At 45.0% G+C, this 144179-nt stretch overlaps 1 pseudogene; it reads right to left on the bottom strand.

Annotated features, from left to right (window-relative positions):
- Window positions 1–81814: 81814 nt before the first annotated feature.
- LOC139317764 (receptor-interacting serine/threonine-protein kinase 3-like) lies at window positions 81815–143914 on the bottom strand (annotated as a pseudogene).
- Window positions 143915–144179: the final 265 nt, after the last annotated feature.

The raw sequence follows: 144179 nt of genomic DNA, 5'->3' as shown, positions 1-144179 counted from the left end.
GTACCTTGACCCTTCGCTGGACGTCGGATATCGTTGCTGGGCGGCTGGGTCTTCGGCGAAGAGCGGCAGAAGCTGAGGAGGTGAGGCGGTCGCAGGTCAAGGACCTCCGAAGCTCGGCAGCAGCGGTCGTAAGTCGAGGAACTCCGAAGTTCGGCGGTGTGGCGGCAGCGGCTGCGATGATGGGCCCCAGTTCGTGGTCGTTGGTCTCCGGACGAGCAAGAAAGCCTGGCGGAGGTCGTGGGGCAGGTGAGTAGCTGGCTTGCCTTCCCTCCCTCGGGTCTTGCGTCGTTGGTGCATTGGGTGGCGAGTTCAAATCCTGCCATTGGTTGGTCCCATAGGCAGCTGGGGTTCAGCGTTCGTTTTTGGGGCATGTCGTTCCTCTGAGGAGTGGCTGGGTTGATGTTTCGACTTCGATGGCCACTCTGTTGTCTTCTCGGCTTCCGAATGTTTCGTTGTGGTTTGTGGCTGGCGCGGGAGGCTTGAATGCGGAGCCGAATGCTGCCGCTAAAGTCTCAATGGCTTTTTCTACTTCGAGCTCGGTAGGCGAGCTCCCGTTGGTTTGGATTCTTCCCTCTTGGTTGTTTTCGGGTTGTTCCCCATTTGTTTTGGGGTTCTCGTTGTTTCGCGCTGTTTGGTTTGAATCTCGGCTCCCCATTGGCTGTTGGCCATCCCAAGATGGCCACCGGGAGCATGGCGCAAAAATGGAATCAACCATGTCCGGTGCTTCTGCTTGGGAATACCTTTCCCTTACCGGACTGGCGGCTTCATGGTTTTGTTCCTGGGTGATCATCGCTGCTCCATGGTTTTCTAGGAGGCCTTGGAGTTTTGCGATGAGCTCCCCGTTGCTGATGGACGCTTCCATCATCTTCAGTATGGTCGCCCTGAATTTGTCTCTTTCTGGCGGTTCCTCTCTTTCGCGGTTGCTTTCTTCCTCTCGTGGTCTCTCGCTTCTGATGAGTGGGTTCGGATTGCAGTCCTGCTCACTCTCAGTCATTGCGATTCTTGCTGTGGCGCCTTCAATTGCCTGTAGCTCAGCCATTTGCTTGGTGTAGGCTCTTGTGTTTCTTCTGTTTTCTGCTTCAGGATAAATTATTGATTCTGCCATTGTTTTGAGTTATGGGCTAACCATCCTCTGCTACCATTCTGTTAAGTGTTTCCAAGGATCCAGCCCAATAACTCCAGTACAAGTTAAGTTTGAATCAAAGGCATTTATTTACATATTACTTATCTCTTGCAGGTGGGCATCTGGAATGCCCCTGGACTCCTGGACAGAGACTTATATGCCAGGGAGGCGGAGTCAAGGTAAGGAGGGGTCAAGAGAAGGGCTAGGTGGGGTGGATGGTGTTAACCCTTGCCCTGCCATGGGAACATAATGTTAGGCATTTACTTGTAACAATTTCAAGTCTCTCAATGATGCACTCATCACAACTGTAACTGAGTCCGTTAATCTTATTGCTGGTTGTCCTCTTCTTCTTTTCTTTCCACCTTTCCTAGCACTACTGCCCTCTCCAGAGAGAGAGAGAGATCTTCACATCATGTATCTGAAGTAGGAGAATTTGAACCTGGTCATTTGTGTCTTGAGTGAGAATTCTGGATTCATTTCTTCAGTGACATATTGGTTTGTTTTCATGACTGCCCACAGTATTCTCAGGCAGAATGGGACAATGCACCACAGCTAACTCCCTGCGGCCAACTTGCCATGGCCAACTCACCGCATGGCCAACTTGCTGCAGGACAACTAACTGTGGGCAGTGGTGAAATCCAATTTTTTTTTACTACCAGTTCTGTGGGCGTGGCTTGGTGGGTGTGGTGTGGTGTGGCTTGGTGGGCATGGCTTGGTGGGAGTGGCAGGGGAAGGATACTGCAAAATCTCCATTCCCACCCACTCTGAGGCCAGCCAGAGGTGGTATTTGCCAGTTCTCTGAACTACTCAAAATTTCTGCTACTGGTTCTCCGAACTGCTCAAAATGTCCGCTACTGGTTCTCCAGAACTGTCAGAACCTGCTGGATTTCACCCGTGACTGTGGGGCAACTTAACAATTCAATTTAATTATTCAAAATATTTTTTTTTATTTTTTGTCATTCACATTTCATTCTGCCCCTCCTTTTGTATCCTTTCTTTAATGATTCTTTCCCACCATTTCTTTGATATTAGGGTAACTTTCGTCCCACGGCGAGTTGTCCATGACAAATTGGCTATGGCGAGTTGGCTGTGGTGAATTGCCATAGACCCTTCTCAGGAGTCTTCTCCAACACTAAAGTTGAAATGTGTTGTTATTGTTGTTAGTTGCAAAGTCATGTCCGACCCATTACGACCCCATGGACAACGTTCCTCCAGGCCTTCCTGTTCTCTACCATCCTCTGGAGACCATTTAAGCTCACACCTACTGCTTCAGTGACTCCATCCAGCCACCTCATTCTCTATCATCCCCTTCTTCTTTTGCCCTCAATCTTTCCTAGCATTAGGCTCTTCTCCAGTGAGTCCTTCCTTCTCATTAGGTGGCCAAAGTATTTGAGTTTGAAATGTGTACATTAATTTAAAAATTTCCATTTTTTTTTTCATTTCCCCAGCTTCTTTTGTCCTAAGGTTGAGGATCACAACTAGCAGCCATCCAACTCCTGCAAGTTTGATGTGGGTCTATAGGCCAAATGGGGAGCCTTTTTAAATTGACCCCACCTATTGATGATACGTCGTTGGCGGGAGTGGACCTGTTCCAAAGAGTTCACACCTTGTGACCCGTTCTTGCCTTGTACTTTGGGGTTTTCAACTTCCCCAGATCCTTCCTTAAGGGCAAGGGGGGGGGGTCACTCGGGCATTCTCACAACATTGGGAACTACTATTCAGGGTGTTATTACTCATTAGGCCCTTTGCCAATAATAGCCAAAGCCACAGAAAACTCATAATTGTCCTCTACACAGAACCTATCCAATCACAATTCCCTTAATCTACAAAATCAGCACATCAGGAAGAAGGTTAAGGTTATATGTGACTTGGGAAAAGGCAATATTAGTCTTAGGTATCTCACAGAACCACCCCTTATTTGTTAATACAATATCCACATTCCTAGAGCTAGAGCAGCTCCACAGAGAGCCCACTTCCTGACTTCTTCAAACATAAATATCTACAGGAGTTTCGTACTGCTCTCTGTCACAGTCAATGATTTTAGGTTCAGCACCTGTCTTTTCTGAGGAAGAGGTGATTCCAGCATACTATATACAGCAAATCACAACTAATCACAATAACAGCAGCACGCTTATTAAAATAAGAGATAATACAGCTATGGCTATATATGTTTGACTTCCCATTCCAAATCTTCAGCCGTACGTGGAGGGTCAGCTTCCGGTGTGACACCAGTAAGGCCTCTTCTGCCCTGTATGTTGCCTGCCCGTTGCCGGTAGGACAGTTATAGGGGGCTCTTCTTCAAACGTACCACCAGAGGTCGGCCCTGGTCCTGGTCTGCCTCCCAATATTCCTCAGCTGCGGACTTAACTCGAGTCCAGTGAATCCAAGACTTGGATTTCAACACACTTTTTACTGCAAGTGGGAACACATGACCACAGTATACGGGCCCTTCCACCTAGGCATTAAACTTTTTCCTTTCCAGTGTTTTACCCATACAATCCTCCAAATCACAATTTAATCATTTCTACTTTCATTACAATATATATTTTAAATATTTCTATTGTTACAATTTCCCTAATTAAATTTAGAAATGTTCTAGCTGTTATCCAAGTTACAACTTAATCCTTTTTACTTTCACCACCATATACCATTAAGGTATTTCAATTGTTACAGTTTATACTTATTCATATTTCTAGAAAAAGATTAAAAAGGAAAACTTATCATTGTCTAGATTTCAAAATACAAAGACAAATACTCCAATTATTATTCATTTCATTTTTACAGTCTTTTTTCCCATTTATTTCTTACTACTATTTGAATATTATAACTAGAGGTGGTCAAAAATGGTGGGCTAAGGGACACACAATATTGTTGGATTTCTTGTATTTGCTTATTTAATTCTCCCACCATCTGATTCACCCACTTAGTTTCTATCTGGCTTAGGTCTCCTTATGATTTTCAAGTATTTCAAAAGGAAATAATCTAATTCCTTCAAACTGGTTTTATAAATGGAAGACAAATGAAAAGTAATGTAAGCCAAATTGTTAATTTATTGGAGTATTTGGGAAGGAACAACCAGGTCCCCGCAGTGCTAGTTTTTTTGGATGCTGAAAAAGCTTTTGATAGATTGAATTGGCAATTTTTATTAAAATTAATAGAAAGGATGCAACTTGGAGAACATTTTATACAATCTATTAAGGCAATTTATCAAAAACAAACAGCGCAAATAATAATCAATGGTGGTTTAACAGATAATTTTAATATAGAAAAAGGAACAAGGCAAGGCTGTCCCTTGTCTCCGTTATTGTTTATTTTGACGCTGGAAATTTTATTAAATAAAATACGTGAGATTGATATAATAAAGGGAATTAGAATTAGACAGTTTGAATATAAGCTACGAGCATTTGCGGATGACCTGGTTGTTACCCTAGCCCAACCGCTGCAATCAATTACAGCCTTGATGGATGTAATCCGTTCATATGGACAAGTATCTGGTTTTAAAATAAATACAGCTAAAACAAAGATAATAGTTAAAAACATGGACAGAAGCCAGAAAGGCTTAGGTCTCCTATATGATTTTCAAGTATTTCAAAAGGAAATAATCTAATTCCTTTACATGGAGAATATCACACAGATCAAAGTAATAGTGGTAATGCATTTACTCACTTAAGGTGATTTTCAAGGCACACCTTTTTCACCTTTTCTCTTATAGTCCTGGTCAGGCTGGTCAGTCAGGCTTGGGAAGGTCTGCTCCACTCTGGTTGCTGTGTTGACCTGCATACGTTGTTTCAATTTCAGGACCCGATGCTTGCAAAAGAGTAGCTGGGTTAAATCATTTGTTTGTTTCAGGGTCACTCGTGGTTTCTGAGTGAGGAGAGCTTGATGCTTGTAATTTCTGGGGTTTGTCAGCCATAAATGGCTGTTTGTCTCTAAAACTCCTTGAATCACATGGCTGGTGTAAATGGTAGTTGGCTGCCTAAGGGTTAATTTCCCAATAGTTAGTTCTGCAATTCGACAGACAGCTTCCTTCCATCTCTCTCTGCCTTTGGCTTATTGCAATGCAGCGGGGACAGCTTTTCTGCCTGTACTTCAAACTCCTGCCAGGTATTGGGGATTTGACCCTCTTGAGCCATATTTCTCGCCATATTTTATCTGGGGGTTGCCTCATTGTTAATGACATCTTGTCTTCATCAAAGGACAGAATAGCTCCCATCTTATATAGGTTGTCACGACCCAGGAGGGAAACTGGACACGCAGGCATATCTATATTTCTTCCATCTAAGGAACATTTCAGGGTTTTCAGCATGGGGCGACGATTTATGAAGCCATTAACCCCTTGGATATTTATTACATCATTAGAAAAGGGAGCCAGCAGCTTTGTAATTACAGATTTAGATGCCCCTGTGTCTACTAAGAAGGTTACATTATTCCCTCATTTTCATTCGGACCAAGGATTCAGGGGGGGCTTGACTGAACCCTGGTCCCCTTCAGTCTTCAGGCCTCTCATCTACTGCAGCCAGGCCTATGGCTTCCTTTCTTTACAGAATGCCTTTGCAGCTTTTCTTCAAATGCAGATTGAGCTCACTAGGCTGAGAAGCAACTTGTCTAAAACAACATACGCACAAACCTTGCAAGGATGATTCAACATGCTGCCCTGGGACCCTTTATTACAGGACAATCTTCTTAGCCAACACAAGAACTGTCTTTCCTCTTTCTGTCCCTCTACTGCTGAGCAGAATACTTTCACTCAATTAAATCCAATGGAATTTGGGATGCAAAGAGAAGGAAAGCAAGCTTTGTCACTTTTGTGGCTAAGCAAAGGTCTCAATTAGATGCAAACAAAGTCTTTTTTATAAGTTGTGTGCAGAGAAGAGATGCATTTTCACTCAAACAGAATGTCCAGCAATGCTCCAAGAGAAGAAAGGGAGGGTCCCTTCTTGGAAACTGTTGGTCTATTATAGCCTGGAGGATTCCCTCGTCTGTGGGTTTTAAAATCTTACCAATGGCACTACTTAATCTCTCTCTCTCTTCACCATTAAGGAGAGTGGTCATCAACTGTTCCAAGTTCTGCCAGGTAGGATTGTGTGTTAGATCAGGCGCAGGAAATGAAGACGTGACCAGCTCGATACATTTAGTAACTTTAATAGCTACAAAAGTAACAAAACAAGACTGAGGGCGCGCTGCCGGAGCTCTCCTTATATTCGCTCCGGCAGTCGCACCGCCCCTGACAGAGATTCAAATTTTCCCGCCCGATGGCTGGCAGCCAATCCGGGCGGATGTCCTTATAAGGACATAACACTCCTCTCCTCTTAGTCCGGGAACTGTCAATCCTCGTCAATAAAAGTCACGTAATCACGCAGGTACATAGGACGCCTCGGCACCCTAGTTGACCTGCGCAGTCTCACTTCTTCCTCGTCCCCGACCTGGACGGATGGGGCTCCTGTGTCTCCTGGTTCCCTCCCCGGAACCGGGCTCGGTTCGGCTGGCGAGTGTGCGGGGTCACCCTCAGCGCCTCCGGCCAGACCGCAGACCTTGGATGGCTGGTTCTGGTGGTCTTCCTCCTGGCCTGTGGATCTACAGTCTCGTAGCGGTTGCTCGGTTCCGACCCGGGAAGAGCGTCTGAGTCTCGGTAAGTCTGTCGCTTGCTCCTCCCTGGTCTCCCGGGCGCTGCGGTTCGGTTGCGGTCCGGCTTGCTGCCGTCTGGGTGGTGGTTCCGCTCGGTGCCCTCGGGTCCGGTCCGCTGGCTGCGGGTGGTGCTGGCTTGCGTTGTGCAGTTCGACCTCGCAGGGGTGGCGTCGGTCCCCTCGGTTGGGCTGGCGTTGGTCTACCCCGTCGGGTTGGCGGTGGTCGACCTGGTCGGGATGTTGTTGCGGGACTACCTCTGCGGGGTGGCGGAGGTCTCCCCTGCCGGGGTGGTGCAGGTCTCCCTGGCCGGGTTGTTGTCGGCTTTCCCTTCCCCCTAGTCCCTGGTCTACCGCCGGTTGGTGCCTGGGGTCATCCGGGTCAGGTTGTTGTTTCCTGGCTGTCTTCTGAGATGGGCGGGGGTCCCCCTCGCCGGGGAGTCGTGTGCCACCCTCGCCCATGGGTAGTGGGGTGCCCGTCTTGGCTGGGTCCCGGTCTACTCGCCTGGAACTGCGGTCTCCCTGGCCGGGCTGGCGTAGGCTGCTGTCACTGGTGGGGTGCGCTGCTCCTCCTCTGCGCAGGTCCCGATCTACTTGTGGGCTGGGTTGGTGGTCCCTGGCCCTGTTGTGCCGGGTGCCCACCTGGCTGGGTTGGTGTTGCCATCCCCCGTGCGGCTGGCCCCGGTCTACCTCGCTGGACTGCCGACGTGACAGTACCTGGTAGTGTGCTGGGCCGACCTTGTTGGGATGGCGTTGCTCTGCCTCGCAGGGGTGTGGTAGGCCTACCTCGTCGGGGTGTTGTAGGCCTACCTCGCCGGGGTGTTGTAGGCCTACCTCGTCTGGGTGTGGTAGGCCCACCTCGCCAGGGTGTTGGAGGCCTACCTCGTCTGGGTGTTGTAGGCCTCCCTCGTCAGGCTGGTTTTCGTGTGTTCCCCCCCACCTTTTCCGGAGTTGGTCGATGTGACGTCTACAGACCTGTCCATCTTCCAACTCGACGGTGTAGGATTTGGGGCCGGTTGTGCTGTCGATCTTCCCCTTCAGCCACTTAGGAGAGCCGTTGAAATTCAGCGTGAAAACTGAATCTCCCTTGCTGAAGGCGCGAAGCGGGCGGCTGGCAGTTGCGGTCACTTCAGGGCTGTATTGGGGGTGCAGCCAGTCCAAGGGTGACCTCAACCTTCTGCCCATCAGCATTTCGGCCGGGCTCTTGTGGGTGGTGGCATGCAGCGTGATGTGCTGGGTGAGGAGGAAGTTGTCTATCCGTTCCTGCCAGTCTCCCGGGCCCATCTTGGTGAGTGCCTCCTTGGTGAGCCTCACCATGCGTTCAGCTTGTCCGTTTCCAGCCAGCCTGTACGGGGCGGACAGGGCGTGGCGGATGCCCAGTCCTGCCAGGAAAGACTCCATGGCCAGGGATGTGAGCTGGGGGCCGTTGTCGGAGACCAGCACGTCCGGTAGTCCATGTGTGGCGAAAAGACGGCGCAGGGCTCGGATCGTCGCTTCTGTTGTGGTAGATGCCATGGGTACCACCTCGAGCCACTTGGAGAAGGCATCTACCACGATGAGGAGGTGTCGCCCTTGCATCGGGCCCGCGAAGTCGATGTGTATCCTCGACCAGGGGTTGCTGGGGGTCTCCCACTTCGCGACTTCGGCTTGCGGCGGCGCTGGGCGAACTTCTTGGCATGGGTCACATCTGGAGACCCATTGTTCAATGTCTCTGTCCAGGGAGGGCCACCAGACGTAACTCCGTGCCAGGGCCTTCATGCGGACGATGCCCGGATGCCCTTTGTGCAAAGTCTCTAACGTCCGCCGTTGCAGAGTGCTTGGAATCAGCACCCTGTCTCCCCATAGCAGACAGCCCTTTATGGTGGACAGCTCCTTCTGCTTCTTGGCGAACGGGCTGAACCTCTCTTCCGTCTTTTCTGATGGCCACCCTCTGAGGATCCAAGACTTCACTTGGCGGAGTGTGGGATCCTTTTGGGTGTGGACGGCCACATCTGCAGATGAGACTGGACAGCTGGCGTCGTCATCTATGTGTAATAGGTGGAGCGTGGGGGCTGGGTCTTCAACCGGATTCTTCGATGGGCATCTGCTGAGTGCGTCTGCATTTCCTATGGCTGTGCCTGGCTGGTGCACGAGCCTATAGGAGTAGCCGGCTAGGAAGATGGCCCATCTCGTCATCCGCGGGGACATGAAGGTCGGGGTGGGTTGGTCGCCTGCGAGGAGTCCCAGGAGTGGCTTGTGATCGGTGATTATGGTGAAACGTCTTCCGTAGAGGTATTCATGGAAGCGCTTCACTCCTGCCACGATGGCCAGGGCTTCTTTGTCCAGCTGACTGTAGTTCCTTTCTGCGCCGGACATGGTCTTCGAGAAGTAAGCGATCGGGGCTTCCGTGCCGTTGGGCAGTTCGTGGCTGAGAACTGCCCCCACCCCGTAAGGCGACGCATCACAGGTCAGCTTGATGGGGAGCGTCTCGCTGTATTGGATGAGGACGCTCTTGGACGTCAATAGTCCTTTTATGGCCCGGAATGCTGCTTCCTCTTCCTGGCCCCACTTCCAGGAAGCCGATTTCCCCAGCAGGCGGTGGAGTGGCTTTCTGTTTTAGAAAAATTGCGTAGAAGTTGAGCAACCCAAGGAATGCCTGAAGCTCCGTTTTGTTTTTTGGGCTCGGAGCTTCATGGATTGCTTCCACTTTTGATTTGGTGGGGTGGATGCCAGTGCTATCAATGAGATAGCCCAGGAACTCGACTTCCTGTACTCCTATGATGCACTTGTCCCGCCTGACCCTCAAACCCTTGGCCTTGAAACGCTGCAGGACAAGCCTGAGTCTTTCAAGGAGTTGAGCTCGAGAGTCACCGGAGATGAGCACATCGTCGAAGTAAGGCACCACCCCTGGAACGCCTTGGAGAAGGCGTTCCATCATAGATTGGAAAATGCCTGGGGCAGCGCTGACTCCAAATTGGAGGCGGTTACATTTGAATGCCCCCCTGTGCGTGACAATTGTTTGTGCCTCCGCCGTTGTTTCATCCACTGGCAGTTGCTGGTAAGCCTGGGCCAGGTCCAGTTTCGCGAAGATTGAACCCGTTCCCAGGGAATGCAACAGATGTTGCACGACTGGGACTGGGTATGCGCTCTGTGCCAACGCCTTGTTGATGGTACAACGGTAGTCGGCGCAGATGCGCACAGACCCATCATGCTTCAGTGGGGTCACAATGGGGGTCTCCCATGAGGCATGATCGATCGGTTCCAGAACGCCCTGGGCGATCAGCTTATCCAGCTGTTCGTCTACTTTTGGCCACAGGGCAAACGGAACTCGGCGGGGCTTAAGCCTGATTGGGGTGATTCCCTTGTCCAGATTAAAGGAAATTGGCCTCCCCACAAATTTCCCCAGCTTACCATCGAAGACTTCTTTGAACTCTTCGAGGATGGTGTCGAGTTCGTCCCTATGGATTTCGTGGATGCCCTCGATGGAAAGCCCCAGCGGCTTAAACCACTCCACTCCTAACAGGTTCGGTCGGCTGTTCTCCACGATAGTGATGGGCAGCTCTCCATTAAAGTCCTTGTATTTGATGTGGATGGTGGTTCTGCCCAGGATTCCAATGGGGTTTCCGTTGAAGTCCACAAGCCTCGACTTCGGGGTTTTCAGCTGGGTCTTCTTGCAGGATGGCTTCAGCTGCTGTAGGTGCTGCCAGTCCATGATGGAGTAGGCGGATCCAGAATTTACCTCCATCTTGCACGGTGACCCCTCTGCCAGCAGCGTCACGTGGAACTTGGTGGTCCCCTCGTCGCTTGTGTGTGCGATGGTGGTCTGGTGCACAGTCCTGTTACGGGGATATTCCTCCTCCCCGCGCCTGGGCTGGTTCGAGGACCGTTTGGATGTCCTCTGGTTATCTTTGCGATTCTCGCGGAATCGTGGTCTGGGCAGTTCCGGGGCTGGATCTGCTGCTCTGCAGGCCTCGGCGATGTGCCCCCTCTTCAGGCATCGGCGGTAGGTTGCGTCCCTCCATCTGCAGGTTGCCCTGGGGTGGTCGCCTTTGCAGCTGCCGCATCGTTCTCCCCGGTCGCCATGCTGTGGGTTTTCCTGCCTGGGGGGGCGGGAAACCTTGTGGACGGCCCTTTCCTCATCAGACTCGGATTGCGTGGTTGAGTCGTCTGATGAGGTCAGGCCCGACTTGTGGATCTTGTGGATCCCTCTAGCTTTTACCATCGCGGCAGCTGCCTTCTCGGATGTTTCAGCCGCTGTTGCTTCGTCGAGGACGTCTTTGAGTGGGATCCTCTTTCGGCTGAGGAACTTCTTCTGCAGACCCACATCTCTCATTCCAAAAACAACGCGGTCTCAGATGGCATTGTCCACGTTGTTGAACTCGCAGTTGGCAGCGATTTGGCGAAGCGCTGCCACGAATTCCTTGATGGATTCACCTTCCCGCTGGTTTCTCTGTTGGAAGGTGAACCTGTTGGCGATTGGGGTGCCTGTGGGTGCGTAGTGCTCCTGTAGGACTTCCTGCAGGTCGTTCCAGGACATCTCCTCAATGTCCCTGGGTGCCACGAGGTCAATCGCCATCTCCAGGACGTCCGATCCGCAGTGAGCCAGGAAGAGGGCTCTTTTCCGCTCATCGTCGAGGTTCTGGTAGCCATTGCCTCGCAGGAACTGCCGGAATCGGACCATGTACGACCTCCACTTCTCTCGGGATGGGTCGAATGGGTTCAGTGCGGCAATCGGAGCTTGCGGAGTTGCCATTCTGAGGGTCGCTGTGGTTTAGTGACTTCAGCTCGGTGGGCGATCGTGCCACGAGTCTTGCTCAGGTTCTCTTCTCTAGTCCTTCGTCGCCAGTGTTAGATCAGGCGCAGGAAATGAAGACGTGACCAGCTCGATACATTTAGTAACTTTAATAGCTACAAAAGTAACAAGACAAGACTGAGGGCGCGCTGCCGGAGCTCTCCTTATATTCGCTCCGGCAGTCGCACCGCCCCTGACAGAGATTCAAATTTTCCCGCCCGATGGCTGGCAGCCAATCCGGGCGGATGTCCTTATAAGGACATAACATTGTGGGTCTTTATAATGGCTTCTTGGAAGCAAAAAAGAAGCCTTTCCCTTTAAGGATTGTTGGAAGGCAGCGCTTCCTCTTTTTTTTTTTTCTTGCTTTAGAGCAAAATTAGTTTATTGTTTATAGGAAGGCAGGCAAGAACAATACAAGCACAGCGTTCCCAGGCTAGCCTGGAGTTTAGTTTTATTCTTGCCCTTGCTTTCTTCTAATCCAATTTTTAAAAGAGAAGTATAATTTTCTTGGAGTTCTTGGTAATTATGATTAAAATTTATTTCAGCAAGTGAAAAGGAGTTTTTGTTTTCTCTTCTTTTTGTTTGATGTCTTTTTGTACAAGTTTTTCATTTTCAGCTATTAATTTGTCTAAGAACTTCTATCTCTTCCTTGAGGTTATTTACCAGAAGCATCATTTCTTTGGAGATAGTAGTTACTGTAGGTAAATGTTTTAGTCTTGCTATTTCTAATGTAGGTTGATTCTGATTTTATTATTATTATTATTACTTTTAGTTTAGTTTAGTTTAGTTTAGTTTAGTTTATTAAATTTCTATACCGCCCTTCTCCCGAAGGACTCAGGGCGGTGTACAGCCATGTTAAAACACACATAAACTCACAAAATTTAAAAACAATTTAAAATGACTATATTAAATTTGGCCCACAAAGTTAAAAATTGACAAACAACCCAATTTAAAATTCATATTCTAAGCCAGCCCGGCCTGTTGGAACAACAGGGTCTTAAGGGCACGGCGAAAGGTACAAAGGTTGGGGATCATACGAACCTCCAGGGGCAGGTCATTCCAGAGGGCAGGTGCCCCCACAGAGAAGGCTCTCCCCCTGGGTGTCGCCAGTCGGCATTGTTTGGCCGACGGCACCCTGAGGAGTTCCTCTCTGTGGGAGCGTATTGGCCAGTGGGAGGCTACCGGTGGCAGAAGGCGATCTCGTACATACCCAGGTCCTAAGCCATGGAGTGCTTTAAAGGTGGTAACCAACACCTTGAATCGCACCCGGAAGACCACCGGGAGCCAGTGCAGCTCGCACAGGTGAGGTGTTACATGGATGTGCCATGTCGCACCCATAATTACCCACGCGGCTGCATTCTGGACCAGTTGGAGCCTCCGGGTGCTCTTCAAGGGGAGCCCCATGTAGAGAGCATTACAGTAGTCCAGACGTGACATGACGAGGGCGTGAGTGACCGTGCGCAAGGCGTCCCGGTCCAGAAAGGGACGCAACTGGTAAATCAGGCAAACCTGATAGAAAGCTCCCCTGGCCACAGCCGTCACATGATCTTCTGAAGACAGCCGTGCATCCAGGAGAACACCCAAGTTGCGAGCCCTCTCTGAGGGGGCCAAGATCTCACCCCCAATAGTCAGTGATGGAGCTAGCTGGCTATATCAGGACGCCGGAAACCACAGCCACTCGGTCTTGGAAGGGTTGAGTCTGAGCTTGTTTCTCCCCATCCAGATCCGCACGGCCTCCAGGCACCGGGACATCACTTCAAGGGCATCATTGGGGTGGTCTGGGGTGGAGATGTACAGCTGGGTGTCATCAGCGTACTGATGGCACTTCACCCCAAAACCATGGATGATCTCACCCAGCAGCTTCACATAAATGTTGAACAGAAGGGGCAAGAGGACTGACCCTTGCGGCACCCCACAAACAAGGCGCCTCGAGGTCGACCTCTGACCTCCTGCCAACACAAACTGCGTACGGTCAGAGAAGAAGGAGGAGAAAAACTGCAACACGGTGTCCCCCACTCCCAACCCCTCCAATCGACGCAGCATGATACCATGGTCGATGGTATCAAAAGCCGCTGAGAGGTCTAATAGGACCAGGACAGAGGAACAACCCCTGTCCCAGGCCCTTCAGAGATCATCAACCAATGTGACCAATGCTGTTTCTGTGCTGTACCCCGGCCTGAAGCCCGACTGGTACGGATCTAGATAGACAGCTTCATCCAGGTACTGGGGAAGTTGTTGCGCCACCACACTCTCAACAACCTTCGTCACAAAGTGAAGGTTGGAGACTGGACGATAGTTCGCTAATACAGCCGGGTCCAAGGAAGGCTTCTTGAGGAGGGGCCTCACCACCGCCTCTTTTAGGGAGGGAGGGAAGAACCCCTCACTCAACGAAGCGTTAATAATCCCCTGGAGCCAGCCTCATGTGACCGCCCAGGAGGCCAGCACCAACCAGGAGGGACATGGGTCCAATAAACATGTGGCAGCACTAAGCCTACCCAGAATCCTGTCCACGTCCTCAGGAGTCACAAGGTCAAACCCCTTCCAGATAACATTCTCAAGACCCACCTCCGTCACCCCATCTGAATCTACCCAATTGGAGTCCAAGCCATCCCGAATCTGAGTGACTTTATCATGCAGGAATTGCACAAAATCCTCAGGCCTACCCTGCAAGGGGTCTTCCCTCGTTCCCAATTGAAGGAGGGAGCGGGTCACTCTAAACAGGGTTGCTGGGCGGTTCTCTGCAGATGCAATAAGAGCGGAAAAATAATTTGATTTTGCCGCTCTTATCACCACTAAGTAGGTCTTAATGTGAGACCTCACTAGTGTTCAGTCAGATTTGGAGCGGCTGGACCTCCAATCGCTCTCCAGGCATCTCTTCCGGCGCTTCATCTCCCTCAGCTCCTCGGAAAACCAGGGAGCCAATTGAGATCAGCACCGGGTCAGAGGCCGCAAAGGCACGACGCGGTCCAAAGCTCTAGCGGCCGCCCTATCCCAGGCGGCCACCAGTTCTTCAGTCGAGTCAGGAGCCAGAGCCTCAGGGAATGGCCCAAGCTCCGTCAGGAACCTATCCGGGTCCATCAGGTGCCTGGGACGGAACCACCTGGTCGGTTCCGACTCCCTGCGGCGGAGGTTAGCAGCTCGAAAGTCTAGTCGAAGGAGTGAATGATCTGACCATGACAAGGGCTTGGTGACTATATCCCCTATTTCTAGTTCATTCAACCACTGACCAGAGACAAAAATCAGTTCCAGAGTGTGTCCCCCCGTGTGAGTAGAGCCTTGAACTAACTGGGTCAGGTCCATGGCCGTCATGGAGGCCATGAACTCCCGGGCTGCTTCAGACGTTTCAAAGATGGATGGCAGGTTGAAATCCCCCATGACCATAAGTCTGGGGGTATCCACCGCCACCCCGGCTATTACGTTGAGCAGCTCGGGCAGGGCCGCCACTACGTGGCAGGGAGCCAGGTACGCAATCAGCAAGCCCATCTGCACCCCACGACCCCACTTCACAAGGAGGGACTCACATCCGGCTATCTGAGGTACAGTGGCCTCCCTCGGACAAAGACCTTCCTTTAATTAAGCTATCATTTTCGAATTGCATAGCTTCTAATTTTTCTTGTTCATTTCATTTTGCAAATCATCTAATTGCTGTTTAGCTTGCATAGTCATATTATCTTTAAGATTTTCAATATTTATTTCATGTCCTATTTGTAAATCATCTTTCACTTTTGATAATTCTTCTTCATGACTGAATAAAAGTTGATTCCTCAATCTCTCTAGTTCTGCTTTTACAGATCTAAATCAACCTTGCAGGGCTAAAAGACATGAGAACGAGGTCCCCTCCCCCTTTTCCGGGTGAGGAAGGCATTGCAGAAGTAGAAGAAAGGGAGTTTGAAGGACAGCAACTACACATCAGTATTGTAGTTAGTGAACTTAAAACTTTTACTTATAAACTCGAGTTTATCTTGAAAGTACAGAGAAGGAAGAAAAGTTGAACTCTGTTCTTCATCCGTTTAGACGGCCAAACCAAACTGGATGAGTTATTTTCCTTCCTCTCAATACCCTCAATTCTTTTCTAACAATTTAAAATTCATATCTCTAGAGATCAGGCAGTTGCAGTTACCTTGAAGGTACATAAAAGACTTAAGACATACACACTAGTAATTCCTGCCTTAAATTTTAGTTGAATTAGGGAATGCACAAACCTTAACAAAATAATTTTTTAACAGAATCATATCAAATTAATCAATTCAATTATCTGAGTCTTCCCATTTAGACAGGCTTTTCTTTTTATTACCTGCTAAACCCCGGGTGGGAAGAACAATAAAAATTTTCTTCTCTATTCTTAGTTCTTTCAGAGTTCTCTGGCTCTTTTTAAGAATGGTAAATTATCAGAATCTTTACTGCAGTATTTCTCCTTTAAGGACTAGTCAGGTCTATTTGCAGTTGGGATTCTTTCTAATTGTTTTAGTGAACTTCTCACTTTTTCTCTGCCCTGGGATGTTCTATCTAGCTCTTTCTAGCTTGGATCTCCCAGCAGGCGTTGGCTTAATTTTAAAGTTCCAAAATGTATAGTGTTATGTCCTTATAAGGACATCTGCCGGGGGATTGGTCACTTCCACCGGTGGGAAGTTTGAACAGCTGTCATTGGCTGGCTGGCTGGCCCGAGCAGAATATAAGGAGGCTCGGGAGCCACTGCCAGCAGTCTGTTTTTCACCATTCTAATAAAGAGCTGAACGGACCAGAGCTGAGTCACGTTTCTTTCCAGCGCCAATCTAACACTGGCGACGAAGGACTAGAGAAGAACCGACAAAGAGCTGCAAGCCAACTGCCACTTTAAGCAAAGAGCTGAAGCACGAGCTAAGTCACTACCATGTCTGGACCACAAATCTCATTGGCTCCATTCAACCCGAGCACTGAGAAATGGAAGTCCTTCATGGTTCGCTTCAGGCAGTTCCTGGCGGGAAGCGGCTTCACAGACCTAGATGACAGCAGAAAGAGGGCTCTCTTCCTGGCGCACTGCAGGTCGGAGGTCCTGGAAATGGCCATGGACCTTGTGGCACCGCTGGATATCGAGCAGATGCCGTGGTCCGAGCTACAGGAAGTGCTCCAGAACCATTACGCCCCAGTAAGCATGCCTCTGGCCAACCGATTCGACTTCCACCAGAGAAATCAAGCAGAAGGAGAATCGGTCAAGGAATTCGTTTCGGCGCTCCGGAAGATCGCGGGCAGCTGCAAATTTGAAAACGTGGACGTTCAGCTGCGGGACCGCATCGTCTTCGGCATGAAGGACAGCACAGTACAGAAAAAGCTCCTCAGCCAAAAGGAAGTGTCCCTAAAAGAGGTCATCGAGGAAGCCACAGCCGCTGAGTCCTCTGATAGGGCAGCAGCCGCAATGAGAAGATCCAAAGGGATCCACAAGGTCCGCAGGAACCCACAGCCATCATCGGACGAGACCTCCACGGGGTCGGACTCTGACTCTGAGATGGCCATCCATAAGGTCACAAGACCCCAACGGCGGGAAAACCCCCAAGATGGTGGACGGGAGGAACGTTGTGCCAGCTGCAAAGGGGACCATCCTCGCGCCAGATGTCGCTGGAGGGATGCAACTTGCAGACGCTGCCAGAGGAAGGGCCACATTGCGGAAGCCTGCAGGGCGGCAGAGCCAGGTTTTGAGCCTCCCAGACCCACGGACCGCGAATACCAGAGGACATCCAAATGGTCCCAGTACCCGCGGCAAGACGGCGATGGCCACCCCAAGAGCAGAGGGATCCACCAGACAACAATTGCACATGCTGCAGCAGAGGGGTCCGACAAGTTCCACGTGACCGTCTACGTGGAAGGGGCCCCATGCCCCATGGAAATAGATTCAGGCTCACCGTACTCCATCATAGCTTGGGACCAGCTAAAAAGACTTCAACCGCGGCTATCCAGGAAACAGCTAGAGCCATTCCAAGCGAGGTTGGTGGATTTTGGAGGTCACTCCATCGGCATCCTGGGACGGACCAACATCTGGGTGAAGTTCAAGGACTTCGAAGGACGCCTCCCCATCGCCGTCGTCAAGGAAGCCCGTCCAACCCTACTAGGCGTGGAGTGGTTCAAGCCCCTAGGGCTCACAATTGGCGGAATCAACAAAATTCAGGCTAGCGCACTCGACCAGCTCTTAGAGGACTTCAAGGACGTCTTCGATGGGAGCCTAGGTAAATTTCTGGGGAAACCCATTTCTTTCAATTTAGACCCCAAAATTGTACCCATTCGGCTCAAGCCCCGCAGAGTTCCATTTGCCCTCAGGCCTAAGGTGGATGCCCAGCTAGATAAACTAATTGCCCAGGGCATTCTGGAACCGATTGATCATGCGGCATGGGAGACCCCCATTGTGACTCCCATGAAGCATGATGGATCTGTGCGCATCTGCGCCGACTATAAGTGTACCATCAACCGGGCACTGCCGCAGAGCACATATCCCGTGCCAGTGGTGCAACATCTGTTGCATTCGCTTGGCAGCGGGACCATTTTCGTGAAACTGGACCTGGCCCAGGCTTACCAGCAATTGCCAGTAGACGAAAGGACTGCGGAGGCACAAACAATTGTCACACACAGGGGGGCTTTTAAGTGCAACCGTCTCCAATTTGGAGTCAGCGCCGCCCCGGGAATTTTTCACTCAATGATGGAACGCCTTCTCCAAGGCATTCCTGGGGTGGTACCTTACTTCGATGATGTGCTAATCTCCGGTGACTCTCGAGCTCAACTCCTTGAAAGACTCAGGCTTGCCCTACAGCAGTTCCAGGCGAAGGGCCTAAGAGTTAGAAGGGACAAATGCATTGTTGGGGTCCAGGAGGTCAAGTTCCTGGGCTATCTAATTGATAGCAAGGGCATCCACCCCACCAAAAGCAAGGTCAGGGCTATACACGAGGCTCCAGCCCCCAAATCAAAAACGGAGATTCAGGCCTTTCTGGGTCTGCTGAATTTTTATAGTGTTTTTCTGAACCAGAAAGCCACCATTGCTGAACCGCTCCACCGCCTGCTAGGGAAGGCGGTACCCTGGAAGTGGGAAGAGGAAGAAGAGGCAGCATTCCGGAAAATCAAAAGTCTTCTCTCCTCTGACAGCGTCCTCATCCAATACCATGAGTCGCTCCCACTGATCCTGACCTGTGACGCCTCACCGTATGGAGTTGGAGCTGTCCTCAGCCACCAGCTGCCCAGTGGCACCGAAGCCCCCATTGCTTACTTCTCCTAAACCATGTCATCAGCGGAGCGGAACTACAGCCAGCTTGATAAGGAAGCCCTCGCCATCGTAGCCGGCATTAAATGCTTCCATGAATACCTGTATGGAAGGTCATTTACAATTGTCACCGATCACAAGCCTCTACTTGGACTGCTCACCGGGGACAAGCCAACGCCACCCTACATGTCGCCCAGGATGACACGCTGGGCCATCTTCCTCTCCGGCTACGCCTACAGACTCATCCATCGCCCCGGCAAGAACATCTGCAATGCTGATGGCCTCAGCAGATGCCCCCTGCGAGAACTAGTCGTTGACCCGGCACCTACCCTCGGACTTCACCACATAGACAATGATCAGACGTGCCCGGTGTCATCTGCAACAGTGGCGACCCACACACTGAGGGACAAGACCCTCAAACAGGTACTCTCATGGACGTTGAGGGGTTGGCCGACCGGAAGAGTGGGCGAAGAATTCACCCCATTCATACGGAGGCAGCACGAACTGGCCACCATGAATGGCTGCCTCCTCTGGGGTGACCGGGTCGTGATCCCTCCCACACTACAGAAGAGCACCTTAGAAACCCTCCATAGCGGCCATCCGGGCATAGTTCGCATGAAGGCGCTGGCACGGAGCTACGTTTGGTGGCCCGCCTTGGACAAAGACATAGAGGCGTGGATCACTAGGTGTGACCCGTGCCAAGCGACGAGACCAGCACCCCCTCAAGCCCAGCCGAGTGAGTGGGAGCAGCCCAGCGGCCTGTGGTCAAGAATACATATCAACTTCGCGGGGCCAATGAACGGAAAGTCCCTCCTCATCGTCGTGGACGCATTCTCAAAATGGCTGGAAGTCATCACGATGCCATCCACCACGACAGAGGCCACCATCAGGGCACTCCGCCGCCTATTCGCCACACACGGGCTGCCGGACATCCTGGTCTCCGACAACGGCCCGCAACTCACAGCCAAGACCATGGAGAATTTCCTGGCAAGCCAAGGCATCCGGCATGCCCTCATCGCCCCGTACAGGCCAGCTGGAAATGGACAAGTAGAAAAAATGGTACGGCTCACGAAGGACACGCTCACCAGGATGCGCCCAGGAGACTGGCAGGAACAAATCGACAAGTTCCTGCTGGCACAACACATCACACCGCACATCACAACGAAGAAAAGCCCAGCCGAGCTTCTGATGGGGAGAAGACTCCGCTCACCGCTAGATAGACTCCATCCACAGTACAACCTGAAAGACAAGCCGATTAACTCACCACCGACGCGAAGCTTCGCTAGCGGAGACTTGGTGTTCGCGCTCAACTTTCAGGGCTAGCCGAAGTGGATCAAGGGTCGGATCGGGAGAGTGACGGGCCCAAGATCATACGAGGTGGAGCTGGATGACGGCCGGACATGCAGAAGACACATCGTCCAACTCCGCAAAAGGGTGAGGGGAGTCGAAGGAAACCACCCTGACGAGGTAGGACTGCCACACCCAGACGAGGTAGGCCTACCCCACCCCCACCGGGTAGGTCCACAACCTCACGGTGAAGGGGACGACCGCCAGCAGTGCAGCCAGAGCCCAGTAGACCGGGGCCGACCCAGCGGGACGAGGCACCAAGCCAACGGCGACGATGGCCAGCGACCCTCCGAAACATGGCATCACCAGTATCAGGATGAGGTAGACCAGGGACAACCTGACCCGGAAAACCAACACCAACCCGACCGAGTCGACATCAGCCAGCCAGACGAGGGAGACCTACACCAGCACAGTGAGGTAGGACATCAACCATCCACCCCTCCGCGTCCACACCAACCCGGCAGAGTCGACCACCACCACCCCAGCAATGTCGACTGGCGCCACCACACCGAGAGGACCCAATGCCAGCCCTGCAGGGGAGGACTACAACACCCCAGCAGGGGTCCCCAGCCATGGGGGGACCCCGCCACCATCGACCGGGGAAGCCCACAGAAGCAAGCCAGAGACCAAAAGAAACAACCAAGGGTCCTACCGGGATTCAGCTGTCCAGTCCGACTCTGCGACGAATGACAGGAACTGACCCAACATCATCCTGGCAGCGACAAGGTAATCCACCAGCCGCGGGGCGAGCTGGCCACTCCAGCTGGAGGCGCTAGGCGAGGCCCCGCACACTCAACGGCCGATTTCCAGGACTGCCCACCAGGGGGACGAGTACCAGCAGGAGCCAGACCCGTCAGGAGCAGCACCGGAGAACGAACGGTACCGCGCAGGTCAGGTAGGACCATTGTCCGTCCCGCCTACCTGCGCGACTACATGACTCACTTACGCCACGGAATGATTGACTGAGGACTAAGAGGGGAGGGGTGTTATGTCCTTATAAGGACATCCGCCGGGGGATTGGTCACTTCCACCGGTGGGAAGTTTGAACAGCTGTCATTGGCTGGCTGGCTGGCCCGAGCAGAATATAAGGAGGCTCAGGAGCCACTGCCAGCAGTCTGTTTTTCACCATTCTAATAAAGAGCTGAACGGACCAGAGCTGAGTCACGTTTCTTTCCAGCGCCAATCTAACATATAGAGACCTTTGTTCACACATCATTGCACTTAGCCAGGGCTCTCATGAGCAAGTTTGAACCCCACTTTTCTTTTAAGGACCTTTATTTTGCCAAATTGGTTTTCCTGTGTCATCCCTCAGCAAGGCCCCTTTTCCTACATCTGTTTCCTTTCTATTCTTTTAGGCTGGCCAGGACAGGCATCTGCCTCTTCTCCCATGCTACAAACAAATTTCCTGAAGGGGTATCTACCACCCTTGAGCTGTAACTTCCTATGTTTCCCCTTTCTATATGGGGTTTTACACTTTGGTTCAGCCGGGCTACACAACATCAGTTCTGCCACTGATTCTCAGACCCCTCTTATAAACAAAAATCTGGGAGGACTTGCTGCCCCCAACACAAACTACGGACACCTTCTACACTTCACAGCTTCACAATTTCCTAAAAATCCTGGGGTTCGCTTTTGGGATTTTCACAGGAAAAAGGAACAACAAATTTTATTTTATTTTCTCACTTGCATGGGCACATAGTGAGTGGAGGCTATTGATGTAAGCTATGCACTGAAGTGCTTCTGCTTTAGAGTATCTGGGGCTCAGTCCCCTTGGCATTTGCAATGCTGCACAAGCTGGCATTTCAGGGTGGTCTCTCTTCTTCATAGATTGCAGTCTTTAAGATAGGTTTCTTTTCAGGGTGACTCTTTCTGACCTGACATTTGGGATTTCCTCTCACTCGAGCCACACAGACTTGCATGACTTCTACTTGGCATTTGTGAAGTCAGTCAGGGTTCTGTTTCACTACTATTTGCCACCCATTTTCTAAGACACTGCCATTGACCTGCGGTGCTGGAGTTCAAACAGCCACCAACAGGAACTGCAATGGCTTAACCACCCACACAGTTCTAGAGTCTCATTAAGACATGCCGGTTCCATTAGGAAGGGACGTTCCCAGACCCAGGGAGGTGATCAGGCTCCCTCTTCCACTCTCAAGGAGTGGGCCTACAATTCCCACAATACTTGCCTGCAGGCGTCTTCTTCTTCTTTTTTCTTTCTCAGCCGGCGTTTATCTATTAGCTTGTTCTGATTTCGTAAGGTTCTTGGGTTGGTTGGAGCCATCGAGTACCCAGAGGGGCCGTCTGCCTCCTTCCAGAGAAAAACTCTCAGTGGCGCCTGAAGTTTGGCAAGATGGTTTCACCTGGCACTGACTGGTCCGTTCCGTCCCTTAGCGAAATCTCGCTTCATCTCCTGGCTGGCTTGCCAAAATGTCGCAGAAAAATAAAAGAGATGAATTTTGAAATCAGAAAAAGCTTTATTTTGGCCAAAAGGTTCAGACATGCATTCTATTTACATCCTGAACAAAAGACCTTGTTTAAGACACATATCTTTATAGTAACAAAAACAGGAAGTATCTTAGATCTGCCTCTTTAGCTAGCCCCCTCCTTTATTCCTTAGGCAGGAAAGCTCCATGTGGGTTAGTTCTGCATTTTAACATATTACCTCTGCGGTTTGACTTCTTGAACTCTCCAACTGTTGAATAGTGCGTAACCTTGCGGTTTAACTTTCTGAACCCAGCATTTGTTTCTTATATTTACTAGTTAAAGGGGCCCTTCAGAGGTCATCTAGGCTGACCCCGTATTAATTCACTCTTATATTTAATTTCACTTTACACACTTTACACACACACAACACAACTGGCTCACCCACAATGTAAAAGCAGCTGTGCTAGACCCAAAATGGCCCCTGAAACAAGCAGGAACCACACACAGCCACAAAACGCCCAAAAACCCAACTTTCACACTTTACACACACAAAATTCCACATACAGCTTTGTGAGATTTTGTGTGTTTGTGTAGTTAGAGTGAAACACTACAAAAACATACTAAATCTCAGAAAGCTGCACAAATATTATTTTATTTTATTCTATTTTTATTTTTATATGAAAGCTAAATTTAAAACTTCCTAAATTTTAAATGGCTAGGTCTAAAAAAGAACAACTTAAAAAAACCCCAATTAACTATTTTTTTTAAAGATCCCAAAGGGGAAAAAAACTTACCCAATAGAACAGGGGTCTCCAACCTTGGCAACTTTAAGACTTGTAGACTTCAACTCCCAGAATTCCTCAGCCAGCTTTGTTTTGCTGGCTGAGGAATTCTAGGAGTTGAAGTCCACAACTCCCTGCCTGCTTGATTGCAGGCAGGGAGATTCAGTTGCTTGCTGATGCAATGGATTGCAGGGTTTACAGCAAGGTGTTGTGACCAGCAGCTAAGGTAAGCAAGCTGAGGGGGGGAGGGGGAGGCTGGGGTAGTCAGAGCTTGGATCGTCAGAGCCATTTAAAAGGAAAAAAGTTTTTTCTTTTACATGGCTCTGGCGATCCAAGCTGAGTTACCTGATTAGCAGGCAACTCAGCTGGGATCGTCAGAGCTTGGCTCATCAGAGACATTTAAAAGAAAAAAAAGGCTCTGATGATCGCGCAGCTCAGCTGGGCATGGGGGGCGGGGGCAGGGATTTTTGCTACCGGTTCTCCAAACTGCCCACCGCCATCTCTACCTACTTGCCCGAGCCGGTCCGAACCAGGAGCATTTCACTCCTGGGCTACACTTTGTTTCACTGCTTAGTATTTGCTCTTTTTCTCTCTAATCAACCCAGAGGACAAGGATTTTCTTTCCCCTATCATGAAGTGCTTCCTAAAAGGCCAAGCATGCAGCTTCCCAGGTGTTATTATGTTAGGTGTTTTGTGCCAGCCATGGCAGTCTCTTCAAAGGCCACCAGATGGGGGCAAAGAGGCACCTTTGATCCCACTGGTGGGTCAAGGGGCTCCGGCCCCTGCAGCCCCATTGGGGAAAGTTAATGGCCCTCCGGCCCCCTCACACACCTTGTAAGGGAGGGGCCAGGGGCCCCTATAAGAACCCCTGCACAGGGGCTGCTCCTTCCTTCTTTTACCCCTTTTTACCTTTTCCCTTTTGCCTGCTCTTGTTCTAGTCTCCTATGGGACTGACCCATGGGCTCAATCCAGGCCTGGATGCCTCCATGCCTGGGACCTTATTTTACTCCACTTTTACTTCTAAATAAAGACTTAATTTGATTGCATCCTTGCGTGCTGACCTTTTCTTGGAAGCGCCCTCAACGAACCATCATTCTTCGTGAGATCCCTCACATATTAGTCCACTAGATGAAAGTTGGTATCATCATATGCTTCCCCAAAGGTCTTCCAGGTTTGTTAGGTTTAGCTTGCAGCGTACTCCTAACTTGTTGGTCAGGCAATATCTGTTTCTTTAAGAAACAACTGAGCCACGTAATCAGGGTTTGCTGAACCCTGTAATTAGGCTACAGTGCATAAATAAGCAGCACAGAGAAGCGTTCTATCTTCCTGGTTCTTCCTGCTTCTTCCGGATTGATACCTGATTGTATCCTGTTGCTTACTGCGTCTGTTATATGGTACTGTATACCAAGAGTTACTAAAGTCTGTTTGCTTTGGTAAGGGAAGATACTTACTGGACTGATATTACTGTTTATGACCTTGGACTGTTTTACTTACACTGAGATTGTTATCTATAAAGTATTATTCTCACAAGAGCTGGACGTTTATCTCCTTCCCTGTGTGTTTCTACTCTGCTCGTTGCACAAGCAACAAATACTTTTTACACACACCCTAACATTGGTTATGGGCCCAGAACGTTCCAGGGCTCTTTAATTTGTTTTTGTGGAAGAGAGAAGTGCAGGCAGTGGGTGTAGTAGTCAAGATGATGGCTTTTGAGCAAGGTACAAGTTATTCTACCATAACCCGGTTGGATGGAACAAACTATGTTACCTGGTCCACAAAATGCTGTCTACTTTTGCGAAAAGAAGGACTGTGGGACATGGTTAATAATCCACCGGACATAACTGCACTGAATGCTGCTGACGAAGAAGATGCCAAAAAGATAGCGAAGTTTCACAGGGACAACGAGCGTGCTTTATGCATCATTGGCCTGACACTGGGAGACCAGCAACTTGTCCATTTCCGGGGCGAAGAGTCTGCTGCGAGGTGTTGGTCAAAGCTAAAGAAGCTCTACGTTCGTGACTCTGTGGGTGTCCATATCTACCTGACACGGAAATTATTTCGCTTACATCTTCAGAAAGGAGGAGACATGATGGCTCACCTGGACTCCATGACAGGGCTTTTCCAGGAGCTACATGAGAAAGACCTTGTGTTTACTGAACTGCAGCAAGTTTATATTATTCTTTCATCGTTGGATGACAGTTATGACTCTTTTGTTTCATCATTAGAAGTATTGTCTAGAGATGAACTAACATTGGCCAGTATAACTGGTAGGTTACTGGATGAGGCCAAACGTAGGCAAGAACGAGACCAGTTAAGGATGCAACAGCAACCAAAAGTGGAAGCTGTATATGAGAATGTCAATATTGTTAAACGCTGTTATGCTTGTGGGGCTAAGGGGCACATTGCAAAATATTGTAATAATAGGAAAGTATCTGCTAGAAACTCTGCTAAACCCAGGAAAGGGTGTAATTTAGCAACCAGTTCATCTAATAATATAAAAGATGATTGGTGGGTGATTGATAGTGGTGCCTCTCAATCAATAACAAAAAACAGAAAACTGTTTCTAAATATGAAGAAAAGTACTAAAAAGGTCAAATTAGCTAATGGCTGGAATGTGACTGTAGCTGGGGAGGGACTTGTTCAATGTTCTATTAGTAAGCACCCTTTACCCATGCTTTATATCCCTAGTTTGAAATATAACCTTTTATCTGTAAAGTCATTACTACATTCTGGGTTTACAGTAACTTTTAAAAACAACAAATGTTTGCTTGAATGTGAAAGCACTGTAGTTACTGCAGAATTAGAAGACGACTTATTTGTCATTAGGGATAAGTCATTACTGTTAGTTCAGTCAAAAGCTAAATTTGGAAATGTAAAGCCTCATGATGAATGTGTACATTTATTACATAGAAGGCTTGGTCATCTGAATTTCAGGTTGTTGAATTCGACTGTTAAGCAGTCTAAAGGCATAAAATTAAGGGCTTGCAGCAAATACCTGAACTGTAATACTTGTAACCAGCATAAAAGTAAAGTTACACCTGCAAACCGCTGCAATGGGTTTAAAACAACTAAACCTTTGGAGGTAGTCTTTTTAGACTTAATAGGGCCAAAGAAACCCAGTTTAGGGGGAGCATGCTATATTTTGAGTATAGTTGATCACTTTACTAGATATGGTTTTTGCTACCTTATGAAGTCCAAAAGTGATACGTTTCAATGTATCACAAATTGGCTTCGTTTTGTTGAAAGGAAGCAGAGGTTTAAGGTGAAATGCATTGTTACTGACAATGGAACTGAGTTTACTAACCATCAGTTGGCTAAGTTTTTGAACGATGCTGGGATACAGCATAAACGTTCTGCTCCTTTTCGGCCAGAACATAATGCATATATTGAAAGAAGAGGCCAGACCCTACAAGCTATGACTAGGACTATGCTTGCTGATGCTTGTTTACCTGATAAATTGTGGGGAGAAGCAATACTATGTGCCAATCATATTTTAAATAATGTGGTGCACTCCTCTACAGGAAAAATTCCTTTTACTTTATGGCACGGCAGGAAGCCTGATTTAAGTTATATTCATACTTTTGGTGCACCAGCCTGGGTGCATATACCGGTTAGTCAGAGAAGGAAGGACCAACAGAGAGCAAAGAAAAATGATTTTTGTTGGCTATGAGGCTAACCATAGGTCCTATAGGTTCTGGGAAACAGGAACAACAAAAGTTTTGTGTAGCACTAATGCTAAATTCCTAGAACATGAAGGCTGGGACAGGTTAGAAAAAGCAGACTATGGTTTTACAGATGTTGATGTTAAGATGGACCATATTCCTGATGATAGTTCATCTGAGATGGATGATAAACCATCTATTAAGGTTGAAGAACAGGAACAGGAATCAGGGTTAGGGGAGGATGAACCCAATATACCTGATGTTAGTCCTGTTATGCCTAGACGATCTTCCAGGGACCGGCATCCACCAGATCGCTATAAAGCCACAGTGGTTTGCCAAGTAGATATCGAACCATCCAGTTATCATGATATAAATTTATATCCAGAAAAGGAGCAAAAGGCCTGGCAAGAGGCAATGGATAGAGAAATTGATTCTTTGAAGAGGCTTGGTGTCTATGAAGTTGTAAGAAAATCACCAAATGAGAAACTTATAGGCTGTAGGTGGGTCTATAAGGTAAAGAAAAGTGTAGATGGGGTAGTAACCCATAAAGCTCGGCTTGTTGCACAAGGGTTCTCACAGACAGATAGAGACTATGATGAAGTTTTTGCTCCAAGTTTACGAGCGAGCACTTTGAGAACGATGCTAGTTTGGGCAGCTAGAAATAAATGCTCAATTACTCATTTAGATGTCGAGACAGCTTACTTGAACGCTCCGTTGAGGCATACAATATACATGAAGAAACCTCCTGGTTATGATACACAGGATAGAACTGAGTGTTGGAGGCTACAAAAAAGCCTATATGGTTTAAGGCAATCAGGTTACGAGTGGAACCAATGTATAGTGCAGGAATTACATAACATTGGGTTCTATGAGGGCGTAGCAGATAAATGTCTGTTTAAAAAAGAACAGGATGGATGTGTTTCATTCTTGTTACTCTTTACAGATGACATTGCCATAATTACCAGAACTGACACTGAGGCCAGAGAGATTATCGGTCAGTTGCAAACAAAATTTAAACTTAGAAATCTAGGACATATACGGCATTATCTAGGGCTGGATATCCTGAAAACATCTAGAGGATTTAAAATATCACAATCTAATAAGATCTGCAAATTGTTGAAAAAATATGGGATGGAATTATGTAAACCTGCCAAGACTCCTATGGCACAGGAATTCCAGCAGGAGAGTTTGCAGAGTCCACAGTTCAGTAAAGAACTGTATCAATCATTAATAGGCAGTTTGTCGTATTTGAGCAACTGGACACGGCCTGATATAGCTTTTAGTGTTAATCAACTAGCACAATATAGTTCAGAGCCTACTGATAGGCATTGGCAGGCTGCTAAACGTGTTCTTAGGTATCTTAAAAGAACATTGCATTTTGCTATGTATTTAGAACCAAATGCCAATATGATATTAAAGGCATATGCTGATGCCAGTTTTGCCAGAAAATCTACGTCTGGAATTGCAATCATGTTGGATAACTGCCTGATTGGATGGAAATCAATTCGCCAGAAACACATAAGTTTGTCTACCATGGAAGCAGAGTTTTCTTGTCTATCACTTACATGTACTGAACTGATTTATTATAAACAGTTGATGGAAGATATTGGATTCAAAATGGATTATCCTATTACGGTTTATGAAGATAACCAGGCAGCCATTAAAATGGCAACGAATCTTGCTGTAAAGACAAGGACTAAATACACTGATATACGTTATCTGAATGTTCGGCAATGTGTTAAGGATAACATGATTACATTGGAATATTGTGCATCAGAGGACAATATTGCCGATAACTTTACCAAAGCGCAAGGTGCCATTAAACACACCAATTGTTGTGAAAGATTTGGATTAAGAATCTGAAATGTAACTGATACCACTGTACAATGTATGATTTGGATGTGCATTTTTGTTTCTGTACCTATTGTGTATATTGTCCTGCCCAATGGGGAGAATGTTAGGTTTAGCTTGCAGCGTACTCCTAACTTGTTGGTCAGGCAATATCTGTTTCTTTAAGAAACAACTGAGCCACGTAATCAGGGTTTGCTGAACCCTGTAATTAGGCTACAGTGCATAAATAAGCAGCACAGAGAAGCGTTCTATCTTCCTGGTTCTTCCTGCTTCTTCCGGATTGATACCTGATTGTATCCTGTTGCTTACTGCGTCTGTTATATGGTACTGTATACCAAGAGTTACTAAAGTCTGTTTGCTTTGGTAAGGGAAGATACTTACTGGACTGATATTACTGTTTATGACCTTGGACTGTTTTACTTACACCGAGATTGTTATCTATAAAGTATTATTCTCACAAGAGCTGGACGTTTATCTCCTTCCCTGTGTGTTTCTACTCTGCTCGTTGCACAAGCAACAAATACTTTTTACACACACCCTAACAAGGTTGATCTTAAAAGGGAATTTTAGTCCAACAACAGTTGTAAGGTTATTGAACCAACCTCTAGCTCAGAACCTTCCACAGAATCTCTTTTCTAGCCTGCTCTAAAATAGGACAAGCAAAATGGCACCTGAAGCTACAGAAGCAGTAACTTTTGAAACTCACTTCCAGAAAAGCTTAGCGATAACTTAATTAAATTACATTTCAGGAGCAATATATGTCAGAGGTAGGAGATTATCATGGAACCCCATTCATTTTCTGGAGAGCTGGAGATGTATTATATTCTGTTGTTAGTTTCCTGCACTTACGTACAAAGTGAAGCAACTTAAGAAACCAATGCAACTCCTGTTACTAGCAACCAAGTTTCTTATCGCAAGACATTCAAAAATTAAAATACATCTTATCTTGGATCAATGGTACTTAAAATGTTGCAAATTTCTCTGGCTGGAATGAAAAATAGCATAATGTCAGAGAACTTTGAAGCACCCTTGCAATCAAGATAGATATATATGTATCTTGTGCCTCATCAGTTAGCCACACCCTCATCTCATGTATCCTCCCTGTAAAGGTACAATATTTGTTTTTCTTTCTTTTTCATAGGTTTTATGTGTATTTCTCTTTAGCCAGGTTCTACCTACATAAACCAAGATATTGGTGTGGCGCAACAGCTCCCGCAGTACCTGGATGAAACCGTCTATCTAGATCCATTCCAGTCCGGCTTCAGGCCCGGGTACAGCACGGAAACTGCATTGGTCGCGTTGGTCGATGATCTCTGGAGGGCTCGGGACAGGGGTTGCTCCTCTGTTCTGGTCCTATTAGACCTCTCAGCGGCTTTTGATACCATCGACCATGGTATCATGCTGCGCCGGTTGGAAGGGTTGGGAGTGGGAGGCACTGTCTTACGGTGGTTCTCCTCCTATCTCTCCAACCGGTCGCAGTCCGTGTTGGCTGGGGGGCAGAGGTCGACCTCAAGGCACCTGGTTTGTGGGGTGCCACAAGGGTCGGTCCTCTCGCCTCTCCTGTTCAACATTTATGTGAAGCCGCTGGGCGAGATCATCCGTGGTTTTGGGGTGCAGTGCCATCTGTACGCTGATGACACCCAGCTGTACATCTCCACCCCAGACCACCCCAATGATGCCCTTGAAGTGATGTCCCGGTGCCTGGAGGCCGTGCGGGTCTGGTTGGGGAGGAACAGGCTCCGACTCAACCCCTCCAAGACTGAGTGGCTGTGGTTGCCGGCGTCCCGATATAGTCAGCTGGTGCCATCGCTGACTATTGGGGGCGAGACATTGGCCCCCACGGAGAGGGCGCGTAACTTGGGTGTCCTCCTGGATGCACTGCTGTCTTTAGAAGAGCATATGACGGCCGTGGCCGGGGGGCTTTTTATCAGGTTTGCCTGATCCGCCAGTTGCACCCCTTTCTGGATCGGGACTCCTTATGCATGATCACTCATGCCCCCGTCACTTCCCGCCTGGACTACTGTAACGCTCTCTACATGGGGCTCCCCTTGAGGAGCACTCGGAGGCTCCAACTGGTGCAGAATGCAGCCACACGGGTACTTATGGGGGCGACATGGCGCTCTCATGTGACACCTCTCCTGCGCGAGCTGCATTGGCTTCCGGTGGTCTTCTGGGTGCGCTTCAAGGTATTGGTTCTCATCTTCAAAGCGCTCCATGGCTTAGGGCCTGGTTATTTACGAGACCACCTTCTGCCACCGATAACCTCCCACCAGCCAATACGCTCCCACAGAGAGGGCCTCCTCAGGGTGCCGTCGGTCAGGCAATGTCGGCTGGCGACCCCCCGGGGAAGAGCCTTCTCTGTGGGGGGAACCCGCCCTCTGGAATGAGCTACCCCCAGGGATACGTCTGATCCCGGACCTCTGGACCTTCCGCTGGGCTCTGAAGACTTTTTTATTTCAGCAAGCCGGGCTGGGTTAAAAATCTTTTAATTGCTGAATTTTATGGGTAAGGGGTTTTAAATTGGGGGAAGCCAATGTAAATTTAATTTTGTTTTTATAGTATTTTAATGTTTATATTGTATGTTTTTTAATTTTGGCTGTTCACTGCCCCAAGTCCTTCGGGAGAGGGGGCAGTATAAAAATTTAAAAAATAAAATAAAATAAATAAATATTATGCAGCCCTAGTTCAGTGAAATCACAATTCACTAGTTTCTGGGCTTTTTTTTCTTCTGGCAGCCAGCAGACCCTTTGCTGCCCATTGGGAGATTAAGATAGATCTATTTCGGCCTTATAAGGCCTCATCAGTTAGCCACACCCTTATCTCATGAATCCTCCCTGTAAAGGTACAATATTTGTTTTTCTTTCTTTTTCGTAGGTTTTATGTGTATTTCTCTTTAGCCAGGTTCTACCTATGTAAACCAAGATATTATGCAGCCCTAGTTCAGTGAAATCACAATTCACTAGTTTCTGGGCTTTTTTTCTTCTGGCAGCCAGCCAGTTTACGTACCTGATTTCCAGCTCTGCGTTTAAATATTTTTGGAGAGGGTTTATTTTCGGGAGGAGGCTTATTTTAGCACATGCGCTCAAAAGCCTGGTTGGGCTTATTATCAGGGGATGTCTTATTTTCAGGGAAACAGAGTATTGCTATGTCACAACCACTTGCCAATAAAAGCTCAGAACACTTATGCAGCCCTGCTGCAGACCACATTTCAAATGAAAGTTGTACCTTTCTCATTATTTTCAGTTCCTCTTTGCATTTTGGGGAGATCCCTGGCTGAATCTAGAACCCTAAACAAACGAAGGCAATGCACTCATAGCAAGATGAAAGCTCCCTGCTTCCCAAATGCCATTCAAATTCTCCAGCCCTGCCTCTCCTTATCTGAATTCATCCTATGATCCATTGAATCCAAAGGATGAAAACATCGTGGTTCTGATTGTGGGCTGTAACACATCCCACCCCGGCCTCTTCTGAAGGATGCTGGGTCTTCAAAGCGGCCATTCATGAGCACCTGGGTGAAATCCTAAATAGCAATAGTACTTAGACTTATATACTGCTTCACAGGGGTGGGCTTCAGATCATTTAGCAATGGGTTTGCTGCCCCGTTGCTGGGTGGGCGTGGCCATGGTGGGCATGGCCTAGTCAGTGAGGGGAGGGTGTTTCACCCTCCCCAGGTTCTGGAGGCTTTCCTTGTACCTCTGGGAGGTCGAAAACTGTTTTCCCCAGGGCCTGGAGGCCCTCCAGAGGCCGGAAACAGGCCCATTTTCAGACTTCCGGAACCTCTGGTAGGCCTGTTTTTTGCCCTCCCAGACCCTCCATGTGGCCCCTGCACTTACCTGAAATTATGAACGGGCTGCATGGAGACTCCTGGGAGGAGCAGGGCAGGGTGGGAGGGATGGGGTGGGCATGGCCAGCCAGGGGTGGCATTTAGGGGTTCGCCAAACCCTGGTGATCCTTGGCTAGAGGATTGCCCGAACCCTGCCAAACTCCCAGGAGCCCAGCCCTGGGTGCTTTACAGCCCTCTCTAAGCGGCTTACAGAGCCAGCATCTTGCCCCTAACAATCTGGCTCCTCATTTTACCCACCTTGGAAGGATAAAAGGCCAAGTCCACTTTGAGCTCAGTGAACATAGAACTGCTGAACTGCAGCCAGCAGTCAGTAGAAGTACCTTGCAGTTCTGCATTCTAACCACTGCATCACCACGGCTCATAATCACAGCTCATAAAGTTCACAAACAAGAACTGGGCAGCTCCACTAGCAAAAGGAAGGGATCAAAGGCAGCTCACATTGTTTTTCGTGTTTGAGGAAGAAACAGTGTGCTAACTGTAGGCTAGACATTTTTCTTCCCAGCTGGCTCAAGTGAAGAAGGGACAAGTAACAAGCATCTTGTCTTGGCTTCCAAACTCCCTCAGCCTGATTCTTGCTTCAGCTACCCACGTTCCGAGTTCTCAACGATTGCCTACCTCCCTGTGTGCAATTCATAACCTCCTTGTTCCCTGCACAGAAATTTCTCTCATTCTTGCTTGGGTTTTCCTTGAAATAATGAATCTCATAAATACATACATGCACACATAGACACACACACACACACGCTTTGAGTGGCTGGCCTAGCTGCCAAGAAGGAATGGAATAGAGATCAGGCTTTGTTTCAGCTCCTCTAAGACAACACCCCCAGTTTGGGTGATTTTACAGATATGAAAGCAATGGATTTGCACTGTCCCCTCCCCCCCCCCCCAACAAAATGTTGAACTTTAGATCAGCGGTCACCAACCGATGGTCCATGGACCACTGGTGGTCTGCGAGAAAATTTTGGTGGTCCGCAGAAAAATTATTTGCATTTTTTATATTGCACTAAATTGGGGGTCTTCAAACTAAAGCCCCTGGGCCAGATACATGCAATGAACATTTGTGTTACTGCAGAGAGTCTCCCCCTTCAGGGTCTTTTTGTGTGGGTTGGAGGGGGTGAGAAATTCTGACTTAGGGTCTGCTTCAGCCTCCTGGTGCGGGCCTTTGGGCGAAGGCTGGAGGGAAGTACCACTGGTGACAAGGAGCCAGAGGGCCTTGTTCCAGTGGGACTGCATCATGGCCTGGAACTGGCTGATCATATCAACCCGCTGAGCCTCCAGGCGCCGGTACCTGGCCTTGCACTCCCACAGGTCTTTCCTCTGCTTGGAAAGCCTATGCTCATAATCCTCAATGAGGTCCTTCTGCTGAGCCTCTTTCTTGGTCAGATCCAATTTGAACTGAGCCAGCTGTTTTGCCAACTCTTTCTCGTGGTGGCTGCTTAGCTCGAACAACTGCTTCATGTTGGGGCCCTAAGGAGCCTGGGTGGGCAGGCGAGGAGTGGGTGGGAGGGGAGGGGCGAGTAGAGGCTGGCGAGGTGCCCCTTGATGTGAGTGACATTGAGTTGGCCATGCCCACCCAGTCACATGACCACCTAGCCACGCCCACCCAGCCAGTCATTAGGCAGATCATATTAGTGTATTCATATTAGTGGGAAAAGTGTATTTTCTAAAACAAGTTAACAACACCACTGTTTTTTGGAGTAGTACCATAAAATGATATATCAATGGAAAGATCATTTAATCAAGAATGTAATGCAATAACTTTTATGAAGGATGTTGCGATATTTTCAGGATCAGACTCAATAAATCATTTGAGAATTAAGAGTTCAAATATATCTCTCTTTATTTACATAAGGCATTCTATATTCACTGAATATTCACAGATAGAAGCGAGGAAGGGATGCGTGCAGCTCCTTATATATACAATGGGTGGAGCTAGATATGGGAGTGGTGAAGTATGAATACATTAAGAAGTGAAGAATAAATTAACCCCTGATATCCCGTTCATATACTATTTACATAATGGAGAATAAGGCATTTACTTGTGACAAATCCCCCTCTAAATGCCGATTCGATATGCTACACCAATTACATTCAGATTCAGAACAATACAAAACATATAATTTAGAAGTCAGGTATTTATGTTGTTTAGATGGCAAAGGTTTTGTTAATATGTCAGCTATTTGTTCTGATGTCTCACAATGCACTGCTTTAATAAATCCATCCTGAGATAACTGTCTCACATGTTTAAATTTTATGTCTATATGTCTGGACCTTTGTCCAATGGCGTCAGATCTAGATATTTCGATAGCAGCTTTGTTATCTTCATGCATGATAAAAGGCAAAGTGGGTTTTTTCCAAATGTCAGAAATTAAGTCATTAAACCATACAAGGTTATTTGCTGCTTTAGATAGACAAACATATTCTGCTTCTGTTGTTGAAGTGGCCACTAAATCTTGTTTGCCAGTGTACCAGTAAACTGGACAACCGTTAAGGAGGAATATATAACCAGATGTACTTTTTCTACATGAAGTGTCGCCAGCCCAATCCGCATCGGTGTAACATGTGAGGCTTGGCTCCTTGACATTATTAGGCTCCAATATCAAAAAAAAATCTAAGGTATTCTTTAAATATCTTAATATCCTTTTGACAGCTTCCCAATGGTACATTGTTGGTTTGCTTACATGTCTGGACAATAAATTGAGGGGCAAAGCGATATCAGGTCTAGTCCAATTGGAAATGTAAAGAAGGGAACCTATGATTGATCTATAGAATGTATTATCTTTGAATTCAGGGGATGATTCGTCTGCATTCTTTAGAAAGTCAGTCTGCATAGGAGTGTCACAGGGTTTAGCATCGCTTAAATTACATTTATTCAAGAGCTCTATGATCTTATCTCTCTGGGAAAGCTTGAATCCTCTTCTAGTTTTACTAATTTGAACACCAAGATACTTATTTACTTTGCCTAAAGATTTCAGTGAGAAATGTTCATTTAGCTTTGTTACAAATGTTTCTCTTCTTTCTTTATGTTTACCTATGTACAAAATGTCATCCACATAGATCAATACAAATTCTATGGAATCATCACCTTTTTTTACAAAGAAACAGTTATCAGCAGTAGTGGCACTGAAATCCATAGTTTTAAGCACTTTTACTAAACAATCATACCATCGTTTACCAGATTGTTTTAACCCGTATAAACTTTTGTTTAATAACCAAGTCTCATTTTTGTTTGTGTATTGACTGTGAGGTGCTCTTACATATATTTCCTTATCTAATTTGGCGTGTAAATACGCAGTCTGTATGTCATATTGGAACACATCGAGATTGAGTGCTGATGCTATAACTAGAGCTGTTTTGACACTCTCAGTTCTTACTGTGGGGGAGTATGTGTCAGTATAATCCTCGGGATATTTCTGTGCATAACCTTGTGCAACTAATCTAGCTTTGTATAGAGTATTGCCTCCCTCTAAATTTTTAATTTTATATATCCACCTAGTGCCAATAATAGTTTTGTCCTTTGGTGCAATTGCAGGTGTAAATACATTTAACCCTCGTAAACTTTCCATCTCTTTAGTCATTGCTGATTCCCATTTTTCTTTTTCTTTAGGAGGAAGTTTTAACACTTCCTCATATGTATTAGGTGTTGTTGGTTCTCCATCCATATGCATTATATAATCCTTGTATTTATTTGGCATTTGATTTCTGGTATTTCTGATTGTTTTTTCAGGCTTACTATCATTATCATGTAAATATCTTGCTTCCTTTTTTGTTAATGAATCTGTCTTTATTTTGTGTTGACTGTTTGTCCATGTTTTGGTTTTGTTTCTATGCTTGTTGTCATTTTGCTCTTCTATAGCTCTTTTCTCTTGGAGTTTGGTACCTGTGTTGGTGCTTGGGAATATTTCATTAAGATGTATTTTAGACCAGTTGGCCTGTTCATGGAACAGAGCCGTTCTGGAAACTATAAATTTGTTATTATTATCGATGAATCTGTATCCTTTTGTACCTGTCTCATATCCCATAAATCTAAGTCTTCTAGACACGTTTTCCCCTTTTCGCCTCAATTGTTTAGGTATGTGTACGTCTGCAGTGACTCCAAATATGTGCATGTGTGCTAATTTTGGTTTCCTATTATACATTACTTCATATGGTGTCTTATTTACAATGCTGGACCAAGTTCTATTTTGTGTGTAATTGGAATATTGTAGGGCTTCTGACCAGAATTGTTTGCTTAAGCCAGCATCTTCTAATGTGCATCTAATCATGGTTTGTAATGTTGAGTTCTTTCTCTCTACAACTCCGTTCTGGAATGCGGAAAATGGGCTAGATGTGTAATGTAACATTCCTTTGTCCTTCAGCCATTGGGAGAATTCCTTAGACATGAATTCACATCCCCTATCTGTCATGATTTGTTTTATTTTAATATTGTGCTGTGTTTCTATGCGTTTGTAAAACTCTTTAAATTTCTGAAAAGTTTCATCTTTATGTTTTAATGTGTAAACAAATCCATAACGACTATAATCATCCACAATGGTTAGAAAGTAACGTTTTTTATAAGTGATTGATGGTGTTAGTGGACCAACCAGGTCCATGTGTACCAAATCAAAAATTTTGTTGGTTGACCTTGTTGATTTTCTAGGCCTGGGACTAGTTTTAAGCTTTGTAGACTTACATACTGAGCATTCCAAATAGTTTTCACAATTTTTTATTTTAACACCTTCTGCGTGTTCAGTCATCTTTTGTACTACAGGAAAACTGGCATGTCCTAACTTCCTATGTAAAACATGAGCACACTCATCGTGAATTGGCTTACCTATTTTTGGTTTTTTTTCATTATGTGTATCTTTGTGATTATGAGTTACTTTACATTCATCATTGTCACTGTTACTAATGTTTCCATTATCTATTTCAACACAATCTTCCATATTTGAATCAATGTTGTGTAACCATTTTTCCTTTGTTATTAAATAAGGTAGGCCTCCTTTGATTATTACTGTACCTATATCTATTTTATTTTTCTCCAATGTCGCTTTTCCTTTTGAAAACACAATGTTAATATCAGAATCTCTGCTTAGTTTTATGGCACTAAGTATGTTATGAGGTATTTCAGGTATTAGTAATATCCCCTCTATTTTTCCTAGGCCAGGTAAGGTTACATTCCCTCTACCTATTACTTGGACTTTTTCTTGGTTAGCTACTTTTATTACAAATTTATCCTCTACAAATGAAGACAATATATTTCTATTATTCGTAGTATGATTAGTTGCTCCAGAATCAATAAGCCAATTATTGTTCTCTGTTTGTTGTATGTTAGTGTTGTCTTGTTTGTTTAGTCCATTCAGTGAACCAGATTTTCTATCCTTTGAATTATCTCTGCCCCCTCTATGTTCTTTATAATTGGGTGGACTTCTATACCTATGTCTATCAATGGAAGACTGTCTGTTGTTGTATTTATTTCTATATTCTGACCTATGTCTTTCTTTTGAAATTTTAGGGCAATCCCTCCTATTGTGTTCTTTGGACCCACAGTTGTGGCATCTAAATGTTTCATGATATCTTTCTTGAAAAGCTACCTTTCTATATGGTTTGTGTTCTATGTGGTTGTTAGAGCGACTCCTCCTTGAATTGTCTTCAGCTATTAACTTATTGGATAGACTTTCTATGGATAAGTATCCTAGATTGATTGTGTCTAAATGTGACATATAATTATCCCATGATGGGTCAAGTGAGTTGATGATAACACTTTTCATCGTTTGGTCTGAAATCACCTCCCCCCTTAAATGCAGTTCTTCTCTAATTTTGTTTAAAGATATTAAATGTTCACTTATGGAAACCCCTGGTTTTATCCTAGAAGAGAAGAAATCTTTAGACATTCTTGTGGTAGTAGCTACACTATCACTGTGAAACAAATTGAACATGCATTGAATAATTTCTGAGACAGTCAGATTTTGCTTAATGCTGTGATACATTGCAGGAGATACACTGGAAATTAATAAGAAAAATGCTCTATGGTGTAAGCAATCTAACTTTAGAGTCCAAGGTCTTTTTGGGGGATTAGTGATAAAAAACAGTAAGTTTTCCTTCATAAAGACAACCTGGAGCTGCTGATACCATTCTTGCAAATTAATGCCATCTATTCTCAGCTTTGGGAAGTCACTGGGTAAGTTTCCAACATTATTGTGTCCATTACTTACAACCGGGGGTAGTCTGTGGTCTCGTAAATGCTGGAAATTGCAAAACGGTGTGGGAATGCTCGCAACGAGTCTGCACGATCCTCTCAGCATCTCATGTCTTCCTGGGCCATCTGCGTAGTCCTGCGCATGCGCGTTGCTCATTTCATTCCTGGAGTCGTCGTGAGAGGTTCTCGTCGCTGTGGCTCGCTCGCTCTGCTCCTCCTCAGATGAATCGGTCTCCGGCTCCATCTTGGGAGTCCTGATGATAGCGGTTGTTCGTTTTCTTCTGTTGAGAGCGTTGGTCCTTGGATCGATCTGCGGTGTGGGGTGGTATCTGCAGGGCTCTCTGGGTTCAGGTGTCGGTGCTCTCGTCGTCTGGATGGGAGCGGGTAGATTTTGAGGCGTTGGCTTGCTTGTTTGCTTTCTAGTTGGTTTTTTAGTAATCTTCAGTTTCGGTCCAAATGCAGCAAAAAGCGTTTTCATTGCTGACTTTATTTGTGTGTCTGTTGAATCACCTTCACTTTCTGATTCTGATTCTTCTGAGGTATGGGACTTTTCTTTTTCATTTTCTTTATCTAGTAATGTCTTTCGCGCCAGAAATTTTGAATCAAGTTTTCTGATTGGCTCTGCTTCGCTCACCTTGGAGGTCTGTTGAAACCAAGATGGCTGCCATTCGAAATTTTGCACGGGATCACCGTTTTTCTTCTTCACTGCGTTTTTGTCTGTAAGCGTATCACTCACTATTTTTGAATCTTTTGGCTTTTCAGTAGCGATGTGCTTCTCTCTCGCTGCTCCGCTGTTTTTTAGCATATCTTGGAGGTTCGCGATGAGGCTTTCATCGTTCTTTTGGCTTTTTAAAAGTTTTAATATCTCTGACCTGAGTTCGTTGTTTTCTATTTTGTTTTCCTCTTGGTCATCATTTTCATTTATTATTTCTTCGTCTTCTGTGGTGTATTCTTCAGATTCTCTCGAAATTGCATTTGTGGACTCATCGATTATTTCTTGATCCGTTTCCATTTCTTTGCTGTATGCCCTGGTGTTGGGCCTATCTCTCTTGGACATATTTAAGTTTTTATTGAGTCAATTCAACCATCCTCTGCTACCAGCTTGTTGCGATATTTTCAGGATCAGACTCAATAAATCATTTGAGAATTAAGAGTTCAAATATATCTCTCTTTATTTACATAAGGCATTCTATATTCACTGAATATTCACAGATAGAAGCGAGGAAGGGATGCGTTCAGCTCCTTATATATACAATGGGTGGAGCTAGATATGGGAGTGGTGAAGTATGAATACATTAAGAAGTGAAGAATAAATTAACCCCTGATATCCCGTTCATATACTATTTACATAATGGAGAATAAGGCATTTACTTGTGACAAAGGATTTGCTATTAGAATAGCAGTTACAGTACAAAGAAGAAAAGTGAAACACGTAGAAAAAAATGAGATATTACAAAAATGGTCACCATAGAAAAAACAAGGTATACAAAAATTACCACCATGTCAGTTAATACTTAGTTGGGTGACCTTTAGCATGAATTACGGCCTTACAACATCTTCCCATGGAGTGAACCAGGGGTGAAATCCAGCAGGTACTGACAGGTTCTGGAGAACCGGTAGTGGAAATTTTGAGTAGTTCAGAGAACTGGCAAATACCACCTCTGGCTGGCTCCAGAGTGGGGTGGGAATAGAGATTTTGCAATATCCTTCCCCCAGGAGTGAGGAGGGAATGGGGAATTTGCAGTATCCTTCCCCTGCCATGCCCACCAAGCCACGCCCACCAAGCCACACCATGCCCACCAAGCCACACCCACAGAACCGGTAGTAAAAAAAATTGGATTTCACCACTGGAGTGAACCAAGTCTTTTAGTTCTGCAGCTGTTATAATGTGAAACCAAGATTGAATGATTGCTTCTATTAACTGGTTTTTATTGGCGGGTCACTTCTGACTAACAAGTTTCTTTAGTCGGCTCCATAGATTTTCAATTGGGTTAAGGTCTGGGCTATTCCCAGGCCTTTCCAGCAGTGGAATATGATTATCTTGATATGCCAAAAAAAGTGATGTTATTAGCCATCAAATCTCAAAACTATACTTTTCCCAAAAGGTTTCCACAATTTTGGCCGCTACTGTAGATCCCCAGTTCAAGTTCCAGTAGTTTTCACAGGAGAGCCTTCTCCGTGGAACATTGTGGTGTTGTTCACAACCTCCCACCCCTTCAAAGTAGACAAGGTCAAGAAACAGGCAGAGCAGAGATTCTAGGAATATCCTTCACTGCCCTGGGGCAGAAAAACAGGACCTTGAAAGCCTCCAAGTTTCTCCCTTTCCCACCTTCCATGAGAACCCAATCGTGGCAGAGTAATCCTGAGATTCTTTCTCATGCTTTTGTCTTTCCTAGGCCTACACAGATTACAGATTACAGATTAACAGAGTTGGAAGGGACCTGATAGGTCATCTAGTCCAACCCCCCGCTCAGCAGGAGACCCTACACCATTTCTGACAAATGGCAGTCCAATCTCAAGAGATGGAGCTCCCGCAACTTCTGAAGGCAACTTCTGTTCCATTGGTTGATTGTTCTCACTGACAGAAAGTTCCTCCTGATTGAATCTCTCCTTGTTCAGTTTCCATCCATTATTCCTTGTCTGGCCTTCAGGTGTTTTGGAAAATAGCTTGACCCGCTCCACTCTGTGGCAGTCCCTCAAATATTGGAAGACTGCTATCATGTCTCCCCTGGTCCTTCTCTTCACTAAACTAGCCATGCCCAGTTCCTGTAACAGTTCTTCATATGTTTTAGTCTCCAGTCCCCTAATCATCCTGGTTGCTCTTCTCTGCACTTTTTCTAGAGTCTCAACATCTTTTTATAGTGTGGTGACCAAAACTGGATGCAGTACTCTAGGTGTGGTCTTACTAGGGCTTTATAGAGCGGTATTAGTATCTCACTTGATCTTGATTGTATTCCTCTGTTAATGCAATTTAGGATTGTGGTGGCTTTTTGGGCTGCCGCTGCACACTGCTGGCTCATATTTAGCTGGTTGTCCACTAAGACTCCAAGATCCCTCTCACAGTCACTGCTATTAAGCCTGGTTTCACCCAGTTTATATGTGTACTTTTGGTTTTTCTTACCTTACCTTACCTTTCCTTTCCTTTCCTTTCCTTTCCTTTCCTTTCCTTTCCTTTCCTTTCCTTTCCTTTCCTTTCCTTTCCTTTCCTTTCCTTTCCTTTCCTTTCCTTTCCTTCCTTCCTTCCTTCCTTCCTTCCTTCCTTCCTCTTTCTTTCTTTCTTTCTTTCTTTCTTTCTTTCTTTCTTTCTTTCTTTCTTTCTTTCTTTCTTTCTTTCTTTCTTTCTTTTATTTGTCGAGTACATATTAAATAATATATATAAGTATAAGCATGAATTGAATACATAAAATGAATACAATTAAAGAGAACATTAGGACAGGGACGGTAGGCACGCTGCTGCTCTTATGCACGTCCCTTACAGACCTCTTTAGGAATGGGGTGAGGTCAACAGTAGCCAGTCTAAGGTTAAAATTTTGGGGGTTTTGGGATGAAACCACAGAGTCAGTGTTGCAATGTTTTCAGGATCAGACTCAATAAATCATTTAAGAATTAAGAGTTCAAATATATCTCTATTTATTTACACAAGACATTCTATATTCACTGAATATTCACAGATAGAAGCAAGGAATGGGTGCGTGCAGCTCCTTATATATACAATGGGTGGAGCTAGATATGGGAGTGGTGAAGTATGAATACATTAAGAAGTGAAGAATAAATTAACCCCTGATATCCCGTTCATATACTATTTACATATTGGAGAATAAGGCATTTACTTGTGATAAATCCCCCTCTAAATGCCGATTCGATATGCTACACCAATTACATTCAGATTCAGAACAATACAAAACATATAGCTTAGAAGTCAGGTATTTATGTTGCTTAGATGACAAAGGTTTTGTTAATATGTCAGCTAATTGTTCTGATGTCTCACAATGCACCGCTTTAATAAATCCATCCTGAGATAACTGTCTCACATGTTTAAATTTTATATCTATATGTCTGGACCTTTGTCCAATGGCATCAGATCTAGATATTTTGATAGCCGCTTTATTATCTTCATGCATGACAAAAGGCAAGGCGGGTTTTTTCCAAATGTCAGAAATTAAGTCATTAAACCATACAAGGTTATTTGCTGCTTTAGATAGACAAACATATTCTGCTTCTGTTGTTGAAGTGGCCACTAAATCTTGTTTGCCAGTGTACCAGTAAACTGGACAACCGTTAAGGAGGAATATATAACCAGATGTACTTTTTCTGCATGAAGTGTCTCCAGCCCAATCCGCATCTGCGTAACATGTGAGGTTTGGCTCCTTGACATTATTAGGCTCTAATATCAAACAAAAATCTAAGGTATTCTTTAAATATCTTAATATCCTTTTGACAGCTTCCCAATGGTACATTGTTGGTTTGCTGACATGTCTGGACAATAAATTGAGGGGTAAAGCGATATCAGGTCTGGTCCAATTGGAAATGTAAAGAAGGGAACCTATGATTGATCTATAGAATGTGTTATCTTTGAACTCAGGGGATGATTCATCTGCATTCTTTAGAAAGTCAGTCTGCATAGGAGTGTCACAGGGTTTGGCATCGCTTAGATTACATTTGTTCAAGAGCTCTATGATCTTATCTCTCTGAGAAAGCTTGAATCCTCTTCTAGTTTTACTAATTTGAACACCAAGATACTTATTTACTTTGCCTAAAGATTTCAGTGAAAAATGTTCATTTAGCTTTGTTACAAATGTTTCTCTTCTTTCTTTATGTTTACCTATGTACAAAATGTCATCTACATAGATCAATACAAATTCTATGTAATCATCACCCTTTTTAACAAAGAAACAGTTATCAGCAGTAGTAGCACTGAAATCCATAGTTTTAAGTACTTTTACTAAACAATCATACCATCGTTTACCAGATTGTTTTAACCCGTATAAACTTTTGTTTAATAACCAAGTCTCATTCTTGTTCGTGTATTGACTGTGAGGTTCTCTTACATATATTTCCTTATCTAATTTGGCGTGTAAATACGCAGTCTGTATGTCATATTGGAATACATCGAGATTGAGTGCTGATGCTACAACTAGGGCTGTTTTGACACTCTCAGTTCTTACTGTGGGGGAGTATGTGTCAGTATAATCCTCGGGATATTTCTGTGCATAACCTTGTGCAACTAATCTAGCCTTGTATAGAGTATTGCCTCCCTCTAAATTTTTAATTTTATATATCCACCTAGTGCCAATAATAGTTTTGTCCTTTGGTGCAATTGCAGGTGTAAATACATCTAATCCTTGTAAACTTTCCATCTCTTTTGTCATTGCTAATTCCCATTTTTCTTTTTCTTTAGGAGGAAGTTTTAACACTTCCTCATATGTATTAGGTGTCGTTGATTCTCCATTCATATGCATTATATAATCCTTGTACTTATTTGGCATTTGATTTCTGGTGTTTCTAATTGTTTTTTCAGGTTTACTATTATTATCATGCAAATATCTTGCTTCCTTTTTTGTTAATGTATCTGTCTTTATTTTGTGTTGACTGTTTGTCCATGTTTTGGTTTTGTTTCTATGTTTGTTGTCATTTTGCTTTTCTATAGTTCTTTTCTCTTGGGGTTTTGTATCTGTGTTGTTGCTTGGGAATATTTCATTAAGATGTATTTTAGACCAGTTGGCCTGTTCATGGAACACAGCTGTTCTGGAAACTATAAATTTGTTATTATTATCAATGAATCTGTATCCTTTTGTACCTGTCTCATATCCCATAAATCTAAGTCTTCTAGACACATTTTCTCCTTTTCTTCTTAATTGTTTAGGTATGTGTACGTCTGCAGTGACTCCAAATATGTGCATGTGTGCTAATTTTGGTTTCCTATTATACATCACTTCATATGGTGTCTTATTTACAATGCTGGACCAAGTTCTATTTTGTGTGTAATTGGAATATTGTAGGGCTTCTGACCAGAATTGTTTGCTTAAGCCAGCATCTTCCAATGTGCATCTAATCATGGTTTGTAATGTTGAGTTCTTTCTCTCTACAATTCCATTCTGGAATGCAGAAAATGGGCTAGATGTGTAATGTAACATTCCTTTGTCCTTCAGCCATTGGGAGAATTCCTTAGACATGAATTCACATCCCCTATCTGTCATGATTTGTTTTATTTTGATATTGTGTTGTGTTTCTACGCGTTTGTAAAATTCTTTAAATTTCTGAAAAGTTTCATCTTTATGTTTTAATGTGTAAACAAATCCATAACGACTATAATCGTCCACAATGGTTAAGAAGTAACGTTTTTTATAAGTGATTGATGGAGTTAGTGGACCAACCAGGTCCATGTGTACTAAATCAAAAATTTTGTTGGTTGACCTTGTTGATTTTCTAGGCCTGGGACTAGTTTTTAGTTTTGTAGACTTACATACTGAGCATTCCAAATAGTTTTCACAATTTTTTATTTTAACACCTTCTGCGTGTTCAGTCATTTTTTGTACTACAGGAAAACTGGCATGTCCTAACTTCCTATGTAAAACATGAGCACACTCATCATGAATTGGCTTACCTATTTTTGGTTTTTTCTCATTATGTGCATCCTTGTGATTATGAGCTACTTTACATTCATCATTGTCACTGTTACTAATGTTTCCATTATCTAGTTCAATACAACCTTCCATATTTGAATCAATGTTGTGTAACCATTTCTCCTTTGTTATTAAATAAGGTAGGCCTCCTTTAATCATTACTGTACCTATATCTATTTTATTTTTCTCCAAAGTCGCTTTTCCTTTTGAAAACACAATATTAATATCAGAATCTCTGCTTAGTTTTATGGCACTTAGTATGTTATGAGGTATTTCAGGTATTAGTAATACCCCCTCTATTTTTCCTAGGCCAGGTAAGGTTACATTCCCTCTACCTATTACTTGGACCTTTTCTTGGTTAGCTACCTTTATTACAAATTTATCTTCTACAAATGAAGATAATATACTTTTATTATTAGTGGTATGATTAGTTGCTCCAGAATCAATAAGCCAATTATTGTTCTCAGTTTGCTGTATGTTAGTGTTGTCTTGTTTGTTTAGTCCATTCAGTGAACCAGATTTTCTATCCTTTGAATTATCTCTGCCCCCTCTATGCCCTTTATAATTTGGTGGGCTTCTATATCTATGTCTATCAATGGAAGACTGTCTATAGTTGTATTTATTTCTGTGTTCTGACCTATGTCTTTCTTTTGGAATTTTGGGGCAATCTCTCCTATTGTGTTCCTTGGATCCACAGTTGTGGCATCTAAATGTTTCATGATATCTTTCTTGAAAAGCTACCTTTCTATATGATTTGTGTTCTATGTGGTTGTTAGAGCGACTCCTCCTTGAATTGTCTTCAGCTATTAACTTATTGGATAGACTTTCTATGGATAAGTATCCTAGATTGATTGTGTCTAAATGTGACATATAATTATCCCATGATGGGTCAAGTGAGTTGATGATAACACTTTTCATCGTTTGGTCTAAAATCACCTCCCCCCTTAAATGCAGTTCAGCTCTAATTTTGTTTAAAGATATTAAATGTTCACTTATGGAAACCCCTGGTTTTTTCCTAGAAGAAAAGAAATCTTTAGACATTCTTGTGGTAGTAGCTACACTATCACTGTGAAATAAATTGAACATGCATTGAATAATTTCTGAGACAGTCAGATTTTGCTTAATGCTGTGATACATTGCAGGAGATACACTAGAAATTAATAAGAAAAATGCTCTATGGTGTAAGCAGTCTAACTTTAGAGTCCAAGGTCTTTTTGGGGGATTAGTGATAAAAAACAGTAAGTTTTCTTTCATAAAGACAACCTGGAGCTGCTGATACCATTCTTGTAAATTAATGCCATCTATTCTCAGCTTTGGGAAGTCACTGGGCAAGTTTCCGACATTATTGGGTCCATTACTTACAACCGGGGGTAGTCCGTGGTCTCGTAAATGCTGGAAATTGCAAAACGGCGTGGGAATGCTCGCAACGAGTCTGCACGATCCTTTCAGCAACTCATGTCTTCCTGGACCGTCTGCGTAGTCTTGCGCATGCGCGTTGCTCATTTCATTCCTGGAGTCGTCGTGAGAGGTTCTCGTCGTTGCGGCTCGCTCGCTCTGCTCCTCCTCAGATGAATCGGTCTCCGGCTCGATCTTGGGAGTCCTGACGATGGCGGTTGTTCTTTTTCTTCTCTTGAGAGCATTGGTGCTTGCATCGATCTGCGGTGTGGGGCGGTATCTGCAAGGCTCTCTGGGTTCAGGCGTCGGTGCTCTCGTCGTCAGGATGGGAGCGGGTAGATTTTGAGGCGTTGGCTTGCTCGCTTGCTTTCTAGTTGATCTTTTGGTAATCTTTAGTTTCGGTCCAAATGCAGCAAAAAGCGTTTTCATTGCTGACTTTATTTGCGTGTCTGTTGAATCACCTTCACTTTCCGATTCTGATCCTTCTGAGGTGTTTGACTTTTCTTTTTCATTTTCATTATCTAGTAATGTCTTTCGCGCCAGAAATTTTGAATCAAGTTTTCTGATTGGCTCTGCTTCGCTCACCTTGGAGGTCTGTTGAAACCAAGATGGCTGCCATTCGAAATTTTGCACGGGATCACCGTTTTTCTTCTTCACAGCGTTTTTGTTTGTAATCGTATCACTCACTATTTTTGAATCTTTTGGCTTTTCAGTAGTGATGTGCTTCTCTCTCGCTGCTCCGCTGTTTTTCAGCATATCTTGGAGGTTCGCGATGAGGCTTTCATCGTTCTTCTGACTTTTTAACAGTTTTAATATCTCTGACCTGAGTTCGTTGTTTTCTATTTTGTTTTCCTCTCGGTCATCATTTTCATTTATTATTTCTTCGTCTTCAGTGGTGTATTCTTCAGATTCTCTCGAAATCGCATTTGTGGACTCATCGATTATTTCTTGATCCGTTTCCATTTCTTTGCTGTATACCATTCTGCCTTCTGGATTGCCCCCAGCAGCCTTCCTTTTACACTAAGGTGACCAGATTTTAACATTGGTAAAGAGGGACATTGTGGGCGTGGCTTATTTTGTGGGCGTGGCTAGCTGGTCATGTGACCGGGTGGCCATGGCTATGTCTATAGGGTAAGGTGAACAGATTTTAACATTGGTAAGAAGGACACCATTGTGGGCGTGGCTTATTGTGTGGGCGTGGCTTGGAGGCCATGTGACTGGGTGGGCGTGGCTACCTGGTCATGTGACCGGGTGGCCATGGCTATGTGTATAGGGACTACTCAGAGGGCTGAAAAGTCATTTCTGACAGGTCCTCACACTTTTGACTGGTCCTCACACTTATGACCATCCTCACATTTATGCCCGTGCAGCATTCTTAACAACCATGTCACTCATTTCACAACTGCTTCTCTTCAACATGATGACAAGATAGGGCAAAAATGTAAAATGTGAGGACAGTCATAAGTTCGAGGACTGGTCAAAAGTGTGAGGACCAGTCAAAAATAACTTTTTCAGCCCTCTGAGTAGTCCATATGCATTAAAGGATTACAGCAATAGAGAGGGATGAAGGAATGGAAATTAGAGTAGGAGTGAGGGTAAGAGAGGGAGGAAGAGAGGAGGAGAAGGGGAAAGAAAGAGGAAGTAGGGAGGAGAAAAAGAGGGTGGGGGGAAGAGAAAGTAAGAAGGAAAGAAAAGAGAGAGGTGGTAGGTTTGAGGAGAAAGATTGCTGTACAATAAAAAAGATGAAAGGGAAGAAAGCCAACCCCAAGCAAATATAAAGATATTAAGATAAAGAATGAATTGTTAAACTTTAAAGAATAAAAGAGAACAAATATGAATAAATAGCAATAATTAGAAACACACATACAAACATACAATGTATTTTCTTTGAACAGAATATTTGGCTGGTTCACAAATTTAAACAGCGTTTAGTCATTTCAATTAAATTTACAATTTCTATATTTCCTTTTTGCCATATTTATTCCTCATCTATTTTTTAAAAAAACCAATATTACCCTTCATCCTCATCTCTAATCTTAATCAAATTCAATTTTTCCCTTCTATTCTATATTATACCCCTTCCCATTGTCATCTATTTTTATATCCATCCTCACATTGTTTAATTATGTAATTATGTAATACAGTTGTTTAATACAAATTCAACATTTTAATATAAATCAATTAGTTATAAAACTATCTTTTTTGTATATTAATCAATATGAACATGAATATTCCAATTATTTCCATGCAATCCAATTTCTTACAAATCAATTAATTATATTTACCAATAATAATAAACCAAATAATTTCTCCCATATATTCCTCCGAACCACAACTTAACCATTTCTGCTTTCAACACAATATACAATTAATAGTATCTCAATTATTACAATTCCCTAGTTAAATACAGCTTTTTTTCCTTTGTGTTTTAAAATCTTGAACTCTCCTCCTAAATTTCCCATTGTTTGCAGTTTTTCACCTACCTTTTTTGGGGAGGAAAAATAAAAATGAAAATAAATCTCTCTCTGCCTCATTTTGTCACGCTGCACCAAAGACCCTGGTTTCGGTTTCGTTTCTGAAGCTTAGCTAGGGGAAAAAAAAACTGCTTTACACTGATTGCCTGTAGGGCGGCCCTTTGAAGCCCCGGGCAAGAGTTTAAACAGTTTTTTTTTTCTTCTAGCCATCAGCTGGGGCTCAAGAAAAATCGGGACTTTTTTGAAACGCCGCGGGACGCGGGACAAATTGCTCAAAAGCGGGACTGTCCCGCCAAAAGCGGGACGTCTGGTCACCTTATTTTACACGTCATCCCCTCAGTTGTACAGGCATTTGTGTCCCATTGCACACTTGTAAAACATTGCTTGGTGATTCTTCACATTAGCAATTAATTTAAAATAATAATGTCCTTTGTTTTTAAAGAAATTCTGTTTTTACTGAGGATTCACTTCCTTCCTGAATCCCAAACTGGTTCTGGTTAAATGCACATACTGAATATATTTTCTGTCAAGTATTTGCAAGCCATTGGCACATGTATCATACAGACACTAGTGGAGGCAGAAAGTGCCCCCACCCCTATGTGGAGAGGAGGGGCTTACACTGAGTATAAAACTCCCTCTAACCTTTCCACCATGCTCTCTTTTACGTTTGTTCTCCATGAGACATGATCTTTGATAGGGGTAGTCACACACGCTGTGTGCCCCCTATCCTAATGGATATTAAGACAGCCTTTGTATATAGTTAATATGTTTTTGTCACATGTAAATGCCTTATTCTCTAATATGTAAATAGTATATGAACGGGATATCAGGGGTTAATTTATTCTTCACTTCTTAATGTATTCATACTTCACCACTCCCATACCTAGCTCCACCCATTGTATATATAAGGAGCTGCACGCACCCATTCCTTGCTTCTATCTGTGAATATTCAGTGAATATAGAATGCCTTGTGTAAATAAAGAGAGATATATTTGAACTCTTAATTCTTAAATGATTTATTGAGTCTGATCCTGAAAATATTGCAACAGTTTTGTTATATGAATAAATACATTTATCACATTTATTCATGCATCTGCCTTTGGACTCTTCTATGCTCCTGGGTGTTTCTACGATCCCAATTTCCACATTTTCAGAATCTCTGCCCTTCCCTCCCCAACAAAGCTGCCTTTTGCAATTAACTGACTGACAAATTCACCATCAGTCAATTGCAAAAGGCAGCTTTAACTGAAACAGCTTACATCCTGCAAGGATACTTCACCAAACACCATTAAACACCAACAGCTGCCTATCCCAGAATCTTTGAGAAGAACTTGATAGATGGATAAAAATGCCACATTCCATCTGAACATCTGTCTGACTGTGCAAAGAAACCATCATATCACCATCAAACATCCATACCTGACTATCCCAGGTCCTTGGGAAGGACTCGATGGGTGGATAAAAATACCAAATCCACTCTGAATATCTAGTTGTGTGATAAACCTGTGGGGGCACCTACCGTCTGGAATGAGCTCCCCCCAGAGATACGGAGGATCCCGGATCTGCGCACCTTCCGCCGCGCTGTGAAGACTCTTTTATTCCATCAAGCAGGCTTGGCCTAATCTCCTCCCTCTTTTAATATATAAATTTTAAATCTGTTCTTAAATTATTGGGGTGTTTTAATTTGTCTGGGCCAAAATGATTTAATTTGATTTTAACTGGTTTTTTAAATTTTTGTATTTATGTATTTTATTGCTTGGCTGTTCACCGCCCTGAGTCCTTCGGGAGTAGGGCGGTATACAAATCAAATAAAACAAACAAACAAACAAACAAACAATAATGCATACCTAAAGAATAAAAGTTGCATTTCCAAATTCAAGTCCTGGGTTGTTGTTGTTATTGTTGTTGTTTGCACAAGCTGCCTTTTTAACACAGTTGAAATTTGTCTGCAGAAATGCAAGTGTGTTTTCAATTGCAATTCAAACAGACAAGGGCACCACCCATCTGACCAGAGTCAGATAGGTGGCCATAAAGTGGAACTAGGAACTAAGATTGCTGGGAGAAATATCAACAACCTCAGATATGCAGATGATACCACTCTAATGGCAGAAAGTGAAGAGGAACTAAACAGCCTTTTGATGCGGGTGAAGGAGGAGAGTACAAAAGCTGGCTTGAAACTCAACATTAAGAAAACTAAGATCATGGCACCCGGCCCTCTCAATTCCTGGAAAATAGATGGGAAAGAAATGGAGGTAGTGACAGATTTTATTTTCCTGGGCTCCAAGATCACTGCAGAGAGGGACTGCAGCCAAGAAATTAAAAGAAGCTTGCTCCTGGGGAGGAAAGCCATTGCAAAGCTAGACAGCATACTAAAATGCAGAGACATCACCCTGCCAACAAAAGTGCGTATAGTCAAGGATATGGTTTTCCCAGTTGCAATGTATGGCTGTGAAAGTTGGACCATAAGGAAGGCTGAGCGCCAAAGAACTGAAGCCTTTGAACTATGGTGCTGGTGAAGACTCCTGCGAGTCTCTTGGACTGCAAGGTGATCAAACCGGTCAGTCCTAGAGGAGATCAACCCTGACTGCTCTTTAGAATGCCAGATCCTGAAGATGAAACTCAAATATTTTGGCCACCTAATGAGAAGGAAGGACTCACTGGAGAAGAGCCTAATGCTGGGAACGATCGAGGGCAAAAGAAGAAGGGGACAGCAGAGAATGAGGTGGCTGGAGTCACTGAAGCAGTTGGCATCAGCTTAAATGGACTTTGGGGGATGGTAGATGACAGAAAGGCCTACAGGAATGCTGTCCATGGGGTCACAATGGGTCGGACACGATTTCGCAACTAACAACAACAACAGGGACTAAACATATAAATGCATAAATCCCCTTGTAGAGATTCCATTTTGCGAATCTATGTTTGCCTGAGACCATTATCCACCCACCCACCATGTGTCATGCTAAGAGAAAATTTTCTCTTGACTAAGAAAAAAAGGGTTGCTACAGTTACACACTTTCACAGTAGGCCAGCAGTGATGTATGTGGCCTTCTGGAAATCCGTAACACTGGACAATGAAGGTCCATTTTTAAAAATGACTGAAATATTATGAATTCACTGTCATATGTTTTGACAGTCTTACCACCCCCCCCCCCCCCAACGTCTTGCATTTATATTTTATCCATTTAAAATATTCTTTTTAGTTAATTGGGGAGTTCTAAGGACACCAGCTATTACTGAATGCCACATTGTCACCTGTGATTTAACAAGCACATTTGTTGCTCACTGCTCTCAGCAAACGCACCCAAGTTTTAATATTTACTTCACAATTGAATAGGGATTTATATCATACTTTCAAACCCAACTCTGAAATATATTTCAGTCAATCTTATATTACATTTTCAAACTGAACTCTGAAGTATATTTCAATGAATCTCACTGTCACCATCTGAATTATGTAATGCTTAATTGCCAATTAAACAGTAACACACATTTAGGATTAGAATATTTCATGCAACCATGACCAAATAGGGGTCTTTGGAGAAAACTGAACATACAAATTAGAAAAGGAGAAACCCAGTTTGACAAGTTCATAAAAATGAGGATCTATACCAATATGGAACAGGTACAGGTGGACAAAGGGCTAAATTGGATTAGAAATAAAGTACAAAGGGAAAGACCATTTCCTGCCAAAAATCTCAACCCCTAGTTTTAATTTTCTGATGTGGTCATGATCTTCTCAGCCAGCTTTCAACAGGCAAAGTCAATGGGAGAAGCAAGACTCACTTAACAACTGCATGGATTCAAATTCAAATAATTTTATTAACCAGCAGAAACAATGTCATGATTCACTTAGCAACTGCAGTGATTCACTTAACATCCATGACAAAAGTTTAATCAGGTGCTTTGATAAGATAGTATGTGGATGGGCCCGCCATGTTGAATATGTAATATCCATATAACTTTTGACTGGATGAAGATTCTGTGAAAACATCCAGCTTGGAGGTTGAGTCTTCTGAAAGCCTACCTGAGTAATACACACACACAAATCCAGTTTGCTTTCGACTGATTATGTTACATAGTTTGGTAATGAAATGTCCACAAGAAAACAACCAAGCTCAGAGAGCACTAAGGATCCCTCATGCTTTGCATATACCCAGAATGAGCACCCGTTTCTTGAACACAATGATTTTCTGCAAAATAGCGAGGAATGTGGCCATTGAGTTTTAGCAATATGTTAGAGATTTATTCGGGAAAAAAAGTTGCCATAAACTCTTCAAGTGCTTTAGTGTTTTTATCATTGAATCTTTGGATAGCGCTCCTTTCTTTCCCCAAATTTATTATTATTTCTCATTTAAGCTTTCACCCTGTTTTGTTTTGTTTTTTTGTTTTTTTTGCAAAAAGTTTTTTTATTTTTTTCCAAACATACAAATTACATCTTTTCAGAACAGAGCTTTGATCCGGTCATCAATTTGTTCAATTTTTGGTCATTTTTAACAAAATTTTATCTATTCTATTTTGCCATAACACTTATTTCTTAATCTTAAATCACATATTCAACTAATGCCATCTTTAAAAAAAATTAACACATATTTACTTAATCAAAACAATTACCCTTCTATTAACCCACCTTAAATCTTAATTTAAGATGTTAAATCTTTTTTTTATTGAAAAGTTTTACAGAAGAAAAAGATTTCCCCCCACCCTTTCCCTCCCCTCATCCCACCCTCCCCCCCGACTTCCCAGAGCAAAATACAAGGTATTTCAATTAACAATCATAAGCTAAATTAACCTATCTATCCTTAGACTACTAAATTCCCCCCTGAAACCTTAACTCCACTATAGATAACATAATACTTCTAATACTTAACATTCATTCATAAGCTATTTGATATTTTCTTGTCTGATACTTATTTTGAATGTAATCAATCCATCTTCTCCATTCCGATACGTATCTTTCTTGTGTATAGTCCTTCAAATACGCTGAGATTTTCGCCATTTCTGCTAAGTTCGTTACTTTCAATATCCACTCTTCGATAGTAGGCAAAGAATCCTTCTTCCAATATTGTGCTACCAACAGCCTAGCTGCTGATATTAAGTTCAAGATCAATTTAGTCTCTAATACTGTACAATCCGTCGTTATACCCAGTAGAAACAATTGAGGAGTAAATTTCAACCTTTTTTTCAGAATGTTCTGCATCACCCACCAAATTTTTATCCAAAATGCCTTGATTTTCTTACAAGTCCACCATATATGATAATAAGTTGCATCATCACATTCACATCTCCAACATTTAGCTTGCAAATTCGGGTATGTTATGTCCTTATAAGGACATCCGCCCGGATTGGCTGCCAGCCATCGGGCAGGAAGTTTGAATTGCTGTCAGGGGCAGTGCGTCTGCCGGAGTGAATATAAGGAGAGCTCCAGCAGCGCACAGCCAGTCTTGTTACTGTATCTAATAAAGTTACTAAATGTATCGAGCTGGTCACGTCTTCATTTCCTGCGCCTGATCTAACACTGGCAACGAAGGACTAGAGAAGAGAACCTGAGCAAGACTCGTGGCACGATCGCCTAACCGAGCTGAAGTCACTCAACCGCACGAATGGCAACCCCGCAAGCACTGATTGCTTCGCTGAACCCGTTCGACCCGGCAAGAGAGAAATGGAGATCGTACATGGTCAGGTTCCGGCAATTCCTCCGAGGGAACGGCTACCAGAACCTCGACGATGAGCGCAAGAGAGCCCTGTTCCTGGCCCACTGCGGTTCCGATGTCCTGGAGATGGCCATTGACCTCGTGGCGCCCAGGGACATTGAAGAGATGTCCTGGAGTGACCTGCAGGAAGTCCTGCAGGAACACTACGCACCCACAGGCACCCTGATTGCCAACAGATTCACCTTCCAGCAAAGGAATCAACGGGAAGGTGAATCCATCAAAGAATTTGTGGCGGCGCTTCGCCAAATCGCTGCCAATTGCGAATTCGACAACATGGATAATGCCATCCGGGACCGGATCGTCTTCGGGATGTGAGATGTGGGGCTCCAGAAGAAGTTCCTGAGCCGCAAGAGAATCCCGCTCAAGGAAGTACTCGAAGAAGCCACAGCCACCGAGACATCCGAGAAAGCGGCCGCCGCGATGGTGAAGGCCAGAGGGGTCCACAAGATCCACAAGTCGGGCCCCAATTCCTCAGATGACTCCACCACGCCATCGGAATCCGAGGAGGAAATGGCCGTCCACAAGGTTTCCCGCCCCCCCAGGCGGGAAAATCCTCAACATGGTGACCAGGGGAAACGATGCGGCAGTTGCAAAGGTGACCACCCCAGGGCAAACTGCAGATGGAGGGACGTGACCTGCCGCCACTGTCTGAAGAGGGGACACATAGCCGAAGCATGCAGAGCAGCAGATCCAGCCCCGGAACCACCCAGGCTAAGATTCCGCGAAAACCGCAGAGAAACCCAGAGGACATCCAAACGGTCCTTGAACCAGTCCAGGCGCGGAGACGATGAATATTCCCACAGCAGAGCAGTGCACCAGACCACAATCGCCCACACAAGCGACGACGGTGCCACCAAGTTCAACGTGACACTGCTGGCAGAGGGGTCACCGTGCACAATGGAGGTAGATTCAGGTTCCATCTACTCCATTATGGACTGGCAACAGCTGAAGCGCCTGAAGCCATCCTGTGAAAAGAACCAGCTAAAACCCCTGAGGTCGAGGCTCGTGGATTTCAGTGGAAACCCCATCGGAGTCCTGGGCAGAACCACTCTCCACATCACCTTCAAGGACTTCCAAGGCAAGCTTCCCATCACAGTCGTGGAACACAGCCGACCGAACCTGCTAGGAGTGGAGTGGTTCAAGCCGCTAGTGTTATCGATCGGAGGCATCCATCAAATCCAGAGGGATGAACTCGACAACCTCATCGAAGAGTTCAAAGAAGTCTTCGATGGTAAGCTGGGGAAATTTGTGGGGAGGCCAATCTCCTTTAATTTGGACAAGGGAATCAGCCCAATTAGGCTGAAGCCCCACCGGGTTCCGTTTGCCTTGCGGCCAAAAGTAGACGAGCAGCTAGATAAGCTGATCGCCCAGGGCGTTCTGGAACCTATCGATCATGCTTCATGGGAAACCCCCATTGTGACCCCAATGAAGCATGATGGATCTGTGCGCATCTGCGCCGACTATAAGTGCACAATCAATAAGGCGTTGGCACAGAGCGCATACCCAGTCCCAGTGGTGCAACATCTGCTGCATTCTCTGGGGACTGGCTCAATTTTTGCCAAACTGGACCTGGCCCAGGCTTACCAGCAGCTGCCAGTCAACGAAAAAACGGCGGAGGCCCAAACAATAGTCACCCACATGGGGGCTTTCAAATGCAACCGTCTCCAATTTGGAGTCAGCGCCGCCCCCGGCATCTTCCAATCAATGATGGAACGCCTTCTCCAAGGCGTTCCAGGGGTGGTGCCATACTTTGACGATGTACTAATCTCCGGAGATTCCAAAGCACAACTCCTTGAAAGGCTCAGGCTCATCCTGCAGCGCTTCAAGGCCAAGGGCTTGAGAGTCAGGAGAGATAAATGCATCTTAGGAGTACAGGAGGTCGAGTTCCTGGGCTATCTCATAGATAGCACTGGCATCCACCCCACCAAATCAAAAGTTAAAGCTATCCATGAAGCTCCGAGCCCAAAAAACAAAACGGAGCTTCAGGCATTCCTTGGATTGCTTAACTTCTATGCCATGTTCCTCAAACAGAAAGCCACAGTTGCTGAGCCACTCCACCGCCTGCTGGGGAAAGCGGCTTCCTGGAAGTGGGACCAAGAGGAGGAAGCAGCATTCCGGGCCGTCAAAGGACTCTTAACATCCAAAAGCGTCCTCATACAATACAACGTGACGCTTCCAATCAAGCTCACCTGCGACGCATCACAATTTGGGTGGGGGCAGTCCTCAGCCATGAACTCCCTAACGGCTCAGAAGCCCCAATAGCCTACTTTTCCAAGACAATGTCCAGCGTGGAACGCAACTACAGCCAGCTGGACAAGGAGGCTCTGGCCATCGTCACAGGGGTCAGACGGTTCCACGAGTACGTCTATGGGAGGAGCTTCACCATAGTGACTGACCACAAGCCGCTCCTGGGACTCCTCGCAGGCGACCAACCAACCCCGACCTTCATGTCCCCGCGGATGACAAGATGGGCCATCTTCCTAGCCGGCTATTCCTACAGGCTCGTGCACCAGCCAGGCACATCCATAGGAAACGCCGATGCGCTGAGCAGATGCCCATCAAAGGATCCGGTGGAAAACCCAGCCCCCACGCTCGATCTCTTCCATATCGACAATGACGACAGCTGCCCAGTCTCATCTGCAGATGTGGCCGTCCACACTCAAAAGGACCCCACACTCCGCCAAGTGAGATCCTGGATCCTCAGAGGGTGGCCGACAGAAAAGGCAGAGGAGAAATTCAGCCCATTCGTCAGGAAGCAAAAGGAGCTGTCCACTATGAGAGGCTGTTTGCTATGGGGAGACAGGGTGCTGATTCCCAGCACTCTGCAAAGAAGAACGCTAGAGACTTTGCATAATGGGCACCCCGGCATCGTCCGCATGAAAGCCCTGGCACGGAGTTACGTGTGGTGGCCATCACTGGACAGAGACATCGAAGAATGGGTCTCCAGATGTGACCCGTGCCAAGAAGTACGCCCAGCGCCGCCCCAAGCCGAAACAGCGAAGTGGGAGACCCCCAGCAACCCCTGGTCGAGGATCCACATCGACTTCGCGGGTCCGATGCAGGGGCGCCACCTACTCATCATCGTCGATGCCTTCTCCAAGTGGCTCGAGGTGGTACCCATGGCATCTACCACAACGGAAGCAACGATCCGGGCCCTACGCCGCCTTTTCGCCACCCATGGACTGCCGGATGTGCTGGTCTCCAACAACGGGCCCCAACTCACGTCCCTGGCCATGGAGGCATTCCTGGCCAGACTGGGCATCCGCCATGCCCTGTCCGCCCCTTACAGGCCAGCTGGGAACGGACAGGCTGAACGGATGGTGAGACTCACCAAGGAGGCACTCACCAAGATGGGCACGGGCGACTGGCAGGAAAGAATTGACAACTTCCTCCTCACCCAGCACATCACGCCGCATGCCCCCACCCACAAGAGCCCAGCTGAGATGTTGATGGGCAGAAGGCTGAGGTCACCACTGGACCGGCTGCACCCACAATACAGCCCAGAAGTGACTGCAACGGCCAGCCGCCCGCTCCGCACCTTCAGCATAGGAGATCCGGTTTTCGCACTGAATTTCCACGGCTCTCCGAAGTGGCTGAAGGGGAAGATAGAAAGCTCAACCAGCCCGAAGTCCTACACAGTGGAGTTGGAAGATGGACAGGTCTGTAGATGTCAAATCGACCAGCTCCGGAAAAGGTGGAGGGAAGTAGGACAAAACCAGCCTGACGAGGTCGCCCTGCAACACCCCGACGAGGTAGGCCTACAACACCCCAACGAGGTAGGCCTACAACACCCCGACGAGGTAGGCCTACAACACCCCAACGAGGTAGGCCTACAACACCCCAACGAGGTAGGCCTACAACACTCCGGCAAGGTAGGCCTACAACACCCCGGCGAGGCTGGCCAACAACACCCCGGCGAGGTCGGCCCACCAGACCCCAGCAAGGCAGGCCAACTGTCAGCGTTCCAAATTAGGCTTTCTTCCAGCGCTGACATAACAAGTTGAAGCAGAAAGAGCGGAAGCTTGATTTATTGCTGAGATGAACTTTTACCTAGTTCTGTATATACAGATAGGGTTTCCTGGGAGACGAGGGTGGGGGCGGCATTCCTGTGAAAAGAACGTGCCGGGATGTAGAGATGGATCTGTATGATGGCCAATGGGACGTTGGGGCTGGAGAGCGGAAGAGGAGGGGGTTGGAAGGAGGGGCCAGTTTGGCTGCAAATTGAGTCAGAAATGTCGGAGTCTGCTATGCTTAAAAATAAAATGTTTCATTAGACAGCCTGCGCTTGAGAATGAAGTTTATTCAAGATAGCACCGAAACCTGACAGACAGCCAAACTCCCCTCCAAATCCAGGCTGGCTGAGTTTAAATCATCCCGTTCCCTCCCAGACATCTGGTCGGACGGACTATGGCTGAAGCCAAGCCCTCGGAGGAAAGCCTGCTTCAAGAAACGGGAGGAGCAGAAGCGGTCGTGATTCCAGCCAACTTGGAAAAATCAAAGGTAAAAGATAAAGAAAAACCCCTAAGTGAATTGGGAAGGGCGAGCTGGGGATGGGAATGGCAGCGAAGCCCAGACAAGGCAGCATCTCCCCACCCCAGGATGAGAGACGAGGCAAAGGACTACCAACTCCAAGGCTGGCCCTCCAGAGCTCAGCACAGAGAGGAGAGGGCAGAGAGGGAGGAACCACCCCAGTTCAGAGGGAAGTTCGATGGTGACCCAGACAACCTCGCCCAATTCCTCGATTCAGCTGAGATATACATAGAGCGGTTCGGACACCTCTACCCTTTCCCCAGAGCCCTAGTGAATGCTATCAGGGAAGGGCTGGAGGGAGAAGCAAAGAAGTGGTCAGCATCACTCTACAAATACAGGGCCCCCCAGCTACAAGATGCGGATGGGTTCTTGCAACTATTGAGAGCCCATTATGAGGAGGAGGAGGAGGACCCCTATGTGGAAGACGAGCTCAGAAACCTAATGCAGAGGGGGAAGCCTATCAGAGAGCATATCCGTGAATTCAGGAGAGTCATTGGGACACTGCCTCCCCTACCAGAGCGATTGCTGGTGTATTTTTTTAGAACAAGCCTAGATAAAAGAATTTCCCAAGTGACTGCCTATCGTGACATCCCAAACCGACTCGCTGAATGGTTCCGGGTAGCGATAAAAGTCGACAGAGGGCTGCGGGCGAGTGACACGTCAAAACCACCAGAGGGAAAGGAGAGAGGCCGACCAGACCAGGGGCCACTCAATAGACGAGAAACCCCAACATCACAGCCCTCCTACAGACCAACTGCCCCACGGAGCCCACTGAAATGCTACAGATGTGGGGGAAGCGGCCACATAGCAGCAAGATGTGGAACGCCTAGACCGGGACCCGATCCACCACCCAAAGCACGGCCGGAACGAGGGCCCAAGCGCGTCACCCACGTACTGCAGGAAGCTCCCCAAATCCCTGAGTTCTTCGCTCATCTGACCGAAACCAGAGGAATCCCAGATGAGAGAGATCAGTTCCCCGAACCCTATGACACGGAAGACGAAGGCGAGGATGACCCGATGGTGAGTGGACCCGTCCACCCTTTTCTTTTCCCCATACGCCTAACAGCCCCCAAAACAGGGGCCCAAGAGACTTTCCAAGCCCTAATAGACTCGGGTAGCACACGGTGCCTAATCAACCTACCCACAGTTCTAAAATTGGGAATCCGAGCTAAACAGCTCAAACAACCAATTCGCTTCGAGCAAGTTGATGGGTCCTTAGTGGGAGGAACATATGCCACACATTTGACTGAACCCGTGAGACTAGAACTCGCAGATCACTGGGAGACGATCCGCTTCATAATAGCCCCCAAGATGACAGAACCAGTCATATTGGGACTCTCATGGCTCGACAAATGGGGCCCAATCATTTGGTGGCAAGAGGGAACCCGCAGGCTGAGAATAGCAAAGGGGCCCCAACCCTTGCCGCCCCGACCAGAAGAATTCCCTCCCACGCTGAAACCCCAAAGCAGCCCTCCACTACAGAAGAAAACACCACCAACACAAGGGCCCCTCCCAGAAGGTGCAGCAAAACAATTGGCAGCCGCACCCACCACTGCTGGTAACGCAAACCAGATCCCAAGGGAGTACCAAGACCTTGCAGGGGTATTCAGCGAGGCCGAGTGTGACATTCTGCCCCCCCACCGCGAAACCGATTGTGCCATCGAGATTATCCCAGGAGCGAAACTACCCAAACCAAAAATGTATGCTATGACGCCCCGAGAAATGCAGGAAATGCGGGACTACATAGACAAAAACTTACAAAGGGGATTTATTGAGCCAGTGAAACCAAGGGTAGCGGCGCCGGTCATGTTTAAAGAGAAAAAGGACGGCTCCATGAGACTGGTGGTCGGCTTTCGAAGTATCAATGCTGTTTGCGTACACAACTTGTACCCCCTCCCCCTCATGAAAGACATGTTAGCCCACCTAGCTAAAGGGAAGGTTTTCACCAAACTAGACCTTCGAGAAGCTTATTACCGAGTACGCATAAGGGCAGGAGATGAATGGAAAACAGCATTCAACTGCCCCCTGGGTAGTTTCCAGTTTAAAGTAATGCCTTTTGGATTGCAAGGAGCCCCGGCAGTGTTCATGCAGTTAATAAACGAAGTCTTACATGAACACCTTTACAAAGGGGTCCTCGTCTACCTGGACGATATCCTTATCTACACGGAGACCATAGACGAACATATACCCCTCGTCCGCCAAGTACTGGAAAAACTGCTACGGGCAAACCTATATGTCAAACTGCCAAAATGCGATTTCCACCAATCACGGCTAGACTACCTGGGCTACCGAGTATCAAATGACGGAATAGAGATGGACCCAGCCAAGGTCCAATCAGTTCTACAATGGCAGCCCCCTCGCACCCGCAGACAACTGCAAAGTTTTCTAGGTTTTGCGAATTTCTACAGACAATTCATCCCCTCGTTTGCGAAGATTGCCAAACCTTTGACAGACCTCCTAAAGACAGGAAGCCCAGCGATGAAACCTCGCCCGGGACAACCCCTACAGTGGGACCTGACCTGCCAACAGGCATTTGAGACGCTAAAAGGACTGTTCGCAAAAGAACCTGTCTTAAAACACCCGGATCCAGAACAGCCTTTTGTCATCCAAGCAGACGCAAGTGATGTGGCAGTAGGAGCCGTGTTACTCCAAAAGAACAACCAAGGGGATCTACAACCCTGCGCCTACACCTCCCGCAAACTCACCGATACGGAGAGGCGATGGGCGGCGTGGGAGAAGGAAGCGTTTGCAGTAAGGTGGGCCTTGTTGACCTGGCGGCACCTTCTAGAGGGAGGCCAGAAACCATTTGAAGTCTGGACTGATCATAAAAACCTAGAGGCCCTAAAAACCCCACGAAAACTGTCACCCAGGCAAGTGCGGTGGGCACAATACTTCAATCGTTTCAATTTCGAGCTTAAGCACATCCCAGGTGGGAGAAATTTCCTGGCTGATGCCCTCTCCCGGATGCCCCAATACAACAGTGAGCGGGAGCAGGTAGTGAATGCCATCATCCCCTCCACCCAAGCTGCGGCCCAAGTGATCACCAGACGGCAACGACGTGACCAGCAAGGCCAACTTGCAAGTGACTTAACTGCAAAATTAAAAAATGAAACGCTGACAGACCCCTGGTATCGGGACAATCAACATCTCTTGACAAAAAGAGATGAACTAGCATGGAGGGGGACAAAGCTCTATGTCCCACAGAGTTTACGCATCCTGATTCTCAAGAGGAGCCACGATGTTAAACCAGCAGGACACTTCGGGTTCCTAAAGACTCTGCACCTAGTACGGAGGCAGTTCTGGTGGCCACATATGAGAAAGGACGTAGACAGTTATGTAAAAAGCTGCACCATTTGTGCCACGATGAAGACAAGGCCAGGGTGCCCGCCTGGATTGTTGCAACCAGTAGCTGAGCCAACAAGACCATGGGAGGAGATTGCAATGGACTTTATAGTAGACCTACCGAGGAGCAGTGGAAATACAGTGATCTGGACTGTAATAGACTTATTCTCCAAACAGGCACACTTCATTCCTTGTAGTGGACTGCCTTCAGCCCGTCAGTTATCCAAACTGTTCCTGAAACACATTTACCGCCTACATGGAGTCCCCAGGAGAATCATTTCCGACAGAGGGGTCCAGTTCACAGCAAAGTTCTGGAGGGAGTTTCTACGGTCCATAGGTTCATCCCAAGGGCTCAGCTCAGCATTTCACCCGAGCACCAATGGGGGGGCAGAAAGACTGAACGCTATGATAGAACAGTATTTAAGATGCTACGTCGACTACCAGCAGTCCAATTGGGCAGACCTCCTATCTTTTGCGGAGGTTGCATATAATAATGCTGTCCACAGCAGCACGGGGCTAACCCCGTTCAAAATAGTGAGTGGCATGGATTTTGTTCCCATGCCAGAATACCCGAGGGAGCCCCCTTCCTCAGTCAGTTTGACCGACTGGATGGCAATGTTGAGACAAACGTGGGAAAATGTTAAGAGGGCGCTGGCAAAGGCGGCTCAATCTTATAAGGACCAAGCAGACAAGCACCGAATTCCCCAAAGACCATTTCAGCTAGGAGAGAAAGTTTACCTCTCCACCAAGTACTTGAGACTTAGACTCCCGAGCAGGAAATTGGGCCCAAAATTTATAGGACCATTTCCTATAATAAAAATAATCAACCCCGTTACAGTGCAATTGCAGTTGCCACGGCTTTTGGGGAAAATTCACCCCGTTTTTCACAGTAGCCTTCTAAAACCTGTAGTGGGGTCTACTTTAAGGCCAACGCCACGTGAACCCCCTGGGCCCCTGGTTGTTGGGGGCCAAACGCACTACGAAGTGCAGCGGATTCTTGATTCAAGATGGCACAGGGGGCGCCTTCAGTACTTAATTAAATGGAAGGGTTACCCATTGTCAGAGGCTTCCTGGGTGAAGAGCGCAAACATCCAAGCTGATCGCCTTATAGCAAAATTCCATGCAGACCACCCGGGAAAGCCGGGAGGGGGGGGTGCACAGCCAGGGAGGGGCTGATGAAACTAATCTTGTTGTGTTTTCCCTATGGGATAGGTGATGTTGCAGAAGTGAAGGGAGAGGGGCCGGATGTCAGCGTTCCAAATTAGGCTTTCTTCCAGCGCTGACATAACAAGTTGAAGCAGAAAGAGCGGAAGCTTGATTTATTGCTGAGATGAACTTTTACCTAGTTCTGTATATACAGATAGGGTTTCCTGGGAGACGAGGGTGGGGGCGGCATTCCTGTGAAAAGAACGTGCCGGGATGTAGAGATGGATCTGTATGATGGCCAATGGGACGTTGGGGCTGGAGAGCGGAAGAGGAGGGGGTTGGAAGGAGGGGCCAGTTTGGCTGCAAATTGAGTCAGAAATGTCGGAGTCTGCTATGCTTAAAAATAAAATGTTTCATTAGACAGCCTGCGCTTGAGAATGAAGTTTATTCAAGATAGCACCGAAACCTGACACCAACAACACCCCGGCGAGGTGGGGAAGCAAAGACCCGACCGACCAGGACAGCGGGATGCCAGAGAAGTAGACCGGGGACTTCTCAACCAAGGCGAACCCCGGCCACCTGGCTGGGGCAGCAGACGGGCCCAGAGCAAGGAGGACTGCCAGCCAAGGACCACAGTAGACCGGGGACCACCCGAGGTGGGCACACCACAGCTCATGGGTGAGGATGGCACACAACACCCCGGCGAGGGGGACCTCCACCCAGCACAGAGGGCAGCCCAGCAATAACACCCCAGCCCAGAAGACCCCAGCCACCGACTGGCGGTAGACCAGGGACTAGGGCGAAGGGAAAGCCGACAACACCCCGACCAGGGAGGACAGTGCCACCCCAGCAGGGGAGACCTCCACCGCCCCGCGGAGGTAGCCCCACAACAACAACCTGACCAGGACGACCACCGCCGACCCGACGGGGTAGGCCAATGCCAGCCCGGCAAGGAAGGCCTCCGCCACCCCGACCAAGGAGGCCTGCACTACCCCTGCGAGGTCGGACCCCACGACCAAAGTCAGCACCACTCACTGCCGAGAGACCTGGCCTGAGGGCACCGATCCGAGACACCCCCCCGACAACAAGAAACCGAACCGCAGCCGAACCGCAGAGCCCGGGAGACCGGGGAGGAGCAAGTGACAACCAGGGACTTACCAAGACTCAGACGCTCTTCCCGGGTCGGCACCGAGCGGCCACACCGAGACGACCGATGCGCAGGCCAGGAGGAAGAACATCAGAACCAGCAGTCCGAGGTCCACGGTTCGGCCGGAGGCGCTGGGAGTGACCCCGCACACTCGCCAGCTGAAGCAAGCCCGGTTCCGGGGAGGGAACCAGGAGACACAGGAGCCCCGTCCGTCCAGGTCGGCGTCGACGAAGAAGTGAGACTGCGCAGGTCAACTAGGGTGCCGAGGCGTCCTACGTAACTTTGAGTGACTGTTTTCTAACTAGGAGGGGAGGAGTGTTATGTCCTTATAAGGACATCCGCCCGGATTGGCTGCCAGCCATCGGGCGGGAAGTTTGACTTGCTGTCAGAGGCGGTGCGTCTGCCGGAGCGAATATAAGGAGAGCTCCGGCAGCGCACAGCCAGTCTTGTTACTGTATCTAATAAAGTTACTAAATGTATCGAGCTGGTCACGTCTTCATTTCCTGCGCCTGATCTAACAGGGTACATACATGATAATTTTTTAGGATCTAAATGCCATCTATAAAACATTTTATAAAAGTTCTCTCTCAAATTTTGTGCTTGCATAAATTTAACATTTCTAACCCAAATCTTTTCCCATGTGTCCATCATCACTGGTTCCTGAAAGTTTTGTGCCCATTTTATCATATAATCCTTAACCAATTCCGTTTCTGAATCTATTTCCAATAATGCATTATACAACCTTTTGATATGCATTTGACTTTGATCTCTAATCTGTTTTACCAAGTTTTCCTCATTTTGCATGACACCAATTTTCTGATCTTCCCTCCATCTAGCTTGAAGCTGACCATACTGAAACCAAGTATAAATTATCCCTTCTTCTTTTAATACATATAAAGATTTCAGTTGCAGTTTACCCCTTTCCATAAAAAGAAGCTCTTTATAAGTAATCACCTCTGTTTTTTGTTCTATACTTATATTTTCTATTGCATGTCTAGGATTTGCCCATATGGGTATCTTATAATTTAACTTATATTGATACTTTTTCCAAACCCTCAACAACGCATTTCTAAGTATATGACCCTTAAACACTTTATCCACTTTTTTTTCATATAACAGATAAGCATGCCATCCATATAACAAATCATAACCCTCTATATTTAACATTCTCTCTTCAGTTAAATTAAACCAATCGCTAATTTGTGATAAAACAGCTGCTTCATAGTACAATCTTAAATTAGGCATTTTAAGACCTCCTCTCTCACGTGCATCCTGTATAATTTTCAGTTTCACTCTTGGTTTCTTCCCGCCCCAAATAAAAGTATTAACCCCTTTCTGCCATTCCCTCAAGTTTCCATCTTTCTTTAGCACTGGTATCATTTGAAACAAAAATAAGAACCTAGGTAAAACATTCATTTTTATTGCTGCTATCCTTCCCAGTAAAGATAGTTGTAGCTTTTTCCAATTTTCCATTTCTTTCTGCACTTTTTGCCAAAGAACTTCATAATTGTTTTTAAATAATTTCGTGTTTGAGGCAGCAATATATACTCCTAAATACTTAACCTTTTTAACTATTTGAAACCCCGTTATTCTCCCTAAATCTTCTCTTTGAGATATGGACATATTTTTAGTTATCATCTTTGTCTTGTGTTGATTTACTTTAAATCCAGATACCTTACCATATTGGCCTATTATGTCCAACATATGTGGAGCCGCTTCTATAGGTTGAGATAAAGTAACAACCAGGTCATCTGCAAACGCTCTTAATCTATAATCTTGCTATCTAATTACAATTCCTTTTATTTTATCAGAGTCACGTATCTTATTCAACAAAACTTCTAAAGTTAAAATAAACAACAATGGAGACAAAGGACAGCCCTGCCTTGTACCTTTCTCAATTTTAAAAACATCTGTTAAGCCTCCATTAACTATTATTTGTGCTGTTTGTTCCTGATATATTGCTCTAATTGATTGTATAAAATACTCTCCAAAGTGCATTTTCTCTATTATCTTAAACAAAAATTGCCAATTCAATCGATCAAATGCTTTCTCTGCATCCAAAAATATAAACGCTGCAGAGACCTGGTTGTTTTTTTCCAAATATTCCAATAAATTTACAATTTGTCTAACATTATATTTCATTTGCCTCCCTTTTATAAAACCTGATTGATCATTATGAATTGTTTGTTGCATAACTGGCATTAATCTATTTGCTAATATCTTGGCAAAAACTTTATAGTCAGTGTTCAAAAGTGATATTGGCCTAAAATTTTCAGGTTTGGTACAGTTTTGATCTTCCTTCGGGATCAGTGAAACAAAAGCTGTTCTCCAAGAGGGTGGAACTCTTCCCCCTAATTGAATTTTACAAAATAATGCTCTAAGCGGTTCTACCATTTCAAACTGTAAATTCTTGTAATAAACAGCTGTTAATCCATCTGTTCCCGGAGCTTTCCCTATTTTTAACTGCTTAATTGCTGCAATAATCTCCTCAGAAGTTATTGGCTGATTCAATCCTTCCCTCTGCTCTAACGTTAGTTCAGGAATATTCTCTTCCTTTAAGTATCTATCTATATCTATGCCTTGTATTGAATCACTAGCATATAACTTTGTATAAAATTCTAAAAAAGCCTTTTTGATCATATTCTGTTGGCAAACATCCTTACCTCTGTATTCTTTCTTACCAATAACTCGTGATTTCTGTTTTTTCCTCAACACATAGGCCAACCACCTGCCTGGTTTATTGGCATTACAAAATGTATTGTGTTTAGCATATTGTAAACTAGTTGCCACTTGATCAGCCATTAACATATTAAATTGCTCTCGTAGTATATTTATTGTTTCTTTTGCTTTCTTATCTCCTGGATTAAGTATAAGTAATTGTTCTTTCTTTTTTATTTCTTCCTCTATCTCTTTCCGTTTCTTTTGTTGTTTCAATCTATGTTTATTATTCATATGTATTAAAGTTCCCTTCATATAAGCCTTACTAGCATCCCAAACCATTTCCATAGAAGTACCCTTATGCATATTAATAGCAAAAAATTCTTTCATTTGTTTTTTAAGCTCATTCACATTTTCTTCATATCTAAATAAATTTTCATTTAGCCTCCAAGACCTCCTTTCTCCCCTCTCCTGTTCCATTTCCACCCAAACCAGACTATGATCAGTTAGAATTCTTGGACATATCTTCGTCTTCTTCACCCTAGAAATAAAATCATTTGTGATTAGTATAAAATCAATCCTGGAGAAGGATTGATGTCTATCAGAAAAAAAAGTAAAGTCTCTCTCCTCCACATTGCGTTCTCTCCAAATATCTCTCAGTTCTATATCTTCCATCATATCAAAAAAGGATTTAGGTAATTTCGCACGTGTTGAGATCTTTGATAAACTTTTTTTATCTTTCTGTGTATCTATTACTCCATTCCAGTCACCCATTAATATAAAAGATTTATAATCCCATTGTATTATTTTAGTGTGTAAAAATTTATAAAACTTGTCTTGTTGCTGATTAGGGGCATATATTCCAATTAAAAGCATTTTTCCAGTCTGTGTTAATAATTCAATTGCAATATATCTTCCTTGAACATCTGCCTCAATTAAATTAGCTGATAGTCCTTTCTTTACATATATGACTAACCCATTTTTCTTCTCTGGCGCTGATGCCACAAAGTGTGTACCTAATCTTGAATTTATCAAATATTTTTGATCTAATAGTCTAATATGTGTTTCTTGCAAACAAATAACATCATTGTTAAATTGTTTCAAATAATGAAATACTTTCTTTCTTTTTTGTGGTGAATTTAAACCATTAACATTCCATTCCAAGATAGGAATTTAGTTGCCATCTTTAGCCTTTCGAAGCCGCATGAGCATCAGCTGAACATCCTCCTCCACCTTACTCTTCGGCCTAGCCCCCCCCCCCCCACTGCTTCTGTTTTTTGAACTTCTTGAGGTAAATCTTGAGGTTGTTGGACTTTTAATTGTTGTCCACATTTATAAGTTGCTCGGGTCAGTCGTTGTTCTCTTGGCTCTCCCTTCTGAGATAGTTCCAGAGTTGGGGGTAAGCCCCCAAGATCCAAATCTTCTTCCATGGTGATTCCTCCAGCTGCAACTTCAGCATAAGTTTGTGTCTGCTTTCCATCTTTTTCTTGTTGTAGCATCTCCATTTTCTTTCTACCCGCCCCCCCAGTGAGGGTGGGTATCCAGCCTTTAGAACATTAACATAAAAATCTTTTGCCTTCCAAACTGTGTTTAACCGGTATCTTTCTCCACTATAAGTCACTATTAACCCAGTTGGAACATCCCATCTGTAAGGCACTTGTTGATTTCTCAGTTCATTTACCAAAAAGCCAAAATCCTTTCTGCTTCTTAACATTTTTGGGGGGGATCTCTTTCAAAACCACCACTTCTTGCCCAGCCACTTGAACCTTATTCTTGCAAGAAGCTTGTAAGATGTCATTTCTAATCCTCCTGGTTGTAAAATAAATCACCACATCTCTTGGCAGCTGTCTTTGTCTTGCCAGCCAGGAGTTAACCCTATAGATTTTATCAATTCGACTTGCCACATCTTCTGGTCTTTCTTTAATTATCTCTGCAATAGCTTCAGCACAAATGTCCTTTAGATTTTCCTTACTATTTTCTTTCAGGCCTCTCAATCTCAAGGCAAATTCCATAGATCTGTATTGTAACATTACCAATTCATCATCCACCCTCTCTGTTTTAGTCATAATATCTCCCATTTTGCATTCCAAATTCAAATTGGCTTCATTGATTTCTTCCACTCTCTCTTCCACCTGAATAACAAGTTTTGACAGTCCTGATACTGCAAAAACAATATCATCTCTTATTTCATCATGCTTTATTGCAACAACTTCTTTAATTGACTTTATATCCTCGTCAACTTTCTTTAATTTCCCTTCCAAGATTACTGTTAAGTTATTCATTGCTGCAGCTTGATTATTCATGGCTTCTTTCATAAATTCTTTGAGATCATTAAGAGCAGCCTCCTGACTCTGTGAATCAACCAGAAGTTGTGCTTTCTGTGTCACCACTGACACAATTGGAGAACCTCCTCCTCCTTTAGCAACTCCTGACTTAACTTGTTTAGAAGCCATCTTTTTTCTTTTTTTTTAAAGGATCTTTTTCCCCTTCAAAGCCACAGAGTCCCTTAAACAATTTTCAAGAGCTTGTAAATTATAGTCTCTAATTTATCAAGCAAAATAGTCTTTTCTCCACAAGCTCTCTATTCCCAGCAGCTTAATCCACTCTCACAGAAAGTTCTCAATAAGCACTTTCGTTTCTGACTTTAACTTTCACACTAACAAAGGCACCATCTTCAGCCTCCAGCTCAAAGAAATTCAATTTGAAACATTGTAAGTCCGGAGTTAAGCACTGTTAATTTAAAGCTTGTTCTCCTGTTTCCACTCTGCCTGCACTTGTAATCAATCAAACTCACTTTTGACAGCAGGATTGGTCGCGGCTTCTAGCTCTGTTTGAACAGAGTTGTCCTGGATTCGGAGCTTCTTGGTGGGCTGACTGGGGAGCTCTCACCCTCCAAGCCTCTGGAGTTATTCCAGAGGACTTTTGGGGAGCTCTACTCACCCCCACCAGCTCTCCTCTCCTTCTTTTCCTGAAGGGGAGGTTTTTCAGCCGCCAGACAGCCGATTAGCGCTGTCAAAGCGGCTTTTACAAAGTCACGGGGCTGGCGGTCTAAGGAGACCGTCCACGAAGCCTGCGGTGCCAACCGGAAGTCCAAGATGTTAAATCTTAACACCCTGTTTTGTTTTGAAGCCATTGGTAGAGATTGTTAGAATGGCTCCATTCAATTATTGTTACAAGAAAAAAAAATAACATTTATCTCAGGCCAGCCAATTTCAACGACTGACAGAAAGACGGGAAAAGCACCATGTCTGAATTCTACAGGCCGGGGTGGGAAAGTAGGGATCAAGTCAGAGGTGGGATTCAGAGGTGGGTTTCAGCAGGTTCTGACCAGTTCTGGAGAACTGGTAGCAGAAATTTTGAGTAGTTCGGAGAACCGGTAGAAAAAGTTCTGACTGGCCCCACCCCATCTATTCTCTGCCTCCCAAGTCCCAGCTGATCGGGAGGAAATGGGGATTTTGCAGTATCCTTCCCCTAGAGTGGGGTGGGAATGGAGATTTTACAGTATCCTTCCCCTGCCACGCCCACCAAGCCACACCCACAGAACCAGTCGTAAAATATTTTGAAACCCACCATTGGTGGGATCCACTTACTTTCCCTACTGGTTCTCAAATGTGAGCGCAATCACTTCCTTCGGTTGTATGCACCTCCTCTGCGCATCCGCATGCCATTCTGTGCATGCTCTTTGCTCAAGCATTATGACAAGGTGGGTGGGCGGACCCTCCCACAGTTGCCACTACCAGTTTGCCTGAACCAGACAGAACTGGCTGAATCCCACCTCTGGATCAAGTGCATGACTTAATCCAGCTTCCCATCAGAGCTGACTATTAACCATGCACATTCGTAGGAAGATCAGGAAGGAGAAGACTGTTAAAAGACATACAGGTGAAACTTGAAAAATTAGAATATCGTGCAAAAGTTCATTTATTTCAGTAATGCAACTTAAAAGGTGAAACTAATATATGAGATAGACTCATTACACGCAAAGCGAGATAGTTCAAGCCTTGATTTGTCATACTTTTGATGATTATGGCTTACAGCTCATGAAAACCCCAAATTCACAATCTCAGAAAATTAGAATATTGTGAAAAGGTTCAATATTCTAGGCTCAAAGTGTCCCACTCTAATCAGCTAATTAAGCCATAACACCTGCAAAGGGTTCCTGAGCCTTTAAATGGTCTCTCAGTCTGGTTCAGTAGGAATCACAATCATGGGAAAGACTGCTGACCGGACAGTTGTGCAGAAAACCATCATTGACACCCTCCATAAGGAGGGAAAGCCTCAAAAGGTAATTGCAAAAGAAGTTGGATGTTCCCAAAGTGCTGTATCAAAGCACATTAATAGAAAGTTATGTGGAAGGGAAAAGTGTGGAAGAAAAAGGTTCACAAGCAGGAGGGATGACCGCAGCCTGGAGAGGATTGTCAGGAAAAGACCATTCAAAAGTGTTGGGGACTTTCACAAGGAGTGGACTGAGGCTGGAGTCAGTGCATCAAGAGCCACCACACACAGACGGATCCTGGACATGGGCTTCAAATGTCGTATTCCTCTTGTCAAGCCGCTCCTGAACAACAAACAACATCAGAAGCATCTTACCTGGGCTAAAGACAAAAAGAACTGGTCTGTTGCTCATTGGTCCAAAGTCCTCTTTTCTGATGAGAGCAACTTTTGCATCTCATTTGGAAACCAAGGACCCAGAGTCTGGAGGAAGAATGGAAAGGCACACACTGCAAGATGCTTGAAGTCCAGTGTGAAGTTTCCACAGTCTGTGTTGATTTGGGGAGCCATGTCATCTGCTGGTGTTGGTCCACTGTGGTTCATTAAGTCCAGGGTCAATGCAGCCATCTACCAGGAGATTTTGGAGCACTTCATGCTTCCTTCCGCAGACGAGCTTTATGGGGATGCTGACTTCATTTTCCAGCAGGACTTGGCACCTGCCCACACTGCCAAAAGTACCAAAACCTGGTTCAATGACCATGGGATTACTGTGCTTGATTGGCCAGCAAACTCACCTGACCTGAACCCCATAGAGAAGCTATGCGGCATTGCCAAGAGAAAGATGAGAGACATGAGACTGAACAATGCAGAAGAGCTGAAGGCCGCTATTGAAGCATCCTGGTCTTCCATAACACCTCAGCAGTGCCACAGGCTGATAGCATCCATGCCATGCCGCATTGAGGCAGTAATTGATGCAAAAGGGGCCCAAACCAAGTACTGAGTACATATGCATGCTTATACTTTTCAGAGGTCCGATATTGTTCTTTGTACAATCCTTGTTTTATTGATTTCATGTAATATTCTAATTTTCTGAGATTGTGAATTTGGGGTTTTCATGAGCTGTAAGCCATAATCATCAAAATTATGACAAATCAAGGCTTGAACTATCTCGCTTTGCATGTAATGAGTCTATCTCATATATTAGCTTCACCTTTTAAGTTGCATTACTGAAATAAATGAACTTTTGCACAATATTCTAATTTTTCGAGTTTCACCTGTAGTAGCTCCCCTCAAGTATTTAAATCCTGTACAAAATGGGAGATGATTATTCAGTGTAGTTTTAAGGGTGAGGTCAAAAAACAACAGGTTAAAATTACAATGAAGTGAATTTTGTTGGACGTCACGTCAGGAGATGTTTCTTAACAGTAAAAGCTCTCCAAGAACAAAAGCAGACAGCCTGGGGTGGTAGTGGGCACTCCTTCATTGGAGATGTTTTAAGAGAGGCTGGATGGCCATCCATGCAGGATGCTGAAGCAGTAGAGCAGACATGCAGTTGAATTAGATCAAGGGTCTCCAAATTTGGCAAGATTAAGACAGGTGGACTTCATAATCATAATCATTATAATCATAAGTTTATTTGTCAAGCATATGTAAGATAACAGGTAAAAGTATAAACATAATTTGAATATTATTATTATTATTATTATTATTATTATTATTATTATTTTATTTCTATACCGCCCTTCTCCCGAAGGACTCAGGGCGGTGTACAGCCAATTTAAAAACACAAGACACAACAATGATTAAAAATTAAAATAATTAAATAGATTTGGCCGGTTTAAAACCCCAAAAATTTAAAATACCCCAATTTAAAATTATTATATTGATAGCCTGGCCTGGCGGAACAACAGGGTCTTCAGTGCGCAGCGAAACACCCAGAGGTCGGAGATCTTACGTATTTCCGGGGGCAGTTCATTCCACAGGGCTGGGGCTCTCACAGAGAAGGCCCTCCCCCTGGGTGTCGCCAGCCGACATAACTTGGCTGATGGCACCCTGAGGAGACCCTCTCTGTGTGAGCGAACTGGCCGGTGGGAGGCTATTGGTGGCAGAAGTCGGTCTCGAAGGTACCCGGGTCCTGTGCCATGAAAAGAGTAAGTAAAAAGGAATATTAGGACAGGGATGGTAGGCACACTGGTGCACTTATGCACGCCCTTTACAGACCTCTTAGGAATGGGGTGACATCAACAGTAGACAGTTTAAGGTTAAAGTTTTGGGGGTTTGGGGAAGAAACTACAGAGTCAGGTAGTGCATTCCAGGCATTGGAGGTGCGATGCCATCTGTACGCTGATGACACTCAGCTGTACATTTCCACCCCAGACCACCCCAATGATGCCCTGCTGCTACCGATAACCTCCCACCGGCCAATACGCTCTCACAGAGAGGGCCTTCTCGGGGTGCCGTCGGTCAGGCAATGTCGGCTGGCGGCCCCCAGGGGGCGAGCCTTCTCTGTGGGGGCACCCGCCCTTTGGAATGAGCTGCCTCCTGGAATACGATTGATCCCGGACCTCCGGACCTTCCGTAAAGCCCTGAAGACGTTTTTATTTCATCAAGCCGACCTAGCCTAAATGGTTTTTAATTGGGATTTTAAATTTTATGGATTTGGGGTTTTAAATTGGGTAGCCAATGATTTAATTCTTTTAATTATCTTAACTTTTGCATTTGTATGTTTTTTAATTTTGGCTGTTCACCGCCCTGAGTCCCTTCTGGGAGAAGGGCGGTATACAAATTAAATTAATAAATAAATAAATAAATAAATTGACCACTCTGTTACTGAAGTCATATTTTCTGCAATCGAGTTTGGAGCGGTTTACCTTGAGTTTGTATCTATTATTTGCTCGTGTATTGTTGTGGTTGAAGCTGAAGTAATTGTTGCGATATTTTCAGGATCAGACTCAATAAATTATTTGAGAATTAAGAGTTCAAATATATCTCTCTTTATTTACATAAGGCATTCTATATTCACTGAATATTCACAGATAGAAGCACAGAATGAACGTATGCAGCTCCTTATATATACAATGGGTGGAGCTAAGTATGGGAGTGGTGAAGTATGAATACATTAAGAAGTGAAGAATAAGTTAACCCCTGATACTCTGTTCATATACTATTTACATAATGGAGAATAAGGCATTTACTTGTGACAAATCCCCCTCTAAATGCCGATTCGATATATTACAATAATTACATTCAGATTCAGAACAATATAAGACATTTAACTTAGAAGTCAGGTATTTATGTTGTTTGGACGGCAAAGGCTTTGTCAATATGTCAGCAATTTGCTCTGATGTTTCACAATGAACTGCTTTGATAAATCCGTCCTGGGACAGCTGTCTCACATGTTTAAATTTTATATCTATATGTCTGGACCTTTGTCCAATAGCATCTGATCTAGATATTTCGATAGCAGCTTTGTTATCTTCATGCATGACGAAAGGCAAGATGGGTTTCTTCCAAATGTCAGAAAGTAAGTCATTGAACCATACAAGGTTATTTGCTGCTTTAGATAAACAAACATATTCTGCCTCTGTTGTTGAGGTGGCTACTAAATCTTGCTTGCCAGTATACCAGTAAACTGGACAACCGTTAAGAAAGAATATATAACCTGATGTGCTTTTTCTACATGAGGTATCTCCAGCCCAATCCGCATCGGCGTAACATGTAAGGATGGGCTCCTTGACATTATTAGGTTCCAATAATAAACAGAAGTCTAAACTATTCTTCAAATACCTTAATATCCTTTTGACAGCTTCCCAATGGTATAGTGATGGTTTGCTGACATGTCTGGACAATAAGTTGAGTGGCAAAGCAATATCAGGTCTAGTCCAATTAGAGATATAAAGAAGTGAACCTATGACTGACCTGTAAAATGTATTATCTTTGAATTCAGGGGATGATTCTTCTGAATTCTTTAAAAAATCAGTTTGCATGGGAGTGTCACAGGGCTTGGCATTACTTAAATTGCATTTATTTAAAAGCTCTATGATTTTGTCTTTTTGAGAAAGCTTAAATCCTCTTCTGGTTTTACTGATTTGAACACCAAGGTACTTATTTACTTTACCCAAAGATTTCAATGAAAAATGTTCATTCAGCTTTGTTACAAATGCTTCTTTCTTCTCTTTATGTTTACCTATGTACAAAATGTCATCCACATAGATTAATACAAATTCTAGAGAATCTTTTTCCTTTTTCACAAAGAAACAATTATCAGCAGTAGTGGCATTAAAATTCATAGTTTTGAGTACTTTTACTAAACAATCATACCATTGTTTACCAGATTGTTTTAACCCGTATAAACTTTTATTTAATAACCAAGTCTCATTTCTGTTTGTGTATTGACTATGGGGTGCTCTTACATATATTTCTTTATCTAATTTTGCGTGTAAGTACGCAGTCTGTATGTCATATTGGAACACATCAAGGTTGAGTGCTGATGCTATAACTAGAGCTGTTTTGACACTCTCTGTTCTTACTGTGGGAGAGTACGTGTCTGTATAATCCTCGGGATATTTCTGTGCATAACCTTGTGCAACTAATCTAGCTTTGTATAGAGTATTGCCTCCCTCTAAATTTTTAATTTTATATATCCACCTAGTGCCAATGATGGTTTTGTCCTTTGGTGCAATTGCAGGTGTGAATACATTCAGCCCTCGTAAACTATCCATCTCTTTAGTCATTGCTGATTCCCATTTTTCTTTTTCTTCAGGAGGAAGTTTTAACACTTCCTCATATGTATTAGGTGTTGATGATTCTCCATCCATATACATTACATAATCTTTGTATTTGTTTGGCACTTGATTCTTGCTACTTCTTATTGTTCTTTCAGGCTTACTATCATTGTCATGTAAATACCTTGCTTCTTTTTTTGTTAATGAGTCTGTCTTTATTTTGTGTTGACTGTTTGTCCATGTTTTGGTTTTATTTTTATGCATGTTGTTACTGTGTTCTTCTATAGTCCTTTTTTCTTGGAGTTTGGTGTCTGGATTGGTGTTTGGAAATATTTCATTAAGATGTATTTTAGACCAGTTGGCCTGTTCATGGAACACAGCCGTTCTGGAAACTATAAATTTATTATTATTATCGATGAATCTGTATCCTTTTGTACCTGTCTCGTATCCCATAAATCTAAGTCTTCTGGATACGTTCTCACCTTTGCGCCTCAATTGTTTAGGTATGTGTACGTCTGCAGTAACTCCAAATATGTGCATGTGTGCTAATTTTGGTTTCCTATTATACATTACTTCATATGGTGTCTTATTTACAATGCTGGACCAAGTTCTATTTTGTGTGTAATTAGAATATTGTAGGGCTTCTGACCAGAATTGTTTACCTAAGCCAGCATCTTCTAACGTGCATCTAATCATGGTTTGTAATGTTGAGTTCTTTCTCTCTACCACTCCGTTCTGAAATGCGGAAAATGGGCTAGATGTGTAATGTAACATCCCTTTGTCTTTTAGCCATTGGGAGAATTCCTTAGACATGAATTCACATCCCCTATCTGTCATGATTTGTTTTATTTTAATATTGTGCTGTGTTTCTATACGTTTGTAAAACTCTTTAAATTTCTGAAAGGTTTCATCTTTATGTTTTAATGTGTAAACAAATCCATAACGACTATAATCATCCACAATGGTTAGAAAGTAACGTTTTTTATAAGTAATTGATGGTGTTAGTGGACCAACTAGGTCCATGTGTACCAAATCAAAAATTTTGTTGGTTGATCTCGTTGATTTTCTAGGTCTGGGACTAGTTTTCAGCTTTGTAGATTTACATACTGAGCATTCCAAATAGTTTTCACAATTTTTTATTTTAATACCTTCTGCGTGTTCAGTCATCTTTTGCACTACAGGAAAACTGGCATGTCCTAACTTCCTATGTAAAACGTGAGCACACTCATCGTGAATTGGTTTACCTATTTTAGGTTTTTTTTTATCGTGTGTATCTTTGTGATTATGAGTTACTTCACATTCCTCATTGTCACTGTTACTATTGTCTCCATAATCTATTTCATTGCCATCTTCCATATTTGAATCAATGTTGTGTAACCATTTCTCCTTTGTCATTAAATAAGGTAGACCTCCTTTGATTATTACTGTACCTATATTTATTCTATTTTTCTCTAATGTTGCTTTTCCCTTTGAGAACACAATGTTAATGTCAGAATCTCTGCTTAGTTTTATGGCACTAAGAATGTTATGAGGTATTTCAGGTATTAGTAATACCCCCTCTATTTTCCCTAGGCCAGGTAAGGTTACATTCCCTCTACCTATTACTTGGACTTTTTCTTGATTAGCTACTTTGATTACAAATTTATCCTCTACAAATGAAGACAATATATTTCTATTATTTGTAGTGTGATTAGTTGCTCCAGAATCAATAAGCCAATTATTGTTCTCTGGTTGTTGTATGTTAGTGTTGTCATGTTTGTTTAGTCCATTCAGTGAACCAGATTTTCTATCCTTTGAATTATCTCTGCCCCCTCTATGTTCTCTATAATTGGGTGGACTTCTATATCTATGTCTATCAATGGAAGACTGTCTGTTGTTGTACCTATTTCTATATTCTGACCTATGTCTTTCTCTTGGAATTTTAGGACAATCCCTCCTATTATGTTCTTTGGACCCACAATTGTGGCATTTAAAAGTTTCATGATATCTTTCTTGAAATGCTACCTTTCTATATTGTTTGTGTTCTATGTGATTGTTACAGCGACTCCTCCTTGAATTGTCTTCAGCTATTAACTTATTGGATAGACTTTCTATGGATAAGTATCCTAGATTGATTGTGTCTAAATGTGACATATAATTATCCCATGATGGGTCAAGTGAGTTGATGATAACACTTTTCATCGTTTGATCTGAAATCACCTCCCCCCTTAAATGCAGTTCTGCTCTAATTTTGTTTAAAGATATTAAATGTTCACTTATGGTAACCCCTGGCTTTATCCTAGAACAGAAGAAATCTTTAGACATTCTTGTGGTAGTGGCTACACTTTCACTGTGAAACAAATTAAACATGCATTGAATAATTTCTGAGACAGTCAGATTTTGCTTAATGCTGTGATACATTGCAGGAGACACACTGGAAATTAATAAGAGAAATGCTCTATGGTGTAGGCAATCTAACTTTAGAGTCCAAGGTCTTTTTGGGGGGTTAGTGATAAAAAATAGTAAGTTTTCTTTCATAAAGACAACCTGGAGCTGCTGATACCATTCTTGCAAATTAATGCCATCTATTCTCAGCTTTGGGAAGTCACTGGGTAAATTCCCAACATTGTTGGGTCCATTACTTACAACCGGAGGTAGTCCGTGGTCTCGTAAATGCTGAAAGTTGCAAAACGGCGTGGGGATGCTCGCAACGAGTCTGCATGGTTCTCTCCGCATCTCATGTCTTCCTGGGTTGTCTGCGTAGTCTTGCGCATGCGCGTTGCTCATTTCGTTCCTGGAGTCGTCGTGAGAGGTTCTCGCTGCTGCAGCTCCCTCGCTCTGTTCTTCTTCCGATGAATCAGTCTCCGGCTCGATCTTGGGAGTCCTGGTGATAGCGGGTGTTCGTTTTCTTTCGCTGAAGGCGCTGGTCCTTGAATCAGTCTGCGGCGTGGGGTGGTATCTGCAGGGCTCTCTGGGTTCAGGTGTCGGTGCTCTCGCCGTCTGGATAGGAGCGGGTAGATTTTGAGGCGTTGGCTTGCTTGCTTGTTTTTTCGTTGATTTTTTGGTAATCTTCAGTTTCGGTCCAAATGCAGCAAAAAGCGTTTTCATTGCTGACTTTATTTGCATGTCTGTTGAATCTTCTTCGTTCTCTGTTTCTGATTCTTCTGAGGTATATATTTTTTCTCTTTCATTTTTTGTATCGAGTAAGGCTTTTCGCGCCAGAAATTTTGAATCCTGCTTTCTGATTGGCTCTGCTTCGCTCATCTTGGGGGTCTGTTGAAACCAAGATGGCTGCCATTCGAAATTTTGCACGGGATTGTTGTTTTTCTTCTTCACTGCGTTTTTGTCTGTAAGCATATCACTCACTATTTTTGAGTCTTTTGACTTTTCAGTAGCGATGTGCTTCTCTCTCGCTGCTCTGTTGTTTTTTAGTATATCTTGGAGGTTCGCGACGAGACTTTCATCGCTCTTTTGGCTTTTTAAAAGTTTAATATCTCTGACCTGAGTTCGTTGTTTTCTATTTCGTTTTCCTCTTGATCATCATCTTCATTTATTATTTCTTCGTCTTCTGTGGTGTATTCTTCAGATTCTCTCGAAATTGCATTCGTGGACTCATCGATTACTTCTTGATCCGTTTCCATTTCTTTGCTGTATGCCCTGGTGTTGGGCCTATCTCTTTTAGACATATTTAAGTTTTTATTGAGTCAATTCAACCATCCTCTGCTACCAGATTGTTGCGATATTTTCAGGATCAGACTCAATAAATTATTTGAGAATTAAGAGTTCAAATATATCTCTCTTTATTTACATAAGGCATTCTATATTCACTGAATATTCACAGATAGAAGCACAGAATGAACGTATGCAGCTCCTTATATATACAATGGGTGGAGCTAAGTATGGGAGTGGTGAAGTATGAATACATTAAGAAGTGAAGAATAAGTTAACCCCTGATACTCTGTTCATATACTATTTACATAATGGAGAATAAGGCATTTACTTGTGACAGTAATCATTGACAGGTAGGACATTGTGGCAGATAATTTTATGAACTATGCTTAGGTCAGACTGAAGTTGGCGTAGTTCTAAGTTGTCTAAGGCCAAAATTTGGAGTCTGGTGGCATAAGGTATTTTATTGCGGTTAGAAGAATGGAGGACTCTTCTCGTAAAATATCTCTGGACTCTCTCGATTGTATTTATGTCCGATATGCAGTGCGGGTTCCAGACAGATGAGCCATATTCAAGAATTGGTCTAGCAAATGTTTTGTATGCTCTAGTTAGTAGTACAATATTACCAGAGAAGAAGCTATGCAAGATTAGGTTAACAACTCTTAATGCCTTTTTGGCAATGTTGTTCAACTAGAAAAAGTGCAGAGAAGAGCAACCAGGATGATTAGGGGACTGGAGACTAAAACATATGATGAACAGTTGCAGGAACTGGGCATGGCTAGTTTAGTGAAGAGAAGGACCAGGGGAGACATGATAGCAGTGTTCCAATATTTGAGAGGCTGCCACAGAGAGGAGCAGGGTCAAACTATTTTTCAAAGCACCTGAAGGCCAGACAAGGAATAATGGATGGAAACTGAACAAGGAGAGATTCAGTCTAAAAATAAGGAGAGATTTTCTGACAGTGAGAACAATCAACCAATGGAACAGAAGTTGCCTTCAGAAGTTATGGGAGCTTCATCACTTGAGACTTTCAAGAAGAGATTGGACTGCCATTTGTCAGAAATGGTGGAGGGTCTCCTGCTTGGGCAGGGGGTTAGACTAGATGACTCCCAGTATTCCCCAACCAGCCATGCTAGCAAGGGGATTCTGGAAGTTAAAGTCTACCAGTCTTAAAGTTGCCAAATTTGGAGATCCCTGGAATAGATGATTTCCTGAGTCACTTCCATCCTTTCTGTTCTGTGATTCTATCTTTCTAGGAAATAGCTGGATTATGTTGAGTTAGAGGGATTGCGCAGAAAAGTCAGGGACAATTGAGAAGGCATGTGGAGTTGGCTGGAATGCTCCCAAGCACAGGGATGAAATTGTCCATTTTCTATCAGCATTCATTGGTTACTGCTTTTTCTTGTCCGAGGAGCTTGTTCAACATGCATGTGGTTGCCACCTCCAATCTGAACTCCTGTGATGCTGTTGCCACTGATTTGAACTCCGCCATCTGGAGGTCAAGAAAAGAATCACCTTTGTTAAAAATCAGGTTAAGTACAGAGACATCTTACAGGGATGGGTTGGTTATATTTTGGGAACGTTTTGTTCTGACCTAGGCTTCTTGATATAGTAAAAAGCACACAATTAGTCCCAAAAACCCCTTTTTTAATTTTAACAGCTATGAATTCCTTTCATTCACAGCATGTGCTGAATCACCAAGAGTTTATAAATAGTCCAACAGAAGTCTGCCACAGTCCTTCGGATAAGGCTGGTAAACACCCACCTTTATCTTCTTTGACACGCTGCCAAAGAGCAGAGCCCTCGTCCAAGCCTTCCCCAGACTCCAGGACTGGCCCATGTTCCTCCCCAGCCTCCTCACTGTCCGACTCTGCTGCCAACTCCTCAGGCTGCTGGCAGACCACAACACGTTTGCACTTTTACTCACAGGAAACTGTGAGACCTCGGTGCCTTCCGCCGTGCCCTTAAAACTTTCTTTTTTCAGCAAGCTGGGCTGGCTTAACATATTTTTAAATATTTTTAATTGGTTTGTCATTTTAAATTGGGGCCAAATTAATATATATTCTTTTAATTGTTTTTAATGTTTGTATTGTATGTTTTTATCTGGCTGTACACCGCCCTGAGTCCCTCGGGAGAAGGTGCGGTATATAAATTCAAAATAAAATAAAATAAAATAAAATAAACTGTAGGTGCAGAACGCCAGAGGAATGACTGGTTCTGCTGGGCAAATCCAATATCGCCTTGGTGGAAGCCATAAAAAGTCTGGAAAAAAATATTCAGATGGAAAAAAAAATGGAAAAATAAATGGATGAGTGTGCACAGGAACAGAAAAGGTGACAATTGAGATCACCTATACACTTATATCACCTTGATGACCCAGTTTAAAATGGACTAAAAAAATCAGATCAAATCTGATTCAGCCATGAGTTGCTCAATGATGGTGTTTATTTGACAAACCACAAAGGATTGAGTTCATGCAACATGCTAAGTAATCTCACTGCTCTACCTTTGCAAAATCTCACATATTCTCTTTCAAATTATGGATGTCCTCATTTAAAATCTCTTGAGATCTCATGTGGGGACTCAGGGATCCCATGAACTTAGGTAACCTTAGATGTGATTTCAGCCCTTCTTTAATTTACTTTTTAGCAACAGCAATAGCACTTAGACCAGTGGTTCTCAACCTTCCTAATGCCGCAACCCTTTAATACAGTTCCTCATGTTGTGGTGACCCCCAACCAGGGGTGGGTCCTAAATTTTTTTACTACCAGTTCTGTGGGTGTGGCTTATTTTGTGGGCGTGGCTAGCTGGTCATGTGACCGGGTGGCCATGGCTATGTCTATAGGGACTACTCAGAGGGCTGAAAAAAGTCATTTCTGACAGGTCCTCGCACTTTTGACTGGTCCTCACACTTATGACCATCCTCACATTTATGCCTGTGCAGCATTCTTAACAACCATGTCACTCATTTCACAACTGCTTCTCTTCACCATGGTGATAAGATAGGGCAAAAAACGTAAAATGTGAGGACAGTCGTAAATTCGAGATCTGGTCAAAAGTGCGAGGACCAGTCAAAAATAACTTTTTCAGCCCTCTGAGTAGTCCATGTGCACAAAAGGACTACCCAGAGGGCTGAAAAAAGTGATTTCTGACAGGTCCTCGCACTTTTGACCGGTCTTCGCACTTATGACTGGTCATCATTAATGCCCATTGTAGCATTCTTAACAACCGTGTCACTCATTTCACAACTGCTTCTCTTCACCATGGTGATAAGATAGGGCAAAAAACGTAAAATGTGAGGACAGTCGTAAATTCGAGATCTGGTCAAAAGTGCGAGGACCAGTCAAAAATAACTTTTTCAGCCCTCTGAGTAGTCCATGTGCACAAAAGGACTACCCAGAGGGCTGAAAAAAGTGATTTCTGACAGGTCCTCGCACTTTTGACCGGTCTTCGCACTTATGACTGGTCATCATTAATGCCCATTGTAGCATTCTTAACAACCATGTCACTCATTTCACAACTGCTTCTCTTCACCATGGTGACAAGATAGGGCAAAAACGTAAAATGTGAGGACAATCGTAAGTTCGAGGACTGGTCAAAAGTGCGAGGACCAGTCAAAAATAACTTTTTCAGCCCTCTGAGTAGTCCATATGCATAAAAGGATACAGCAATAGAGAGGGATGAAGGAAGGGAAGGGAAATTAGAGTGAGGGTAAGAGAGGGAGGAAGAGAGGAGGAGAAGGAGAAAGGAAGAGGAAGTAGGGAGGAGAAGAAGAGGGGGAGGAAGAGAAAGTAAGAAGGAAAGAAAACAGAGAGGTGGTAGGTTTGAGGAGAAAGATTGCTGTACAATAAAAAAGATGAAAGGGAAGAAAGGCAACCCCAAACAAATATGAAGATATTAAGATAAAGAATGAATTGTTAAACTTTAAAGAATAAAAGAGAACAAATATGAATAAATAACAATAATTAGAAACACACATACAAACATACAATGTATTTTCTTTGAACAGAGTATTTGGCCGGTTCACAAATTTTAACAGTGTTTAGTCATTTCAATTAAATTTACAATTTCTATATTTCCTTTTTGCCATATTTATTCCTCATCTATTTTTGTAAAAAAACAATATTACCCTTCATCCTCATCTCTAATCTTAATCAAATTCAATTTTTCCCTTCTATTCTATATTATACCCCTTCTCATTGTCATCTATTTTTATATCCATCCTCACATTGGTTGATTATGTAATATTACAGTTGTTTAATATAAATTCAACATTTTAATATAAATCAATTAATTATATAACTACCTTTTTTGTATATTAATCAATATGAACATGAATATTCCAATTATTTCCATGCAATCCAATTTCTTACAAATCAATTAATTATATTTACCAATAATAATAAACCAAATAATTTCCCCCATATATTCCTCCAAACCACAACTTAACCATTTCTGCTTTCAGAAATATACAATTAATAGTATCTCAATTATTACAATTCCCTAGTTAAATAGAGCTTTTTTTCTTTTGTGTTTTAAAATCTTGAACTCTCCTCTTTTTCCCTAAATTTCCCATTGTTTGCACCTACCTTTTTTGGTGAGGAAAAAGAAAAGAAATCTGCCTGCCTAATTTTCCAACGTTGCAGCAACAGCAAAGCCAACAGCCTGCTTTACTTTCAGTTTCGTTTTTCAGCATAGCTAGGGGAAAAAAATCTGCTCCAGCAAGCAGCAGAGCCCTGAGCAAAACAGCTGAGAGCAAATCAGCTGGGGGTTGGGAGCCGATCTAATCAAGGGCTAATTAGCCTATGCTGAAGCTCCGCGGGCCAATAAAATTACAAAAAAACACCGAACCGTTTGTTAAATTGCTGGCTCGCCCGCCCCTCGCCCACCACTATTTATTGGCAATAAATAGTGGTGCGGAGGGGCGGGGCAAGCCAGCAATTTAACAAACGGTTCGGACGAACCCCCTAGAACCGGCAGAATCCCACCACTGGCTATAGGGCGGCCCTTTGAAGCCCCGCGGCAAGAATTTAAACAGTTTTTTTTCCTCTAGCCATCAGCTGGGACTCAGGAGGCAGCAATAGATTGGGAGTGGGCGGGGTAAGCGAACGGCCGGCAATCCAACAGAGCAGAGAGTGAGGGTGAGTGAAGGTGTGGGGGGGGTGAGAGAGGGCTTTGGCGACCCCTGTGAAATGGCCATTCGACCCCCAAAGGGGTCGCGACCCCCAGGTTGAGAACTGCTGACTTAGACTTATATACCGCTTTACAGTGCTTTTACAGCCCTCTCTAAGCAGTTTACAGAGTCAGCATATTACCCCCAACAATTTGGGTCTTCATTTTACCCACCTCAGAAGGATGGAAATCTGAATCAACCTTGAGCCTGGTGGGATTTGAACTGCCAAATTGCAGGCAGCCGGCAGTCAGCAGAAGTAGCCTGCAGTATTGCACTCTAACCACTGCGCCACCGAGGCTTTTACAGAGGATTGCAGTTCCATCAAGGAGGGTTGCTGCTGCACTAGAGGTGTGTGTTGCATCTATGTTAGGTGTTTTGTGCCAGCCATGGCAGTCTCTTTTTTTTATTATTATTATTGAAAAGTTTTACAAAAAGTTTACATATTTCCGCCCCCCCTTCCCTGCCCCAACCTCCCCCCCTCCTCTTCCCAGAACAAATTACAGGGTATAACCTTCAACAATCATAATCAATCCTAGTCTAAATAATTATAACATTCCACATCTCTTGTTCCTTCAATTCCCTAATTACCTGCCTAACTTGATTACTTAAAGACACACCAAATATTTATATAGTCATTCATAACCTATCTGCAATTTCTTATTCTGGTATTTATTTTGAATATAATCTATCCATCTTCTCCAGTCTCTTAAATATCTTTCATTTGAATGATCCTTCAAATACGCCGAGATTTTTGCCATTTCCGCTAGGTTTGTAACTTTCATTGTCCACTCTTGGATTGTAGGTAAATCTTGCTTCTTCCAATATTCTTGCTGCAGTTATTAAATTCAAAATCAATTTAGTCTCTATAACTGTACAGTCCGTAACTATACCCAGCAGAAACAGCTGTGGTGTAAATTTCAACCTCTTTTTAAGAATATTTTGTAAAATCCACCAAATTTTTATCCAAAACGCTTTAACCTTTTTACATGTCCACCAAATGTGAAAATAAGTGGCATCCTCACAATTACATCTCCAACATTTTGGTTGTACATTCGGATACATACGAAATAACTTTTTTGGATCTAGATGCCATCTATAAAACATTTTATAAAAGTTCTCCCTAAAATTTTGCACTTTAGTAAATTTCACATTTGTCACCCATATTTTTTCCCAAGTTTCCATCATTATTGGCTGTTCAAAATTCTGTGCCCATTTTATCATACAGTCCTTAACTAGCTCTGTTTCCGAGTCCATCTCTATCAATATATTATACAATCTTTTTATGTGCATTGGACTTTGGTCTCTAATTTGTTTAATTAAATTTTCATCACTTTGTATAACACCAATTTTCTGGTCTTTTCTCCATCTGGCTTGTAATTGTACATATTGAAACCAAGTTTGAATTATTTTCTCCTCTTTCAACACATTCACAGGTTTTAATTTTAATATACCTCCCTCCATAATAAGAATATCTTTATATGTAATTACATCCTGTCAACTTTCTATGCTCGTGTTCTCTATTGCGTGACTGGGTGCTGTCCATATAGGTATCTTTACATTTAACTTATATTGATATTTCTTCCAGACACACAATAAAGCATTTCTCAGTATATGACTCTTAAATGCTCTATCCACCCTTTTTTCATACACTAAATAAGCATGCCAACCATAGACCAGATCATGCTCTTCAATATTCAATATCCTTCCATTTGTTAAATTAATCCAATCACTAATTGCTGATAAAACAGTTGCTTCATAATACAATTTTAAATTTGGCATTTTCAATCCTCCTCTTTCTCGTGTATCCTGCATTATTTTCAATTTTATCCTTGGTTTCTTACCTTGCCATACAAACTTACTGTATTAATACCTTTCTGCCATTCTTCCAGGTTGGCATCCTTTTTTAGTATTGGTATCATTTGAAAGAGGAATAGAAACCTAGGTAAAACATTCATTTTTATAACTGCTATTCTACTCAACAAGGACAGTTGTAATTTTTTCCATTTATCCATTTCAGCTTGTATTTTATGCCATATCAATTCATAATTATACTTATACATTTTATCATTAGAAGATGCAATATAAACTCCTAGGTATTTAACTTTTTTGACTATTTCACATCCCGTTACCCTTTGTAACTCCTCTTTTTGATTTGTTGTCATATTTTTAACTATCATCTTTGTTCATGGCAGTCTCTTCAAAGGCCACCAGATGGGGGCAAAGAGGCACCTTTGATCCCACTGGTGGGTCAAGGGGCTCCAGCCCCTGCAGCCTCATTGGGGAAAGTTAATGGCCCTCCGGCCCCCTCACACATGGGTAAGGGAGGGGCCAGGGGCCCCTATAAGAACCCCTGCACAGGGGCTGCTCCCTCCTTTTTCCCTGCTCTTGTTCTACTCTCCTATGGGACTGACCCATGGGCTCAATCCAGGCATGGATACCTCCATGCCTGGGAACTTATTTTACTCTACTTTTACTTCTAAATAAAGACTTCATTTGATTGCATCCTTGCATGCTGACCTTTTCTTGGAAGCGCCCTCAACGAACCATGGTTCTTCGTGAGATCCCTCACAAAGTGGTAGCCGAGGATGGTTTGAGGCAACGCTTCCAAGCCAGCAGAAGCAAGATGCCAGGAGATTCCAGCAAGAACTCCCAAGAGATGGATGGCAGGACTTCCCCGGTTATGGCCAGGAGTCTCCAAGCAAGGTTGGCAGCTCTGCATCCAGTCCCTGATGCGAGCTTCGATCCAGAGGAGGGTACAGATGATCTCTATGCCCCCAGAGGACCCAGCGGAATGCAAGGGACCCCTTCGCATGCTTCCTTGCAGCTGCAAGCCACAGAGGAAGGCATGGAAGGCCAGCAGTCCACCCAGGACTGCCAGGACACTGGGGATGTGGCCAGGGACTAGGCCACCCCCAGCGTATACCAGCTCACTGGTGAGGAATGCAGAGAGCTGCTAAGAACGCTCCTAGCAGCCCGAGGGACGCCAGGAGCCCAGCCACGTGGGACACCAGTGCAGGGGGCCTCTGGACACCGGGTAAGTCCTTCCCCAGTGCCCAGGAGGCTCCCCAACATGGCGGCCCCCAGGCCACCTACTCCAGCGAGGCTTGGTAGGCCTCAGCTAGGCCATGAGGCCCAGCAACCGATGGCAGCCAGCCAAAGCAGCATGCAAACTGCTCGCCCCCCCCCCCACAGGCAAGCCTCGAAGTCTGCCGAGCCGCTCCTGCTGCAGCAGGCATCAGGGCTGCAATCCAAGTCCTGGTCGCAGCCCTGGAGGCCATGATGACCTCACCCTCAACCTTGGGGGCAGCCAGCCTCCCTAAACACCCCCAGAGGACCAGCAAGGGGGGGCTTCCAGTCCGGAGCCCCCCAGCCAGGACCCAGGCCTCCAGAGAGCCCCAGAAGAACTCCTGGGGGCTCCAGCCTTCCCAACACCCCCACCGAGGCAACGGAGGACTCACCTGGATGACTTCAGGGGGCCTCCAGCCGAGCCTCCCACCTCCAAAGATGGCTGCCTCCTCTGGAGTCTTCAGGACCAGCGGTGGGCCCCTCCAGGCGATCCTCAGCATTTTTAGGCTTTTCTGGCCTTATCCTGCAGCCTTCGCCCCCTGGTAAGTGTTCCAGTACCAGGGGGGCTTCCAGGAGACTCTTCAGAGCTCCACAGGCCTGGGTCCAGGCCTGGCTCTGAAGCACAGAGAGAGAGGTCCACTCCCATAGGCTCCTGGGCTGGAATGAGCTCTGAGCATGCCCAGAGCTCATTCGGGCATGCTCAGTTGGCTCCATCTGAAAAGGAGAAAAATAATCAGAAGAAAATACCAACACCGGCCAGCAGAGGGATCCCTCTCCCATTTACTTCAATGGAACCAAAGCAGAGATACCAAGGACAGCAGAATACATCAGCATTTTCTGCCCCAGCTGTGTCTGTTCTCCCAAATAACTTTCAGAAGCTACAACTGGGAGGGGAAAATTTTAACATATGGAATAAAGAGATACAGGTATGTCTCTTAAAAGAGGGGACCCTAGAAATGGTTTTAGACCCCCCACCTTTCCCTTGGGGACCTCAAGAAGAGTGGTACCACAGGAGAGCCTATACCACTCTACTGAGCTCACTGGATGCTAAATTGTGCCCTAGCATTCCAGATGGGCTCACAGCTGGTGAAATTTGGGGGTTGTTATATAGCCTATTTAATAGTGATAGCTTGGGCTCCACCACAAGACTCACAACGGAATTCTATAACACCAAGCTAAAATTTGGGGCTAGCATGGCTGAGCACCTGGGAAAGTTGAAGGCACTCAGGGCAGAGCTGGTGCTCAGGGACTACCCCGTGACTGAGGCCAACATGATCGCTGTCATTCTGGCATCCCTGGACAAAAGTTGGAGCAATTTTATTGTCTCACTAGAGGGAACCAGAAAAGAAGCCATGACTCTGTCCTACCTCACAGGGAGGCTCAATGAGGAAGACAGGAGGCGTAGAGATGCGGGAGAGTACACCAGGGCCATAACTCATCGCATCAACAGAAGGCACCAGAGTTCAGAGCAGGTTAATGCTCTACCCAAGTGTTTCATCTGTGGCTCTGAGGAGCATCTGAAGAAGGACTGCCCGCATTACCAGCAAGGACCTAAGCGTGGTTCCACTCAAGGAAGGGGCAGGGGGCAGAGAAGGGGGCCTGGCGGGGGCAAAGGTGGTGCTAAGGGCAATTCTGTGTATACTAGTTACCTCACCCCCGCCACAAAGGCTGATGGCCCTACTGGCCTCTGGTTACTGGACTCTGGGGCTTCATCTCACATTGCTAACTTGAGGCAAGGCTTTAAGAGGTTAAGGAGAATTAACTCCTCCGTTAAGGTTGCAAATGGTAACAATGCTTTGGTTGTTGGGGAGGGCACTGTCTCTGTACCAGGGCTGGGCAATGTCGAAGGTGTATTACATGCTCCCTCTATAGCCAATAACCTATTAAGCATAACCAAGCTATGTGATGATGGCAGGGTGGAGGTATTGTTTCGCAAAGGGGGAGGTCATGTCACTCGAGACAAAAGGGTCATTGGGAATGTTACCATTATAAATGGTTTGCCATATTTCTCCCCCGAGTACCCAGCCACAAGAGACAGCTCACAGGGTGCTACCCCAGAAGGGGCCTGCGTGCAGAGAGAAAGACTCCACAGTCAGCTCCCAGGCTGTCAAAGATGCACAAGACTGAGGCAGTTGTGCCCACGCCACCTCAACCAGCACCACGGCCTTCCAAGGCCAATGCGGGCAAGAAACCCGAGCCTCAGCAGACACCTAAGGCAGATAAGCCCAAAAAAGGGCCTAAGGTGCCAGCACCGCCCAAGGCAACCAGAGCCAAGGGGGTGTCAGTGGGAAAGCCACTCCATACTAAATGTGCCCACCTCTTACATCGGAGGTTAGGCCATGCGAGCTTCCCAGTGGTTAAAAAGATGGGGGAATTTGCTGAGGGGATTCATCTCCAGGATTGTGAGGTGTTTCTGGACTGTGCCATCTGTAAGAGGGCAAAGAGGAAGGCCGCCCCAATACCTAAGGTATCACTGCGTAAAACTCAATACCCATATCAATTAATACATGTTGATTTGGTTGGGCCATTTACACCGTCCCTAGGAAAAAGGCAGTATTTCCTCACTGCTGCCGATGATTTCTCGAGGTACGGCCATGTGTATACCCTCACAGAAAAGTCTGAAGCCTTTGATGCCATAAAATCATTGTACAACTACGTGGAAACTCATTACAAGACAAAGATCGTGCAGCTGCAGAGCGACCGTGGGGCCGAGTTCATGTCCCGAAAATTCCAGGACTGGATAAGGCACAAGGGCATACACGATTTTCGTACAGCACCTTTTTCTCCTGCTCAGAACGGTGTGTCAGAAAAACGCAACGGCATTCTGCAGACCATGGTGCGCAGCCTGATTGTGGATGCTGGGGTTGCGGAATCGTACTGGGCGGAGGCGGTACACTATGCCAACTACACCCTGAACCGCACCTGGAGCAGCGTTGTGAACCAGACCCCATATTTTCTGGTCCATGGTAGGAAGCCAAGTTTGGGACACTTGCGTGTGTTTGGCTCCTACGCTTGGGTGCACATCCCCAAGCAGCTGCGGAAGAAGGGGAGATCCGTCTCCCAGAGACTGAGGTTCTTGGGCTATGCCCCTGGCTCCAAGGCCTACCGATTCCTGGGAGAAGGGGGCAGGACTGTGACCTCCCAATCTGCCTCCTTCAAAGAGGACTCCAATTGGACCCAGATCCACTCAAATGATCTGGGTCCATACATTAACCAGCCCAGCAAAGCTGCACCAACCATGACACCGCCTGAGACAACCATATACCCTGCCACCGACGAGAGCGAGGAACAGGACGAAGAGGTCAGCCTACCTGGTCCAGATGAGGAGGATGAGCTGTCCAGTCCTGAGGGGAAAGACACGCCATCTTCACCTGACTCTTCACCTCCAGCGACGCTCCAGAGGCCCATGATGCCCAACGCCTGGGACCAAGGGCCTCCACATCCCAGTCGTGAACAGCCAGTCGGCAAAGAACCTGCAGAGGAAAAGGGTGGTGAGTGGCAGGAGGTCAGAAGGTCAAAGCAGTCCAACAAGGGGGTCCCACCAAAGAGAATTGACATTGGGCACGTCGCATCCGTCAACAGCGTCGTGGTCACCCCAAAGACTTTCTCTGACATCCAGGAGCTGCCCATTGAAGAACAGGAGAAGTGGCAGCTCGCGATGGAACAGGAGATGGAGAGCCTGAGAAAACTCAAGGTCTTCACCCCCGGGCAGCCACCCAAGGAGAAGAAGGTCATTGGCACAAGGTGGGTTTTCAAGGCCAAACCACTTGCCAATGGCCGCTACCTGTACAAGGCCTGCTTGGTAGCACAGGGGTTCGCCCAACGCTACATGGAGGACTACATAGAGACCTACTCTCCAACTGTCGGGCAGAAAGTGTCAAGGCCGCCCTTGTAACTGCAGCCGCTCTGGGGAAGGAAGTCTACCAATTCGACATCCAGACGGCCTACCTCCACGCCAACTTGGAGCGGCAGATTTAAGTGAGGGCCCCTCCTGGTTACCAGCAGGAGGGGGGAAACACATGGTTACTCCAAAAAGGATTATATGGCATCAAGCAGTCGCGGAAACTCTGGTACAACTGCCTCAAAAAGAGTTTAGAGCGAATTGGCTTCAGGGCATCCCATGCTGATGAGTGCGTTTTTACACGTGACACCAAAGGTGACTGTCAAGTATTTGCAAGCCATTGGCACATATATCATACAGAACACTAGTGGAGGCAGAAAGTGCCCCCACCCCTATGTGGAGAGGAGGGGCTTACACTGAGTATAAAACCCCCTCTAACCTTTCCACCAAGCTCTCTTTTACGTTTGTTCTCCATGAGACATGATCTTTGATAGGGGTAGTCACACACGCTGTGTGCCCCCTATCCTAATGGATATTAAGACAGCCTTTGTATATAGTTAATATGTTTTGTTATATGAATAAATACATTTATCACATTTATTCATGCATCTGCCTTTGGACTCTTCTATGCTCCTGGGTGTTTCTACGATCCCAATTTCCACAGAATGGTAGCAGAGGGAATGGTAGCAGAACTCCACTCCAGGAGCTGTTGAAAAGGCGAGATGCCCTCCAAAATAACCTGTGAGAGAAGCTCCCCTGTTGTGACCAGAGGCCTTCAACGGAGGAGAACTTCACAGCAGCCCCAGTCTGAATCAACGATGGAAAACATTGAAGGGGGTTTCCATCCAGCTACACCCTGGCAGCCAGAGGCCACCCAGATGCAGCAAGAGATCCCAGGGGCTGAGCCAAGCGATGCTGGAGAAGGCTTCTTCAGCACTGACGAAGAGGGGGCAGAAGGACCAGATGAAAGCCTGGACAGGCAAGTAGCTGAGATGTCAGAAGAGGAGTGCCGAGCAGCGCTCGCATCCCTCCTGAAGACAAGGGCAGCAGCCAGAAAGAGGCCTGAGGAGGCAGCACCAGAGATGCCTGCCATCCCGGTAAGGACTCCCCTGCCTGATCTCTCCAAGATGGCGCCTGCCGCCAGAGAGACTGCCCCCCCACCCAGTTTCCCGCCAAACAAAATGGCCGCCAGGCCACTTCCGGAGGCAACTTCCTCCAAGATGGCTGCTCCCCTGGGCACTTTGCCAGAACCACGAGCCCGGCCCTCCCCAGCTCCACAGCCCAGGCCTACAACGCCAGCCAGTCAGTTCAGCATTCCAGCGGCCCAGAGGACCACTCCGAACCCACAAGCCCCTTGCCAGGCCCCGCCTGCCATGGCAAACATCAAAGAGGCCATAGAGGCCCTGGTCGCTGCCCTGCAACTTATGGAGCAACCACCCACTGGCCCCCCCGAGGTCCCAGACCCAGCTGCCCACTCAAGGAGGGCCCCAAATCCAACCTCCCACCCCCGGAGGAACCCAGATGGACCTGCAGCCTCCCACCCCCCACTGCAGAGGCGCTCACCATTCACTGAATGCTCTAGGGAGGCCCAGACTGAGGCCTCCGCACCTTTCCGGCCCTGCTGGGATGATCCGGAGCTGCAATCCTGCTCCTCTGATGGAGAAGAGGAGATCCAGAGACATTTCCAGGCCTACCCAGCCCATGGACCTCATCTGATGGGCCTCCAGTCTCCAGAAAGATCTCCAGGCCTTCTTCCCACTCCTCCAAGGTTTCCCCGCCACCCAGATGATGTTCGGGCCTATTCTGAGGCTCCAGCCAGACCTGACTTCAGAGCTCAGAGAGGGAGATCGGAGCTCCAACAAGAAAAGGCTTTGGAGCATGCTCCATTTCCTGCACGTGCCCAGTTGCTTCAAACTACAGAAGGACTACAAAAAGGAGCCAGACCTAAGCAATCGATCCCAGGCTTAGGGATCCCAATGCCATTCACAACAGGCTCTTTTCAGCCATTTGAACAACTCCCCATGCAGTTTAATGGCAATAATTTTGTAACTTTGCCAAATAATTTTGAAAAATTACATTTAAGTGGTCAGAATTTTAAAAAATGGTGTAAAGAGATTCAGATAATTCTCTTAAGAGAAAATACTCTGGACATGATCAAAAGACCACCCCCTTTACCTTGGAGCCCTGAAATTGAGTTCCTGCATAAAAGAGCTTACACAACTCTGTTAAATTCTATAGACACAGCTCTGTATGCCAGTCTTTCAGACGGCCTCACAGCTCAGGAAGTTTGGACTGCCCTATATAATTTGTTCCATGGTGACAATATGGCTGCAACCAGCAGATTGTCAAGAATTTTCCACAACTATAAACTGAAACCTGGTGTCAAAATGGGGGAACATTTGGCAACGCTTAAAGCCATGAGGGATGAGCTTATACAGAGGGGGGAGCCTGTTTCTGAATCCACTTTAATTAGTGTGATGTTGAACTCCCTAGACAAATCCTGGAGTCCCTTTATTATTTCTCTAGAAGGGGTTTCTAGGGAACAAAGAAATATAGAATACTTTTCTGGCCGCTTTATTGAGGAAGACTTAAGGCGCAGAGATGAGGAACAACAAGAAATGAAGGAGGCATATCACAGACCTAGGCCTCAGAGGAGGCGCCAGGACACAAGTGAAAGGATTAATACCCTTCCCACCTGCTTTGACTGTGGCATACAAGGTCACTTTAAAAGGGAGTGCCCTCGCTCTAGGGCCAACACGGCTGGACTTAAGCACAATAAAAATAAAAGAGGCTGTGGAAGAGGGGGAGGTGCTCATAAAGGATACCAATACTGTAGTGTCACTAGTGACAATCACACCTCCCAGATAAAGGATGCTGAGGGGCTGTGGCTTCTTGATTCAGGTGCATCAATGCATATAGCCAACACGAAGCAACGATTTCAGGTTTTACACCCACTCAAGTCCTCAGTAAAAGTTGCCACTGGGGACAAGGCAGAGGTAACTGGGGTAGGCGTGATCAATGTGCCTGGTATAGGAGATGTCACAGGGGCACTGTATGTTCCCTCAATCAAGAACAACCTTTTAAGCATCTTAAAATTGACTGAGGATAAAAATGTAAAACTGGTTTTTGAGAAGGGTGGAGGTTATGTTTTCAAAAATGGGGGTGTTGTTGGCGATATTGTTAAAATCAACAATTTGCCTTATTTTTCCCCAAAAGCAAAGGTCAAAAGGCACAAGAAACCTAACAAGAGGGCTCAGGGAGCTAACGCCCAGATAGAGCAGAAAGCTTCTGTGCCAGCCCCCAGGTTGTCCAAACCCAAGGACCCTGGACCTAAAACCAATGAAGCTTTTAAATCAGCTCCTAGGACATCCAAAGCCATTAAGGCTGAGCCCATTAAGGTCACAACTCCTCAGCCAACCCTGAGGAACTCTAAGGTGACCATTAATCCAGTGCCTACTCTCATTACTGAACAGACCAAGGCTTGTAATGGTAAGATACATAAGGTTGACAAAGTATGCATGGGTAAACCTTTACATTTGGATTGTGCTCATATATTACACCGCAGGCTTGGCCATGCCAGCTTCCCGGTTATTAAGAAAATGCAAGATTTTTCTGATGGGCTTAAGATAAAGAATTGCAATACCTATTTGGAATGTGCCATCTGTAAGGCAGCAAAATCTAAAACTGCTGCTATACCTAAGGTCTCTTCCCGTCGTGCAAGGTACCCTTATCAGCTGGTACACATGGATTTGGTTGGTCCTTTTAGACCCTCCCTTGGTAGGGGGCGTTATTTTTTAACGGTAGTAGATGATTACTCTCGTTATGGCCATGTATTTATTTTAAAGGACAAAACTGAAGTCTTTACCAACTTCAAATATCTTTACAACCAGATCCAAACGCAACACAAGGTGTGCATCGCTCAGGTGCAGAGTGATAGGGGGACTGAGTTTACATCCAAGATTTTTGAAAAGTGGATGAAGGAGAGAAGTATCCTCCATTTTAAATCATCCCCTCGAACTCCGTCCGAGAATGGTATTGTAGAAAGGAGAAATGGCGTGCTGCAGAATGTCATGAACTGCCTACTTGCAGATGCTGACATGAGCCAAGTTTTTTGGGCAGAAGCGGTCAAAATGGCTAATTATCTAGTCAACAGGACGTGGAGTAGTGCCATTAACCAAACCCCATACTTCCTGGTCCATGGAAGGAAACCTAGCCTCTCACACCTGAGAATTTTTGGTTCCTATGCCTGGGTCCATATTTCCAAGCACCTCAGAAGAAAGGGGGGCAAGGCATCAAGGAGGCTCAGATTTATAGGTTATGCAACCGGCAGCAAGGCCTCTAGGTTTGTAGACAAAAATAACCTTGTCATTGTCTCTAGATCAGCTTCCTTTGAGGAGGGGTCAAATTGGTCAAAAATTCATTCCAATGAACCCGGTTATTCCCCTATTAGAAGCGACACTGAACAAGCAGCACCACCTGAAGAGGATGAACCAACAAACTCCAAGCAACTGACCAGCGAAGATCCAGATGGTGATGAATCCCTACCTGACTCTGACGATTCAGACAAGGAATCCCTGGGTGACTTCACACCTCCTGCCTCACCTAAACGACCATATCTTCGCAGCGCCTGGGACAGAGGCCCGCCCCATTTTGATTGGAAAGATACCTCCGGCAGCTCCAATTCTGACACCGATGCTCCGGATGACAATGATGATGGTGAGTGGCAATTTCCCAGACGGTCAAAACGCTCCAATAAAGGGGTGCCACCCAAAAGGTTGGACATTGGCTGTGTTGCCTCGGTCAACAGCGTTACCATGGCCCCTAAAACGTACTCAGATGTCCTTCAGCTTCCCGAGGAAGAACAGCGCAGGTGGAGGGTGGCAATGGAGCGGGAAATGGACAGTCTCAAAAAATTGAAAGTCTTCATCCCCATGGAAGTCCTCAAAAAGAGGAAAGCAATTGGCACCCGTTGGGTCTACAAGGTCAAGCCAATGCCCAACAACAAACTCCTCTATAAGGCCCGGCTGGTAGCACAAGGCTACGCACAGCGCTACTTGCAGGACTTTGATGAAACATACTCCCCCACCGTGAGAGCGGAAAGTGTGAGGGCTGCTTTGGTCACCGCAGCAGCACATGGGGAACACATTTTTCAATTTGATGTGCAAACTGCTTATTTACACGCACATCTAAAACAAGAAATTTACGTCAGAGGTGCCCCCGGATTTCAACGGCAGGAAGGCCACACCTGGCTTCTGAAGAAAAGTTTGTACAGCCTCAAACAATCAGGCAGACTGTGGTACAAATGCCTGACTAAAACTCTCAAATCACTGGGTTTCCATCCATCTCCAGCTGATAAATGTACCTTCACAAGGGATACCAAAGGGGGGCTGGAGAAAGTCCTAGTGTATGTCGATGACCTTTTATATATAGGGCCTGACAAGGGGGGAAGTATTATATTTGCCAGGACCCTACAAAAAAAGTTCACTCTAAAGTCTTTAGGATATGTGGACAAGTACCTAGGCCTACAAATCATCACTACACCAAAAGGTTTTGCTCTCTCCCAAAAGGAAAAGATAGAGGAACTCTTGGTGAAATGTAAAATGGAAGATAGCAAGCCAACGGCTATCCCAATGCAGACTGACTATTATGGATTGGCACACAAGGATAGCCCAGAGTTCCAAAATAATACTCTATTTAGGTCAGTGATCGGCTCATTACTATATATAAGTAACTGGAGCCGTCCAGATATTGCCCTGGCCGTAAATCTGCTATCTAGACAAGTGGAACATCCTACCCAGTTCCACTGGTTGGCCATTAAAAAGCTATTAAGGTATCTCAAGACCACAGCAGATTACATGCTTCGCTTGGAACCTGAGAATAGAGACAAGGCCCAATTAAAATGCTTTGCAGATGCGGACTGGGCCGGAGATACCAAGACACGTAGGAGTACTTCGGGCTTCTTGGTACTATTAAATGAGGCACCCATCCATTGGCATGTGGGGCAACAGAAATTTGTTTCGTGCTCCACCGCTGAGGCCGAATATGCATGCTTATCAGAGGCAGGGAACGATCTGATATGGTTTGATGCCTTAATTTCTAGCATCTGGACACCACCGACTTTGCCCATCCAAATTATAGAAGACAACACCGGGGCCATAGGCATTGCCAAAGCCTATGCGGTGGGAAAAAGGTCCAGACATATTGATATCCGCTATCAAAATGTTAGGCAACTAGTAGAGATGGGGTTTATATCTTTATCACATTGTCAGACCAAATATCAAACAGCTGATATTTTCACAAAACCTCTACCAGCAGATAGGCACAAAGATCTGTGTAAAAAGTTATGTCTCACAGAGTAAAATCTGTTGTGCATTGCATTTGTATGTTTGCATGCCATTGGCTCGCAAGGAGGGGAACTGTCAAGTATTTGCAAGCCATTGGCACATATATCATACAGAACACTAGTGGAGGCAGAAAGTGCCCCCACCCCTATGTGGAGAGGAGGGGCTTACACTGAGTATAAAACCCCCTCTAACCTTTCCACCAAGCTCTCTTTTACGTTTGTTCTCCATGAGACATGATCTTTGATAGGGGTAGTCACACACGCTGTGTGCCCCCTATCCTAATGGATATTAAGACAGCCTTTGTATATAGTTAATATGTTTTGTTATATGAATAAATACATTTATCACATTTATTCATGCATCTGCCTTTGGACTCTTCTATGCTCCTGGGTGTTTCTACGATCCCAATTTCCACAGTGACGTAGAATGGGTGTTGGTTTATGTGGATGACCTCCTATACGTAGGGCCTGGCAAGGAAAGGTGTGACAAATTTGCCAAGGCCCTGGGGGAAAAGTTTACCCTGAAGTCCTTTGGGCGGGTTGACAGGTACCTGGGTGTACATATCTTGGCCACTAAAAAGGGATTTGCATTATCCCAGAAAGAAAAAATTGAAGAATTGTTGGCCAAATGTAAAATGGCGGAGTCTAACCCAACACGTAGCCCCATACAAAGTGATTACTATGGCCACGATCACAAAGATAGCCCTGACTTCACAGACAACAAATTATATAGATCTGTGATTGGCTCCTTGCTATATATTAGCAATTGGAGCAGGCCTGACATAGCTTTAGCCGTGAATCTATTGTCCAGGCATGTGGAAAACCCAAAGGAATTCCACTGGAATGCTGTTAAGAGGGTACTTAGGTACCTCAGGGGCACGGCCGATGCCCTCCTTATGCTGGAGCCAGAGAAGGGGAAGCCGGCCCAGCTCTCCGCTTACTCGGATGCAGATTGGGCTGGTGACACCAAGAGTAGACGGAGCACCTCTGGTTTCCTCATACTGCTAAATGGCTGTCCTATCCATTGGCATGTTAGGCAGCAAAATTTTGTTTCTTGCTCCACGGCCGAGGCAGAATATGCCAGCCTATCAGACACTGCAAATGACTTGATTTGGTTCAATGCTCTGGTAACGAGCATTTGGGCACCTCCTACTCTGCCCATCCAAATTCAGGAAGATAATACGGCCACAATTGGGATCTCAGGGGCATATGCGGTGGGCTCTAGGTCCCGCCACATAGACATCCGCTACAAGAATGTCAGGCTGCTTGCCAGAATGGGGTTTGTACCAGTGGTGGGATTCAATTTTTTTAACAACAGGTTCTGTGGGTGTGGCTTAGTTGGGGGTGTGGCTTGGCAATCATGTGACTGGGTAGGCGTAGCTAGCTGGTCATGTGACTGTGTAGGCATGGCTAGCTGGTCATGTGACTGTGTAGGCGTGGCTAGCTGGTCATGTGACTGTGTAGGCGTGGCTAGCTGGTCATGTGACCGGGTGGGCATGGGTATGTGCATAGGGACTACTCAGAGGGCTGAAAAAAGTCATTTCTGACTGGTCCTCGCACTTTTGACCAGTCCTCACACTTATGACCATCCTCACATTTATGCCCGTGCAGCATTCTTAACAACCGTGTCAGTCATTTACTTCTCTTCACCACAGTGACAAGATAGGGCGCAAAACGTAAAATGTGAGGACAATCGTAATTTCAAGGACTGGTCAAAAGTGCGAGGACCGGTCAAAAATAACTTTTTCAGCCCTCTGAGTAGTCCATTTACTACCGGTTATGTGGGCGTGGCTTGTTTGGTGGGCGTGGCTTGATGGTCATGTGACTGGGTGGGCGTGGCCAACTTGACATCACTCACGTCAAGGGTTAGGGTTAGGGTGCTTGGCCTCTCCTCACCTCAAAGGCCTCAACGAGATACAATTTCCCTGTCTATTTATTTACTACTACTGAACTTCCAAAATATACTATTTAATCCTATGTACATATGCCATATGTGTACATACATATTACATAGTAGAGAGTGTATATAGGCACACAAAAGGATACATTACCTACTATATATACTGTATGTGTATGTACACACAGAGAGCTCTTTTAAAACTATACACATTCAACCTCACTTACTACATTTGGAAAAACACACCCAGAATCCACTTTCTGCCACACATTTAACTATAACTTCTATACATTTAGAACATTACATACACCTTCAGATATTCTTCCCTATCTAGCTTGCACATGACTGTTAGAGCCAGGAGAGGTCATGGATTGAGTAAAATGTGGTGAAACTCACTTAACAACGCTCTTGTTTAGCAACAAAAATTTTGTGCTCAATTGTGGTCATAAGTCAAGGACTATCTCTGCCTTCCTCCGCATGGCAGCCTTGTCCTAGTAAACTCCTTTTCCTTTCTGGCAATTTTCCTCTCTGTTGGAGGCACCAAAACAATCTAGATGATATAAGGTTTCCTGCTGGAGCAGGGGGTTGGACTAGATGGCCTCCACATGGGGCTCCCCTTGAGGAGCACCCGGAGGCTCCAACTGGCGCAGAATGCGGCCGCGCGGGTGGTAATGGGAGCGACATGGCGCTCCCATGTAACACCTCTCCTGCGCGAGCTGCACTGGCTCCCGGTGGTCTTCCGGGTACGCTTCAAGGTTTTGGTTACCACCTTTAAAGCGCTCCATGGCTTAGGACCTGGTTATTTATGGGACTGCCTACTACCACCAATAGCCTCCCACCGGCCAGTACGCTCTCATAGAGAGGGATTCCTCCGGGTGCCGTCAGCCAAACAGTGTCGACTGGCGGCCCCTAGGGGGAGAGCCTTCTCTGTGGGGGCACTTACCATCTGGAATGAGCTCCCCCCGGAGATACGGAGGATCCCAGATCTGCGCTCCTTCCGCCGTGCTGTGAAGACCTTTTTATTCCATCAGGCGGGCTTGGCCTAATTTCTTCCCTTTTTAAATATGTAAATTTTAATCTGTTTTTAAATTATTGGGGTGTTTTAATCTGTCTGGGCCAAAATGATTTAATTTGATTTCATCTGGTTTTTAAATTTATTGTATTTATGTATTTTATTGTTGGCTGTTCACCGCCCTGAGTCCTTCGGGAGTAGGGCGGTATACAAATCAAATAAACCTAAACCTAAACCAAGGTCCCTTCCAGCCCTAGATTGCTATCCTGTTTCAAAGCATCTTCTGAAACCACGTCTAGTGCCATGGTTTGTGGTCCTTCCTTCCTGCCTTTCTCTTCTTTCTTTCTCTTTCTTTCTTTCTTTCTCTCTCTCCCTTCCTTCCTTTCTTCCCTCCTTCCTTTCTTTCTTTTTCTTTCTTTTTCTCTCTTTTCTCTCTCTCTCTTCCTCCCTCCTTTCCTTTCCTCCTTAAATGCCAGCAAAACCCACTACTTTGCTCCTAAAATGGTCTAGGGCAGAGGTCCCCTATCTTGGCAACTTTTAGACTTGTGGACTTCAACTCCCAGAAATCCTCAGCCAGCAAAGCAAAGCAAAGCTGGCTGAGGAACTCTGGGAGTTGAAGTCCACAAATCTTAAAGTTGCCAAGGTTGGAGACCCCTGCCCTAGGAAAACAATCCATGTTGCTAAAACAAACAAACAACCCACATTGCATCTGTTTTAGGGGAGGAGGTTCAATTCATTGCCCAGTTGGAAGACTGAAATGAAATGCTCCAAGCTGACAGCATTGCTTCTAATGACATTCGGCTCCAGATCAGATCGGGCTTTTTTTTTTTTTTTTTTTTTTGCATGAAAGAGGAACATAGAGTGAATGAAAACAAAAAGCCTCCAGCCTCCAATGTGAAGCAAATTAAAGCCTCTTTCTCTCCTTCTCTCCCCCACTCCCCCTGCTTCCCTTTTGCCTTTGTTTAATGCTCTGGAAGTTTTTCTCTCCCAGGCAAGAAGCAGCAGGGGACAGAAGCAGCAGCCACTGACTTGCAGACCACATGGAGCCGTTCACGTGTTCTCCGGCAAGCTGCTTTCTCTACCCTGCTCTCTTGCGTCCGGAGCCAGTGGGGAACCACGTGGCAGCCCACGTGGATCCCAGGCAGCGGAACTCAGGCTAGGGAAGGGGTGGGCAATTGTGGCTCTTTTACAACCTGTGGCCTTCAACTCCCAGAATTCCTGAGACAGCCAAGCTGTCTCAGGAATTCTGGAAGTTGAAGTCCACAGGTTGTAAAAGAGCCACAATTGCCTACCCCTGGCTAGGGTAGGCTGGCGCCGCGTGGGTGGGAGGCGGGGCTGGGCGAGGGGTGGGCGAGCCAGCAATTTAACAAACGGTTTGGTGTGCTGCGGGGCCAATAAATTACAAAAAAACACCGAACCGTTTGTTAAATTGCTGGCTCGCTCACCCCATTTATTGGCAATAAATAGTAGTGCGGAGGGGCGGGCCAAGGGGCGGGGCGAGCCAGCAATTTAACAAAGGGTTCAGCCGAACCCCCTAGAACTGGCAGAATCCCACCACTGGTTTGTACACATCAAACATTGTAACACAACCGACCAGTTAGCTGACCTGTTTACAAACCTGTGCCCATTGACCGACACAACCTTCTGTGTAAGTGTTTGTGTTTGGTCCTGTAAATGATGCAACTGTATGTCTATGACACCTGCTCGCCCTCTCAGACATATTCACCGTCACCTGTCATTGGCTGGCAAGAAGGGGAATTGTTAGGTGTTTTGTGCCAGCCATGGCAGTCTCTTCAAAGGCCACCAGATGGGGGCAAAGAGGCACCTTTGATCCCACTGGTGGGTCAAGGGGCTCCAGCCCCTGCAGCCCCATTGGGGAAAGTTAATGGCCCTCCGGCCCCCTCCCACATGGGTAAGGGAGGGGCCAGGGGCCCCTATAAGAACCCCTGCACAGGGGCTGCTCCTTCCTTTTTTCCCTTTTTCCCTGCTCTTGTTCTAGTCTCCTATGGGACTGACCCATGGGCTCAATCCAGGCATGGATACCTCCATGCCTGGGAACTTATTTTACTCTACTTTTACTTCTAAATAAAGACTTCATTTGATTGCATCCTTGCGTGCTGACCTTTTCTTGGAAGCGCCCTCAACGAACCATCGTTCTTCGTGAGATCCCTCACAGTCTAAATGAATTCTATTAAATACACTATAATAATAACTTTCTTCTGGATCTTTGGGAAACAAAAAAGAGTAGCAAGCAATCATCCTTTTAAAGCTGGTCTTTCAAGAAACACAGCATCCTCCCTTCCACCAGCCATTGATCTCACCTAGTTCCAAAACTGCTAAACTGTGGCAATCTTTACGGTCACAAATGATGGCACATTCAGTGCAACATTTATCCTAAAGAATCCTTCAATTTTCTGACGCTGTGTAATGTGTGGAGTGTAGAACGCCTCCAAAATGGGAAAAGAGTTGGACCATTCAGTTTAACAGTGAAATCTGAGTTTTGAAATCTGTAATATGCATCAGTTATAAACAAAGACAACTGAATTTATGGGATCACTTGCTTATCACCCAATGCCATTTTATCCACATACTACTCTCCCATACATTCCCCAAAGGTACAGATGGCCCCCAAGTCTACAGGTATTTTGAAACCTAGCCAAAGCAAGATTGTTCCAATAGGTGTTTGGCCCTTTGGTTTGTATAATTAAATAGCTGTCAAGCGCAAGCAGCCAGCACCACTCTGTGAATGGCCCAAGTAGATTCTTTATCGCTGACCACCTATACTACAAGAATATCACCAGACTGTCTGCCTTCCTTTGGGAAATGGCAGATATAGACCTAAGGGTTTGACTTCAGATGTTCCCCTACCCCAAAACCAGCTCCAAGCTGTAATGTCTTTTTACTCACCCTACAAAGCTTCCCCTCCTTCAGATGATTCCATCATAATAGCACATGAACTGTTAGACCTTCACTGATATATTTTTTTAATATGATTTTTTTCCTACTCTGTTTTCCCTTTATTGTGTTATAACTTGTATCCACCCAGAGTTTGTTTGGATAGAGCAAATAATGGATGGATGGATGGAGGGGTGGGCTGCTGGGAGTTCGCAGGGGTTTAGAGAACCTCTAGCTAAGATTATGTGCAGTTTGGAGAACCCCCAAATCCCACTCCTGGCTGGCCCCGCCCACCCCACCCCTCCCACGTGGCCCATTTTGGATGCAAGTAAGTGCAGGGGAGGCTCGGGGAGAGCAAAAAATGGGCCTACCAGAACTTTGGGAAGGCTGGACACGGGCTTGTTTCCGGCCTCCAGAGGGCCTCCGGAGCCTGAGGAGGCTGTTTTCACCCTCTCAGAGGCTTGAGGAAAGCCTCCGGAGCCCGTGGAGGGCAAAAATGCTGCCACACACACACACACACCGCCGTGGTGCAGGAGGCCGATTAGGCCATGCCCACCCTGGCCACACCCACCCAGCAACCAGGCAGAGAACCCCTTGATAAAATTTTCGAAGCCCTCCCCTGGATGGATGGATGGGTGGATGAACAGACAGATGACTGAATTATCTAGTTTGCCAATAAAAGAAACTGTTAATCACTAGGGATCTGGTTTGGAACCCTAAGGATTAAGGAATCTTAAAGCCATAGATTCTTACAGGACCCCCCTCCAGTAATTTATATGTCATTCCCTCTGGCAGCCTAAACTGTTTCAATGCCAAGTGGCCCTTATAAGAAATACAAAGTGGTAAACTGTTTTTTTTTCTTTGCCCTCCCCGTTCATTTCTCCTTTCATGTCATGTGTAAACCAAAGAGCAAAGATTAACTTTTTTTTGAAAAAAAAATGAACTGCAAGTTTTGCAGGGAAATTCCTTGTGCGAAAGAATGAGATAATTGTGCATGGCTGCATTTGTGTGTATTTGTTTGTGAACCTTTGGGAGCACAATTTGTTTGTGGACCTTTGGGAGCACAATTGGCCCAATGTTTCCAATTGGACAAAGCTATGGACTGTTTTCCCTGATGAGGGAAAGTTCCAGAAAGTCTCTGACCACTGTGGAAACAGGACACTGAACTATGAAACAGATCCAACAGAGCTCTTCCTAGAACATCATTGCCAATGTTCTATGCTCCTATTTTTGAAATAAAAGGTTGGAGGGAATCAAATTCATACAACCCTAGTGGAAGTAAAAGGGGACATGGTGGCTCAGTGGCTAAGATGCTGAGCTTGTCGTTTAGAAAGGTTGGCAGTTCAGCAGTTCAAATCCCTAGCACCGCATACCGGAGTGAGCTCCTGTTAATTGCCCCAGCTTCTGCCAACCTAGCAGTTTGAAAGCACGTAAAAAATGCAGGTAGTAAAATAGGGACTGTCACTGCATTTTTTTGTATTTGCCAGCTGTGCTTGAACTCTAAGATTTACCGTAGCTGATCAGAGCTCTTATCTCTAAGCTAACTGCGCATGTCCACATTCTTTCACTTTCTTCTAACTTTCTTTGTTCGCCTGCCAAGAGGTCCAGCAGGAACGCTGCCAAGATGTAATTAATTAGCTAGTAAGATGTTTTTACTTTCTTTATAATAAAATGTGTTTATTAGAATATATCTCGGGTTTATTTTCTTAAAGTATACTTCAAGGAAAAGCTACGATCCATTCTCTAATCAAGGTACAATTACCCAAAAGCAGAATGGGATTAATTGCCACCCTGACACCTGGTAGCAGAGGATGGTTTATTTATGGCTTTTTCCTTGCTTGTTACTTTTGATGATAAGCGCATAGGCAATTAGTTTTTAGCTACTGAGGTACGCTAATTATTTTTTGCAAATATGCCAAAAAAGAAGAAAAAGGGCAAAATGAAACTCAGAGCATTCTCTATTAATGATTTAAACCTCTCCTACAAAGAAGAGGCAGAAAGGAGGTTTTCAAATTTACGGCTGCTTGCCTCAGCCACCCGGCTAGAGGGAGCCGTGGGAGTAGAAGAAATGGACGAAATGCTCTTACAAAGGCTTCAGGAGGAAGATAACAGAAAAGCTGCTTTTGAAGGCAACGTGCTGCAACTGAGGTCAGTGACGTCTCCTTCTGAATATGCATGCTCTCAAACATTCCTCCCAGAACCTTCTGAATTTGAAACGCTTGGTGCAAGGCCAAAGTTTTCACAAATTGCTGAGCATTTTTCCTCCCACACAGAGAGAGAAATAATCTATTATTCTCCTCGAAGGTCTGAGCTCACCCTGGATGAGCAAGCTATAAAAGGCTATCATGACCATATAAAATTTTTTGAACGTGAGCTATCCAAGACAAAAATGGCTTTATCTATGCTTGAGTCAGATAAGAGAGAGTCTTATGCTTTTAAAATTCCTGAAAACGCCATTTTGCCTTCTCCTTCGGAGCCAAAGACACACCCCCTGGTGGACTTTGTGTCAGGCAAATCAGAACAGAGAGCTGTGCACACGTCACAATTGTCACATGACCATCTCTATTCTCAAATTACACACCATGCCACCAATGCAGAAAAATTATCTGAGCTGCCTAAAACTAAAGTTGCAGCACCATCTGCTGGCGAAAGTAATTTACTAGAGAAAGCTGAAATGCATCGCAATTTGAGAGAGCAATTACAATTGTTGCAGCAGACTTTATCAGAGATGTCCTTAATTCACTCAGATATTCAGACTGCAATGCCACAAGTGTCTCCACAGGCTCAATCTTCAGCACCCCCTGGTGGTGCTGGTGTCCTTTTAGATGGAACACAACAACGCTTAATGCAGCAAAGGCAAATGACTGCGTCTCCAGCAGGCCATGTTAATATTGCAGCTCAAATGCAACAGCTCCAAGCTCAAGCACAAATAGCAGCTAGAGCACAGCAGATCCCAATGCAACAGCCTCAGCCACAAGTGCATGCACAAGTGCCTCCAGCCGTGCAACCAGGACCATTTGTTGGTCCACAACAAGCACAGCAAATACCACAGGTATTTTTACCGGCACAGCCAGCATACCAAATGCATGTTCCTCACCAGGCATTTTCTGTTGCTCCACTAGCTGGTGAGTCGAAATTAAAGATGTCAGGACAGAATTATAAGGCCTGGGTCAGTGATATTGGATTGTTACTTTGCAGAGAAGGTACTCACTGTATGGTTTTTAATCCTCCTGCTCAGCCATGGACTCCTGAAATAAGAGACTTAGAGACTAAAGCTTGCACAACATTATTGATGTCCATGGATACTGAACTGCAGGTTACCTTTTCGCCTGATGCAACAGCCCAACAAATTTGGGCTCAATTGGAAAATTGCTACAGGCCCATTTCAATTGAATCTTCATGTTTGCTCATGTCTGAGTTCCATGGTTCGAGATTGAAACCTGGTGAACAAATTGGAGGACATTTAACCAAACTGAAAGGAATCAGAAGAGAATTGAGAGAAAGAGGCTATCTTATTGATGATATTCAAATGATCAGCATTATTATTAACTCATTGAATTATGAATGGAAAGATGCCATTACAAAGATTAATCTAGTACCTATTGCTCAATGCACAGTGGCTCATATATGTAGACTTTTAATTGAAGAAGAAGCATTTATGTTAGCCACTCCACATTTGAGAGGACCACCCGCATCAAGAGCTCCAGCTAGGCGCCCCTTCCGAGGAAGGACCTATGTTCCAAGGATGCCAAGATGCTACATCTGTAATCGTGTGGGACATGCCACCCGGGATTGTCCCCAACGAGTTCCAGCTCCCGTCTCGTACCAGCCCAGAGGAACAGATTCCAGAGGAGGCAGAGGCAGAGGCAGAGGCAAGGTCGTCGTGGTCCCAGGCGTGATCCACAAGCTCCACTTACCACATTGGCTTTAACCAATGATCCACAACCTCAACCAGAGTACGACAGACGACTCCTGTGGACTTTGGACAGTGGTGCAGCGTTGCATGTTACTTACAGAAAGGAACTTTTTACAGAGATGCATGAACCTGAACCTGAACCTGAACTACATGAACTTTATTCTTTTTCAAATCATCCTTGTCAGGTCAAAGGAAAAGGAACTGTTTATGTTGAAAAGCTCGATGCATTCATTCCTGATGTTTATTATATACCAACAGCAACCAGTAATTTGCTTAGTCAGAGTCACTTGTCTAGAGCATTAAAGTTCCAGGTTCACCACCTTGAAAAAGCAAGTTACATAGTTAAAAATGGAGATATTGTTGCTGAAACCATGTTAATTGGTAGTGTTTATTACCTAAAGCCAAAGCCTAAATCGCAAACACAGGCAAGTATACAAACTCCAAAAGTGAAGAGCACAGGCCCAGAGAGAGATGCTCCAGTGAGTGATCCTGTTGCTACTCCAAAGGCTCCTAAAGCCAACAAAATGAAAATTAGGAAACAGGTTGCTCAGAGCAAGCCTGAGGTTCCTCATAAAACTGTTAATGTTGAGAATTCACTAACTGGTAAACCTTTGCATTCCAGGTGTATCCATAAATGGCATAGAAGATTGGGGCATGCCAGTTTCCGTGTTCTTAGGAAGATGCCGGAGTTCGCAAAAGGTTTGGATCTAAAGGGGTGTAAGGTGTTTTTGGATTGTGCTGTCTGCAAAAAGGCCAAATCCAAAGCAGCAGCCATTCCCAAACACACTACACGCCTGTCAACATGCATTTTTGATTTGGTTCACACTGACATAGTTGGTCCTTTTCCGCCAACACTTGGTGGTAGAAAATATTTTCTAACAATTGTTGATAATTATTCTAGATATGGATATGTATATCCTATGAAAGAAAAATCTGAGACTTTTCAGATCTTTAAAGATTTTGCTGCTCTTGTTTCTACCGAACACCAAGTTCGCATCGCCAGAATCCAGAGTGATCGTGGTGCTGAATTCATGTCTCAGCGTTTCCAGGACTGGATGCATAAGAATGGAATTCTTCATCAGACCTTGGCCCCTTACACACCGGCTCATAATGGAGTCGTAGAGAGAAGACAAGGAATACTGCAAACTATGATGCGTTGTCTCCTAGAAGACGCCAACCTTAGTAACCCATACTGGGGTGAAGCTATCAAATATGCAAATTACATTGTCAACCGTACTTGGAGCAGTGTAATAAATCAGACTCCTTTCTTCATGTTGTACGGGTACAAGCCCGATCTCAAAAACATCCATATTTTTGGTTCATATACTATGGTGAACATTCCCTTAGCTCAAAGAAGAAAAGGAGGTCCAGCAGCAAAGAGACTGAGATTTATGGGCATTGATGATAACTCAAAATGGAGCAAATTTATTGACTCTAAACATGTAATTGTGATTTCCCAATCTGCTAATTTTGAGGAAGATGTTGACTGGTCCAGGATTCATTCCAATGATCCTGGAGTTTATTTTCCCAGAGATGATACTGCTGATGCTGCGCAGATTGATGATCAAGATTCCACTAGTTCTTCTCAACCTGATGTTCTGTCTTCGCAAGCTGCAGATGCTGACGCTAGCGACGAATGTGAGGACGAGGACAAAGCAGAAGACTGGACTGTTGTTCCGAGACGTTCCAAGAGGGTCACAAAGGGAATCCCTCCACAACGATATTCGTGGCAACTGACAAAAACACCCTTGCCTTTGATTTGCAATGTTACACTTCCACCTGATAATCTCACACAAATCAAACATCTTCCTGATTCAGAGCAAGAGAAATGGTATGAAGCAATGCAGGTTGAAATGGACAGTCTAAAGAAACTTAAAGTATTTACACCTGCAAAACCTCCAGCAAACAAAAGGGTCATTGGCACTCGATGGGTCTACAGAATCAAAAAGAAGCCAAATGGTGAGTCACTGTACAAGGCCAGACTTGTAGCTCAGGGTTTTGCTCAACGTTATCCTGAGGACTATACAAATACTTACTCACCGACAGTCAGAACTGAGAGTGTAAAAATTGCTTTAGCCACCGCAACTATCCTTGGTTTAGAAGCTTTCCAGTTTGATGTTGACACGGCTTATCTACATGCTGACCTAGATGAAGAGATCTACGTGAGAGGTCCTCCAGGGTTCCGAAAGCAAGAAGGGGATACCTGGTTTCTAAACAAAAGTCTTTATGGTCTGAAACAGTCTGGTTTAATGTGGTACTTATGTCTTACTGACAAACTAAATTCAATGGGCTTTATTAAGTCCGAAACTGATGAGTGCGTGTTCACAAAAAGATCTAACAATACATATGAGATAGTTCTTGTTTATGTTGATGATATTGTTTATATTGGTCCAAATAAGCAAATGAGTGAAATTTTTGCCAAAGCTTTGCAGAGATACTTCACATTGAAATCTTTAGGTCATATTAGCACTTATTTAGGTGTTCAGATTGACAAAACACAGAAGGGATTTAGTCTTTCACAAGAGGATAAAATTGAACAAATTTTGCATCATTGCAACATGAAGGATGCTAACACAACAAAGACACCCATGCAAACAGATTTTCACAACTTAACACATGAAGCAAGTCCTGAGTTCGAGGATCAAACACTTTATCGTTCAGTTATTGGGTCACTGTTGTACATTAGTAGTTGGACCAGACCCGACATTGCACTTAGTGTTAATCTCTTGTCTCAACACGTAGGTAAGGCAAAACAGTTTCATTGGACATGTGTTAAGAAATTATTGAGATACCTAAAATACACTAAACACATGAAGTTATTGTTAGAACCAACACATACTGATTATGCAGAATTATGTTGTTATGCAGATTCTGATTGGGCGAGTGATAAGAAATCACGTAAAAGTACTTCAGGTTATATGATGTTCTTAAATGGATGTCCTGTTTATTGGCAAGTGCGTAAACAGAATTTTGTTTCTTGTTCATCTACTGAAGCTGAATATGCTTGTGTTTCAGATGCATGTAATTCTCTAACATGGTTTGATGCTTTGGTCACAGATATCTGGACATGTCCGATCAGACCAATTACCGTGATGGAAGACAATGAATCGGTGGTTTATATTTCTGAATCACATTTCACAGGTTCTAGGTCCCGACACATTGACATCCGTTATCAAAACATAAAACAATTAGTGAAAAAAGGTTTTGTTAAATTGCAGTATGTATCTACACATGATCAAATTGCTGATATGCTCAACAAACCGCTTCCAGCAGCTCAACACGAGTATCTGCGTAAGAAGATGTGCCTTATTTGATGATGTACTTGATGTCCGCTCAACTGGCAAAGAAGGGGATTGTCAATGCGTTTTTTTGTATTTGCCAGCTGTGCTTGAACTCTAAGACTTACCGTAGCTGATCAGAGCTCTTATCTCTAAGCTAACTGCGCATGTCCACATTCTTTCACTTTCTTCTAACTTTCTTTGTTCGCCTGCCAAGAGGTCTGACAGGAACGCTGCCAAAATGTAATTAATTAGCTAGTAAGATGTTTTTACTTTCTTTATAATAAAATGTGTTTATTAGAATATATCTCGGGTTTATTTTCTTAAAGTATACTTCAAGGAAAAGCTACGATCCATTCTCTAATCAAGGTGCAATTACCCAAAAGCAGAATGGGATTAATTGCCACCCTGACAGGGACCACCTTTGGTGGGAAGGTAGCAGCATTCCGTGAGCCTTTGGCATTGAGTCATGCCGGCCACATGACCATGGAATCGTCATCAGATAGCGCTGGCTCTTCGGCTTAGAAACAGAGATGAGCACCACCCCCTAGAGTCGGTAATGACTAGCATGTATGTGCGAGGGGAATCTTTACCTTTACCTTAGTGGAAGTAAGCAAGAGAGATTCACAGAAGATCTCTTAAGGATACTTCTCCCCATATTTTCCTAATCTTGTTCCTAGTATTTCTCATTTACTTACCGGCGGATAATGAAGGTATGCAGGATAATTTGGATATAATGGAGAAGCAAATGTATCTGAATGGGGCCATTGCTTATTACCTGTTTAAAAAATAGGGTGGGGGGACATGATATCAGTGTTGCAATATTTGAAGGGCTGACACAGGGTTGCTATTCAGCAGGTTCTGACAGGTTCTGGAGAACCGGTAGCAGAAATTTTGAGTAGTTCGGAGAACCGGCAAATACCACCTCTGACTGGCCCCAGAGTGGGGTGGGAATGGAGATTTTGCAATATCCTTCCCCCAGGAGTGGGGAGGGAATGGGGATTTTGCAGTATCCTTCTCCTGCCATGCCCACCAAGCCATGCCCACCAAGCCATACCCACAGAACTGGTAGTAAAAAAATTTGAATTCCACCACTGAGCTGCCACAAAGGGATCAACTTATTCTCCAAAACACCAGAAGGCAACACAAGAAGCAAGGTGTGGGGGAGGTATTTTTTGCCCTCTCCAGGCTCCGGAGGCTTTCTTCAAGCCTCCGGGAGGGCAAAAACTGCTTTCCCAGGGCTCCGGAGGCCCTCTGGAGGCCGGAAACAGGCCTGTTTCCAGACTTCCAGAACCTCTGGTAGTCCCATTTTTTGCCCTCCCAGACCCTCCGCACGGCCCCTGCACTTACCTGGAATGATGAACGGGCCGTGTGGAGACTCCTGGGAGGGGAGGGGAGGGGCAGAGTGGGGTGGGTGTGGGCATGGCCAGCCAGGGGTGGCATTTGGGGGTTCACCGAACCCCGGCGATCCTTGGCTAGAGGATCACCTGAACCCCGCCGAACCCCCAGGAGCCCACCCCTGCTATGCACCCACACCCACAAACACATGGGTGTCATTTGTTCATTCTTCCTGCCATGGAACAAGTCCTGTTATATAAAGAACTCTGTAAGCAAGGCTAGAGGTGATAATAGTTCCATGATGGTCTCGCGGTGCCTGGTTTCAGATGAATAGATCTCCCCAAACAAGACAGGGAAAAAAATACCTCTGAGTGTGCGCTGTTGTGGAGTCTGGACTTCCGACGCATGAGGATTTTCCTGCTCTGTCCTTTCAGCTTTCTTGAAAAACAAAGCATTAGGCTAATTAAAAGGTGATCCTGTGTTCAAGATGCCCATGTCAGCCCCCTAGAGAAGACCTGTTCACGTTTATGCTTCTTCCATCAATGGAAGTGACAGCTTCCTTTCCTGGTTTCTAGCCAATGAGCATTGCTCTTACAGGCACATTTTGCCAAGAAGGCTTGTTGTGAGAGCACTAGTCTTCCATAGTGTTCTCTAATCACAGCCATCATCTTGGATTAGATCAAATATGCTTGACACAGCCCAGGCATAGGGGGCAAGATTGGATGGTGATATGTGATTGAACGAGAGCTTCAGCACATGTTCCTTTAAAGCTGGGCCCTCTTGGTAGTGGTTCATGGGACATTAGTCACTCATCATTTTCCATACCAATTCTGATCAAGGATTTCCTGCTAAGTTTGTCACTAACTGGAACAGTCTCTTTTTCCTATGAATGACTAACTCATTCTAACTGTCACAAAAGAGTAAATTAATAGTTATGTTCTTACATTCCTGATACACATGCTTTTACTTCAGTGAAGGGTCCCAGAAGACTTGTTTCTTAAAACGACTTTTGGTGGTAGAGCTTCTGAAAGGGGGGGAAAAAGCCACGATTATACACCCCACTTATCCTTTATTTGTTTTAGCCATGGTTTCTTGGATTAATCACAATGGTTGGCTCCCTATATTGCCTTAAGAAAAAAATCATGGCTTACAAACCACAATAATTAAAGTCACACAATAAGCTAATCTATAAATTACAGCATTGGTCTTATCACAGTACATTTAACTATAGATTTTTTTTAGTCATGATTCCATGTACTATCACTGAGAAAAATCTATGTGCATATATATATATATGCACATATATGCACATATGCAATTATATGTGATTTGTAAACCATAATAGCAATAGCACTTAGACTTATATACCACTTTACAGTGCTTTTACAGCCCTCTCGAAGCGGTTTACAGAGTCATCATATTGCCCCCAACAATCTGAGTTCTCATTTTACCCATCTTGGAAGGATGGAAGGCTGAGTCAACCTTGAGCCTGGTGGGATTTGAACTGCCAAACTGCAGGCAGCCAGCAGTCAGCAGACGTAGCCTGCAGTACTGCACCCTAACCACTGCACCACCGTAGCTCATAATGGTAGAATTCACAAAACATGACTGGAATTAACCACGATGGCTTGATTCACACATTTTCCTAAGCCAAACCTGTCACGAGTGTTTCCAGGATTGCTGTGGCTATCTGCCTACTCACAAACAGTATGGTTTTAATCAAGCCATCTACTGTTGGCAATTACCTGCAAGCCTTCCCCGCCCTAGTTAATTGCAGGTTAACTCCCTATATAAGCAAGGACCTTTTGCTTGCTACTTGGGCCTAGTCTTCTAGGCCTAAATGCACAGCTCCTGCAGGAAGCTTGGTGCAACGCCGCAGATGGGAGAAGAATGCAGATAAGGACTCCAGACGTCGCTACAGAGAGACTCCCACGGATGCTTGCCTTTTGCTGTTTTGTAGCACGCAAGCTATCATCGGGACTGCTGTTGCTGGACCTTCTTCCTCCCACAAGCTTCAAGCAATGTTTGCTGTTTGAACTGTTTTTACTTCAGGTGACTTTCAGCTGTGAAGCTCATGCTGCTCCCATTATGATGGCCTTGATGATGTATCGACGCTGAAGCTGCTTACCTTCATGCTAGCTTTATTCTTTTGTGAACTGTTTCGGTATTGTGGAGAGGGATCTAGGGAGATAGCCTTGCTTCACATACCCAGATAAGACTTTGTTTTTAATGTGTTTTCTTAAAGACATAGTGCTTTTTAAATGTTTTAAAGTAAATTATATTTTTACACAAGACGCCTCTGTCAGAATTATTTCAGTCTCAGTGTGTTTACTCATGAGCTGGTTCACGGTCCGGGGTACCCCTCAACCCCATTTCATCACAGTTGGTAGCAGAGGATGGTTTAATGAACTTACGCTCATGTGGTAACACGTTAGACTGGAATGTCTGCAGTTGAACAGATGTTGACTAGGGCAGCAGCAGCAGCAAAAAGTATGAAGTCACAAACTGGACTGTCTGGGGCTCAGGCCAAAAATGTTTTGGCTGAAAAACCCCAAACTCTAATTGATTTAGAGAATAGTGGAGCTGTAAGTTTTGGAGCAGAGGCCTCAACTTCTGAAGGGCCTAAGATAGTGAGTAAACCATCATCACCTAAAGAAGTAGAGACTGGAAGAACGCCACTTCAGGTCTTGAAAACAAATACAGAGGTGGATGATGAGTTTAGGAAGGCAATCCTTCAGTTTTTAGGTTTGCCCACAGTAAGTCAGAACCCGACTGCTGATTCTAGCGGATTATTAAAGAATCCAGTCGTGAAAGGAAAGAAGATCGAAGTCCTAGAAAACACCGGATTGGTAAGAGACTTTCAATCTTTTTCTAAAACCCCCACCTCAGACCATAAGTGGAGAATGGGGGATAACAGACTGCCTGATTCGAATGTTCCTGCTTCTTTGTTAAACCAGCATGGCCAAGTTGATATTGCGCCACCTGCTGTTGAAGCCATCATAGATCAGGCCATAAAGACTTTAGCTCCCTTGATGACATCAGTGACTTCTGCTAAAAATTTAAGAGACTCTCATGTTGAGCGTAAGGTTGCAAGTGTGATAGAAACTTTGGCAACCATTTTAGGCGATGGTTTGCAGGCACCATCGGCTCAACAAATAGTAGCTGCACATACCAAAGCACCCCTGATGTCTGCGACTAATTCAGCGCATGCCACGAGTGGGATATATCCATCCGTGATGACATCGACATCCAGGACGGTTCCGGAGGCTGCCTCAACTGAAGATAGGAATTTGGGAGCGCGTCCAAAAATTCCTAGAGATGTGCACCAGAGAGGACCCTCGAGCTTTTGTGATCAAGCCAGGATGAGCTTTGCATCTGCACAACATGAAGTTTTAATCCCTCCCATTGGGGAGGAACGATTGTCAGAATGCCAGATGGAAGACACTGTGTTGTGTGCTTCCATTCCAATGCCTTATTGCCCGTTCCAGGATGGACCACATTTTGAACATCAATTAATGTCTGTTCCCATGTTTAATAATGTACAGGTCCTTCCTCCTAATTTGAAAAGTTTAAGTGTGGGTGGAGGAAATTTCAAGGAATGGGTTAAAAGTATTCAAGTAATTTTAATGAAAGAAAATGTTTTATCGTTGTTCTTAAAACCCCCACCTAGACCATGGTCCTTAGAAGTTGATCTTTTACATCATAAGGCCTTTTGTATTTTATTGATGTCCATTGACCCTGCACTATATCCCAGTTTACCTAGTAACCTGACCGTAACAGAAGTTTGGGTGAAACTGCATAAGCTATTTTGTTCAAAAAGCTCCCATGTTACAAACAGAGTTTATAGGGAGTTCTATTCCGCAAGGTTGAAGGCGGGAGTAGATATTAATGAACACTTATGTGAGTTAAACAGGTTAAGGCAGGAATTGATGTTGAGGGGGGAAACAGTGTCTGAACAAACCCTCATTACTGTTATACTCAATTCCCTTGATCCTAGCTGGGATAATTTTATATCACAATTGGATAATGTTAGTTGTAATAACTTATCCTTAGAAGTGTTATCTGGCAGATTGATTGCAGAAGATAACCTGCGAAAATGCAGGGCGGCTTTTCACAAAAAGGAAAAACCTTCAAGAAGGCCTGATAGTTCAGATAGAGCATATACTATCAGAGAATGCTTCAATTGTGGTTCAAACGAACATTATAGAAGGGATTGCCCACAAAATGTGAATGCTAGGGCATGTTCAAAGGCACCTTCTGATAATAAATGTAAAAGGAGGCCATTACCTCCTGGTAGAAAGCCAAGTGTAGACGTTCCTAACCACAGAAGGGGTAAAAAGCCAAATGGAGGCAACAAAGGGAACAATCCCAGGTTTAATGATAGCTCTGTAGGTATAGTGGAAACTACTGAGTCAGAGCTTACAAGGAAACAGCGAGAGCAACTATGGTTAATGGACAGTGGAGCCAGTAACCATGTTGTCAGTGACCGAAGGTTGTTTGTTAATATGAGAAGGCATCAATCCATGGTCAAAGTTGCAAACGGTAAAAAGGTGAATGTTGTTGGCATTGGAGATGTTTATATCCCTGGGATAGGGGAGATTCACGGAGCATTGTATGTACCAGAGATAGATCATAATCTGCTAAGCCTAATGAGGATATGTGAGAACCCTAGAATGGAGATTCTGTTCTCAGGAGGAACAGCTGTGATCAAAAACAACAAATGTGTGATTGGGGAGGTTTTGAAGATAGGTGGTTTGCCTTATTATTCCCCCAATACGAATGCTGAGTCCTGCAGTGATAGCAATTACACTATCTCATTTGGTAGTAACAATGAATCACAGTTAGAACTAGGTGATGAGGATCAAGACTTTTATCAGAGGAAGCCTTGTAAAGACAAATGTAAAGTTAATAAAAAGTTTTTAAATTTTAATTTAGAGTCAGATAATAGGGAACCTGAAAATGCTAATGCAATTGCTACAGGTGAGCCGCTGCATAATGAATGTGCTCACTTGATGCATCGTAGATTAGGTCATGTGAGTTTTCCTATAGTGAAAAAGGTAACCGAACACTCAAGGGGAACCAAGATCAATGATTGTAACACATTTCTAGACTGTTCAATTTGTAGGAGCACAAAATTGAAGGTGAAATCTGCGCCCAAGAGGTCTCAGAGGTACTCTGAACACCCGTTTCAGCTCGTCCACATGGATTTGGTGGGTCCATTCACACCTTCCGTGGGTAAGAGACGGTACTTTCTTACCATAGTAGACAACCATAGCAGATTTGGATTTGTTTTTCCCCTAATGTCTAAGAGTGAAACGTTGACTAAGTTTAAGGAATTTTGTAACTTAGTCCAGAACCAGCACCAGGTCAGAGTTAAGAAGATCTTAACTGACAGGGGGACTGAATTTAATTCCAGGCAGTTCTCCAGCTGGTCAAGGAGTAAGGGCATAGTCCACTTACGCACCGCGCCTTACTCTAAGTTTCAAAATGGCGTTGCAGAACAGCGCAGCGACGTATTACAAACAATGATGCGGTGCGCCCTAGAAGATTCCGGATTAAACTTCGCGTATTGGGTAGAAGCAGTTAGATACCTTGGTAGTACAGGGGTTTAAGGCACCCTGTTATTAAGCTTATTAAGACCAGCTGCCTGCAATTACTGCAGGGTTCGAATCTCGCCAAGGCTCAAGGTTGACTCAGCCTTCCATCCTTTCTAAGGTAGGTGAAATGAGGACCCAGTTTGTGGGGGCAATAAGCTGACTTTGTATAAATATACAAAAGGATGAAGGCTATTGCTGAGCACATTGTAAGCCGCCCTGAGTCTTCGGAGAAGGGCGGCATATAAATCAAATTAAAAAAAAAAAAAAAAAAGATACGCGAATTACACCCTGAACCGTGTGTGGTCTAGTGTGGTGCAGAAGACCCCATACGAGGTGCTATACGGCCATAAGCCTAGCTTGGCACACCTCCATGTTTTCGGAGTGATGGCCGATGTTCATGTCCCGAAGGAGCTCAGGAGAAAGGGAGACCGGATCTCTGTTAAATTGAGATTCGTTGGTTATGAGCAGGGCTCCAAGGCATTTAGGTTTGCCTACCCTAACGGGAAACTAATGATATCAAGGTCCGCCACCTTTCACGAAGGGGCCAACTGGAGTAAGATCCATGCCAATGAGATTCTTACTCGGAACCCTTCCCGTAGTTGTCATAGGCAATCGGAGGATGTATCGGAAAACCTACCCGAGGATAGGGATACATCTGGTTCTGGGAAGCGTGCATCCCAGGCACCCTTGAAAGGGTTATTGAAGCGTAAGATGGGGGTAGCCAGGAAGGATAGGCACCCAGCTTCTGAGACGCATAGTGATAGTCACGAGGTAGATGACTCATCGGATGACTCTGATGTGAGTGACTCTCCTAAAGGCAGACCAGTTAGGGTTACCAGGGGCAATAAGCCTAAGAGGTACAACGACTTTGTTACCTCAGTCGACCAGGTTTTGGCCACCCCTCACAGATATGAGGATGTGTTGGCCTTACCTGACCATGAACGACAGAAGTGGCTGGCCGCTATGGATACAGAATTAGACAGCCTGAGAAGGCTCGATGTATTCATGCCAACAAGATTGCCCAAAGACAAGAGGGTGATCGGCACCAGGTGGCTTTTCAAGCAAAAGCTCATTGAAGGTGGGGGCTTTATCTATAAGGCGAGACTAGTGGCGCAGGGATTTTCGCAGAGATTCCCTGACAATTATGAGGACACCTTCTCGCCCACGGTGCGCCCTGAGAGCGTGAGAACAGCTCTCACCATCGCTACCATGCGAGGCGAACATGTATATCAGTTCGATATTCAGACCGTGTACCTGTACGCCCAGTTAGACAAAGAGCTGTACGTGAGGATTCCTCAGGGAGTAAGCCATCGGGAAGACGATGTGTGGTTGTTGAACAAGAGCCTATACGGCTTAAAACAATCTGGTAAACGATGGTACGACAAAAAGCCTGATTGAGATGGGCTTTTTACCATCGTCGGCTGACGAGTGTGTTTTTGTCAAGGAAGATCAGGGCATTAGGGAAACGGTACTGTTGTACGTTGATGACATACTATATATTTGCAGATCAGAGAACAGGCATAAGAAGTTCTCTGAGGACCTAAGTAAGAGTTTCGCCTTAAAACCATTAGGTCACATTAGCAAATTTTTAGGGGTGCAATTCGTAAAAACCGAGAAGGGGTTTCGGCTCTCTCAGGAAGATAAGATTCAGGAATTGCTTAAAAAGTGTAGCATGGTAGAGGCGAAGCCATGCGATACCCCTATGGCAACAGACTTCCTTAAGAACATGTACACTGAGAGCATGGAGTTTGAAGATAAGACCCTTTACAAGTCCGTGATTGGGTCGTTGTTGTACATTGCAAATTGGACTAGACCGGACATCAGTCTAAGTGTAAATGTGTTATCTAGACATTCTGAACATCCCACACAGTACCATTGGAGCGGAATTAAACGACTCCTGAGATACTTAAAGGGTACTGTGAACTATTCATTGTTATTGGAACCAGAAGCAACTAGAGAATTAAGATTGAGTTGTTTTTCGGATGCCGATTGGGCAGGGGATGTTAGATCTAGAAAAAGTACCTCGGGGTACATTGTATACCTAAATAGTAGCCCCGTGTATTGGTACTCTGGGAAGCAGAAGCTAATTGCAACCTCCACAGCGGAAGCTGAGTATGTGAGTTTGTCCAAAGCTTCCAATAACCTAGTTTGGTTTGACGATCTTCTGGTAAGCTTATGGAGGCAGCCCATGCAACCTATAAAAGTCTATGAGGATAACATGCCTGCCATTAACATATCGGAAGCTGATGCTGTAGGCCAGAGATCACGCCATATTGATATACAAAACAAACATGTGAGGCAATTGGTGAAAACAGGTTTCATTAAGACTGTGTATTGTGAAACCAAGGAACAGGTAGCGGACGTGTTTACCAAACCGCTGCCCCGTGACCAACACCTCTATCTTCTGGGTAAAATGTCGATGGCTATGTGAATGTACTTACCATTGATGTATATATGTACCCAATGTAGAATGTATGTTTGTTAACCAGTCAAATAGCCGCAGAGAAGGGGATTGTCACGAGTGTTTCCAGGATTGCTGTGGCTATCTGCCTACTCACAAACAGTATGGTTTTAATCAAGCCATCTCCTGTTTGTAATTACCTGCAAGCCTTCCCCGCCCTAGTTAATTGCAGGTTAACTCCCTATATAAGCAAGGACCTTTTGCTTGCTACTTGGGCCTAGTCTTCTAGGCCTAAATGCACAGCTCCTGCAGGAAGCTTGGTGCAACGCCGCAGATGGGAGAAGAATGCAGATAAGGACTCCAGACGTCGCTACAGAGAGACTCCCACGGATGCTTGCCTTTTGCTGTTTTGTAGCACGCAAGCTATCATCGGGACTGCTGTTGCTGGACCTTCTTCCTCCCACAAGCTTCAAGCAATGTTTGCTGTTTGAACTGTTTTTACTTCAGGTGACTTTCAGCTGTGAAGCTCATGCTGCTCCCATTATGATGGCCTTGATGATGTATCGACGCCGAAGCTGCTTACCTTCATGCTAGCTTTATTCTTTTGTGAACTGTTTCGGTATTGTGGAGAGGGATCTAGGGAGATAGCCTTGCTTCACATACCCAGATAAGACTTTGTTTTTAATGTGTTTTCTTAAAGACATAGTGCTTTTTAAATGTTTTAAAGTAAATTATATTTTTACACAAGACGCCTCTGTCAGAATTATTTCAGTCTCAGTGTGTTTACTCATGAGCTGGTTCACGGTCCGGGGTACCCCTCAACCCCATTTCGTCACAAAACCAAAGGAAACTCATTATGGCTTTGGGTAATATGTGAATCCAGCCTATGAGAAGTACCTGGGTATTTTGCAGGCCTAGTCAAATGGTTTTTAGATATTCTTGATTCTGAAATATTAAAGATAAAACATAACTGGCTTAGTAACATTTATTCACATTCACTGGATCATCTTTGTGGATTTATAGGCTGACAGCTTTCTCTTCAGTTTTTCTTTTTTTTTCATTTAAGAAGCAATGTGCTTTGGTTTGCAGTGTTAGTCATAATTGCTGAATCCTTTTGTCAAGATAAGCAATAGTTTACATATCTAAGACAAATGAAGGAAACCCCATTCTACTTTACAGGCTGCATGAATTTGCCCCATTGTATAAATAATTTTGAAGAAATTACACCCCTGGAATGAACCTAGGTCCTTCCAAATAGGATTTTCACTGAACAAATGCATATTGTTCTCCACATAATTTTATTGTGGGATCCAGACATCACTGCTTTCCATCCTTTTTTCACTAATACTTCCTTTTTTAAAATTATTATTTACTGCAGAAAAATGGTAACAAAAAGAGGAACAGAATGAGAAATAATTCCAGTGGATCTCTTGACATTAGCCCAAAGAGTTCTAGGCCTTATAGCCCCTTCTTGATTTAGCCAAAGGATGAGGAATGATGGCCCTTTTATGACTTGTGGACTGCAACTCCCAGAATTCCTGAGCCAGCCATGTCCACAAATCATAAAGGGGCCATTGTTCCCCACCTCTGATTTTAGCCCATCATGGCAAGCATTGCTGCTTTCAAAAACTGAAGGCAACAGACAAGCCAGCTAATCATGGTCTCCAATGGCACAGGCAAAAGCTTGCAAGAGCTCCAAGAAGCAAATGCTGATGGGCAGTACAAACACACACACATACATATACACATAATCAAATGGGGGCCTAGTCCATGACAACCATATTAGGCTACAAAAATCTAAATGTCCACTAGATGGCAGCAAGGAGAATGGGAATCTCTAGCCGTTCGCTGCCATCTAGAGGTTCTACTAATTTTTGCAGCCCAAATCTACTTTACTAATGCGGAAACGTAGGTGACTGGATGCTATTGCTGATGACATAAGCAGTTGCTTACAGAACCTCAATTCTGTAAGCAACTGAATCCTACCAATCCTACCAAGGAGCCTTGGTAGGACAGTGGTTTAATGCACCCTGTTATTAACACAGCTGCCTGCAATTTCTGCAGGTTCGAATCTTACCAGGCTCAAGGTTGACTCAGCCTTCCATCCTTTCTAAGGTAGGTTAAATGAGGACCCAGTTTGTGGGGGCAATAAGCTGACTTTGTTTAAATATACAAAAGTATGAAGGCTATTGCTTAACGCATTGTAAGCCACCCTGAGTCTCCGGAGAAGGGCGGCATATAAATAAATAAAAAAAAAAAATTAGTTACCAGGAGACAATTCTGGCAACAAGATGTCTATTGAGCCACAAGAGTTGGCAGTAACTGAGCAATCACTTTCCTTAATTAACATTCAGATGTGAAATGACGAGGACATTTGGGCAAAGTGGTTGGAAACATTGAGCAGAGGGAACCTTTCGGGAAACATCTTCCCATTGTCCAATTAAATATGAATTAGGGTGTATGCGTGGATTCCAGATCAGTCTTCTATAATTGGAGCTTTTCACTTCTCTTGGACATCACTTCTCGTCATTCCAGTCCAGGAAGGCCTGTGAATAATTTAAATTCAAGAGATTGGAAGGGCAAATGTTTATAGGAAGGCTGATGTGGAAATTTCTGAGACTGGCTTATAGCCAAGTTGGATCCTTTTTGGGACAGAGGCTGCAAAGAGCACTAGCCTATAGTGTTGTGGATTTAATAAGACAAACACAACTTTTGGATTAATCAGAGACAAATTTATATATATATCAGGTTCGCCTGATTCGCCAGTTGCAGCCCTTTCTGGATCGGGACGCCCTGCGCACGGTCACTCATGCCCTTGTTACTTCCCGGTTGGACTATTGTAATGCTGTCTACATGGGGCTCCCCTTGAAGAGCACTCGGAGGCTCCAACTGGTCCAGAATGCGGCCGCGCGGGTGGTTATGGGCCCATGTGACACCCCTCCTGCGCGAGCTGCACTGGCTCCCAGTGGTCTTCCGGGTGCGATTCAAGGTGTTGGTCACCACCTTTAAAGCGCTCCATGGCATAGGACCCGGGTACCTCCGAGACCGTCTTCTGCCACCAATAGCCTCCCACCGACCAGTCCGTTCCCACAGAGAGGGTCTCCTCAGGGTGCCATCAGCCAAATTATGTCGGCTGGCGACGCCCAGGGGGAGGGCCTTCTCTGTGGGAGCCCCAGCCCTGTGGAACGAACTGCCCCCGGAAATTCGTAAGATCTCCGACCTCCGGGTGTTTCGCTGCGCTTTGAAGACCTTGTTGTTCCGCCAGGCCGGACTATCAACACAATAGTTTTAAATTGGGGTATTTAAATTTATTGGGGTTTTAAATCTGAGCCACTTTATTTAATTATTTTAAATTTTATATTGTTGTTTTGTCTGTGTTTTTAAATAGGCTGTACACCGCCCTGAGTCCTTCGGGAGAAGGGCGGTATAGAAATAAAATAATAATAATAATAATAATAATAATAATAATAATAATAATAATAATAATAATAATAATAATAATATTGCGCAATAGGTTCAAAGCTCTGTACATGAAGCGTTGAACAAAGACAGAAATTAGGTACAATGGTTTTATACCCTTCTAGACAAAGGTTTCTGTTAACTCAGCAATTCATATGGTCATATGCATTTATCATTTTTAATTGACATTTCCTAATTACAGAGTTTCTTTGCAAAACAGTTATAATTCTTTTTGTAGATTACTGAAGCATAGATTCAAATCATCTTCTGACGATAGACAACTTTTAACTCATGTGGATCCCCTTGACCTAACCAACCTTTAAGCTGTATGTCATTAGAATGTTCCTTTCTTCTGACAACTTAGAGGCCTCCTAGAGGAACCAAAAGGATTTTGGCAGAGTTTGTACTTTTTCCAACCGGATGCATTGCTTTTTAGAATAGAGTGAATAGAAAGTTATCCAGTGGTCATCTATCAGAGGCCGCTTCATTTACATTAATAGGAACTGCAAAGTATGGGATGGGGATGTCTTCAGAATTCAAACCAAAAATTATTGATTTACCTTGGGGTATTTGTAGGAAGGATTTGGGGTAAAACCCATGATTTGGAGGCCAAATGTTGGCCATGCAATCTTGGTTTGGGGGGAGAAAGAAGCTACAAAACTTGGAATAATACATGTGGTGGGTTGTCCCAAAGGTGCTTTTTCAGGAGGCAACTGGATTTCTTGGTTTTTTTCTTTTGAAGACGTTTCGTTTCTCATCCAAGAACCTTCTTCAGCTCTGACAGCTTCTTCGGTCAGAGCTGAAGAAGCTTTGTGGATGAGAAGCGAAATGTCTTCAAATGAAAAAAAAAAAACAAGAAAGTCCAGTTGCCTCCTGAAAAAGCACCTTTGGGACAACCATGACTTGGATGACTGAGAATCTCTACAGACATGTGGTGGCTTGCTAAATCTTGGTCTAGCTAGTAAAATAGGAAGAGGTGGGATCAAAAACAGGGGAAAAACAAAGAGGGAATGTTCTTAAGAACCCTGGTGGTAAAGTGGTTAAAGTGCAGTATTGCAGGCAAACTCTGCTCATAGTCTGCAGTTTGATCCTGATGGGGCTCAAGGTTCCATCCTTGAGGTTGGGAAAATGAGGATCCAGATTGTTGGGCACAATATGTAAATAATGCTTTGACATTGTAAACTGCCCAGAGAGTTCTATAAAATGCTATGGGGCAGTATATAAGCCTACATGAACTGTGAGGGTGCAGTGGTTAGAATGCAGTATCGCAGGCTAACTCTGCTGACTGTCAGCAGTTCGATCCTGACCAGCTCAAGGCTGACTCAGACTTCCATCTTTCCAAGATCAGTAAAATGAGGACCCAGATTGTTGGAGGCAGTACGCTGACTCTGTAAACCGCTTATATAGCAATAGCACTTAGACTTATATACCGCTTCATAGTGCTTTTACAGCCCTCTCTAAGCAGTTTACAGAGTCAGCATATTGCCCCCAACAATCTGGGTCCTCATTTTACCCACCTCGGAAGATGGAAGGCTGAGCCAACCTCGAGCCAGCGAGATTTGAACTGACGAACTGCAGCTAGGAGTCAGCTGGAGTAGCCTGCAGTACTGCACTCTAACCACTGCGCCACCTCAGCTCTCATAAAGCTGTAAAGCACTATGAAGTGGTATATAAGCCTAAGTGCCATTGCTATTGCTAAATGCTACTGCAATTAATCCTTAAGCATTCAATTTTGATCACTCAGATTTTTAAAAATAAGGCTTTTCAGCCTTCAGATCAATTTCCAGTTAATTAACTCCAGAAAAGTAGGAAAAGCTGTGTGACCCACCACCCCTTTTCACATTGCACTTGCCATTTTGCACTGATGACGTTTCTTCCAGGTGGACAGTTTTAAAATAGTCTTCCAAGCCATAGGTAGGAGGAGACAATGCTCGGTAGTCCTCAGACCTCATCAGGGGAAGACTGGCTCCCTTGGAACTCAAGCCGGAAGGGACCTTGGCTTCTGTTCTAGAAGAATTCTGCATCTTTTGGAAGTGAAAAGAAGACAAATTGGCAAGGCAGGAAGAGGAGAGCACCCAACTAAAGTGATCTTGAATGGAGGAAGGAGATAAAATCCCTCTAGATCAGGGGTGTCAAACTCAAGGCCCAGGGGCTGGATCTGGCCTGTAGGGTACTTAGATCTAGCCCGTGGGGTCGCCCTGGAAACAGTGAAGGACCGTCCCGCAGTGCCTCTACCAGCGAAAATGGAGCTCAGAAGGGCTGTGTGCAGCCTCCCAAATTCCGTTTTCACTGGCAGAGGGCTGCAGGAGGTGGTCGCAGCTGAAAATGGAGCTCGTGAGGACCAGGGACAGCACTCCCAAGCTCAGGTTTCGCCGGCAGAGGGGTGCAGGAGGCCATTGGAGCCAAAAACGGAGCTCGGGAGCCTGTTTTCGCTGGCAGAGCGCTCAGGCCACCACAGGCGCCTCCAACACAAGTGATGTCAAGCTGGCCATCCCCACCCTGGCCATCCCCACCCCCAAGGTCAAACACAACCCTGATGCGGCCCTCAATGAAATCGAATTTGACAGCCCTGCTCTAGATTAAGTCCCAAAAGTGCTTTTCCTAAAAGGTAACTGGACTTCCTGCCTTTTGGTGCTTTGAAAAATAAGTTAACTCCCTCCTCTTCATGGCAGCCCCTCAAATACTGGAACGCTTCCATCATTCATTTACCAATCATTTACCAATATTTGTAATATTGGTAATTCATTTTAACAAGGTAAATTAAATTTAAATGATATTTTTGTCACTGCCTATTTTAAACTCCTGAAATTTTGGGGAGAGACGGAAAGACAGTCCCTGTTGTACCACTCAAAACTCATCTGGGATCCGTGCCCGCCCCCCCCCCAAAAAAAAAAAGGATAAAACTTTCTCACTGATTATCCCAAGTCAAGAAATTTTCACAGGTAATCCTTGAGTTATAATCCCAGTTGGGGCCACAATTTCCATTGCTAAACAAGGAGGTTGGTAAGTGAGATGCACCCAATTTTACAACACGCAAAAAGAGCCGAGGTGGTGCAGTGGTTAGAGTGCAGTACTGCAGCTACTTCAGCTGACTGCTAGTTCAGCAGATCAGCAGATCAAATGTCACCGGCTCAAGGTTGACTCAGCATTCCATCCTTCCGAGGTGGGTAAAATGAGGACCCAGATTGTTGGGGGCAATATGTTGTTCATGTTGTCTTTGTTGTAAGCCGCCCAGAGTCCTCGGAGAGTGGGTGGCATAGAAATACGAATAATAAATAAATAAATAAATAAATAAATAAATAAATAAATAAATAAGCAAATAAGTAAATAAATAAATAAATGTCAGTTAACTGGTTGTTAAGTGAATCTGGCTCCCCCCCATTGACTTTGCTGGTCAGAAGCCAACTGGGAAGATCGCAAGGAGTATTCACATGACCCTGGGACTCTGTAACCATTGTAAATACGTACCTAAATTTTGATCATGTGGCTGTGGGTTTGCTGCAGTGCTCATAGTTTCAAGGTCCTATTATAAGTCCCTTTTTTCAATACTGTTGTAAGTTTGAACAGTCACTAAAAGCAATAGCACTTAGACTTATATACCACTTCATAGTGCTTTACAGCCCTCTCTAAGCAGTTTACAGAGTCAGCCTATTGCCCCCAATAATCAGGGTCCTCATTTTACCCATCTCGGAAGGATGAGTCAACCTTGGCCAGTGAGTATCGAACTGCTGAACTGCAGGCAGACAGAATTAGCCTGCAGTACTGCATTCTAAACAGGGACATGATGGCTCAGTGGCTAAGACGCTTAGCTTGTCGATCAAAAGGTCGGCAGTTCAGCGGTTTGAATCCCTAGTGCCACGTAATGGGGTGAGCTCCCATTACTTGTCCCAGCTTCTGCCAACCTAGCAGTTCGAAAGCATGTAAAAAATGCAAGTAGAAAAATAGGGACCACCTTTGGTGGGAAGGTAACAGCGGTCCGTGCGCCTTTGGTGTTTAGTCATGCTGGCCACAGCACCACGGAGACGTCTTCGGACAGCACTGGCTCTTCGGCTTTGAAAGGGAAATGAGCACCGCCCCCTAGAGTCGGGAACAACTAGCATATATTTATTTATTTATTCAAATTTCTATACCGCCCTTCTCCTTTCGGACTCAGGGCGGTGAACAGCCAAGATAAAAACATCTATACAAAACATCACAGTTTAAAAATAAAGTTAAAATAATTTATAATTTGGCCCATAATTTAAAACTTGTCAATTAAAATCAATATTAAAATTTTAAAAACTAACCCTAAAATCAAGACAGACCGGCTAACTGGAAAAAATGAGTTTTTAGGGCCCGACGAAAAATCCGAAGGTCGGAGATCACTCGTATCTCTGGGGGTAGATTGTTCCATAGGGTAGGTGCCACCACAGAGAAGGCTCTCCTCCTGGGGGTCGTCAGCCGGCATTGTCTGGCCGACGGCACCCTGAGGAGGCCCTCTCTGTGGGAGCGAACCGGCCGGTGGGAGGCTATTGGTGGCAGAAGGCGGTCCCGTAAGTACCCTGGCCCTAAGCCATGGAGCGCTTTAAAGGTGATCACCAACACCTTGAAGCGCACCCGGAAGTCCACCGGAAGCCAATGCAGCTCGCGCAGGAGAGGAGTCACATGGGAGCGCCCCGTCGCTCCCATAATCCCCCGCGCAGCCGCATTCTGCACTAGTTGGAGCCTCCGGGTGTACCCCAAGGGGAGCCCCATGTAGAGAGCGTTACAATAGTCCAGACGAGAAGTGACGAGTGCTTGAGTGACCGTGCGTAGGGAGTCCCGGTCCAGAAAGGGGCGCAACTGGCGTATCAGGCGAACCTGACAAAAAGCCCCCCTGGCCACGGCTGTCATATGCCCTTCTAAAGACAGCCGCGCATCCAGGAGGACACCCAAGTTGCGGGCCCTCTCCGTGGGGGCCAATGATTCGCCCCCAATAACCAGCGATGGCGTCAGCTGGCTATACCGGGACGCCGGCAGCCACAGCCACTCGGTCTTGGAAGGGTTGAGTCGAAGCCTGTTTCTCCCCATCCAGACCCGCATGGCCTCCAGGCACTGGGACATCACTTCCAAGGCATCATTGGGATGGTCTGGGGTGGAAATGTACAGCTGAGTATCATCAGCGTACTGATGGAACTCCACCCCAAAACCACGGATGATCTCACCCAGCGGCTTCACATAAATGTTGAACAGGAGGGGCGAGAGGACCGACCCTTGCGGCACCCCACAAACAAGGCGCCTTGGGGTCGACCGCTGCCCCCCTGTCAACACGGATTGCGACCGGTCGGAGAGATAGGAGGAGAACCACCGCAAAACGGTGCCCCCCACTCCCAGTCCCTCCAGCCGGCGCAACATGATACCATGGTCGATGGTATCAAAAGCCGCTGAGAGGTCTAATAGGACCAGGATAGAGGAAGAACCCCTATCCCGGGCCCTCCAGAGATCATCCACCAACGCGACCAATGCCGTTTCCGTGCTGTACCCAGGTCTGAAGCCGGACTGGAGCGGATCCAGATAGACAGCTTCATCCAGGTACTGGGGAAGCTGTCGCGCCACCACACTCTCAACAACCTTCGCAATAAAGCGAAGGTTGGAGACTGGACGATAGTTAGCCAAAACAGCCGGATCCAGGGATGGCTTCTTGAGGAGAGGCCTCACCACCGCCTCTTTCAAGGCAGGCGGCAGGACACCCTCACTCAAAGAAGCGTTAATAATCCCCTGGAGCCAGCCTCGTGTAACCTCCCGGGAAGCCAGCACCAACCAGGAGGGACACGGGTCCAATAAACATGTGGTTGCGTTCAGCCGCCCCAAGATCCTGTCCACGTCCTCGGGAGCCACAGGATCGAACTCCTCCCAGATAACACTCTCAAGGCCTGCCTCAGTCATCTCGTCTGAACTAACCCAGTCGGCGGCCAAGTCTTCCCGAATCTGAGTTATTTTATCATCCAGATACTGTACAAAATCCTCAGCTCGGCCCTGCAAGGGGTCCTCCCGCGCTCCCAGATGGAGGAGGGAGCGGGTCACCCTAAACAGGGTGGCTGGGCGGTTATCTGATGACGCGATAAGAGCGGCAAAATAACTAGATTTCGCCGCTTTTATCGCCACTAGGTAGGTCTTAATATGAGACCTTACCAGTGTCAAGTCAGACTCGGAACGACTGGCCCTCCAACCGCTCTCTAGGCGTCTTTTCCGGCGCTTCATCTCCCTCAGCTCCTCAGAGAACCAAGGAGCTAAGTGAGTTCGGTGCCGGGTCAGAGGCCGCAAAGGCACGACCCGGTCCAAAGCCCCGGCAGCCGCACTATCCCAGGCGGCCACCAGGTCATCAGCCGAGTCGTGAGCTAGAGTCTCAGGAAATGGCCCAAGCTCCATCTGGAACCTATCAGGGTCCATCAGGCGCCTGGGGCGGAACCACCTGGTCGGTTCCACCTCCCTGCGACGGGGTACGGCGGTCAGAAAGTCTAGTCGAAGGAGCGAGTGGTCAGACCATGACAAGGGTTCAATATCTACATCCCCTATATCAAGGCCACTCAACCACTGACCAGAGATAAAAACTAAGTCCAGAGTGTGTCCCCCCCATATGAGTAGGGCCGTGAATTACTTGGGTCAGGTCCATGGCCGTCATGGAAGCCATGAACTCCCGAGCTACCTCAGATGTCTCACCGATGGATGGCAGGTTGAAATCCCCCATGACCACAAGTCTGGGGGTATCAGCCGCCACCTCGGCTATAACATTGAGGAGTTCGGGCAGGGTCGTTGCCACGTGGCAGGGAGCCAGGTACGTGATCAACAGACCCATCTGCACCCCACGACCCCACTTCACAAAAAGGGACTCACATCCGGCTATCTGAGGTACAGTGGTCTCCCTCGGATCAAGACCCTCTTTTAAAATGACCGCCACCCCCCCCGCCCCTGCCCTGAGCTCTCGGCTGATGAAATGCACGGAAGCCTGATGGGCACATCTCCACGAGGGGAACTCCCCCCTCATGGCCCAACCAGGTCTCCGTGATACCTGCCAGGTCCGCTCCCCCCTCCTGAATAAGATCACAAATGAGGGGGGCTTTATTTACTACGGACCTGGCATTACATAACATCAGCCGGAGACTCGGGCGCTGAGACTCTAAGCAGCCTGGGGAATGGGAAGAGCTAAGGGGACCGGGGCACGCAATCGCTCGGAGATAGCGAGCACGTGCCCCCACCACATGATATGGCCCCCTGCTCCCGCCATACCTGCCCCTCCCACTCAGCGTGTTAATAGAGAAGCCCTCACTAGAGGGCATTCTAACAGTCCCCTTTCCCCCAGAGTCCGTACCCCCTACGGCACCATTAATAGCAGCCAGACTGGTCTCCAACCCCCGTGGGTTTTCCCCCAAACCCACATAACCTCCCCCACCCTCAGAACCCCTTAAAAGTCTAATTAAAAAAGTCTTTAAAAAACCCCTCAATCCCCTTTTTGCGACATGCCACCTCTCGGGGTCCCAAGATCCGTCATTAAGGTGGGCCCTCGATAACATAGAGGGCCAGGCCTGCGAGAGGGGGGAATCTCGCAGCACAAGAAGCTTTGCCCTAGAATACATTTTAACACTAGAGTGATAATACAAGTTTGGCAAATACAAGATAATACAAGTTTGGCCTAGACATGGCCTAGGGGTCGATAATGATGGTTTCAAATGTGCGAGGGGAACCTTTACCTTTACCTTTTACTGCATTCTAACCACTGCAACACCAGAGCTCAGAATGGGTTTAAATCAAGGATTCCCTGTACCCAGTGGTGAAATCTAATTTTTTTTACTACCGGTTCTGTGGGTGTGGCTTGGTGGGTGTGGTGTGGCTTGGTGGGCGTGGCAGGAGAAGGATACTGCAAAATCTCCATTCCCACCCCACTCTGGGGCCAGCCAGAGGTGGTATTTGCTGGTTGTCCGAACTACTCAAAATTTCCGCTATCGGTTCTCCAGAACCTGTCAGAACCTGCTGGATTTCACCCCTGCCTGTACCTTATCTCTCATGCTTAGTAAAACCAGGGAATATATATCCTGTCTGATGGTAATTTAAAAGTAGTCCTCAACTTACAACAGTTCGTTTAGTGACTGTTCATGATACCGTATAAATGAAGAAAGTGGCTTATGACCATTTTTCACACGACCATTGCAGCATCCCCATGGTCACATGATCTAAATTCAGATGCTTGGCAACTGACTCTCATTTATGACAGCTGCAGTGCCCCGGGGTCATGCGATCCCCTTTTGCGACTTTCTGACAAGCAAAGTCAATGGAGATTCACTTAGCAACCGTGTTACTAACTTAACAACTGCAGTGATTTGCTTAAGAACTGTAGGCCGAAAAGTCGTAAAATGGGGCAAAACTCACTTGACAAAATGTCTCACTTAGTGACAGAAATTTGGGGCTCAATTGTAGTCATACGTCGAGGACTAGCTGTACTTGGTACGTATGAGACAGAATGATTGCCTATGTAGAAAAATTACCATCCAGGAAATACGATGGCATTAAAAAAGAAAAGAAAAAATTATCATGTTTGCATGGAAATACTTTGCATGGCAAAACTGGAGCTCTGGTGCCCTCTGGAGGCTGATCATAAGAACACATCTTTAAAAATTTATTCTTTACCAAAATATCTTGGACTTCACTGACAGCTGACCTAATCTTCCACTTGTAACAGCAATACACAACTTCCATTTCTTCTCTGCAATCTGAGAAAAGGAGGAAAAACAAGAATGAGTAAAGGAATGTGGGAAGCCCCCACCCCACCCAAAGAATGAAATATTTTGGGGAATCTTAAAAGTGACAGAAATAGAGAAACATGCTCTTAGAGGCAGAAATCAGCCCCAATTTCCTGCATAGTAAAACAGCCTCCAGCAGATGCCTGAAATCTTAACAGATGGAGATTTTATTCCATTAAGAAAAGACTGGGGCAACCTATTCACAAACAAAACACCTTCACCTCCAGGTGATGGGATTAAGGACAGGACATGACCTTAACCCCATTCATTGAGATAATTGGAAACAATACCGGTCCATGAAGAAAGGCAGGCTAGAGGCAATAGATCACAGGATAAAATCAATTACACATGTCTGACAGGATTAGCACCAAGGAAGCTGATAATTAAGACCCATCACGAGCCTTTGCAAAACCAATCAAATGATAAAGGCACACAAAGCAAACTTCAAAATTGCAAAATACTGTAAACCAGGGGTGTCAAACACAAGGCCCGTGGGCCGGATGCAGTGGTGGGTTTCAAATTTTTTTACTATCGGTTCTGTGGGTGTGGCTTGGTGGGTGTGGCATGGCTTGGTGGGCATGGCTTGGTGGGTGTGGCAGGGGAAGGATACTGTAAAATCTCCATTCCCTCCCCACTCCAGGGAAAGGTTACTGCAAAATCCCCATTTCCTCCCAAACAACTGGAACTTGGGAGGCAAAGAATAGATGAGGGCAGGGTGGTATTCAGAGGTGGTATTCTCCGAACTACTCAAAATATCCGCTACCAGTTCTCCAGAAACTGCTGAAACCCACCTCTGGCCGGATGTGGCCTATGATGTGGTTGGATCTGGCCTGCAGGGTCAGCTTGGAAAATGTTGCTTTGGCCTGTCTACCCAATGCAAAGAGGAAACATCAGGCCAGCGTGGCTTCGGCCCGGTCTACCCAGTGCAAAGAGGAAACATGCCAGCAGTTTGGGGAGTGGCATTAAGCTGGCCACGCCTACCCAGTCAGCCACGCCCAGTGAGTGCTGTCAAGCTGGCCATGCCCACCCAGTTGGCCATGCCCACCCAGCCTGCCATGCCTGCCTGGCCCCCCGAGGTCAATTTGTCCAGCCATTTGTCCAGACTGGTATAGGATCTCCTGCTTGTGCAGGGGATTAGACTAGAAGACCTCCAAGGTCCCTTCCAACTCTGTTATTCTGTTATTCTGCTATTCTCTTATTCTGTTATTCATTACAGCTATTGAGATGCAGTCCACTTTAATGGTGATCCCAAGCCAAAGTCCAGCCAAGGGAAAGATGGTGAATGCATCTCTGCTGTTGAGTATCTTGCCCCTTCTTAATAAGGAGTGTTTCTTGGATTATGTGCGAGGGAAGCTACTATGCATCTCACTTACCTGGGAAGCTCGGCCTCTGGTCCTTCTCATTAGACCAACATCTTCTCATGAGGTCAATCAAGTTTCCTGGCTTCAGCACTTGATCAACCTGCTTCTCCAGATCTTCTGTCTGTGGCCTTTGACCTTGGGGGATGTGCAACTTGATCATGGAACTCAAGTTGGCATGGTGGAGATCTGAACAGGGAATGGAAACGGAAGCTGTTAATGGTATTTTTTTTGAAATGGAGCATCACACAAGCCCTGGTATCCATACAGACTCATTAAACAACAGGGACAGACAAAAGAAATGGAAGAGTGGAGATGAAAGTAAGGCAGGACGTAAAGTGAAATTTGGTTATAAGAGTGAAATAATATGGGGTCAGCCTAGAGGATCTCTGAAGGACCCCTGTGACTTGAGAAAGTTGCAGAGTTCAAAAAGTTAAACCGCAGAATTAACACACTTTCTACAGTTGGAGAGTTCAAGAAGTCAAACCGCAGAGGTACTATGTTAAAATGCAGAACTAACCCACATGGAGCTTCCTGCCTAAGGAATAAGGGAGGGGGCTAGCTAAAGAGGCAGATCTAAGATACTTCCTGTTTTTTGTTCTATAAAGATATGTGTCTTAAAGAAGGACTTTTGTTCAGGATGTAAACAGAATGCATGTCTGAACCTTTTGGCCAAAATAAAAAGCTATTTCTGATCTCGAAATTCATCTCCGTTGTTTTTCTGCAACAAAAGGAAATGACATATTTCTTGTATAGCATCACCCTTCCATCAATTCTCTCCATTGCTTTCTATCTGTGCAGACTGGTGATGTGATGTGTCTGCAGGAAGGGTCAAAAAAAAAAGGTCAAGAAAGTAGACATAACCATGCAATACTCCTCAGAAAATTTAAACAGTATATATGCTGTGCTGCTAACATAAACCAACTTAAACTTCCTTCCTTCCTTCATGCCACAGAATTGTCCTTTTTGGTGAGGAAAACCAGGAAATCAAACAACATTCCTAACAAATTATCATTCTGAATATTTTTTTGAGGATTCTGTGGGGGTTTAAGTGAAATTAAGCAAACTTAACTTTGGAGATCATGAATATGCTTCATTGGCCTTTCCTTTCAGACAAGAATTACCAGTGGGTGAGGTTAAAGGGCATTGCATGACAAAACAACTAGACACAAAGATAGTTTCCCCCCACCTCCCCATGACATCACTCTGCTGAACACCAAATTCCCACAGCACTGTCTTTGACCTAAAGATATTTCATCCATGTAGAAGAGCTGTATTGCTATTATCCTTCCCATATTCTCATCTTTCCTACCACATTCTCCTACTGGTATCTTATGATTAATCACTTGTGGTTTGTATCTGATGATTAATGGTTATAACTATGATTTATGATCTATGACCTATCTATGATAGATCCATGACCTACATACCAGTAGTGGGTTCCACTTACCTTTGCTACCAGTTCGGAACTGTGAGCGTGCGCATGCGCAGAGCATCCGTGATGACGTCCGGGCGGGTGGGTGGAGCCTCCCACCGTTACCATTAACAATTCACCCGAACCGGGGCAAACCAGTAGAAACCCATCACTGCTACATACCTTGTTGTTTGTATGTATACTGAGAGCTTATGCACAGATTCCTTGTGTGTCCAATCATACTTGGTCAATAAAGACCTATTCTATTCTGTTCTGTTCTGTTCTGTTCTGTTCTGTTCTGTTCTGTTCTGTTCTGTTCTGTCCTGTCCTGTCCTGTCCTGTCCTGTCCTGTCCTGACCTGACCTGACCTGTCCTGTCCTGTCCTATTCCACTCCACTCCACTCCTCTACTCTACTCTACTCTACTCTACTCTACTCTACTCTACTCTACTCTACTCTACTCTACTCTACTCTACTCTGTTGAAAATCCATTTTTTAAAATTTGAACTTAATTAAAGAAAATATGGTTGCTTCCCAAGTCCAATAGCTTTCCCCTTATGTCACATTAAGCATTCAAATATGTTGAATGTTGGTAATTGTTATTGCTGGTAATTGTTATTGTAAAGGTTGGTAATTTTTAAAAGGGCTTTGTTGCCATAGCTGAGATGCTATATTTTGTGGATCTCAATCCTAAATAATGCTGTTTGACCTAGCCAGAGCATCTGCCTATTTCCTTGTCATTGTTGGACAAATTGAATAACATGAATACTACTTCTTATAATCATGCTTTAATGGCATGTGAGAATGCATAACGGGCAGAGAAAGAAACTCAGAAATGACCTTCCCTAACTTCTCAAGCTATAAAAGAGATAGTGGTAGATTTGTACTATCAGATTGGCAAGATTTAGTTACTGTAGCCTTACAATAACACAGGAATAGCCTGTTGTGACCTAGGCTTCCTGAGTCATTAAAACACACGAGTAGTCCCAAAAACCTCTTTTATTGCAACAGCTATGAATTACGTTCATTCACAGCTGAGTCCCAATTAGTTGCAAAAAGTCCTTTGGGAGAAGTCCTTTGGGATAATCACCAACCTTTCTCTCCTTTGACACACTGCCAAAGACCTACTTGGCAAAGCCACACGGAGTCCAGAATCAAACAGAGATGCCGACTGGGAACAGAATTAACAACGTTGCTTTCCTGCAAATGGCCCACGTGCCTTTGCTCCTTTTTTAAGCCTTAGGGGAGGGACCAATCATCTCCAGACCTTACTCCCGAGTTGTCCCTTTTGTTTTAACTGTTCGTGCCTTCTGGCAGCTCTGCGCATGCGTGCACTAGGAACAGGCTCCTCCTGTTCCTCTGCCTCTCTGCTGTCCAACTCTGGAGGCTCCGGAGTCCATGTATCACTCCCAGATGGCCCTGGCTCCATCTCTGCCTCCAATGCAGAGCCCTCGTCCGGGCCTTCCCCAGACTCCAGGACTGGCCCATGTTCTGCCCCAGCCTCCTCAATGTCCAACTTCGCTGCCAGCTCTGCAGGCTGCTGGCAGACCACAACATAGCCATCTGATCTCTTTCCTATCTGATCTACCTATGAAAGATTAAAAGAGCTGAAGTGGCACAGTGGTTAAAGTACAGTACTGCAGGCTACTTCAGGTGACTGCTAGCTGCAGTTCAGCAGTTCAAATCTCACCAGCTCAAAATTGACTCAGCCTTCCATCCTTCCGAGGTCGGTAAAATGAGGACTCAGATTGTTGGGGGCAATATACTGACTCTGTAAACCGCTTAGAGAGGGCTGTAAAGCACTGTGAAGCAGTATATAAGTCTAAGTGCTATTGCTAGTGCTATTGCTATACATGTGAAATTTTGCATAAACAGAAAGCAAAGCGAAGCATGACTTACTGTGGTAAGGTTCTTGGTTACTTAACACTGACCACATCAGGATTCCATAACTGAAAAGTAAAAGGAAGTAGATCAGATTTCCTGGTGGTCTCCCATCCAAGAATTAATGACAGTTGAGCCCATATTGCCCATTCAGTTTTTCTACCATGTTTCCCCAAAAATAAGACCCTGTCTTATATTTTTTTGAACCGCGAAATAAGCGCTTGGCCTTATTGCCGTGCACTCAAAAGCCCGATTGGGTTTATTATCACGGGATGTCTTATTTTGGGGGAAACAGGGTAGGTGTTCTTTTCTCTATTAGTTGAACTTTATATTCAGTTTATATCCAAAAGAATGGAAGGAAATGGAATAAATGGGCTGATCATAAAATGAAAAACTTCCAGGTTATGGAAAGCCAGGTTTAGGAAAATAAAATGGAGACCCAGGAATGGATCTCAGATCCCCAGCAAGATTTTCTGCTTTCAAATGGGAATCAATTCCAAACCAACCTTAGCACCAAGGTGTGCACATGGATTTAGCATCCCTTATTTGACCCTAGAGGCAGTGGTGGGATTCAGCCAGTGGTGAAATTCAATTTTTTTTTACTATCGGTTCTGTGGGCATGGCTTGGTGGGCATGGTGTGGCTTGGTGGGTGTGGCTTGGTGGGCATGGCAGGGGAAGGATACTGCAAAATCTCCATTCCCACCCCACTCCAGGGGAAGGATACTGCAAAATCCCCATTTCCTCCTCACTCCTGGGGGAAGGATATTGCAAAATCTCCATTCCCACACCACTCTGGGGCCAGCCAGAGGTGGTATTTGTTGGTTCTCTGAACTACTCAAAATTTCTACTACTGGTTCTCCAGAACCTGTCAGAACCTGCTGAATTTCACCCCTGGATTCAGCCAGTTTGGGCCAGTTTGGACAAATCGGTAGTTAAATTGCTGGATGGCCCCTCCCCTCCCCACCCCTTCCAGGAGTCCCCATGTGCCCCATTTTGGCTCCCAGGTAAGTGCAGGGAGGCCTCCTAGGCCCAAAACGGGGTCCAGGGGTTTGTGGCATGCCCTCCTACAGCCCATTTTCTCTACCAGGAGGCTTCATGGAGGCCTACTAGGCCCAAAATGGGGTGTGGGGGTGATGTGTCCCCCCCCCCCCCGTGGCCTGTTTTTGCTTTCAGATGGGTTCAGGAGGCTGAGTGCTGCCTGTCACATCCCCTGGCCATGGCCACCATGGCCATGCCCACCCAGCAGGTCAGAACTAGCTGTTAAATTATTTGAATCCCACCACTGCCTAGAGGCAACCCAGCTCACCTGTAGACATCCATGCTGGGGGCTGGCTTGTAATGGAAATCGACAAAGGATTCAGGAGGCATGAACTCCAGGGTCCCACCACAGGTGTCCTCTTCCCCAGAACTGAGGTTATATTGCTGGGTCGTTCCTCGCCTGAACTTGGATAAGCCAAAATCCGACACCTGAGCCAGAAGTGGGGATGGGACATAAAAAGTGGTCAGCAAATGCCATGCATATGAGTTACAAACAAAGTTAAATCATCATCACACATCTTAGAACAGTCTTCTATTTTTCTCCAGCCATCTGCTGATTTAAAAGCTATGGATGTACATTTTCAATCAACATAATACTAGCGAGCCACTAAATGAAGATGCTGGTACATATTTACTGAATGATTGTGCAGATGCTGCAACGGTTGTAAGTGTGAAGAACGGTCATAAGTCACTTTTTTCAGTGTTGTTGTAACTTTGAACCATCAGAAACCAGCCCGTTTCCCTGCCCTAAGCAGAAACTGAGGAGGCCAGCTTTTAGAAATGCAGATTTGGTAATCCATTCAGAAAGACTAAGTCAGGACAGAAACTCAGATAAGCAACGAACAAAAGATTGACAAAATTAGCTCAGCAAGTATCTAGGATTTGCATCTCCTCTTTTGCCTATAGAGCCAACTATGACCCCTACATGACCCCATAGGAATCTGACAACAGCCGATAGAATATTAAAGGACATGTTCTTGCGTAAGAACAGGAAGCTCAAATACAAAGCCCAAAGAAGGTATAAAACCCACCAGGGGTGGGTTCTACATTTTTTTACTACTGGTTCTGTGGGTGTGGCTTATTTTCTGGGCGTGGCTTGATGGTCATGTGACAATTATTTAGGATTTAGCAGAGGTACTGGTCTACCAGGCTTTTAACTGCTTGCAGAGCTGTACCAATCTACCCATTTATTTTTGCAGGCACTGATCTACTCATGTATTTTTGCAGGCACTGATCTACCCATTTATTTTTGCAGGCACCGGTCTACTCATTTGTTTACTTTTAACACTGATCAGCTGTAGGGTGAATAGAATAGAATGAGCTGGAAGGGACCTTGGAGGTCTTCTAGTCCAGCCCCCTGCTCAAGCAGGAGAACCTATACCATTTCAGATAACTGACTGTCTAGATTCTTCTTAAAAACATCCAGTGATGGACGGCCACAATTTCTGAAGGCAAGTTTTTCCTCTGATTAATTGTCTTCACTGTTAGGATGTTTTTTCTTAATTCCAGGTTACTTCTCTCTTTGATTAATTTCCAACAATTGTTTCTTGTCCTGCCCTCTGGTGCTTTGGAGGATATTTTGACCCCCTCTTCTTTGTGGCAGCCCCTCAAATACAGGTGAAACTCGAAAAATTAGAATATCGTGCAAAAGTTCATTTATTTCAGTAATGCAACTTAAAAGGTGAAACTAATATATGAGATAGACTCATTACATGCAAAGCGAGATAGTTCAAGCCTTGATTTGTCATAATTTTGATGATTATGGCTTACAGCTCATGAAAACCCCAAATTCACAATCTCAGAAAATTAGAATATTGTGAAAAGGTTCAATATTCTAGGCTCAAAGTGTCCCACTCTAATCAGCTAATTAAGCCATAACACCTGCAAAGGGTTCCTGAGCCTTTAAATGGTCTCTCAGTCTGGTTCAGTAGGAATCACAATCATGGGAAAGACTGCTGACCTGACAGTTGTGCAGAAAACCATCATTGACACCCTCCATAAGGAGGGAAAGCTTCAAAAGGTAATTGCAAAAGAAGTTGGATGTTCCCAAAGTGCTGTATCAAAGCACATTAATAGAAAGTTATGTGGAAGGGAAAAGTGTGGAAGAAAAAGGTGCACAAGCAGCATGGATGACCGCAGCCTGAAGAGGATTGTCAGGAAAAGGCCATTCAAAAGTGTTGGGGACTTTCACAAGGAGTGGACTGAGGCTGGAGTCAGTGCATCAAGAGCCATCACACACAGATGGATCTGGACATCGGCTTCAGATGTCATATTCCTCTTGTTAAGCCACTCCTGAACAACAAACAATGTCAGAAGCATCTTACCTGGGCTAAAGACAAAAAGAACTGGTCTGTTGCTCAGTGGTCCAAAGTCCTCTTTTCTGATGAGAGTAACTTTTGCATCTCATTTGGAAACCAAGGACCCAGAGTCTGGAGGAAGAATGGAGAGGCACACACTGCAAGATGCTTGAAGTCCAGTGTGAAGTTTCCACAGTCTGTGTTGATTTGGGGAGCCATGTCATCTGCTGGTGTTGGTCCACTGTGGTTCATTAAGTCCAGGGTCAACACAGCCATCTACCAGGAGATTTTGGAGCACTTCATGCTTCCTTCCGCAGACGAGCTTTATGGGGATGCTGACTTCATTTTCCAGCAGGACTTGGCACCTGCCCACACTGCCAAAAGTACCAAAACCTGGTTCAATGACCATGGGATTACTGTGCTTGATTGGCCAGCAGACTCACTTGACCTGAACCCCATAGAGAATCTATGGGGCATTGCCAAGAGAAAGATGAGAGACATGAGACCGAACAATGCAGAAGAGCTGAAGGCCGCTATTGAAGCATCCTGGTCTTCCATAACACCTCAGCAGTGCCACAGGCTGATAGCATCCATGCCATGCCGCATTGAGGCAGTAATTGATGCAAAAGGGGCCCAAACCAAGTACTGAGTACATATGCATACTTATACTTTTCAGAGGTCTGATATTGTTCTATGTACAATCCTTCTTTTATTGATTTCATGTAATATTCTAATTTTCTGAGATTGTGAATTTGGGGTTTTCATGAGCTGTAAGCCATAATCATCAAAATTATGACAAATCAAGGCTTGAACTATCTCGCTTTGCATGTAATGAGTCTATCTCATATATTAGCTTCACCTTTTAAGTTGCATTACTGAAATAAATGAACTTTTGCACAATAGTCTAATTTTTCGAGTTTCACCTGTACTGGACTACTGCTATCATGTCACCCCTAATTCTTCTTTTCTTTAGACCAGCCAAACCAAAATAATTACAGCCGTTCTTCATATGTTTTAGTCTCCAGGCCTTTGATCATCTTAGTTGCTCTTCTCTGAACTTTTTCCAAAGCCTCAACATCTTTTTTGTAGTATGGTGACCAATGTTTGTTGTAGTTCAGTAATATAACAGAATCTTGAAATATCCACAAGTTTTTCTCTATCCCATTTTACTACTAATCAAAATCAAGTTGGGGTTATTTTGAGTTTTTTTCCCCTCACATTCCCTTCATTCCCAGGCCTTACATCTTTTCTGTAAGGCCTCCTATAAAAGTTTGGTCCTTCCTTGTCCCCTTAACTCATCCCTTCCGGCTATATTCCTTTACATGAGATGGGGTTCATAAAGAAGTAATGATCAAGATGCCAAATTGGGAAACTTGGAATTCTGATTGCAGATAGAATCCTGATAGGATCTATTACTGGGACAACTGTCCTCTTTGTGTGCCTCTTGGAGAAGGCATCGAAGTCATCTAATCTAATCTACTGTTCTAAATCATCTAATCTACTGTAAATCATCTAGTCATTCCAAGTCATCTAATCTAATCTACTGTGCTAAACTAATCTTTAGAATGAATGAGCTGGAAGGGACCTTGAAGGTCTTCTAGTCCAGCCTCCTGCTCAAGCAGGAGAACCTATATACTGTTTCAGATGAGTGACTGTCTAGAATCTTCTTAAAAACATCCAGTGAGGGAGCACCAGTAGTGGTTTTCACTTACCTTCGCTACCGGTTCGGAACTGTGAGCTTGTGCGTGGTGCTTCCGCTCATGCACAGAACCTTCTGCATATGCGCAGAGCATCCATGATGACGTCCGGGCTGGTGGGCGGAGCCTCCTGCCGCCACCACTACTGGTTCACACAAACCAGGGCGAACCGGTAGAAACCCACCACTGGGGAGCACCCATGATTTCTGGAGGGAAGCTGTTCCATTGGTTAATTGTCCTCACTGTCAGGAAGTTTCTCCTTAATTCCAGGTTGCTCCTCTCTTTGATTAGTTTCCAACCATTGTTTCTTGTCCTGCCCTCTGGTGCTTTGTAAAATAAATTGACCCCCTTTGTGGCAGCCCCTCAAATACTGGAATACTGCTATCATGACACCCCTAATTCCTCTTCTCTTTAGACTTAGCCAAACCGAAATCCTGCAGCCGTTCTTCATGTTTTAATCTACTGTTATCAAATTGTTGTCAAATCCTATATTTAATTATTTCCCCCTCTGTCCCATTCAAACATCTAATGTGTGGACAATGTTTGAAGATCTCTAGGGCCATGTCCAAAGTTCACACATGATTGTGGGAGCTACAGATTATACATTTTTGTCAGGCAAGAGAAAGAAAAGATCTAACTTTGTATCTTTGCACTCAAACAACTTCCAAACAACCACTATTACCGGCTCAGAAACTTGATTGCAACATCGGTCCCCCACTTCTGGTGGCGAGCTCGGAATATATCCCCAAAAGATCCTCGGCCAATGAAGGAGAAGTTCTTCAGGTGATCCTCACCGATCTGCTCATAGAACTCGTTGGGAACAGCCATTCTTCTCAAATCTTCATCGGCCACCAATGGCTGCGCCTCAGTAGTCCAGCATATTAATGGCTGTTTTCAAGAGACAGGAAGATAAACATGTAGCTTCTAAGTAGGACCATGGTTGGCTTTGAAGTGCTATGCTGGGGACTACACTTCAACTGGGTCAGGAGAAGAATGTGGTCAGGGCCAGGGCAAATATGACTTCAGGTTTAATTGAATGCATCATTACATTCAATAAAAATCAAAGTAAAGGAAAAGTTGTGATTTCTCCCAT

Source organism: Pituophis catenifer, unplaced genomic scaffold (genome assembly GCF_029215685.1).
Source record: "Pituophis catenifer annectens isolate HBS135680 unplaced genomic scaffold, rPitCat1.0.hap2 SCAF_5, whole genome shotgun sequence".
NCBI classification, from domain to species: domain Eukaryota; kingdom Metazoa; phylum Chordata; class Lepidosauria; order Squamata; family Colubridae; genus Pituophis; species Pituophis catenifer.
This window is presented reverse-complemented; position numbering and strand designations above follow the sequence as displayed.